The 121,896-nt window shown below is 56.3% G+C and overlaps 1 protein-coding gene across 5 annotated transcripts; it reads left to right on the plus strand.

The window, feature by feature from the left end:
- The first annotated feature begins 13,742 nt into the window (after positions 1-13,742).
- Positions 13,743-119,535, plus strand: CHD6 (chromodomain helicase DNA binding protein 6). Of its 5 annotated transcripts, none has more exons than XM_064167961.1 (38): positions 13,743-13,892; positions 45,520-45,575; positions 70,550-71,049; positions 74,883-75,021; positions 75,175-75,324; positions 77,980-78,045; positions 78,486-78,544; positions 78,798-78,915; positions 81,359-81,445; positions 81,865-82,014; positions 82,239-82,360; positions 82,848-83,091; positions 83,716-83,892; positions 85,441-85,584; positions 87,574-87,829; positions 88,297-88,507; positions 88,948-89,143; positions 89,618-89,782; positions 90,140-90,319; positions 91,510-91,620; positions 94,577-94,779; positions 95,220-95,419; positions 98,433-98,592; positions 98,963-99,052; positions 99,752-99,855; positions 100,408-100,537; positions 100,792-100,852; positions 101,379-101,436; positions 102,794-103,013; positions 105,394-105,602; positions 106,724-108,280; positions 108,793-108,941; positions 109,189-109,386; positions 109,994-110,440; positions 111,106-111,297; positions 112,869-112,988; positions 113,996-114,100; positions 116,060-119,535. In XM_064167961.1, exons 2-38 carry the CDS (start codon positions 45,543-45,545, stop codon positions 116,948-116,950), a joined length of 8,202 nt encoding a protein of 2,733 aa, XP_064024031.1. In that variant the 5' UTR covers positions 13,743-13,892; positions 45,520-45,542; the 3' UTR covers positions 116,951-119,535. The 5 variants fall into 5 exon arrangements, with proteins under 5 accessions (XP_064024031.1, XP_064024033.1, XP_064024037.1 ...); XM_064167963.1 differs by having other exon boundaries at positions 81,865-81,999; XM_064167967.1 differs by lacking the exon at positions 113,996-114,100.
- Positions 119,536-121,896: the final 2,361 nt, after the last annotated feature.

Raw genomic sequence — 121,896 nt, forward strand, 5'->3', positions numbered from 1 at the left:
GTCCCTTCAGGTAGTTGTAGACAGTAATAAGATCACCCCTGAGCCTCCTCTTCTCCAGGCTAAACAGGCCCAGCTCCCTCAACCTCTCTTCATAGGATTTGTGCTCCAGGCCCCTCACCAGCTTTGTTGCCCTTCTCTGGACATGTTCCAGCACCTCAACATCTTTCTTGAATTGAGTGGCCCAGAACTGGACACTGACACACAGACAAACACGTACAAATACAGACACACAGACACAGACACACAGCCAAACACATACAAATACAGACACACAGACACAGACACAAACAGGCATACACATACAGACACACAAACACAGACACAAATACAAACACACACAAATACAGACACAGACAGACAAACATGCATAAACACACAGACACACAGAGACACATATGAACACACACAAACATGCATACACACACATGCACACACACACACAAACATGCATACACACATGGCACACATACACACACAAACATGCATACACACACATACACATACAAACACACAGACACACACACAAACATGCATACACACAGACACACATGCACACACACAGAGACAGAGACACAGGCACACACATAAATATACACATGCACAGACATACGTAAATACACACATACACACATATATATGTACAGACACACACACAGACACACAGACACACATACATTCAGATGCATATACACACATACATACACACACACACATGCACTCAGATGCATACACACAGATGCACATATACACTCAGATGCATATGCACATACACACACGTGCACTCAGATGCATGCACACACAGATACACAGATACACACACATACACTTAGATGCATATACACACACACACATGCACTCAGATGCATACACACACGTGCACTCAGATGCATGCACACAGATACACAGTTACACACACATACACTTAGATGCATATGCACACACACACATGCACTCAGATGCATACACACATACACTCAGATGCATATACATGCACAGATGCACATACATGCACTCAGATGTGTACACACACACACACACGTGCACTCAGATGCATACACACACACAGATACACACACATACACTCAGATGCATATGCACACACACACGCACTCAAATGCATATGCGCACACACACACATGCACTCAGATGCATACACACACGTGCACTCAGATGCATGCACACACAGATACACAGATACACACACATACACTTAGATGCATATGCACACACACACATGCACTCAGATGCATACACACACATACACTTAGATGCATATGCACACACACACATGCACTCAGATGCATACACACACATACACTCAGATGCATGCACACACACACACACGCACTCAAATGCATATGCACACACACACACGCACTCAAATGCATATGCACACACACACACGCACTCAAATGCATATGCACACACACACATGCACTCAGATGCATACGCACACATACACTCAGATGCATGCACACACACACGCACTCAGATGCATATGCACGCACACACACACGCACTCAGATGCATGCACACACACACACGGACTCAAATGCATATGCACACACACACACACACGCACTCAAATGCATATGCACACACACACACATGCACTCAGATGCATGCACACACACACACATGCACTCAGATGCATGCACACACACACACGCACTCAAATGCATATGCACACACACACATGCACTCAAATGCACACGCACACACACACACATGCACTCAAATGCATACACACACGTGCACTCAGATGCATGCACACACACACACGCACTCAAATGCATATGCACACACACACATGCACTCAAATGCATATGCACACACACACACATGCACGCATATGCACACACATACAGAGATACAGACATGCACACACATGCAAGCACATAGAGTCTCCCCTGGGACCTCCTGGCACTGGCTCTGCCGCAGCGGTAAGTTAGAAGCTCCTCACCCACAGCTCACTGCGCCGCAGGTGATCCAGGAGGTGGCACTGCCAGCACAACTCTTGGGTACAGCGATCGAGAGGTCAGCCCAACACATCTGCCCTTTTGGGACACTAGGGGCGGGGCGGGGATAAAAAGAAGGAGCTGGAAGTCAAAGCGTGTCCAAGCCGTGGATTTAATTGGCGCAGGAGAGGCTGGGTGCGCCGCTCACATGCCTGGAATACTGATGGGGCAGGATGCGGCTGGCTCTGCAAGGAGGCAGGCATTCAGGATGCATAGGAACGTGCTGCTTGGGATGTGCGGGCTGGGCACAGGGAGGAGAACCTGGCTGCATTCCTGCTGTGCTGGCTGCACTGCATTCGAAGGGCACGGAGGGCTCACCCACAGCCCGGGACACTGGGTGGAAGATGTCCCTAGCCCAGAAGCCAGTGTGGGAGCAGGACAGCAGGGACAGACTGACCAGCAAACGATCCCGAGGCATCACAAGTGCCTTGTTTTGGGAAGAGGAAAGAAGAGACTCTGGCTTTACTTCTGACCTCCAGGGAGCGGACACAGGGCAGAGGGCAACAGGTGAGACAACTGCAGCTGTGACATAGAATCATAGAATCAACCAGGTTCCCTGTCTTGCAGAGCCTGGGACCAAGGAAAGGGACTTCCAGGGACACCTGGTCCAACACACTGCTCCAAGCAGGACCTGTCAGACCAGAGTGCTCAGAGGTGGGTTCAGGTATAGTTTAAATACCTTCACAGCCAGCCAGCCCAAACCAATGTGAGTGTCAGGCCAGGGCATGACAGCCCTTGTGGGTAAAATCTTGTCCTTACATCAAGTTCCCTGAGACCACTACATTTTGTCCTGCCCCTGTCCCACTCTCCAACCCACTCCTACCCTTGCTATTGATTGTTTCTGCCACCCACATCTCACCAGCCTGGCTTCTGCCACCCACATCTCACCAGCCTGGCTGCAGGGAGGTTGTGGGAGACAATGCCAAAGCCAGGTCATAGACCACGGCAAGTTGGAGCTCTCATGCTCTCTCCACAGTACCAGCCTTGGAGCAGGTGGCTGAGGAGTGGCTGGGAAGCAGGCAGATTGGAATGTAAAACACATCAGCTTGTCATGCAAAACCAAGGTCAAAAGGAAAAGCAAAAGATTCAGTGAGCAAGGCAAAGAGAGAGGGTGGGGACAGAGGGCACAGTCAAAGAGGGGCTTCTGGTGTGGGGTAGGAAGAGGAAGCCCTTGGTCAGGACACTGGTAGCAGGGGCATCCACTGCCTCAACCTGAGTCAGCGTGGGTGTGCCATCAGCAGTGGCAAAAGGACAGCAGCTCTGCCAGGAACAGGACCTCAGCCTAGAACTCCACAGGACAGCACATGGAGAAGCAGCTGCACCCACTGGCTTCTTACAGGCTAACCCATGAGGCGCCCCAGCTTTGCCAGGAGAGCTGCTACCCAGGCCAGCTGCCTGTGGCAATCACGCTGCTTTTTCCCAAGACAGCCTGTGCTCTGTGAGTTGTTCCAGGCCCTTCGCTGGAAAGCTGCTCTTGGCAGAGCACATCAGGTCCCCTGGAGCACACAGGGGCCGGGATGGGTGTGCTGGGGTCCGTGGGGGGTGGCACAGTGTTGGCTTCCCCAAGCACAGTGAAATGAAGAGGACTGGCTCACCAATGGTGTGGGCAGCAGGAGCAGCCAGTGACTGTCCCCCTGTACTCCTGGGTGCAGTTTTGATCCACTCACTCCAAGAAGGACATTGAGGAGCTGGAGCAGGGTCAGAGAAGAGCAACAAAGGCTGGGAAGGGTCTGGAGAACAGGGCTGGAGAGGAGCAGCTGAGGGAGCTGTGGGTGGGGTTGGTGTAAAGAGGAGGCTGAGTGGAGACCTCGTTGCTCTCTGTAGCTCCCTGAGAGGAGGCTGGAGCCAGGTGGGGATTGGCCTCTGTGCCCTAGTAATAAGTGGTAGGATGACAGCAGATTGCCTCAAGTTGCACCAGGGGAGGTTTAGGTTGGACATTAGAAGAAATTTCTCTGGGACAGTTCTCAAGCCCTGGCCCAGGATGCCCAGGGAGGTGGTTGAATCCCCATCCCTGGAAGTGTTTCGAAGAGACAGAGCTGTGGTGCTGAGGGCTATGGTTTAGCCTCAGCTTTGGTAGGGTTAGGGAGTGGTTGGAGTGGATGATCTGAAAGGGCTTTTCCAACCAAAGCAATTTCATGACTCTGTGACTGTCTCTGCTGGCAGAGTGCATGTCTTGCTGTCTGTAAGGCTTTGGACATAGGCTTACACAAGAACAGAATCATAGAATCAGGCAGGTTGGAAGAGACCTCCAGGATCATCCAGTCCAACTTAGCACCCAGCCCTATCCAGTCAATCAGACCATGGCACCGAGTGCCTCATCCAGTCTTTTCTTGAACACCTCCAGGGATGGCCACTCCACCACCTTCCTGGGCAGCCCATTCCAATGCCAATCACTCTCTCTGACAACAACTTCCTCCTAACATCCAGCTTAGACCTCCCCGGCACAACTTGAGACTGTGTCCCCTTGTTCTATTGGTGGTTACCTGGGAGAAGAGGCCACCCCCACCTGGCTACAGCCTCCCTTCAGGTAGTTGTAGACAGCAATGAGCTCTGCCCTGAGCCTCTTCTGCAGGCTGCACACCCCCAGCTCCCTCAGCCTCTCCTCACAGGGTTTGTGTTCCAGGCCCCTCACCAGCTTTGTTGCCCTTCTCTGGACACCTTCCAGCACCTCAACATCTCTCTTGAATTGAGGGGCCCAGAACTGGACACAGTACACAAGGTGTGGCCTGACCAGTGCTGAGTACAGAGGCAGAATAACCTCCCTCATCCTACTGGCCACATTGTTCCTGATGCAGGCCAGGATGCCATTGGCTCTCTTGGCCACCTGGGCACACTGCTGGCTCATCTTCAGCCTACTCTCTATCAGTACCCCCAGGTCCCTTTCTTCCTGGCTGCTCTTAGCCACTCTGGCCCCAGCCTGTAGCGCTGCTTGGGGTTGTTGTGGCCAAAGTGCAGAACCCTGCCCTTGGCCTTGTTAAATCTCATCCCATTGGCCTCTGCCCACCCATCCAGCCTGTCCAGGCCCCTCCGCAGGGCTCTCCTACCTTCCAACAGATCAACACCTGCTCCTAGCTTGGTGTCATCTGCAAACTTACTGATGCTGGACTCAATCGCCTGGTCCAGATCACTGGGCCCAGCAGTGATCCTTGGGGAACACCACTAGTGCCAGCTGCCAACTGGATGTGGCACCATTCACCAAGAAGCTCAGAAACAAGCTTCAGATCACATTGAACCTGCCCTCACTATGAAGTGCTGGTCCCAGCTCATGGAACTGCCTCCAGCCTGCAGCTGCAGGCAGGAGAGGTGCCAGGATACAGGACTTGGGGCAAAATAGGAAGATAGGAAGAGTGGAAGGCACATTCCTAAGCCCAAAACTCCCTCCACACCACCCTCACTGACAAGCAGGCTTGAGGAGCAGGACATCATTCAGCACATCCCAACAGCAGCAGCATCCCAGCAGAACCAGGCTACTGCATAAAGAAGAAATGGGAGGCAGAAGCAAGCGAGCGATGCCGGGAGGAAGGGGCTGGCGTTCTGCTGGGGCAGCGCAGAGAAGGCAGCTAACAGCAACAAAGCAGCAAACATGATGCCAGGGTGCATAACTGGCAGGGCTTTGGAGATGCTGAAGACAACTTTGCCTTTCACCACAAGCCTGGGAAGTGGTGGCTGAAGAAGGCAGCTATGTCTGGACAATGCCCTTTGAGCCGGCTGGAGAGGACCCAGGGAAGACTTCAGACACCTGGAAAACATGACCGGCAGGAAAAACCGGCACGACACGGCAGGAGAGAGCAGAGGGGGCTGCAGCAGCAGCCTGCAGGAATGTGAACGACTGCTGCAAGCAGCAAAGGCTGCAGATGCCTGTGCTGGGTAAGGTGAGGAAGAACAGGCTTAAAGTACCACAGGGAAATTCAAGGCAGTCATGAGCAGGAAGGGCTGCAACGTCCATTGCTGGGGTTTCTGGCCAGGTGGGTCCCAGGCAGGGCAGCTTTAGGGACCCTTCCTGGCACATGCACATGGAAAATCATTAAAGCACAGGCTTGGCTGGCTTCATGGCCTGCCAAGAAGGAAAGACAGGACAACTGCAGAAGCCCTCAGATTAACCCCTGAAGACCCAAAATTTGAAAGGGTCTGTAGGGACCACAAGGGCAACACCACTGTTATCTCACAGAGCCACACAGGTTGGTGATGGAGTCAGGTATCAAAACAGCTTTCACTGGGAACTGACAATGAAGACAGGGCTGGAGAAGTCACAAGAATGAACTTTTGGGTAAAGAAAAGCCCTTGTGGGCAGCAGACCCCATGTTAGGCTGAGTGCTCAACAGGAGCCTAGGGGAAGAGAAGACTAACGAGGAAACCTTCCTGGAAGCAGGGAAAAGAAAATATGCCAGGAGGCAAAGAGTGCTGAATAGGGGTGAGGGCTGTGTGATTTACACTGGTATTGTCTGCATCCAGAGGGGCATGGCCAGCAGCTCCGCTTTAGCTGCTGGCACAGGATGAGCAGAGCTCAGGTGGGAGGCTGGTGCTGGGTGCCCAAGGAGCCAGCAGCACACTAAGCACCTTCTGCTTCACTGGAGGACTGACCAGAGGCACCTGTTTGGTGGCAGCTCTGAAGCAACAGGAGCCACAAAACTTGGTCAGAAAGGAAGTCCTGGGGATTTCACCAAGAGCACTGGGAAACCGCTGTGGGCAAACCTTCCTCCTTCCAGCTACAGCTGCTGCCCACAGGGTGTCCCCGGGGTTACTAGGTTTGACCAGATGAAGACAACAGCTCCTGCCACTGTCTCTGGCTGCGGCAGAGCACAGCCAGGGGCGTGGGTGTGGGTGGGCCTGAGCCTTTGCTTTCCAGCCCAGGACTGCAGTTGCTGAAGAGCAGCAATAGAAAATTAAGACTAAGTGTGATGGTTTGGGTGTTACCTGCCCCCACACACAATGAAATCACCCAGGCTAGACTCAGCTGGCTGGAGGTTAAGGAATGAAGCTTTCTAGCCACAGCTTGGCACAAGATATAAGCAGATACTTCCAAAGTATCACAGATACTTACAGTTATATACAAGTTAAAAGTAATACAGAAACACAACTCCCCTCCCAGAAACCAGAGTCCCCAGGAGGGGCTCCCAAACACCCTTCCACCTTCTTTCCACCCCTCTACCTTATCCCAGAGTCTGCCTTATGTGCAAGGTGAGTTGGGAGGATCAGCCAGGAGAGGTTAGAAGCAGAATGATTATTTGGGTTACACAGATCCAGGCAGAGCAGCAAAGGCCCAGGAAGAAAACACAGACACCAACTCCAACAGCTTCATGAGCAGGGTGCAGGCTTGGACACTTTACAGCAACAGCAAAGCAGAGTGCTCAGCATAGGGTCAGGGTGAGCAATGGCCCTCAGCATAGGGTCAGGGTGACCGTGATGGCACCGGGGACTGGCCACATGTGTGTGGGGTGCTCCTGGGGGCATCCCATCCCCTCTGCCATCAATCATCTGCAGCATCAAAGCCTAGGAAGACACTTAATAATCCCAAACAATCCCATAAGGAAATTTAAACCAGCAATGGTGTAATTTATGTGATAGAAGCTCTTGAGGGCAGGGGAATCTCCTCAAATAACTACATCCATGTAACTGCTGTCCTTGAACAGGGAACTTCCAGATAAAGCCTGACTTGTGGACTCCCTGGAGGGAAACACTGGTCCATGGGATCCCTGGGGTCCCCTGCATTGGCTGGAGGTCACAGAGTCCTGCAGCAGTCTGGCAGCATGGAGCACAGGCAGCATAACCCTGCAGGCTACGAGCAAGCCGAGGCCAAGAAGTGTGTGGGCGTTGGCACCTCTGATCCCACGCAGGGTTTGGCCAGCACTTCAGCTGCCCACGCAGGAGCCTGCCGGACTGTTTCAATGAGCGGTCAGCCCAGGGGACTGCTGAAGTCGGGGGTCCTGTGGTGCCCACAAGGCTGAACAGAGGCATCCAAGTATCTCAACTTGGTTCAGAGACATCCTCTAGACAGACTGGGAAGAGAACCTGCTTTAACCCGACCTGCCACGACAGTCTTCAAGACGCTGAGCTGGCACTTCTTTCTCAGCATGCTTAGAGGCTGCCTACCCCTTCCCCTCCAGCTGCCTGCAGGCTCTGTGTTTCAGCAGACAGGAAGGATGCTTGCTGCTGCATCCCAGTAACTCCTCCTTCCTGCTGCTCCGGATCTGTCTGGGACCTGACCATGGCTGCAGTGAGTGGAAAAGGGGCTCCCTGCCCGCCTGATCTGACAGGGCAGTTCCTGTCCCTTTCTGTTTTGTTGCTTCCCTAGAGGCACTTAGCTGTTGAGCTCTGCTTCTTATCTGCTTTGCAGCACGGCAGAGGCTGAGCTGACACCCACAACCCCAGGGGGACCCAGCAGCTGGCCCAGATGTCTCCCTTGCCCAGATTGCCTGGGAGTCACTGCCTGCCGTAAAGTTCTCCCAAGCAAAATCCTCCCAGAAGAGCTCTGTAAACATAATTGACACTTTTGCTGCTGGTGTGACACAGCCTGTGTCTCCACTTCCCAGCTCCTGTCTCTGACAGGGCTCCCACTCCCCAGCTGCTGCACAGGACCTGTGGCTATGGCCAATAGATTTGTGCACATGGAAGGACACAGCTGCTCTAGGCATGTAACAGCACCAGGAATGAGCCCCAGCCAAGCAATCACTGGGTGGTGGGTCCCAAGTCTCTGTGCACCTAGCACTGGGCTGTGATCCTAAGGATGTCTCTGCGTCAGAGCACAATTTTGGAGCACCCTTTCCCACAGCTCCGGCCTTCAGATGCTCAGCTTTAGAGAATGTCCCCTTCTAGAGCAGGAGCTGGCTGATGCAGGCAGGGACGGGTTCAGTCAAAGCATTTCCTAAAGCAACTGATCTTTGCTTCAGGTTGCACAAATATTTGCAACATCAGAATTGCTTTTGTGACATAACTGAATCAGCTTAAGGGAGTTTGTTCTAGAGGAGAGACAGACATGCTCAGCTTTGCTCTGAATGATGTGATTTTATTGCTCCTCCAGCTCCATCCAAGCGGGTGCCCATCTCCCTGAGACAGTTCTGGACGGTCTGGCTCACAGACATAGGGCTCCTGCTGAAACCCCACACAGCCTTCTGCCAACATCTGAACCACTGAAAGTGAAGGAAGAGCAGAGGCTGAGCAGCTTAACAGCCCTGCCACAGACTCCTGTCTGAAGCAACAGATCAACACTCTGTTTGTGTGTGTGGCATGTGGGTGGAGAGGATGCTTGCAGATGTTTGAGCTGTGCTGATTGCCATGCCCAGCATACCATGGCTGGCCAGGACCCCTCGCTACAGCCAAGACTTGGTCCACTCACAGCCATAACTCCAGTTTAATAACCCTGTGGTTTGCTTCAGTTTTGTATCAACATAAGCAATTTGTCTTGAAATTTGCTTCCAGGGCAGGACAATTTCTAAACAGCTTCTGCCTTGCTTTAGAGCAGAATCACTCTTTGATGAATCACATCAGAGAGTGATGGAAGAACCAAGGCTCCTGGTCCTCAGCTGACCTGGACATCTGGAGAGCTTGGATGGAGGCAGGACAGAGCAACTTGGTGATGATGACAGCAAATCTTACCCTCCTGATTGCACCCAGCCCTGTGGGCCAAGCCTTTGGTATGGGAGGCTGTATGAAAGAAAGGATCTTCACTCACTTTCTGCTGAGACAAACATCCACAACAGTCTAGGAATACAATTCTGTGCATAAAAGGTCCAGAGCCCCAGCAAAGCCACTGCCTTGTGAGAAGCCCACAGGTAAAGACTGGAGGTCTTCCAGGCTCCCCAGAACCAGGGCCCCTGTGAGATGGACGAAGGCCTGCACCCCTGTACACCAATCCCACTATGGCTAACAGCAGTTAATTGCTCCTTTAATGCCAGGCTGCTTCCAAAACCTGTGGAGTGGCTGCCCTGTTCCTGGTGAGTGCTGCCACCGTGGAGAAAGTCTTTATCTCCCTGGGCTTGTGCTGTGGGTTGGCACAAGCCCTGTGGGTGGCCACTCCAGCACCCTGGGCTCAACAGCACCCAGGCAGGCACAGTTCTTGCAGGCAGCACTTGCATCACTCTCTGCAAGAGGACGCATTGGGCTGAGAACATTTGGCACTTCCTCAGTTGCAAAGGCCAAAGCCATCCTTGCAGGAGCCAATGCCCATCCATGTCTGGATGCCCGAGAGCTGCCAGGCCTGTGGAGCTACCTGTCCCAGGCACACACAACCCTAGCCAAAGGTGCTGAGGCACAGAGCTGTGCCCAGGTACTGCCCCTGCATAGCAAACAGGTGTTGGAAATCTCCCGTTCAGGAGAAGCAGTATGGTGGGGCCCAGCCTGCAGGCATAGCTTGGCTTTGCTCAGCTCAGGCACTCCTGGCTGGGGGGGCTGCACCTCCTGCCATGAAATCTGCAGTCTTGGATAAATTGATGCCACTTCCTAGGGTGGCATACAGCAGCAGAAGGCTCTGTCTCTTGTGGTAAGCTCAGAGGGGCACAGGGTGGTCTGCAGGCAGTTGTGCAGCAGTGGCTGTTGGTGTGCTAGGCCAAAGTTGCTGCTCCAGTTGCACAGGGCATGTGGTTCAGGTTACAACCATCAACCTTGGGACACAGCACAGGAACCTGTGCCCAACTCTCTGCAGGACCTCACTGTATGCAGGAGTACAGCCTGGGTAAGGCCCCAGACAATGTTTTGCTCCTGCTTCAGTGTGCCAGGAGAAAGCACAGGCACTCAAAGGGCTGAGGGTCAGCTGCAGACCAGCCTCTGGCTTTCCCACCAATGTTTTGTGCAAGCCAAGGAAGCATAATTGCAAATGCGCCTTCATTTGCACGTTTCAGCTGACTTTGGTCTCAAGGCAAGCATGTAACACTAATACACTCCTCCTCTGCAGTGGGGCACACCTGTACATCAGGGCCGTGCTGGATGCTCATGCATGTGGTGGAGAGCACAGTAGCCTCCATCCAGCCTATTGCAGGCAAGTGTCCCATCCATGCATCCCAGAGCAGAGCCAGCTGTGCTCCCTGTGTCCCCAGGAGCAGCAAGGATAAGTCTGGAGCCAGAGCAGTCTGCTCAGGAAGACTGTCACAGTCCCTCTTCACAGAGACCAAACTTTTCTTCTTCTTCCTTCTCTAGTCTATTATTATTAATATTTTTATATTATTATTTTAAAACCAGATCAGGAGGTGCTGATCCAAACGTGTGCACACTGCTGGCTGCTGGCAGCAAGGCTGTGCTTGCAAGCCCAGCCCTGTCCTGTGGAGCATTCTGCACTCACAGGGGCTGCACTCTGTGCCCAGGAGGATTTGGGAATAGCTGAGGTCTGGACTTAATCCTGCTTTCCAGGGAGATTCCACTGCTGGGACCACCACCAACAGAGCTGATGCTGCTCTTGTAGGGGGAGCAGGTGGGAAAGGTCCCTGTTTGGGCACAGCGCCCTGTTTGGGTGTTGCTACCACCGGGAAACAGCAGTACTGCGACAGCCCTAACTCACCCTGCCCAAAACACAGCAATCCCACCTCCTAAGTGATAAAATCAGTTGAAGCCTGGATTAAGACTGGCTTGGTAGATGAGTTTCCATCATGGGACCACATATTCGGTATTTACTGCATCCAGTTTAGGGGCTCATGACAGGGAGAAGCTAGAGAGGTTTAAGCGATGGATCTGGAACACAGATGGAGGAGCTGTGCCAGGATCTTCCGGTGAAGTGGGACACAGGAGCTGGTCTACCAGCAGCCTGCAGGTGCCAGAAGGGCAGTTACAAGGAAGCGTCCCCCAATACATCAAGAAGCAATAACCACAAAGTGAGTCTTGGAAGGTTCAAGAGGGATGTTGGGAAAACCCTGTGGAAGAATGGTGCAGCCTTGACATAGGTCACCAGAAAGGTTGGAGTCTCCGGCTGTGGAGGGTGCTAAGGCTCAGACAGGCAGAGCCATGGCTCATGCTGGGAAGGAGCCTCTGAAAAATTTCTGACATAACCTCCCATGGGCCCTTCTCACCAACACTTCTGTAACTCTATAATGGTGCTAAAATACCTTCCCAAATGGTATTTGCCAGATGACTTCTCATCTGAGAGGGGATTTTTTTTGTGCCTTGATTTACTGCCTTCTAACACCTATTCTGCATGTACAGCAATGAGGTTCTTAACCACCCTTAGGTGCTCTTTTAAGACCAGCTGGCCAAAAGGTTTGGTTTTCTGGTCATCAAGTATCAATTAATTCCACTTTTACAGATATTCCTCAGAGGTCAGGGTGCTGCTCCAGAGACAGGATGTAGCAAAGGATGATTCTGTCTGGCCAAAGGGTCATCAGTGAAGGATGAGAACAAAAACAAATACCAGCATCCTGGTGGCTAGAGTAGGCAGGACTACGGAAAACGGAAGGCACTGGAAAGGAATTCCACATGCAGACACTCTAGCAACAGAAAAACTTGGAACTGGGCAGACAAAGCACACATGTGAGATCTCAGCAGTGGCCACCAGTGGCATCCCTGGGCAAGGAGCCAGGCAGAGCAGCACAGTGGTACACTGGTCTGTGCAGGGGACCTGGAGGCAGCGGCATGGATGTACATCTGTGATAAAGGTGTTCCCCTTGGCTGCATGCTGTGTTTGATCTATGTCTGTGCACGGACAGACACTTCCAGAGCATCCGAGCACTGCCCAGTGGTGCTGCCTGCTGAAGAGCCCACGAGCCCAGCAGGACCTGAGCAGCCAGGACAGCATCCAAAGAAAGCTGAAAGCCAGGAGGCTGTGCCAGCTGGGCAGTGCAGGACATCAGCACCTGCCGCCAGCGAACAAGGCACAGGCCTTGCAGCTCCAGCATCCCCCTGGCGCCCAGCATGTGGGGATGGCTGTGCTTGGACCGCGCTTGGTTAATCAGCCTCGAGTCTCAGCAGAGCTCATTAGCTCTCGCAGTTTCCTTTCAGAGCTGACTTGCTCAGCACATTTTGCATCAGCTGAGAAAATGGAGTCACTCCACACTGCCAGCCTTGGCCCTCCTCCCAAGCAGGCAAGCAGCTTGTGCCTTCCCAGGCAGAAAAGGCAGCCAGGAAGTTGCCAGCCTCCAAGCAAGCTTGCGACCGCTGTGGTTGCAGGTGCTGAGCCAGAGGTGAGCTCCCAGGTGCTGTGTGACCAGGATGTCACTCCAAGCGGCTCTGCCTGAGAGCCCCCAAAACCAAGCCCTGCCTCGACGGCCAGTCTGAACTGCTGCTCCTTGGCCCAGCCAGGCCTTGCCGGGTCAGTCCCCGCCGAGGCTTTCCTGGATGGGAGGATCACAGAGGCCTGGCTCTGGCCCGGCGGCTCCCGCTGAGCTCCCCTCCGGGCAGCGGCACTCCTTCCACACCGGCCGCCGCCCCACACCTGTCTTCGAGCCTTCCCGGCCCCGTCCAACCCGGACCGCCTTGGGCGCCTTCGCACCTCCCGAGGCCTGAGGCGACACTCGACGCCAACGCCTGCGGGTAGCGAGGCCGAGGACACGCGGGACCGCTGCCCACAGGCCCCGGGCTGAGCCCGGCTGACCGGCGGCGCCCCGGGCTCCGGTGCGGCTCACATCCGGGGAACGCGCGGCGGGCGCGGACGTGGAGGGCGCGGGCGGGGCGGGGCGGGGCGCGGGGGCGGCGGCTCGGCCAATCGCGGCCGCGCTCTCATCGGCGCAAACAGGAGCACAATGGAGCGAGCGGCGGGCGCGCTGCAGCCAAGCTTGGCGCGGGCGCTGCGCGGCTGACGGCTCTGCTGGCCAATGGGCGGCGGCGCGCGGCGGCAGGCAGCCAATAGGCGCGGGGTGTGGGCGTGCCCGGGCGAGGTTAGGGTGTCCTTGCAGGGTGCTGGGCTAAACTTCACCAAATAATAGCTGTTTGTGTTTGGCGGCCGCGGAGCCATTTTAGGTAAGTTCTGCCCCGAACTTTTGGGTTCGCCCACCCGGCGCGGCTGGGGCCGGCGGCGGGCCGGGGGGCGGCGGGGGGGCCGCGCCGGGGCGGCGCTATGAATGAACTCGGCGGCGCGGGCGGCGGGGCTCGGGTGGCTCTGGCCCTGTCATGGCTCTGGCCGCGGGGCCGGGCTGGCCGCGGCGGGCGGGGAGCGGTGGCGCCCCCTCGGGTTCCTCCTGTGGCCTTGTCCTGGGGTTAGGGGCCGGCGGCAGTGCGGGGGTGGGGGGATGCTGGCGGTAGCGAGGGGGGTATCCCGTAGCCCCTCCGCTAGGCCCAGGGAAGGCCGCGCCTAGCCGGCGCCGGGCCGGCAGCTTGGGGCCCGGCCACCTCGCCCCCCGCTGCTGCGGCGGCTCCGGGGCGTGCGGGGGGCCGGAGGCGGGGCGGACTCCCCCGGCGCTACGCGGAGGCTCCTCCCGGCCGGGAAGGGGGGAGCGAGGCCCCCGGCCCCGCACTGAGCTGCGCGACTGCCGCGGCGTGTGGGATGCGGGGTGCCGGGAGCCTGCCCGCGGGGCGCAGCATTCCGCCGTCAGTCCGGCCGCAGTGTTCAGGAAAATCGATAATTAAGTCTTTAAACTTCGCGGGCGGGGGAGAAGCGAGTCTCTTGGCAGGCAGGAGGCCTCGGGGCACGGGCTTGTAGCTGCCCGGCCCCTGCCGAGCAAGGACACCCGGAGCGATGCATCGGGGTGGGATCCGGTTAAAGGGCCGTTTCCTCGGCGACGGGCCCGTCACTGTCACCGGCGGGTCCGTCCCGCATGGCCCCTGCACACGGAGCCTCCGCGGATCTGTTGTGACATTGCAGCCATGTCACAACAGGGGCATCACAGGCACGTCGAAGCTGCGTCTCGTCCGCGCTGCATCATCCCGGCGGTCGCCCCACAGCCCTGCGTCCGCCGTGTTTTGGTGGCTGCCATGTGGGATTCTCCCTCTCCCAGTGACTTTTATAGGCCGCTGAGGTGGATTTTAGGCTTGATCAATGAGGTCTGTAGGGTAAACGCTGTGAGAGAGCCGCACGCAGGCGGAATATGGGAAAACGAAGAGAAAGCATCTCTAGTATGGCAGCCTCGGTGCCCTGCCTGGGAGCAGCGGCGGTCTCCGTCCTTATCGATTTGCCTTCCTGACAACTACGCTAAACTCACAGTAAAGTCGGGGACTGCAGAGGCCAGGCAGGCTGCCTCGGCACACGGAGAGCTGCTTCTGCTTCGTCTGCTGCCCACCTTTCGTGGGATGGAGTTTTTTGGCAATTTTTCTGTGACAAGTGCTTGATGTACCTGTTCCGTGAGCTGGGGTGCTCTGAACCCAAACCTCAGGCTCTTCCCTTGTTTACCTGCTGCTTGGGAAATGGAGCGAATGCTTCTTTGCTGTGAAAAGTGCTTGATTTATTTATTCCATGAGCTGGGGTGCTTTGAGCCCAAACCTTCAGGCTCTTCCCTTGTTTACTTGCTGCCTGGGAAATGCAGCAAATGCTTCGAGGGCTGGAGAATGAAGGGAGAGGGGTGGAAATAGCGCCCTGCGGTGGTGCACAGCATCTTGTAGGTCTGCTTAGGAATCTCCAGCACCTCTGTGCAGTCCCTCGCCTCCCTGGCAGTGGAGATGTGGTTGTAGTTGTTAGATGTTGATCCTGACCCTTTTGTTCACTTGCAGGGCTGCAGATGCTTGGCAGCTAATGCTGCCTGTATCTTTTTAAGTGGAGTGGGGTCAGTTGGATTGGGGTGTTGCCAGAGCTCTGGGTACTTGGCCTGCTGAAGTGAAGTGCTGCCGTTGCTTTTGGGCCCTGCTCAGAGGGGCACCAGAACTGGAACCGTGTTCTGTTATTCTTCAAATAAAAGCCGAAGTCAAGCAAGGCCTTGGAGATTGCTCTGGGTTCGTTTTCACTATGAGGTTTGAAACCCACCCCACAGCTGTGGCTGTTCATGTCTACCTGTTGTCTCGTTACTTCAAGCAGAAGTGTCTGCCCTATTGCTGGGAAGGCAGTGGCAGCTCCTTGATTTGGGCTGGTGTGGATATGTTCAGAAGTGGCTTGGTGGAACTAAGGCCGCTCCTCTGCTGCTTCTCGGTGCCCTCAGTGCGCAAATGATGCATGTCTCTCGCAGAAGATGTTGTTGGAGTCCCTCATGGCCTTGTTCTGAGCGTTGCTGTCTGGTTTGGTAGCATATGCTGTTTTGATGGCTTGAGTTTACCTCTCCTCATTTGTCCTGTGTGTGGGTATTGGGGGAGGGTGACTTTGTCTAAGCTTTTGGTGTTGGAGCAGCTGGTCCTGCATGCGTGGGTATTGGCCCCAGTGGTGTGCCATAGGTGTCTTCTGGGCCTTTTGATAGGCCTGGTAGCCTGGTAGAGGAGGGTTTTAGAGGAGTGTCTGCTTTTTACCGCCTCTCTTTAAGAGGAGGCAAATGTCTGCCTTTCCCCCATCCCTTAGAAATGTGGTCTCAGTAATGTTTGAGGTTTCCTTTTCTTTGAGAGATCTTTAATATTTTCTTACGAGTTTCTCCAAAGATGTAAACTCTTACCGGTGGATAACAGAAAGTGTTTCCCTGGAGTGGTTTGTGTTATTTCAAGAACAGTTTGCACAGGCAAGTGCACTTGTTTGTGGGAGACGGCAGGGTGAGAGCTGTGCCGCGGAGCAGGCATTTGTTTTGTGCGCAAAGCTGTGGTGTCCTGGCCCGTCTGGGGTTTGCGGAGATAAGAGCTGGTACTGTGCAGGAGAAGCTTGCCCTGCGGAGGAGGGGAGAGGATTGATCAGCCTTGCACTGCTAGGGACCCCTTGGTGCAGGAATGTGGACTTGGTGTTTCGGATTTGGAAAGCAGGCGTGTGTGTGGAGGCCTCTCTGAACTTGTCTTAAGGAGACACTGGCACGCACACTGCTTAGAGCTCTGGCTGGGCTTCAGGGCGGCTGGGAGAGCTTGGGGGTTTTGGTCCTGTCCGTAGCAGTGAAAACGTTTCTCTCATTCCCAGTTTCCTGCCCGGGACAGTGGAGTCAGTCTCTGGTGTTGGTGGTTTCACCCTGCTCTACGAAAGCAGCGGGAGAGCTGTCGCTGGGGGCCAGCAAGCAGTGTGAAGGGGAGAGAAGATGGTCAGGGTGAATGGTCTGTGTGCAGTCGAGCAGCAGCATTTGCTGTGGGCACAGTGCTGGCAGCACGCAGGGTTTGTATAGCGGGCTCTTGGCATCCTAAAATGCCATGAAAACAGAGTTAACCTCCCCCTGGGAATGGTGACAGTGCCTGTGCCTGCGTTGCCAGCGTGGTGGTGGTGGGACCGAAGTCTTGTCAGGAAGGGCAGGCCCTCGTGTTGCAGCATGCTGGGCACACTGTGCTGGGCAGTGCTTGTCCGGGCCAGCCTCCAGGGATCCGCAGGCACAAGCCTCGGGTGGAAACAGCAGAGCTGGAGCAAGGTGACCAAAGTGTTAGCAGAAGGGAAAAATGTGCTGCTACGGGTGTCACCTTCCACAGGGGAGACACGGATTTCGCTCTGTAATCTCCGGGCTGCTGCAATGTTTTCCGTGTGATAGGACAATGCCTTCAACTTTCCCTTATATGGGAAAATCTGGTATGCAGCCGAGCAATCTGCCAGTATGTGGCTAGTAACTTTTGCTATTGTTATGCTGGATGTGTCCAGTCAGCCTAAGTGGAATGCTGAGGTGCTGTGGCTGGGCTGTAATGTTTGAGGCAGGTCCCTCGCAGCTACCTGGAGTAAGGTGGTGCTGTGCCTGAGCACACTTGGCTCCCTGGGAAGTCGGCTAAAAGTTTGGTGCCTGGGAGTAGGGATTCTGCCCTTTGCTGCCCTCGGGCCCAGTGCTCAGGGGGGAGCAGGGGCTTTGGTCATGTTGGCACAGAGGAGGTCACTGGAGTACTTGACCTGTCCTTTGTACAAAACCCTCCCCTCTGTGGAGCAGACTCTGGCTGGAGGTTAAGAGGTTTCCATACCGCAGCCAGTCATCTCCAGGGGATTCCCAGCCTCTGGTGAGTATAAATCCTGCTCAGCCAGGAGCACAACACTCTTCAGGCCAGCAAAGAAAGTGAGAAACGTGGGAACCAAGTCCCAGTCCCTCTGGGACTTGGAAATAGGCTTGCAGGGGTGCAGTGGGTGTGGGTCTTGTGATGCTGAGATGCTGGCCTGTGCACGTGCCGTCCTCCAGCCGTGGTTTCCCTGTGAGGGATGCTGCTCAGCAGCAGTCCGAGGGTGACACTCCCAACACTCTAGCACGCACAGCATGTCATCTGCAGCCAGGCCTTTGCACTAGCTTTATGCAGCCCTAATGTTGCACAGGTATAGGCACTATGTGGTCTGCTTGATTGTTTCAGGGCTTTCGTGGAGTTTTCAATTGGGTTTGTTTTTAGATTGTGTTTTAACTGTTGAGATTAAGTTTAGATCTCTTCTGGTGAAGCTTTCTTACACTTGTCTGGCTCTCTCTGCCCTTTGGCTCCGTTGTTACGGGGAGACTGGGTTGAAGTGCAGGTAACTCGTTGCTTCCTCCTAGGCTGGTTTGCCGAAAGCACTGTCTGGAATCTGCTGGCTGCATGTCCGTACTAACGTGCATGCTATTGCAAGGAAAGGGCAGATAGGCAGTGGAGGGGCAAGACGGCTTCATTCAGTGTCTTGGGTGGCCCTGAAGCAAATGTTTAAACCTTGGAGCTGTCGCAGGGGAACGTGAGCGAGTGGAGAGGACCTCAGGCCCCACGCTAGCGGGGGAAGCACTGAGTGCTGCTGTGGCTGATCTGCTAACAGGAGAGGGAACAACAACTGCAGCACCTCCTGCCCCGGCAGCTGCTGAAAATCCTCAGGGAGCAAGACCTCCACCCTTCCCTAGGAGGCATGGAATTTGCATTGCTTCAAAGGATGGAGCAGGACTTCATCTAATTGAAGGACTTCAGACATCAGGCCCTCCACTGTGTAGGAACAGGCCTCTGATAGCTCCTGAGTTTTATATCCTTTCTGGATTTTATTTCACATTTCAACTTCTGCTCAGTGGCTACCTTTGAAGGTGAATTCCAGCCTTGTGTGCTAGTGTGGTACATGCAGGAACAAGGGTGGTGCAAAATTAGTGGGGACTTTCACCTCTTTGACGTGTAGGTAGGGGAAGTCTTGGCTCTTCAGGAAGCATTAATTCCTTGTTATAGCTGTGCATTGAGGCAGAATTAAAGTTAGTCCCAGATACAAGAATAAACATTAGTGCTTTGCTGGAGACGTGCTGTGAAAGCTGCTATTTTTTGCATGAGCTGCTGCCTTGGGTTCTCTAGGTCTTGTGCATAGAGCACCTTTAACCCTAAATGTTTCATCTGCTTTGGTTGAACTTGAAACATACGTCAGATAAAGTGAAGCTGAAGTGTTAAGTGTCTGTTAAATGAGGATCAGCGAAGAGAGGGCCATTCGCTCTTGACTTCTATATATGTGCATGGTGCATCCTCGCTGTACCCTCTGCCGCCTTGCCTGGGAAGGAGAGCGGTGGGGTGTGATAACATGCAGCCTTCTGCTCTTATTTGTATGCTTCTCTGCTGCTTGCTTTAGGGCAAGCAAAGCCCTGGTTCCCAGTGATCTTTCTCAGTCCCCGTAGGGTGCCCCTCTTCAGGGTATCGGAGCTCTTCCCGGCATGCACTTTTGTGCATACATAAAGGCAGGTTCTCTGCCACTGCTGACAGCAGAGACTCAGCTCTGTGTGCTGGATGTGCTATGAGGTGGTGGGGAGGTTGCTGAGACAAGGTTTGTGCCTGCTGGGAAGGTGCTGAGGTTTGTGGTTACCCTGATTTCTTTAGAGAACTGGTTACAGATCTGGGAGCCAGTCATTGACTGCTCCACCTCCATGCTCTGGAGGGTGAGAATCATAGAATCAACCAGGTTGGAAGAGACCTCCAAGATCATCCAGTCCAACCTAGCACCCAGCCCTATCCAGTCAACTAGACCATGGCACTAAGTGTCTCATCCATGCTCTAGTTTGCAACAGAAACATGCAAATCTGGTGTTGTGGGTTTTTTTGGTGTGTGTTTGGTTGGTTGGTTTGATTTGTTTTTTTACTGCTGGTTAGGAGCTGGGCCAGCCCCACATTGTGTTTTGAGAGTGAGGACTGGAGTCCTGAGACTGGGAGGTGAAGGAGAATAGGTCTCAGTGGGCACAGGCTCTTTGAAGTCTTATTAGTTGTCATTTCAATAAGAGTGGCTTCTGCAGAAGCCCTGTAGCAAGGTGTGACTGCAGGCCTGCAGGGCATGTATGTTGGGCTAGGTGCCCACATCTGAGGAGGCAAAATGCCCTGCGAGTGTTATCTGCTGCTTTCTGCTGGTCACTTTGCTGAGCATCACATTGGAGCTGTGGAATCCTGGACGGTGCTCCTAGATCCAGCTGTGCCTCCTGTGCTTTCTGCCACCCTGAACTGGGAGAGGGAGATGTCCAACACGAGCAGAAGTGGATTTCTGGACCTTGTCTCATGTTAGTTCCTCCAGAGATGTCTGTTGAAGCAAAGGGGTGGAAAAGGAGTGGCTCACTCGGGTATGGAGGGAGAGGAGATGTGGAAGCCATGTTGGCAAGTGTGTGCAGTAGAGACATGGGTCTGGGGGACCTACTTTCTGCAGCTGTGTCCACAGTTTTGCTTGTTTGGCCTTCATGTTGCTGTGTGTCAATGGAGACAGATGTTTGTAGGCCTGCCAGGCAAAGAGAGATGAGTCTCTTGGTGCTTGCCTGCTGGCCAGCTGACCCCATGAAGATGATGCTGATTGGCCATAAAGGTCCTGGACGTGGTGGGTATCTGGAGCTTGCCTGCAGGAGAATTGTAGCAGCTCTGCCTGTGTGCAGTTCAAATGGGCTCGGTGTGCTCCGAGATCCTAGATCTCCTCTGCAAAGGTGGTGCTCTGCAGTCAGTGACTGCAGCTGGGGCATCATCTGGCAGGAGGGTTATGCTCCCTTCCTCCAGCCAACCAAGGCTGATGCTCTCTCCAGTGCCCTGCGCTGGCCTCTGACTGAAGGGCATTATGCGCTGGGACAAGAAGGGAGGACCTCTCCACGTGCACTTCCTACCCATAGTAGCATTTTACTTCTGGGCAGAACTTTGGGTGCTTGCTGAAGTGTATCAAAGAGCTGCCTGTAGTTGAGGAAGGAACTGAAGCTGGTCTTGCTGCTCTCCAAGCATTTGCACATAGTGAATTTCTTTTTTCGCTTTTCTCTCTCCCTCCCCTCCTGAATTGTTTCCTGAGATGATGTCAGAGGCACAAATGCAACAAAGCACTGAGGTGACTGCAGGGAATGTCTCCTTACAGGTGGCATCTGGAGACTGTTCTTCAAAATAGCTTCAGCTGGGGTTGTGGAGAAGTTGTATTCCAGAGTGAAGTTCAGACTAACCAGGAAGACCTTAGAGGTAGATGTGAGGGAGTGAGAGTCCTTGCAGGGCAGAGCAGCTGGAGTTGCAGGTGCCTATGAAGGTGCAGATCTGAGGACTGTGGGGCAGCAGTGCTGCTTGTGAAGGGTGCTCTTGGTCTGTGTTGGGGAGCAGGTCTGGTACCTTATGAGGAGAGACTGAGAGAGATGGGGTTGTTTAGCCTGGAGAGGAGGGGGCTCTGAGGTGACTTCATTGCTGTCTACAGCTACCTGAAGGGAGGCTGTAGACAGGTGGAGGTTGGGCTCTTCTGCCAGGCAACCAGCAACAGAACAAGGGGACACAGTCTCAAGCTGTGCCAGGGCAGGTGCAGTCTGGATGTTAGGAGGAAGTTGTTGGCAAAGAGAGTGATTGGCATTGGAATGGGCTGCCCAGGGAGGTGGTGGAGTCACTGTGCCTGGAGGTGTTGAAGCCAAGCCTGGCTGAGGCACTTAGTGCCATGGTCTGGGTGACTGGCCAGGGCTGGGTGCTAGGTTGGGCTGGGTGAGCTTGGAGGTCTCTTCCAGCCTAGTTGATTCTATGATTCAGTATGCAAGTTCTCAGGGCTGGAGAACAGGTTTCTTTCTGTTACTATTTTGGGCTGAGGTTTGCTGCTTTCTCTTAGCGTGTACAGGCAGAACAGATGCCATGACCCATGGGACCACATCACAACATACAGTGAGGCAGAGGTTTTTTGCATGTTACCTTCCTGGGTGCTGAGGAGCAGCTTGGCTCCCCAGGTGCCTGGCACTGCTACAGGCAGAGGTCTTCCAGACAACTTTTCTGCCTTCTCCTGGGATGTGGTGGCCTGGGTTTGGTGCATTGACGGGGCAAGTGCAGGGCAAGTGCAAGAGCCCCACTCCAACAAGGCAAGAATATGAAGTGAGTGACGTCTGTAAGCTGGTGGTGGCTCAGCTGGGGAGTGAGCGCTGTAGCAAGCTATCTTTTCTACCTTCCCTGTGTGAGAGAGAGCACAGACTGAGTTGAGGTTCCTGTGTCACTTGGGTTTTGCAATCCCAGGGGCCAGGATTTCCAGTGCTGCCCAGCCCAAAGGAGAGCTGCTTGCTCATTGCATGTTAAGATACAGCTTGGGATCAGCCTTCAGTGCCTGTGCTCAAGAAGGTTGTGAGATGTGACCATGCTGGGCAAAGCAAGGCTGGCCCTGGGCTCACCTCATGCACAGCACGCCCCTCCCTGTTCGGTTGCTTGTACGCAGATGAGGGGTTTGGCAAAGCAGCGGTGCCCACCCTGGAAACATTTCAGGTGCTGTGCTCTTGTAGCCCAGCTGCTGGTGACTTCACCACATTTTATACATCTCCTGGCTTAGATGTGTTTCTTGGGGCATGTTCCTGTGGGCTGTTGCTAGATGAAGCAGGGGCAGGTTGGCAGGAGGGCACAAAGCCTGCTCCACTCTTTTGCTTTACTGTGGTTATGGCAAGAGTGCAGCAGGGAATATCTTGAAGCCAGCAGGTGACAGCTGCAAATGGCGCTGGCAGGAGAGCAGGTGATGCACCATGGAGGGCTACAGCAGGGAGTTTCAGCTGGTAAAGAAATGCCAGAAATGCCTGAAGGAATAAACTGCAGCACAACTGGACTCTGCTGCGGGGTCTTCATTGCCCTTCAGAGCTGTGACTGGCGTTGCTGTGCCATCCCAGCAGCAAATCTGCTCTTCAGATGTGCTTACAGCCAAATCTTGAGCTGCGTTGCCAAGTGGTTATCCGTCATGTGAGCTGTCCTGCTCTAAGGGCTGATTTTTATCCCCATTTTACAGTTGGAAACAGAGGTACAAAGGGCTCTGGTTGCCTTTGAGGAGCTGTCTGCAGTGTGGCAAAACTGTTTTCTGACAGCTTGGGTTTGCTGTGCAGGATATTAACAACAGCAAGAGGAGAAATCTCTGCTTTCAGGAATGCCATCTCACATCTTAGCCATCAGCCTTGGGATGGCTTGATTTTGGTGTCCTTTTGTGTGTAGCTCTCTAGAAGCAACCTCATAAAAGGTTTGTTGGTCAGCAGTCAAGGACTACCAGTTGAGCTGGCTGTTGCACACCTTTCATACTTATAAAGGTGGTGTGGGCTAAATTATGTGCCTGGTGGCATCTTTACAGGGCTGATGACCTTGAGAGTGACTTGGGCAGCTAAGTGAAGTCCCAAGTGCTTGTGTATGAGCAGTAAAAGGCAGAAGGAAATGTGCAGAGTGTGCAGGATGCTGGTTTCTGCTGAGACCTCTATATGGCTCCAGAGGGCTGGAGAGAGCTGGGTGATTTGCCGTGCTGCAGGAAGCCTCTAAAGCAGCTGGCAGCAGCCCCTGTGCTCTCAAAGGTCCAGTAATTCAAGAGACTTTTCTTATGCTACCAGGAAGTCTGTCTCCTCATGAGCACTGGTCTAGAGAGCCAGGAGGAACATGGTCCCATTCCTGCCCAGGGGGGACAGCCAGGCACTTCAGAGAAGGAAGCCTGTTTCTGGCACCAAGAGTGTGTCCTCAGAGCTGCTTTGCCCGTTTCCAGCTAAAGTGTAGTTAGGGTTGTGTTGTCACTGTGCACTGAGGCTCTGCGCCGTCTCCTTGGCAGCTGTAGCACACACTCCCCTGGTACTGAGGCTCCATGCTTTGTGGAGGGGCAGGTCAAGGTGTACAGTCCCAGACAAGGGAAGAGGAGTTGCCCACCAGGTACCTTTTTGGTTGCCAGCAAGCTGGTTTTGCAGCTGTGTGGAGCTGCCCCTCTGGCCAGCAGACAAGGCGTAAGGCTATGAGCTGCTGCTTCCTGCCCGCAGTGAATACCAGAGCAGGAAAGCTGTGGGAAGCTCTGCAAGAGGCAGTCTGCCGTGGGCTGTAGGAGCCTGTGCACCTTGGGACTGCCCTGCAGCACAGCGATACCAACACTGCCTGTATTTTAAAGAAGGAAATCAAGTGTTTGAAGCATGATGGGAGAAGTGGGAAGGCTTTATGGCCACGGGCACAACCTGGGTGCCCTGTACCTGTCCGTCTGTGTTGACTTGCTGGTGGGGCTAGTGCATGAAGAGGAGAACAACTTGGCACTGGAGAAATGGCTTGTTAAGTGTGGGCAGTTCACATGACTTGTGTGGTGGCCTGGGTCGAATGCCACACCAGACTGTGTGAGTGTTTAATGAGGAGAAGGTCAGTGAGATGGGCTCTGCTGGTGTGGCAGGAGCTGGAGCTGGTGATGCTCTTGGCAGGGCTGGCAAATTGTGCTAGTGCGGTACCCCCCTGAGGAGCTGCTGCAGGCCCCTGTGCTGCACATCTTCTCACACCAGTGTGCTCATCTGTGAGTCTTGGGCCTGACACTGCTGAGGGTGGCTGTGGGCCTGCTGCCTACAGGAGCCCAGCCTGTTGGGTACCAGCTAGGAGGCTGGGCAGGCGTGGCCTGCCTTCCTTCTCTGCTTGGGTACTGAGCTCTAGAGATTTGTTTTCTTTTTCCTCTGCTTTTTGCCTTGCTGATGCTGAGGATTAAAATCCACTGCCTGGGGCTTATGAGCAACTGTTTGAAGTGAGACTCAGCCTGCTGATCAGAAGACAGCAGACGCAGGCTTGAGAAACCCGCTGGCTGCTGGCAGCTCTTGCACGCTAGGGCAGTGGTGGAGGAAAGGGCACCCAGCTAACCCCGGGTGCATCCCTGCTTTGCTGACAGCCGCCTCTCAGCCCTTCCAAGCAGTGGCAAGTCCCTTCATTTTGAGCTGTACAGGAAGGTGATGACAGACGTGCATTTTAGGGTTGTTTTCCCTCTCTAGCCACCAGCTGGAACACCATGGATTGGTGTGCACACCGGTTGGCCAGGCGTAGCTTTGCGTTTGTGCTGTACCTTCACTGAGCAAGCCCAGGGCGTTTCCAGCCCTTCTGCAGCTTTCCCTCCCCTTGTGCTGTTGGTCCCTGCTTGCTGCTGTGCTCGCTGGAGTCAAAGGGAGCCCTCTGTTCTCAGCCCTGTGGCACTATGCGCTTTGAAATAACTGCTGAAGGTCGTTGTGGTTACGGTTTTGAGTTGGGAGCTACGTTTGAGAACTCCCCAAAAAGGAGCTATTGCTGGGTTTTGCCACGTGAGCTTGTCGTGAGAGTCATGAAGCACAGCTGACTGAAGCTGCATTACCAGGGGCTGCATCCAGCCTGCGTGTGCTGCCTTGCTTTGTTGGGTGCCAACAGAACATCCTCTGTGCAGAGGCGCTGGCACTGTTCCAGGTGTCTCCCTGGGGTGTCTGGCACGGCCCAGAGCTTGTCTGTGAGGGCTTGGGAGCAGAAGTGCTGGTGCTGAGCAGGCTTTCTGGATGGGGAATGCTCTGCAGCAAGTGGCAAGGAGCTTGTGGCCCTTTTTTGCCTACCCATTAAAAGTCTGTGTAGTTGGGTGTCCTGGGTATGGCTTGGCTGGCAGGATTGCCACCTGCACTGAGCTTTCTTATCAGCAGTTGTCTCAGCTCCCCTGGCCCCACAGAGTTAATTCCCCTTCTTTTTTTTTTAATGGAAATATCTTAACAATAAATTTCCTAGAGCACAGCTGTGACTTCCCTGGGGCTGGCCGTCAGTGCGATTCTCTGCCCCAGGATACATGCACCCCTCTGAGGCGTGTTTGCTTCCTGCCTCGGAGTTACTTGGCCTCTGTGCTCTCCTTTCTCCGTGGGTGTCCTTGGGTCTGCCGTGTGTTCTGTGGGGCCGGTCGAGGCCAGGGAGCCGGGAAGGAGCGTTAGGGCTGCTCTGAAATGGGAGAGCATGGGCCTGCTCCTCGGGCTGCAGAGCCTCTGCAGCTGGGATGCTGAAGGAGTTTTGTTTCCACAGCCTGTGTGCAGAGCTCTCCGTAGCCTCAGCTTGGGAAGGGAAAACCTGTGCTGGAGCTGCCAGGCTCCCCAGCCCCCTGCCTCACTGCTGCTTCTGACTAAACTACAGAGCTATTTTTAACTTGGAAAAATTACAACCCGGGATTTGCATTCTCAGCCCCCGGCGGAGGGCTGGAGGCAGGATGTGGGGGAGGCTCCGGAGGGAGGCTGGGACTGCGGCTGCCGGCTGCACAGGCCTGCTGCAGGGGCCGTTTGCGTGACGGCAGAGGCTGGGAGGCCGTCGGGCGCAGCCGGGGCTGCAGCCTTGGCTTCCCGTGGCGAGGCCAGCAGCAGCTGCAGCCGCAAATCCTGCTGCAGAGGCTGTGGCGAGAGCCGGGGCTGCTTGCGTGATGGCCTGCAGACGGGTGGCTTTTGACAGCGGCTGCAGCCCCCTGCAGAGCGCACCCCGCAGGGGCTCGGGGCGCTGGCGCCGTGCGGGAGCAGTCGCCTGCCTTGCTGCTTTGCCCAGCGGAGGAGGCTGTGCCGGGTCACGCAGCCCTCCTTCGTTCGGCTCGCCGAGAGCTGGCTGGGAGGAGCCAGGCAGAGAACTGTCTCTCTTGTGCGGTTTTATTTCTTCCCCCTCCCCTAGCTCTGCCCCTTCGATGTTTTGCAGGTGGTTGTCTTGTCAGTGCTCCTCTCCCCTGCCTGATCTCCCCAGCTGAGCAGGGCCACCTCTCAGAATCCAGTGGCAGGGCGACGGCACTGCAGAGCCCCTTCTCTTCTCCATGCAGCCCACAGGAATGTAGTTGCCTGAGTCCCTCTGGATTGCACCACAGATACTCGGGCTTCAAGCTCTGGTAGCTCTACCGGCTGAGACATGTCTGTGCAGCCCTGCCTGGAAACAGGAATTGATAAGGTGGCAAGAACCAAACAGCACCAGGGGACTGCAGATGTCTGTCCCTGCTGTTTGGTGCACTGAAGAAGAGCGTGGGTCAAGATTCTCCTGCTGCTCACCTGTGGTGTGGAAGCATCAGGTAGGGAGGGTGGCTGGTGCCTGGGCCATGTTTGGTTATCCTTGGGCTTACTGCCTGTCTTGCCAGCAGGAAAGCTACAGAGAGCGGAGAGTGCTCTGTAGGCCACTCTGGTGCCCCAGCTTGTCTGGGAGAGCCTGCCAGAGCCCATCAGCCCTGGCCCGTCATCTGCTACTCCATAGTGCTCCTGGTGATGAGGGCAATTTCACAAAGCACTTGGCAAGCAATGTCTTCAGGCACCCTTGCTCCTTTGGGAATGGTCCGTGTTTGCTTGCCGAGGTCCTGTGCCCCCAGCACACTGGTGCAGCTTGGCCTGACACGCTTCTGGTCAGTGTGCTGTTGCAAGAGGGTCTCCAGGCTGTGGGATAGGGCACAGCATGAGGTGCTGATGCTGTTCCTATGCCTCTGACCAGTGCCAAGTACCAGGACTCTGGGAGTTCCTGCTGGAGCAGCAGCATTAATGCTTCAGCTCAGCAAAGTCCTGAAAGCTTTCACATAGCGCCTGACCCCGGTACAAAAGTTACACGGCTTGGTGTCATCTCTGCCTAGCAGGGAGTGGCTCCTGGTTACTCTTCCCTGGCCTCAGGGTTGAAGGTCTATTGCCAGGCAGGAGACACTGCTCCATCATGTTTGAGCCAAGGCCCACTGTCAGCAGGCGGTGGGGAGCTGCCGGGGCTGGAGCATCTCTTCCTTCAAGCAGCTGCTTCTGCAGCTTGTGTGAGGCAGCAGGGGTGTCCCTGCCTCCCCAGAATACTGATGCTGGCATAATGGTTGGTGGTGTGGAGCAGAAGGAATGGGCCCCTTTACTTGTGAGACAGGCTTTTGGAAGCTCTTGGTTGCCCCACTGCCTGGTACCCTTTACTGCTGCCTTGTATGTGGAAGGGCCGAACAGGCCTCTTGTGCTGTGTCTGTGGGTGCTGCCTGCAGCTCTGTGCTGCTGGGAGTGCTGGCGCCTGCTCTGGAAAGATCTGCATCTTCTCATCTGCCTGCACATTGTTCTTTGCCAGCCTTTCTCAGGGCAGAGTGGCACATCTTCTGGTGTGCTGAGCCTCCCTGGCTGCACCTAGGCCATCTGGCTTGGGCAGCAGGTTTGACCTGGTACCTCAGACTAACCCCTTCAAGCTGTGCCTAGGCACTGAGGACATGCAACACTTGCTGAGGTGCTTCAGCAGGGCAGACCTGTTTGAAAGTCAGTGGTTTTGTGGCATGGCTGTGCCAATTCTCCTCTCTTCTTTACCTTCCTGTCTGTCCTTTGGCCCTGCATGCAGAATACTGTGCCTGTTGGCATCTGTATTTTCAAGGGACCCTTTCCGTAGTCACACTGGTAGGGGGGAGAGAGAGAGGGAGATCATGAGGAGGGGAGTGAGGCTTGCACTGCTCATCTGTAAGGAAGTGTCACCAGAGGTCTGTTGACAGATGGATGTTGGACACTTCTTGATGCCTCTATCTTAGAGGAGCTGCTTGCAATAAGACCTTGTCACCTTGAGCCTGGGCCAGCAGTGTGGTGCCTGGTGCTGCTCCTGTGCCTGGGAAGGGGATGCTTGGGCTGTGAGGAGCAAGGCTGGGCATGTAGGATCAGCCCAGAGAGGGTGCATCTCCAGTGGGGACAGAGCCAGCTGTTTTGGAGGATGAGTGGGAATGTCTGGGAGCCAGGTGTGCTGCTCTAGACTACTTCTGGTTTGTATTAAGCAGCGTGAAGTGTGGGTCTGCTGTCTTGAATGCCTTTGAACCACACAATGAGGTCCTCTTCGCGGCTGCAGTGGAGGAAAAGCAGCTGGGAACATTGCTACTAAATGTTGGCTAGTAGCTCCTGGTGAGCTGTGGAGCCCAGCTTGTGTTTCCATAGTGGCTTAACATAGTGCTGTGAGCCTGCAGTGTCACTGAGTGCTTTGGGTTGGCAGTGTGCTCCTACCTTGGACTAAAGGTAGTTACTGAAGTGGCTTCATGCCTCACTGTGGTGTGAGGCAGGTGGTGCTTGCTTTGCATCTCTCTCTCCCACCCTGGGACCTGAGTACCCCAGGGACCTGCTGAGAAGCAAATGCAGCTGGACTTCTATTGCTTGATTGAGATGTGCTGTGCATGGGCAGAGCACTGAGTGGCTTCCTTGTGTCCATGAGTGGTTGTCAGGGCTGTGGGCTGAGGTCAGAATGGAAATGTCTTGTGTAGTGGCACATGTCAGCTCACAAGTCACTGCTCATGATGCCTGTGGCTGCAACCCGAGGCTGCTCCCTGTTTCGGCTCTGCTGAGGCAGCTTTGAGAGGCTCTGCAGCAGAACCCTACTCCGGAGGTGCAGAAGAACAGTGCAGCTTTCTGAGTGTGATGCTGCCGTGCCCACGTGCGCCCGGGGGTGCCCCTTGCTTGTGAGCACTGCTTGTTCTGTGAATCTCAGTTCTTTCCTTCTTCCCTTGAAGAAAGCCACATGTCCCTTTTGCTCATCCTCCTGAAGAGGATCTGGAGTCCCCAAGGAGCTGGCAGTTGGGTGTTGGTTTTCCTTTGAAGCACAGGCATTGTTTCCTGGCTGCGGCTTATTGCTACAGATAAAATCTGTCTTGTTCCCCTGTGGAGAAGGAAGCCACCTGCCTCTCTCCAGCAGCTGAACATGGACCTGGACTGCAGGAAATAAAGCAGGAAAATGCTCATCTGTGCTGAAGAGAATCGTAGAATCAGTCAGGATTGGAAGGGACCACAAGGATCATCTAGTTCCAACCTCCCTGTGATGGGCAGGGACACCCTACCCTAGATCAGACTGGCCAGAGCCCCGTCCAGCCTGGGCACATGCCATGTCTGCAGATTCTGAGGCCTCTGCTTTGTTCGAGTTTGTGGCCCTTTGGCTATTGGGGACAAGCCTGAGGACAGGACCCTGGTGGCACAGGCAAGTCTGTGCTCACACCTGCCCATGCCAGCTCTGCTGCCTGGCTGCTGCCCATCTGCTGGGGCTGGCCTGGCCTCAGGGACCTTGAGCTGCAGCTGTTCCGTGGGGTGGGGGTCTGGGTGAGCCCTGGCAGAGAGAGCAAGGCTTGAAAGTAGGGGCCAGGGGAGCCTGTTGAAGTGAAGGCAAAGCAAAACCAGGACTGCATCCAGGGCTGCTGACTCCTGCTGTCCTCAGCATGCTGCAGATGTGATTTTCCTGCAGGAAATGAAAGCTGCTCTTTGGACAAAGGCTACAAGTAAAACTTTCCTCCTGAAGTGCCTTGACATTCATGGCTGAGGGGCTGTTAGAGCATCTGTTCCTGTTGGGATGCAGGATGCCTGAGGGGACATCTGTGAAGGGCTGTGATGGGGGAGTGCCAGCCTGTGCTCAGAGGCTCCACTTTGGCATTTAAAGCCATCTCTGGGCCCATCCTTGGTGGTGCTTATGTGGGTATCTTAGGGACAGGTGCAAGAGTTGGGGAGAGGGATGGGCTGAGGCAAGGCTTGCTGTGGCCCCAAGGGGGAGCAGCTCTAGGTCATGCCTTGTGCCTTACTGGTTTTGAGGACTGTTCCCAGTGAGATCAGTGCTAGGTCATGCCTTGAGCCTTACTGGTTTTGAGGACTATTCCAATTTTTTGTTAACCGTAGGATCATGTTAGGTTACAAAAGACCTCTCAGGTCATTGAGTCCAGGCATAAAGCTAACACTAAAATATGTCACTAAGTACCATGTCTATGTGTCTTTTTAAATCCCTTCATGGATGGAGACTCCACCACTTCCCTGGGCAGCCTGTTCCAGGGCTTGACAGCTATTTTGGGGAAGAAATTGTTCCTTATGTCCGTCCTAAATTTCCTCAGCACAACCTGAGGCCTGTTCCTCTTGTTCTGTCACTTGATAAAGGGAGAAGAGGCTGACCCCCAACTCAGTCCAACCTGCTTTCAGGGAGTTGTGGAGAGCAATGAGGTCTCCCCTCAGCGTCCTCTTCTCTAGGCTAAACCCCAGGTACTTCAGCTGGTCCTCACAAGACTTGTGTGAGAGAGAGCCTTCCAGCTTTGTGGCCCTTTAGACATGCTTCAGCTCCTGCATGTCCTCCTTGTAAGTGGGGGGTCCAAAACTGAACCAGTGATTCATCCCTCTGCCCCATTCCACTGAAGAGTTTGTCTTGTTGGGACCCTGGGAACTGGCCCTGTTTGGCTGATCCTCTCCTTTTTGCTGGGTGCTTGGTGTTCATTGGAGTTAGATGTCCCTAGCCTATTTTGAGTGATGCACTGCAAAATCAAATGGAGTTCCAGATGTGAGAGCACACCTGCAGAGTCTCCCAGAAGGATCACAGGGTATTAGGGGTTGGAAGGGACCCAAGGAGATCATCAAGTCCAACCCCCTAGGCAAGTAGGATGTCAACTGACAGCAGCTTGGATGGTGCAGATCATCTTGTTGCCTGCTCTTGGTATATGTAACCTGTGGGCACATCCTCTTCTGCTTGCTAACACGGCTGCCTTTTCAGATGGTTGGCCGTGGAGGCCAGCAGACTTGTAGGCCAATCTGACTGAAGCTCCTTCCCCCAAGATCTATTTCAGTGCAATTCAATCTGGGATGGTGTTGGTGCTCTCTGTGGTGAAGCTCCTCTGCGCAGTCCTTCTCTAGCTCTCATCATTTTGCAGTGAAAAGAGTTGCAGTGCCTCGGGCTGTCTTTTCTGTAGAGTTCCAGGAAGAATGGATGTTTTTGAGGAAGAGGTTACACAAAAAGGCAAAACTTGAGCCTTTGCCTGTCCTTGTAGAGAGTCAACCAGGCTCAGCGAAGCACCAGCCTCCCAAAACAAGCATTTGATTTTCAGATATGCTGTCACTGTGCACTGTTCCTTTGCACCTGAGTGAAGGCTGCCAGCAGCCTGACTGTCTTTGTATTTCTGTAAATGGAAAAGTTGTCTCTCAAATCTAGTCCTCATTTTCCTGCGGAGCCTCAGACAAGGACCCCCAGGCATTCCATGGGTAAAAATTCGCCCATCTCAAGTGTCCTTGCAGCTGCCTTCCAGTACAGCTCCAGCAGCAGCTCTCACGCTGCAGTTCTCCCCTTCACTCCTCTGGAATGGGTGGATATGGCCCCAAAGCCAGCTGGTAGACCAGAGGCTTCTTCTAGTGCAGGTCTCCTGACTCTTTCCTTTTGGCCCCTCTCTGGCCAGCCCTAACTCTTGCATTTTGGGGGAAGATGTATAGAGAAGGCTGCTGAGCTGTTTTCCAGACCAAAGGTTTCTCTCACTCCCAGTCTCTTTGCAGGCCCCAGCTTGGGCAGCCCCGTTACATTACTGCTCCAGTTGCATCTCGAGGCCTTCCCTTTCCATCACTGTTAGCCTAACTCAAATTTTATAGCTGTACCTTCTGACAAGACCTACTGTACAAAAGATAATTTGCAGCCCAGGCCTCTCGGCCCCTTTCCAGCCCCAGTTCAGCTGCAGTTCCAGGCTCCCTTGGCCCTGACTCTGACCCTGCCTTTAGCTCTGCTTTTCCTGCAGAATGCCAGAACAAGTGGCACAGCCACTGGCCAGATGAAAACAGAACCACCCAGCTCTCTGGGTAGGGCCAGCTTGCCTACTGGAGTCCCAGCCCAGGCTTGAGCTATAGCCTCTCTCATTCAACACTAACTTACTACTTGTGGAGAACTGTAGGGAAGAGAGACTGAAGCTTTTTGTCCACAGCAAAGGTTTCTCTCAGCCCAGGACTCTTAACAACAGCACTTGCTTACCTTTGACAGCACCTTCCCAGCTTCACTCCAGCAGTTCTCCAGGTGTTGTCCTTCTCAAACCCTTTTGTGCCCATCTCAGGGAAAGGTGTCTCCCAGCCCAGGTCTCTTGGCAGCTCCTCTCCAGCCCCACTCAGTCCAAGCCCAGCCCTAGGAACTCTTTTCTCAACAAGCCATAGGGAAGGCTTCCGAGCCCCTCACAGCTCTTGGCTGCCCCTGTTCCTTTTGCAGCCCCTTCCCATCCCTGCATGAGGTCCAGGCTTTCTCCACACTCTAACCCTGGTTTTCCAGCTGAGCCTTAGCCCAGCCCCAGCCAATTCCCCCATGGAGGCTTTCTCCCACGTGAGGTCTCTTGCAGCCTCTGTTTTCTCAGGTGAGCCCTCCCTTGTCCCACTGCTGCTGCACATCTGGGTTTTCTTCTAGTTATGACCCTGATTTTCCTGGGAGAAGTCTCCTGCCCATTACCTGGACCAGTGATTTCTCCCAGCTCAGGTTGCTTGAGAGCTGACAGTTACTTTCGTAGCCTCTTTCCAACCCCAGTTCAGCTGCAACTCTGGACTTTATTTGTCTCAGATTATCCCAGCCCTAATCTTCTGGCAGAGCATTGGACAGGGACATTCTTGTGGACGAGTTCTTAGGGTAAGCCTAGATGTCTTAGCAGCCCCCAGTTTCTTCTACAGAGCCCTTTCCAGCACCTCTATCACTGCAACTTCTTTTCAATTTAATGTTATCCCAGACAAGGCTACCAGAGGAGTCTTCTCCAGGGTGAGATGTCTGGAAGCTCCCACTCTGGCCACGAACGCAGCAGGCTTGCCCGACATGCAGCGGTGGGGCGAGCTGGGCTTCCTCCCCTGCTGCCTTCCCATCTTCTGTGCAACTTTCTGGATGTTTTTTTTTAATCAGAGAACTGCTCTAAGTAGAGCAGTGGGGCAGGGTCTTGGGAACATGAACTCACTGCCCTTTTTTCCCTTCCTTCTTTACTCACAGGGACTGGCACAGCAGCTGTGTGGTCTCCTCTCTGCAGGGCTGCTGAAGAGTGTGGATGCCAGCACACACTGCCTGATCTTCCCAGTTCTGGATCCAAACTTTAGATTTGGGTTCTGGCATTGCTGCTAGCATGCAGCATTGGTGAGCAGGGCTTTTCCTGTGGAACAGCTGCCTACGGGAGTTCAGTTAACAGTGCTTGTGCAACCTTCCTGTAACAGCATCAGGCTTTTGAGTGCCTCCATTGGAGTCCTCTATTCTCTTGAGATTTGAGGTGGTGGTGTTAAAAAGACAGCCAGGGCCTGTGAGTGCCTCGAACGGGGTGGGAGAGCTGCTGATCAGTGGAGTGTGGAGCTGCTGCTCCTGTTGTTACCCACGTGTGGAAGCAGCTGCTCTGACCTGCAGAGGTTTCAGGGAAAAGGAGCCAAGAGCAGGTCGCTGAGTGCCTGTGATGAGGACTACAGGTGCTGAGGCAGCTCTGAGGCGCCTGCTCTCAGTGTATGGCTCACTGTGCTGCATGCCCCTTGTCAAGGACTTGGCCTGCTGCAAGTTGGGGAGGGTGGGAGACGTCAGGATCATGCCTCTGGTGCAAAATCTGCTGTGTTCTATTTTCCTGGTGTGAAACTGTAGCCTCTGAGACTGGAAGCTTGCTTCAAAAAAGCAAGCTGAGGTTTGAGTACTCTTTGAAGTCCTTTTCCTTGGGAAAAACAAGAGCTGCAAGCTCTTCCTTCTGCTGGGCCTGGTGGCTGGCACTCAGCTGCCCTCCAATTGCTCTCCACTAGCCCAGCGGTGCTCCCAGAAAGCACACAGCAGCCTGGACCCAGCCAGCTGCCTGCTGCAGCAGTGCCCTGCTAGCAGCCCTGGGGTGGTGCCCACTTCTGCACTGCACTTCCCATGCATGCAGGCTTGTCCCTGCTGCCTGAGCACCTTGTGTGGCAAACAAATGGAGTGAGCGGATTCTGCCACTTCACTCTGGTGAAACCTCACCTGGAGTACTACATCCAGCACTGGAGCCTTCAATACAGAAGGACATGGACCTGGTGGAGAGGGTCCAGAGGAGGCTACAAAAATAATCAGGGGCTTGGAGCACCTCTGCTATGAGGACGGGCTGAGGGAGCTGGGGGTGTGAAGCCTGGAGAAGAGAGGAGACCTCAGAGCTGCTGCCAGTGCCTGAAGGGGCTGCAAGCAGGCTGCAGAGAGACTGTGGCCAAAGGGCTGCAGGGACAGGACGAGGGCAATGGCTGCAAAGCAGAGCAGAGCAGATGGAGATTGGATGTGAGGAACAAGTTCTGCCCCAGGAGGCTGCTGCAGCACTGCAACAGGTTGCCCAGGGAGGTGCTTGAGGCGCAGCCCTGGAGATGTTCCAGGTGAGGCTGGACAGGGCTGTGGACAGCCTGCTCTAGTGGAGGATGTACCTGCTGAGTGCAGGGGCTTGGACTGGCTGAGCTCTGGAGTCCATTCTGTGCTTCTGTGATGAGTGAGCCAACTTCACCAGAGCTTGCCAGCACCATCACACAGGGTGATGAGCACTGGAAATAATTTATTATTTTGCACTAATATTAAGCTCCATCGGGTTTGGAAGCCAGGTTGTGGGGCTAGTTGGTGTCTGTCTGGAAGCTTCATGCCCCACTGGCTGCTGCGTTGGGATTTTCCTCCTGAGTGCTGTCAGGCTGGACGTCTGTGCTGCAGCTGCCATTGTCCCAGGAAGACTGAAGCAGCAGGAGGCTGCTGCTCGCTGTGGTCACAGAGCAGTGGCTCAGCACTATGTAAATGGAATCAATATTTGAGAACACTGTTTCAGACTTTGTTGTCTTTAAAATTTTAAAACCTGGCCAAATTCTGCTTATCTCATTAAACAGGGAGACTTCTTTGGGTCATGACTTTGAGACTGCTCTGGGATGTGCCTGAGGTTAGCTGAGATCCATGTGGTGGGTAAGGGGTGACCCCAGAAAGCTGCTTATTTATCACCACTTACCAGTGGCAGGCAAGCTGGCATTGCAGCTACTTTTGCAAGTCACAAACTAGGAATGTTTTGGTGTCCTGTGGCAATTTGTCTTCTGGGTTTGCTGCTGCCAGCAGTGGGACAGTGACCATTCCTTGGAGCTCTGTGCCCGTAGCAGTGCAGGTCTCCCATGCTGTCACAGTGGCCATACAGAGACGCTGCAGATGGGTGCCCATGGCGCACGTGGAGGGTCCTACCACAGATGTCTCTTACCCAGCCCTGCTGTTGTCCTGAAGACGTCTCAGACTGGATTTAGGACATACTCGTTTCTTTGGGTGGATCCAGGCCAGAGAACAAAGCCTGCCAGATCAGCCTGCCCTCGGTCACTCCTCCGGGTGGTTGAGACTCGCAAAAGGGCTGGGAAACGCTCCCCTGGGCTGCCCCCTAGCCGGGGCAGGCAGCCTGGCCAGGAATGTGCTGCTGGGCGGGGGCTCAGCAGCGTTGGAGGGAAAAGGCTGGAAGCTGTTGGTGGGGCTGGCTACAGAGGACTGGCTGCTGACCTCCACTTGGCAGTGCGCTTTGAAGCGAGGTGCAGTGACATGCTGGGCAAGGTCCCAGCGTCTGCTGGGCTGCACAGAGGAGCTCTTCCTTGCCGACTGCCTGGCACAGACTTCTCCAAGGCTTCCCCAGCTTCCTGAGTTTGCTCTCAGCTCTGTCAGCTCCCACAAGCGCTGGATGTGCTGTGACCCCTTGCCGGGGGCTGAGTGCAGACAGGGCGAGTGCTGTGTTTGTTGGTGCAGCTCCAGCCCCAGCTGAGCCTGACCCAGGGCTGGGCTCCATCCACAGAGAGCCTTGTTCCTCCTGCTGGGGCCTGCCTGCTCCTCTCAGTCCCCTCCACAAGGTAGAAATGTCACAGAAATAACAGGCGGGAGAAGCCAGGCAGGTGCAGGAACCAAAGCCTCCTGCACCGGCCCTCACGGGAGCTCGAGTGGAGCTGCAGGGCGAAGCTCTGCCAAGCACAGAGGAGCAGGGACATGCTGCGTGATATGGGTGGCCCTGGTGGGAGCTTTGATGTTGAATGGTGCCGTAGTGTGGCTGGTGTAAGGTGTCTGGGTGAGGCAGTGCTGGTGTCGGCTGGGCAGCAATGTCAAGGAAGCATGGTGGTTTAGAGCAAGGGAGGAAGGTGTGGGGACACCTGCAGCCTGTCCCAGCAAGGCCCTTCAGCTGGTGTGATCTTGTCAGGGTGATGTCTGAGCAGCTACTGCTTCATTTCTGTGCTTCAGAGCCTTTAGTGAGCCAGGAAGGATGTTGCCTGTGTAGCTGCAAAATCCTTGCCTGTTATGTGGGAGACTTTCAAAAGGGTGCCCTGAACAGCTCCAGTTGGGCACTGTGTCTGCAGAAGTGTGCTCTGCCATGGGGTGCAGGGCATCCAGAACAGTGACAGGAAGGTGCTGTAGGCAGCTGATCAGAGCAGTATCCTGAGGAGCTGCTGTGCCTGGCTTGCTGGAGCCATGAGGCCTGCTTGCCAGGGTCCTGCCTGGGAGGTCTGCCCTGGGACCTTTGCTGCCCTTCTCAGGGACGAATCCAGCCACCCTTGGGACCTGCCCTCACCACGCACTGCCTCAGGGTGTACCTGCTGCTTCAGGACATCTCCTGGCTCTGCTTTGCTGCAGTGCTGCTTGCTCTCCTTGGGGTGCAGGAGTGTGCCGTTCCTGCTGCAGTGCTGGAGCAGCAGCTGCACACACAGGCGCGGGCCTGGGCACTCTGCTGGCCGAGCGCCTGCGCTGGGGCGAGCACACAGGTGGGTGCCCCTGCTTGGGGATGGATTCGCAGCAGGTCCCAGGATGGCTTGGCTTGGAAAAGCCCTCCGAGATCATCTGGTCCAACCATCACTCCAACACCACCGTGCCCACTAAACCCTGCCCCCAGGTGCCATGTTGAACCATCTTCAACACCTTCAGGGATAGGGCCACTGCCACCTTCCTGGGCAGCCTGTGCCAATCCCTGACCACTCTTGCAGCAAAGAAACTTTTAATTATCTCTAACCTAAACCTTCTCAGTGCAATTTCAGGCCATTTCCTCTCCTTCTATTACTTGATACTAGGAAGAGCCCAACCCCACCTCCCTGCGGTCTCCTTTCAGGGAGTTGTAGAAAGCAATGAGGCCTCCCCTCAGCCTCCTCTTCTGAAGGCTAAACAACACTAGGTCACTCAGTCATTTCTCACAGGACTTGTGTTTGGGCCCACTCCATCCCTTCAGTGTCCTTGGAATGAGTGGCCCAAAACTGAACTTTGAGGTTCAAGGTGTGGCCTCACCAGTGCCCAGTCCAGGGCCATGATCATCTCCCTGCTCCTGCTGCCCACACCCACACCATTGCTGCTCCAGCCCAGGATGCCGGTGCCCTTCTTGGCCACCTGGGCACACCCTGGCTCCCGTTCAGGTGCTGTCAACCAGCACCCCCAGATCCCTTTCTGCTGGGCAGTTCCCAGCCACTCTGCCCCAGACCTGGAGCCTTCCTGAGGTTGTTGTGACTCAAGTGCAGGACCCAGCACTGGGCCTTGTTGAACCTCATGCAGCTGGCCTCAGCCCGTGGATCCAGCCTGGCCAGGTCCCTCTGCAGGGCCTTCCTACCCTCCAGCAGGTCAGCACTGCCACCCAGGTTAGTGTCATCTGCAACTTACCGAGGGTGCCTCAGTCCTCTCATCCAGACTGCTGATGAAACCTTTAAGGAGAGCTGGTCCCAGCACTGAGCCCTGGGGGTCACCACCTGTGATCAGACACCAGCTCCATTCCCTACTACTCTGTGAGCCTGGCCATCAGCCAGATTTTAACCCAGGCAAGTTCACCCACCCAGGCCTAGGGCAGCCAGTTTTGCCATGAGGATGCTGTGGGCAGCGGTGCCAAAGGCTTTACTGAAGCCCAGGTACACCACACCTACAGCCCTCTCATTATCCACTAAGTGGGTGTTGAGAAAGCTGGAATCTGGATGTTGTGGCACAGAAATGCAATGGAAGGTGGAATGTTTGGAGAGGTGCTGGGGTTTATGCCAGGCCCCTCCTTTCCTTTTGACATGCAAGAGCACCTAGGCACTGGCAGTGTCTGCCCATTGGGTGCAGTCTTGAAAAGCATGTATGTGGTGGCTTTGTCCTAGGCAGTCCCTGGGGTTGCTCAAGGCTCTCCATGACAGCGCTGAAAGACAGTCCCAGCACAGCCTGTCCCTGGTGCTGTGTGCTCAGGATGGCCTTCTTCTCTCTCTGCTGACACCAATGAGTTCTGTGCTGTGTGGTACTGGGCAACACACTATGGCCACAGCTCTGCAATTCCTAGGTTCTAGCTTGGATGCCCTGCAAGTTCTGGGGCAAATCCAGGCCAGGATGGGCTCACTCACCTTTGCCTTGGCTATGTCTCTGTTAGTGCTCTGGAGCTTCATACACTGAGCTCTGCCCCCACGCTTGGCTACCATGGTTCTGAAGTGCATGTTAGAAGTCCTGTAGCCCTGGGGAAGCTCTGTCTATACAGGCCAACTGGTCTGGGCTCCTGTGGCTTCTCCTTGACTCAGCTTATTTTTGTCACCTATTTTTATCCTCCAGTTGAAGATAATCTTGAGCAGATCTGATCTTCTTTCTGAGGGAGCACAGAGGTGAACTGCTCCACAGCGATGTGTGCCAATGGAGAAGGATTTGCAAATCAGATCCATGATTGCTCCCCACAGTGGGGTTGGTTTCACAGAGCTCCTGTACCTGCTTTCAGGGCTGGCAGTGGGAGGGTTGTGTGTGTCCCAGGGTTCTGGGAGCCCATGAGCTCAGCCCCTGCCCTGGGACCGTGCTGGCAGCTGCGGAGGAGCCTGTCTGACAGGAGGGGGCGAGCACATGGGCACCGCCTGGGCCTGGCTTGCTGTCCGCTCGGGCCTGGGGTTTCTGAGGGGTTTGGCTTGTGCACAGATGCTGCAGCTCCTGGAGGAGCTCAGACAGGAGCCACAGGAAATGTTGGCATGGCGTGGGCAGGGCCTGGCCTAGGGACGTCTCCTGCTTTCAGAGCAGTAAAAACGCACCCAAAGGAGGAGGATCGGTAAGCTGCTGTGCCCCGAACTCTGTAACTGGAAGCATCACTGCTAGCAGCGGGGGCTCTGCAGAGCCCACGCCACAGCGAGTTGGTTTGCCGGCGCGGAGGGACAGCTCACAGCTTCTTGGTCCCTTGAGACACGAGAAGGTAGCTCCTGTGCACACAGCCAGCCTGCCAGCGTAGCGGCTGCCGGCCTGCAGCGCTCGCTGCCAAGGGGTGCCACAGCCTCGGCGACGAGGGCTTGCTGTGGCAGCTGGCAGCACTGGCGTGCATCAGTTCTCTTGGGGTGAGAAGGCAGCAGAAGGTGAGCAGGGAGAGTGCAGAGTCCCCGGCGCTGAAGGCAGCAGCCTGCGGAGCTGGCGGAGTGCTGCTGGTGTCCGTGTGGAGCGCTGCTGCTCCGGCAGGCTGGGCTGTCGGCTCCGCGGGCAGGTTGCGTTTGCAAACGCTCCGTGAGCATGGCGGTGGTCAGTGAAATGGGCTCTCGCCGGAGCCACTGGCTGGCCAGTGTGCTGGTGCTCCCTCGAAGGTGACATCTTTGCCTTCAGGATTCTGGCAAGTTCCTGGCTCTGGGGCCAGGTGATGCTCTGTGTGCAGCAGGCAAAAGCAGATCACAGCACCGTGTGACTGTGTCCCTTTCCTTGTCCCCAGCTGGTCCCCTGAGAGGCCATGCCAGGCCCTGCTTGCCTCACAAGGCTGTGAACATTACGATGTGTGAAGTGCCTGAGTTCATAGCTGGCCACAGTGACTCTAGTTCTTGGCCCACCCAGTTTGGCACAGACTTCCCCAAACCAGGATGGCACAGCACGTTGGGAGGTGCAGCAGGGCCCCACCAGGACCTGGGCTGCTGTATGGTACAGGAGACCAAGCACTTCCTCCTCATGCTGGCAGTGGCCTTGCTGGGGCTGTCCTTGCACACGGTCACAGCTGCTGTCTGTCTGCTCTGGGTCTAACAGCTCAGCCTGCTTTTACCGCGGCAGAGGAGCACAGTGGCCACCAGTGCCACATAGACACAGCTGTGGTGAGGGCACTGCGGCTGTGTGCCTGTCAGCAGCTGGAGCAGGACGTCTGAGTGTAGAGAAGACCTGGCTGCTGGTGCCTTGAGACTGCTGCTGGGCATGAGACTGCCCTGCCCTGGGGCTGGCCTGGCCCCTGCACCCCCTGCTGTGCCAAGCATCTGGGCTCTGCCAGCAATGGCATGGGAACAGAGCAAGCAATTTCTGCGTAGAGCTTGGCACATTCAAGCTGCTGTATACGGGGACAGATAGGAAAAGGAAGACCTGTAGATGTTTTCTCATGGCTCTTTGGGAAGGGGCTGGGTGAGAGGGAGGCTCTGCTGACTCTGTTCCTGCCTGCCTCTTGCTGGCTGTGGCCTGTGCCCAGTGCTTGCAAAACTATACTGGGCCGTGGCCTGTAGTGAGGACTCCTGGGCACTTTGCCTGACAGAGCATATCCATTTGTGGCTGTGGGCAGCCCTCGCTGCCTAGAGAAGGAGGAACATGGTGGTAGCAAAGTGGGCACTGTGAAGGGCACCTCCCCAGGTCTGGCTGTGGTCTCCCACAGTTCACCTGAAGGTGGGAACTGGCGAAGAGACAAAGGGGTCTGCCAAGAAGTGAGCACTCTGCTTTGGTCGCAGACACCTCCTCCCGTGCGCTGCTGTCCCATGTCCTTTCCTAACCTGTGTCCTCACCGTGCTCGCCCCAGTGCTCATTCACAGCATGCCAGAGGGATGGCCAAGACCTCCTTCTCCATAGCTGTGCCAGTGCTGCCAGCTGCAGCTTCGCTAGCCCAGTGGCTGGGCTGCTTCTGCACGCCCTGCGATCCTCTACAGCCAGGGGTGGTCTGCAGCCTGCTGCACCCAGGGAACTGCCGAAGTCCTTCCCTGGTACCTGCTAAAAGTTACCTTTGAGCTGCAGGGCGAAGCTGCCTGGCATTCTTCAGCCCCCTTGTTCCTCTGGTGGCTGTGACACTGCCTGTGCCACCATGGCAGAGGTGGTGAGCATGCTGTGACCTAGGCCATTAAATGTGTGTGATCCACACGTGTGATGCTTGGTTTGTTTTAACAACGACAGAAGAAGCCTTGAAAACCCAGAGCTCAGTGGCAAGAGCAGGCTCTGGCAGGCCTTGCAGTAAGTGGCTTCCAGCCTGGGCCAGCCAGGAACTCGTACCAAGATACTTACCTTGGCTTTTGCTTTCCAGAAGTGGCACAGATGATGTCTGAGCCTTTCTCCATCCCTGTCATCCCTTGGGTCTCAGTGAAACTGACTGTGTGCTCCATTGTGGGGACCTGGCTCTGCTGAGATGGGGCCAAGGGTTGCAGGTACCCTCACAGTCTCTCTCTGGGTTGGCTTTTACCCTGTCCTGGGATCAGGAAGTGGTCAGATGCAGTGGCTCCTGGAGGGGTGTGGATGAAAGCTGCCAGTGTCCTGCTCTCTGCCTGCAAGAAGATGGTGCTGCTGGATGCCATCCTGGTGCTCTCCTCACACTGTGTCAGCAGAAGGCTGCCAGAGACACACAGGGGCCCCTTAGGGTGCCTTACTGGGTCTGGGCTTAGCCTGCAGGTGCAGGAGTGGTTTGCTTTGTGTGAACTCTGAGCTGGGGGTGGCCTGCAAAACCCCTCAGTGTTTGCCAAGTGACAAGCAGGACACTCAGTGAAGGGTCAGGGTGTCCTCGTAGCAAGGAGGTGACAAGGAGAGTGCCCCATGGCTTGCCAGGGCTCTGGGGAAGGGGCAGCTTGAGAGACCTCACAGCCTTTTGATAGTGGAAAGAGAACAGAGCAGGAAGACAGCGCTGGTGCTACCAATAGCTGAGCACCCACGAGGGGTGAGTGGCTGCAGAGGGACGTGGCAGTGGGTGACAGGGGCTGGATGTGAGCCAGTAGTGTGCCCAGCTGGCACAGAGAGGCAGTGGCATCCTGGCTGGTACCAGGAACAGTGTGGGCAGCAGGACCAGGGCTGTCATTCTGCCCTGTATGGCACTGGGGAGGCCTCGAGCACTGTGTGCAGCTCTGGGCCCTCACTGCAGGACAGAGATTGAAGGGCTGGAGCAGAGCCAGAAGAGAGCAAGGAGAGTGGGGAGGGGGCTGGAGGGGAAGGCTGCTGGAGACAGGCTGAGGGAGCTGGGGGGGGTGCAGGCTGGAGGAGAGGAGACTCAGGGGGACCTTAGCACAGTCTGCAACTGCCTGAAGGGAAGTCGTAGTAAGGTGGGGGTCAGGCTCTGCTCTCAGGCAGCTTGTGGCAAGAGGAGAGGGCATGGCCTGGAGCTGTGCCAGAGGAGGCTTAGGTTGGGTGTTAGGAAGCAATTCCCAGGGTTAGGTTGGATGTTAGGGAGCACTTCCCCATGGAAAGGGGAACTAGACACTGGGATGGACTGCCTAGGGAGGGGATGGAGTCACCATCTCTGGGTGTGTTTAAGGAAAGCTTGGATGTGGCACTCAGTGCCATGGTGTGGTCCATGTGGTGGTGTAGGTCACAGGCTGGACTTGATCTCAAAGGTCCATTGCAGCCTCAATAATTCTGTGACTGTGATTCTTGGTGTGGTGGGGGTGAGCTGTGGAGCAGCCTCGGTGTGCAGAGTTGGTCCCCTCTGACACTGCCCACCTGTAGGACCTGTTGGGCTCTCCCTTATGGGAAGAGAGGTCAAGGGAGAAGTGGCTCTGGGCATGGGTAAGGTGTGGGCCTCTCAGGGTGCTGCGAGGCGGTGTTGGGGGGGTGCTGGGGTTTGCTGCCCTTGCCTTCAGGCAGTGGTGCAGGCTGTGCCCTTCTGCCAGGCAAGTCTGGCAGCTGCAGCAGCAAGGGATGGCAGGGGCCTGGTGTGGGACAGGAGGGACACTGGACACAGGTGTTGGTGACATTGGTGTCTAAAACTTAGCCAAACCATCTGGGCTCTTTGGTGCCTGTTGCTGGCACAACTGCTGAGGCTCTGCTCCCCAGAAAGCATCTGCTGCCTGGGCAAACCCTGGCAACTGGAGTGTACCGTGGCTGGGGCACCTGCTGGGGCCTCTCCCTTGGCTGTCACAGCTGGTGGGCACATTCACCCTGGCATAAGGAATGGTGCAGCCAGCAGGCCTAGTGCCTCTCTACTCGTCACTGGGGAGGCCACCTCAAATGCTGGGTTTGGTTTTGCGTCCTCAGTCCAAAGACATCGAGGGGCTGGAGCAGGTCCAGAGAAGGACAGTGAAGCTGGGGAAGGGCCTCGAACCCAAGACCTGTGAGGAACAGCTGAGGGAAGTGGAGTTGATTAGTCTGGAGAAGGAGAGGCCTGCGGGAGACCTCACTGTGCTCTCCAGCTCCCTGAAAGGAGATTGGTGCAAGGTGGAGGTCGCTGTCTTCTCACAGCAGGACAAGAGGAAGCAGCTCAAGTTGTGCCAGGGAAGGTTCAGGTTGGATATTAGGAAAATTTCTTCAGGCTAGAGGGTTAGTTTTAGACCACCACAAGAGGGTTCTCAGGCACTGTCCCAGGCTGCCCAGGGAGGTGATGGAGTCCCCGTCCCTGGAGGTGTTCAGAAGCCAGCTGGATGTGGTGCTGAGGGACGTGGTGCAATGGTGCTGTCTTGGCAGCAGCAGTGGCACTGTGAGCTCTGGGTGGGCAGTGGGGCTTGGTGGTCTCCAAAGTCTCTTCCAACCCCAGCAGTTCCATGGCTCTGTGGTTCTAATACTCTGTTCTGTGGGGTTGATGCCCTTTCCAGAGCTGACTCTGTGCATGGGCAGGAGGCCAGTGGTGAGCCTGGTGCTCCCCTGGTCTGGTAGTGCCAACCTGTGCCCAGTTCCCAGAAGAATTGGGCCTGGGCATGTACATGTCTCTCCTCCATCTGATGACTTGAGGTGTGCTAGGGGGGTGCCTCTGCCTTCGGGCACAGCTGGGCACAGTGCCTGCAGGTTGCTGTGGCCACTGGGAAGATGCCAGCTGAAAGGTGCTGCTGGCCAGGCTGGAGCACAGGCACCAGGCGCAGTGCTGTGCCGTGGTGCAGGAGGCCTGGGGGCCCCAGAAAGCAGCTGGGGTGCTGTATCAGCACAGACCCTTGTCGGTCCCCTCCTGGTGGGGGGACAGTATGGGGACTTGTTTCCCGCAGGCATTTCTGCCTCTGGCACTAAGCTGCTGCGAGCTGGATGCACGACCCCAGCTCCTCCCGGCAGGCCTGCTGGATGGGTCGCTCAAGAGTCACCTCTGCCTGCAGCCCCTCTCTGCTCTGAGCTGCCAGGTGAGGGCCTCAGGCAGCATCCTCCCACATTGGGGGGGCACAGACCTGAGGAGGCAGCACTGCTTTGAGGCTGCTGCAGCTCATGGTGGGGGATGAGGTCCTCCAGTGTGGCTCTTGCCCTCCCATGCTGCCCTATCCTCCCTCCCCAGGAGCTCTTCCTTGGCAGCTGGCAGCCTGCCCCAGGCCCCTGCATCCTCTCATGTGTCTTACTGCTTGGCAGCAGCTGCCTTGTTTACTGCTTTCCTCACTGCTGCAGGATTGGCAGCATCTGACATGTCTCTCAGAGGTGCCCGAGGTGGGTTTGGAGCTCTGGGGAGGTGGAGTGTGTCTCTGTTATGTGTCTCTACCACCCCCAGGTGCACCACTTCATGCTGGGACTGTGGCTGCAAGGCTGGCCTCGCCCAGCGGGGTTCAGGTAGCACCACGCTGGTGGGAGGTGTGTGGTTGGGCTCCTTGCCGTGGCTCAGCAGAGCAGATGTCCCCAAGCTTGTCCCTGAGAGCATTTAACTCCGGCAGCTTGGCTACTCCGAGCACCGCCGGGGTGGGCTCAGCCTCTGGAAGGGCAGATGTGGAAGAAGGCAGCGCCTCAGGTCCACCACTCTTTATTGTCACACTGTTTTGTGTTGTGTCTTGCAGAAATAACATTCATCCCAGATTTGATGATAATGAAAATACAGAAAAAAGAAAAGCAGGTTTGTGACCCTCTCTCCTTCTCCCATCTCAGCTGGCAAGGCCTGGGGACGCTCTCTGGGTGTGAATGGTTGCAGCTGGTGTGTGCTGGGAAGGGGACTGGGGGTGGGTTGCGTTTCCAGATGGGGCTGCAGCTCAGCACATCCAAATTTGACCTGAGCTGCAGCCTAGAGAGGGTGGGTCTGAGGTGGGATTTATCTCAGTGATGGGAGTGCTCTAAGTTTGGTTCTGTTGCCTGAAGAGAAGCAGCCCTTCTCTTCCCTGGTGTCGGTTCTGGCTTCGCTTTCGCCACATCCCTATTCCAAGCCCACATGTCTGCTGTGGCTGCTGTGGGCAGCGTGACAGTGCAGGGAGGCTGTCAGAGCCTGGCCAGGGCATTATCCCTTGCTCAGAAATAATCCCATCCTAGCAAGCTGCCACTGCTGACCTGCTGCCTCGGGTGACAAGGCCCAACTGCTGCTGGAGGAGATTGGTCTCTGTAGTGACCGCGTGCAGGAGGGACCTGGCCAGCCGCGCTGCAGTGCGGGGCAGCACCTGGGACACGCCGGAGGACTCCGGTCTGCTGCTGCGAGCGCTGCGCCGCCCTGAGCTGCCTTCTGGCTGTGCCGCTTCCAGTGGGAAGCCCTCAAATGTAACACTGAGCTGAGGGACAGACCTGTTGGAGGGGATGAGCTGGTGCCACTGTGGGCTGGTGTGCAAGCAGCCTTTTGGTGCTGCCTGGGACAGCCGCAGATGGCCCTGCTGTGGTGGGGAGATGGAGAGGAGGAGGGGAGGGAGAGGTTTGGAAGAGGTGAGGTTGCTGCTCTGAGCCTGCAGCAAGCCGGGCACTGCAGGGCTGGGAAAGGGAGCACAGAGCACACAGATGGTGGGGAGGAGTGAGCCTGGCAGTGTGTCCTAAAGGGGTGAGCCTGGCAGCTTGCCCTAGAGGGGTGAGCCTGGCAGTGTGTCCTAGAGTGGAGAGATGGGAAGAGGCAGAGCCAGCCTCAAGGTGCAGAGGAGGGAGTGCAGCAGATCTGGTGTACCAGCACTGCTGGGCCACTGCTCTGGGGCAGGGAAGGGTCTGGAGGAGAGCAGAGGACTGTGTGGCAGGGGTGAGTGATCTCTGCTGTGCTAGCAAAGCCCAGGTGAGAAGTCCCCAGCGCTGCACTGGACTGCTGCAGCAGGTTTGGCTGCTCTAGCAGTGGGGTTGCAGAAGTGAGATGGGGCTGGAGCACAGCAGAGCTGTGGGGGTTGTTGTGTGTAAGTGCCGCTGCAGACGCCACCTGTAGAAGATCAGGGCGTCCTGGTGTGAGCAGGGAAGGCTGGAGGCTGAGCTGCTCAGCTCCTGAGCTCTTGGAGGCAGCAGCAGCGCAGGGCAGTCCTTGCACATGCCAGAGATCAGACTCCAGCGTTGCTGAGGTCATCAGCTCTGTGTGGGCTGTGCTGTGGTGTCCCCAAGAGGGGCTGTGCTATGGTCAGAAGCGCTGCTGTGGGTTCAGTGTCTGGAAGAAGGCCTGGCCAGGAAGGCTCCTGACGCTGCTCTGGGTTCCTGATCGCATGGTGAAGGGCATGGCTGCTCCCCAAGGCCCCCTGGGCCTCCTTGCAGGCCAAACTAGCAAGAGGTGCCAGTCTGTGTAGCCCTGGACACCTGAGCCCAGGAGCTCCCAGGCCTTGGAAGCAGACGCCTCATGATCTCAGTCACCAGTGGTGTGCCCCAGGAATCAGTGCTGGGCCCAGTCCTGTTCAGTATCTTCACTGGTGATCTGGACGAGGGGATTGAGTCCAGCATCAGTCAGTTTGCAGATGGCACCAAGCTAGGAGCAGCTGTGGAGCTGTTGGAGGGTAGGAGAGCCCTGCAGAGGGACCTGGCCAGGCTGCATGGGTGGGCAGAGGCCAATGGGATGAGACTGAACAAGGCCAAGTGCAGGGTTCTACACTTTGGCCACAGCAACCCCAAACAGCACTACAGGCTGGGCCAGAGTGGCTGAGAGCAGCCAGGCAGAGAGGGAGCTGGGGGTGGTGGGAGAGAGGAGCTGCAGAGGAGGCAGCAGTGCCCAGGTGGGCAGCAGAGCCAATGGCATCCTGGGCTGGCTCAGGAGCAGTGTGGGCAGCAGGACAAGGGAGGTTCTTGTGCCCCTGTGCTCAGCACTGCTCAGGCTACCCCTTGAGTGCTGTGTCCAGTTCTGGGCCCCTCAATTCTAGAGAGATGTTGAGGTGCTGGAAGGTGTTGAGAGAAGGGCAGCAAGGCTGGGGAGGGGCCTGGAGCACAGCCCTGTGAGGAGAGGCTGAGGGAGCTGGGGGTGTGCAGCCTGCAGCAGAGGAGGCTCAGGGCAGAGCTCATTGCTGTCTGCAGCTCCCTGAAGGGAGGCTGTAGCCAGGTGGGGTTGGGCTCTGCTGCCAGGCAGCCAGCACCATAAGAAGGGGACACAGCCTCAAGTTGTGCCAGGGCAGGTTCAGGCTGGCTGTTAGGAGGAAGTTGTTGGCAGAGAGAGTGATTGGCATTGGAATGGGCTGCCCAGGGAGGTGGTGGAGTGGCCGTGGCAGGAGGTGTTGAAGCCAAGCCTGGCTGAGGCACTTAGTGCCATGGTCTGGTTGGTTGGGCAGGGCTGGGGGCTAGGTTGGGCTGGATGAGCTTGGAGCTCTGCCAACCTGGTTGATTCTATGATTCCATGGTTCAGGAGGGCTGTTCCTTTGCAGGGTCCACTGAGCGCTCTCTGCAGAAGAGAAGATGCTTGTGTTGTTCCCGAGGCTACCAAGGCCACATGACTCCCTGCCAGCAGAAACTCCATCTTGCTTGTTATGTAGATGTAGGCTCCAGCCAATGGGTACAAAGCCTGACAACGTGCTGGCAACTTCATATTGGTGGTAGATGGCAGGAGAGCTGCCAGCTTCCTTCAGGAACAGGTTAGGGATGTGCTCTGCCCTTTCCCAGAGCCTGCCCATGTCCATTGTGCATGGATTATGAAGCCTGGGCTGGAGAGTTGGGTCCTGCAGCATGCTGTTCTGGGAGGGGCTCCTCTCTGCCCCCTTGGTACAGCAGTGCCACCCTTCCTGCCTGGATTGGGATGGCTTGGCACACAGGGCACTGCCAGACGATGCACTGGATGAGGGGCTGCTGTTAGCACAGGCAGGGGCTGTGTTTGCGCAACTCTTCCTCCTTACAACTGCCTGAGAATCTGGTGGGTTTGTCACCAAGCTGTGACTAACTCCTGAAACCTGTCACTTCCCTTGTGACTGAGGAGGCTTCGTGCCAGGCTGCCTTGTCTGCTGATGGAGGTGGGACAGGAGTGCCTGGGTACTGCAGGAGCAGTGACAAGAGTGGATTTTCCTTGGGGGCTTCAGCAGCACCGGCACTCCTGGGGCTGCTTCTCCTGTCTGTGCTCTGGACATCGAGGGCTCTCCTGCTCCTTTCTGCCAAGCTCTGACTCGCTGAACCCCTGAGGGATCACCGCAGCTGTCCCACGGTGCCTGCGGCTCTCCTGCTCCTCCAGCCGCAGAGCTGCTGCCCTCCTGTGCAGCCGGGAAGAGCAGAGCAACCTTACTTGCCTCTTGGAGAGGAGGGGATGAGGAACCCTGTGACCCCTTCACCTTCTGCATTCTGGAGAGCTCTTCTGACTTTGAAGCCTGGGCCTGGAGCTGGCAGGAGTGGAATGGTGGGCACGGCCCAGGGGGCAGAGGTGCAGGGAGGTGGTGGGGAGCGCCCTGCGTCCAGCACCCCCTACACAAAGTGAAGGACTTGCCCCTGCCGTGTGGAGCTGTGGAAGTGGAACAGGAGTCTCTGTGGCTCCCCTGCTGCCAGTGCTACCCGGGGCTGCTACTCAAGCTCCCTGGGGGGGGCAGAACACTCTCATGGCAGCAGAGAAGCACAGGCCCCGAGCCTGAGGGCACTCGTAGCTCTCCTCCAGGCTGTGATCAAGGCCTCCTGGCCCACCTTGGGCTTTTTTGGGTGTGATGGAACTGCCAGGGGTGGTGGCCCTCGGTACTGGGCTCTGCTCTGAGAAGGATGAAGGACAGGGGGAGTGCTGAGATTCCTGCGTGCCCAGCTCCTCCTCCGCAGCCAGGAGTGCTGGTCCTGGTCCTCCCTCATGGTGCTGAGGGTTGCAGAGCTCCTCCTCTTCCACGCCCTTCCCCTGATTTCCTTCCTGCCTTGCCAGGGAAGGGTAAGTGGGGAGGAGCAGCAGCATTGGCCTGTGTGCCCGCTGCCAGGCTGGGTATCGCGGGATGGAACTTCCCAGCAGCAGCTGCTGAGGGCTCTCGGTGGAGAGTCCTGGGGAGAGAGCCAGGCACACGCATCCCGTGCGGCCGCAGCGCCTGCCCGCGGGCAGAGGGTGACACTTGGCTGTGTTTTGCTTCTGCTGCATTGCATTAAGGGCTGCAAGCAAGGGGTGTGGGCACCCGCGGGCTGGAGTCCAGCAGCCTGTGCTGTGCAGGCAGCGGGGGGCACGCAGCGTGTGCAGGAGCCTGCCCTCACTGCTGCCGTCTGGGGCTGTGCAGATCGTCTGGGCTGCTGGCTGCCAGCAGAACCCCCCTGGGGACACAGAGCTGGGAGGCGATGCCCACCTTGGGCTGCAGACACAGCGGCAGCCTGAGTGGTGGCTTCAGCCAGTGCTGCACGGGCACTGGGCAGCCCCGGGATGCCACTCTCTGCAGCCCCTGCAGTCGATGCTCTCGTGAACACTATGCACATTGGACACAGCTCTGCAGGGTTTGAGTCGTGCCCAAGACCCAAGTGCAGGGCTTTTGCTTCTCTGGAGGCATCCTGCTGCTCCTGGGGGCTGGAGGAAGGTCTGGCTGAGTGGAGCTGGCACTTGGGTGCAAGATGGCCTGTGGTGTGGCCACTGCTGTGGGCTCTGGCCACGCTGCCCTGCATGTGTGCTGTGTGGCTGCTGTCTGAGCCTGGTAGCCAGGGGAGCTTGCTTTGATCTCGGTGGTGACAGAGGAGAGCTCAGCTGTGGCCTCCTCGCAGAACAGCTGGGAGTGCTCTGCTCTTGCAGGGGAAACTCTGGGACTCAGAGCAGGGCCCCAGGGCACAGCACTGCAGATGAAATGGACATCAGGCAGTTCCCTTCCCACCCCCAAACTTGGGTGGTCCTGCAGGGTTTGGGTACGGGTCAGGAGTGATGGTGGCTGGTGAGGAGGCTCCAACACCCAGCAGTGCTGACACAATGTCCTCTTCCTCACTGCTCCCACCACTGCTGGCCTGTGGCTTCAGCCACTTGGGTCCTAGGGATCCTCTCTGGTCTTGCCTTTGGAGTCACAGAATCATTTCACTTGGAAAAGCCCTTTCAGAGCATCTAGTCCAACCAGTCTCCAGCTTTCCAAGTTTGGTGTGGAACCAATACCCTCAGCACCACTTCTCTGTCTTTTAAACACCTTCAGGGATTCAACCACCTCCCTGGAAAGCCTGTTCCACTCGGAAGGTTCTTCTAACATCCAACCTAAACCTCCCCTGAAGCAACCTGAAGCCATTGCCTCTCCTGTCGCCTGAGACTAGGGAGAAGAGGCTGACACCTACCTGGCTCCAGCCTTCTCTCAGGGAGCTGTAGAGAGCAATGAGGTCTCCCCTCAGCCTCCTCTTCTCCACACTAAACCCCCCAGCTCCCTTCACTGCTACTCCCCAGCCCTGTTCTCCCTCCTTGGGGGCTTCATTGCCTGTCCAGACCCTGCTGCAGGACCTCAGTGTCTTCCCAAAACTGAACTTGAGGTTCAAGGTGTGGCCTCACCAGTGCCCAGTCCAGGGCCATGATCATCTTCCTGCTCCTGCTGCCCACACCCACACCATTGCTGCTCCAGCCCAGGATGCCAGTGCCCTTCTTGGCCACCTGGGCACACCCTGGCTCCCGTTCAGGTGCTGTCAACCAGCACCCCCAGATCCCTTTCTGCTGGGCAGTTCCCAGCCACTCTGCCCCAGACCTGGAGCCTTCCTGAGGTTGTTGTGACTCAAGTGCAGGACCCAGCACTGGGCCTTGTTGAACCTCATGCAGCTGGCCTCAGCCCGTGGATCCAGCCTGGCCAGGTCCCTCTGCAGGGCCTTCCTACCCTCCAGCAGGTCAGCACTGCCACCCAGGTTAGTGTCATCTGCAACTTACCGAGGGTGCCTCAGTCCTCTCATCCAGACTGCTGATGAAACCTTTAAGGAGAGCTGGTCCCAGCACTGAGCCCTGGGGGTCACCACCTGTGATCAGACACCAGCTCCATTCCCTACTACTCTGTGAGCCTGGCCATCAGCCAGATTTTAACCCAGGCAAGTTCACCCACCCAGGCCTAGGGCAGCCAGTTTTGCCATGAGGATGCTGTGGGCAGCGGTGCCAAAGGCTTTACTGAAGCCCAGGTACACCACACCCACAGCCTGTCCCTCATCCCCTAAGAGGTCACTTTGGCATGAAGGGTCAGGACTTGCCCCTCCTGAGGCCATGCTGTCAGGCCCTGACTTCCTGCTTGTCCTGTGTCTGCTCTGCTATGGCACTCAAGGTGACCTGCTCCATGTCCTTCCCTGGCACCCAGGTCATGCTGACAGCTCTGGAGTTCCCTGGGTCCTGCTTCCAGCCCTTCTTGCAGGTGGGCATCATTTGCTCCTCCAGTCTGCAGGGGCCTCCCCATCGAGCCAAGAGTGCTGAGGAGTGTTGGGGAGTGGCTTGGGGAGCACTTCCAGCAGCCCTCTCAGTACCCTCCAGTGTAATCCATTTAGAGTCATGGAGTCAGAATCAATAAGGCTGAAAAAGACACCTAAGGTGGAGTCCAACCCATGTCTGTGTGTCTAGGTGGTGCAGCAGGTCTTGTCTGGGTATCACATGCCAGGCTCTGCCATCACTGCCACCTTTACAGGGCAGAAGATGATGCTCAGTCTCAGGATGGAAGCCCAGGAGTATCAGGAACAGGGAAGGTGATGTAGTCTCCCAGGCCATGGAGGTAGCAGGGTTCTGAGTGTGTGATATGCCCTCCTGGCTGGGCACAGGATCTTATGTCCTATCTAGCCAGGCTTGACCCCTCTTGTGCCTGGCCCAGGTTCTTGGACCCAAGTTTTCTCTTTTTTTCTCTTTGACAGTAGTTAGAGGCATGGGACAAGACTTCATGCTGCAGCTGCTGCTAAGGGCCTGACCATCCTGTACTGTATGCATTGGGAATTACAGGGAATTCCTCTGGGAATAAAAACCTCTGCAAACATTGCACAGAGCTGCATCCTTCAAATGCCATCAAATAAATGCCAGGTGAGAGATGGGCACAGCTCAGAGAATAGATCCTGTCCTGCTTGGGTGTGGTACCAGAGTTCAGGATGGGCAGCACTCACCCAGAGCTGAGAGTTGTTTTTACTTCCCAGTCCCCTCCCAAACACCCTGGGAACAGCAAACCCACATGGAGCCGTGCAGGAGAGGCTGTGTGGTGTGAAAGGTTTCTCTTTCGCTGATCCAAGTTGTAGCAAGAGAAGGGACACAGATAGGGGGTATTGAAGTGAACTTGGACCAAGGCAGGACCAGAAGGAGCTGTAGGACCCACCTGCTAAGGACAGAGACTCTAACACCATTTGGTTTTTCCAAATACCTCCGGACTGAAAAGATTTTAGGAGGAGTCAGAGTGAAGAAAGCTGTGATGGTTTGGGTGTACCCTGCCCCCCACACTTTAGAGATACCCAACTAGACTCAGCCAGCTCTGGGAATATAAATGAAGCTATTTATTTACAGCTAGCACAATATACAAGCAGCTATTTACAGTATATACAGTCATAGACAGAAATATACAAGGGAAAAGGTAATACAGAAACACAACTCCCCTCCTAGAAACCTGAGTCCCCAGGAGGGGCTCTCAACCACCCCTGCACATTCCCCCTGCCCCTCTCAGCCTTACCCCAGTCCTAAAGAAGAATAGAGGTTCAGTCAAGAGGTTAAGAAGCAAAGGTGAGTGGAAGGTGAGGTTAGGGAGCTGCAGCTCAGTCAAAAGCCCAAAGCAGAGTGTGACAAAATGGTGAGAGTGTTATCTAATGTTTACATTTCTTGTTCAGCAAGACTCTGAGGGAAGGAGACATCACCACTGTTTTCCTTTCACAGCCTATGATCTAGTTCTGTTCACCAAAACATTCTACCCTGCTTCAAACTAGCACAATCCACCCCTGTCTACTTCACTCAGAGTATTGCTAAGAACTGATCTAATCTAAACCAGTATTTACACTAATGAATATTACAAGTTCAGTTCACGCTTCATTGCGGCTATCTCAGATGTAGGTGATTCAAAAGCTCAGAACAGTTTGTCTCCTCACAGGTGAGACGAGAACAGGGACTCCCAGGTGCCGTTGGGTTCATGCTCATGTACTGTAAATTCTCTCATAGATTCTTTCAGTGTTGGACACCGATGGTACCTAGAACAGAAAACTCCTAACAGCCTGTATTATACTCTCTGAATTTAGACTCTCTCAGCTAAGGTTAGATTTCTCTGTGGCACACACTGGATTTCACCATTCTCCTGCATTACCCAGTAGGTGTGACCAGGACCTTCAGCAGACCCCACCCCTCGGACAGGTTTCCCTTTGCCCAAAGGAGAAAATACCCAAACAGTTTTCCCTAGCAGATTCTTTTCATGTACAACAGGAACTTTATCACCATCTACTGTTTGGACCAAATCTGATTGTGCAGGTCCTGCTCTGTTTACTGAACCTCTACTATTCACCAACCAGGTAGCTTGTGCTGAATGTTGGTCCCAGTTTTTCAGAGTTCCACCCCCCAAGGCCTTTAGGGTGGTTTTCAGCAAACCGTTGCAGCGTTCAATCTTCCCTGCAGCTTGAGCACAGCAGGGTATGTGGTAGATCCACTCAATGCTGTGCTCTTGGGTCCAGGTTTTCACAAGATTGTTCTTGAAATGAGTGCCATTGTCTGACTCGATTCTCTCTGGAGTTCCATGTCTCCACATGATCTGTCTCTCCAAGCCAACAATGGTGTTAGGTGCAGTTGCATGTGGAACTGGATAGGTTTCCAACCATCCAGTGCTGGCCTCTACCGTCGTCAGCACATACTGCTTGCCAGAATGAGATCGAGGTAAAGTGATGTAGTCAATCTGCCAGGCTTCACCATACTTATACTTTGACCATCTCTCACCATACCATAAGGGCTTGATTCGCTTAGCCTGCTTAATAGCAGCACAGATGTCACAGTCATGGATTACTTGGGTGATAGCATCCATGGACAAGTCAATTGACCTATCACGAGCCCATCGGTATGTTCCATCTCTGCCTTGATGTCCAGATGAGTCATGGGCCCACCGAGCTAGGAACAGTTCACCTCGGTGTTTCCAGTCAAGGTCAAGATCAGAGTTGGCATCAACTTGAGCAATCTTAGCAGCTTGGTCTGCCTGCTGGTTGTGTTGGTGTTCCTCAGTGGCTCTGCTCTTAGGCCTGTGTGCATCTACGTGCCACACCTTCACTGGAGTTCTCTCCAGTTGTGCATCAATGTCCTGCCATAGATCAGCACACCAAATAGGCTTTCCTTTCCTCTGCCAACCATTCTTCTTCCAGTCCTTTAGCCAACCCCATAGAGCATTGGCTACCAGCAATGAGTCGGTGTAGAGGTAAAGGATAGGCCAATTCTCACGTTCAGCCACATCAAGAGCAAGTTGGACAGCTTTTACCTCAGCGAACTGACTGGATTCTCCTTCTCCATCTCTCGCTTCCGTAACTCTCCTGGTTGGACTCCACACTGCTGACTTCCATCTTCGCTTGTTCCCAACAAGATGACAGGAACCATCTGTGAACAAAGCATAGTTCTTTTCCTGATCAGAGAGATCACCATAGGGAGGAGCTTCCTCAGCACGAGTTATTTTCTCCTCTGGAGGTTTGGAACAGTCTGTGCCTTCCGGCCAGTTGGTGATCACCTCCACCAGACCAGGTCGGTCAAGATTACCCATTCGTGCTCATTGGGTTATCAAAGCCATCCATTTAGACCAGGTTGCATCTGTGGCATGATGTGGTGATGAACCTTTGCCTTTGAACATCCAGTTGAGAACTGGCAGTCTAGGAGCTAAAAGCAATTGTGACTCAGTTCCAATCACTTCAGAAGCTGCTTTCACTCCTTCATAAGCTGCTAGTATTTCTTTCTCTGTTGCAGTGTAATTTGTCTCTGAACCTCTGTAGCTACGACCCCAGAAACCAAGTGGACGACCACGTGTCTCATTTGGAGCTCTCTGCCAAAGGCTCCAAGTTGGACATTGTCACTGGCAGCCGTGTACAGAATGTTCTTAATGTCCGGACCAGATCGCACAGGTCCCAAGCCCACTGCATGGACTACTTCTCGCTTGATCTGATCAAAGGCTGCTTGTTGGTCAGGTCCCCACTCAAAATTGTTTCTCTTACGAGTCACATCGTGCAGAGGTTTGACAATCTGACTCCAAAATCCCACCACACCTAAGAAGGAGAGAGTGTCCTTCTTACTGGTGGGAACTGCCATGGTGGAGACTTTGTTGATCACATCCTGAGGAATGTAACGGCGACCATCCTGCCACTGCACTTCCAGAAACTGAATTTCTCTGGCAGGTCCTTTGACCTTGTCTCTCTTAATGGCAAAACTGCTTGCAACAGAATGTCAATGATTTTGTTACCTTTCTTGAAGACTTCCTCAGCAGTTTGGCCCCACACAATGATGTCGTCGATGAATTGGATGTGCTCTGGAGCTTTACCTTTCTCCAGTGCATTGTGGATGACTGAGTGACAGATGGTTGAGCTGTGTTTCCACCCCTGAGGCAAACGGTTGAACTGGTACTGGATTCTTCTCCAGGTGAATGCAAACTGAGGCCTGCACTCCTTTGCTATGGGAATAGAGTAGAAAGCATTAGCAATGTCTATGGTAGCATACCATTTAGCCTCCTTCGATTCCAGCTCGTACTGGAGCTCCAGCATGTCCGGCACAGCTGTGCTCATGGGTGGAGTCACCTCGTTGAGGGCACAAAAATCAACTGTCAGTCTCCAGTCTCCATTAGGCTTACACACAGGCCAGATGGGGCAGTTGAAAGGTGAATGAGCTTTCTCGATGACAGCCTGACTCTCCAGTTGACGAATCAGCTGATGAATGGGCAACAAAGAGTCACGGTTAGTTCTGTACTGCCTGTGGTGCACAGTTTGAGTAGCAGTTGGCACTTCCAGATCCTCTATGTGATGATGTCCCACAACTGCAGATTCATCAGAAAGTTCAGGTCTAATGGACAATTTCAATTTACCATCCTCAATCTCTACAGATGCTATTCCAAAAGCCCATTTGTGACCCTTAGGATCTTTGAAACAACCTTGTCTCAAAAAGTCAATTCCCAGAATGCAAGGTGCATCAGGACCAGTTACAGTAGTATGTTTCTTCCACTCTTTACCAGTTAAACTGATCTCAGCCTGTATCTTAGTTAACTCTTGAGATCCACCAGTGATTCCAAAAATAGATATGGACTCTGTCCCTTTGCAATTGGATGGCAACAAAGTACACTGAGCTCCTGTGCCAACTGCAGCCCTGTACTGCCGAGCTTTTGAACTGCCAGGCCACCTAATGAATACATTCCAATAGATTCAGTTCTCTCCACTATCCCTTTCCTCCTCCTGGCTGGAGGCAGGGCACCCCTAATGCTGAACATGGCATGTGGGGTGTACACAGTGATTGGTGGTGTTGTGAGAGAAATTGCAATTGTTGGAATCATTGCAGTTGCTCTGGGGAGCTGAAGAAGTGACAGCTACCTTTCTGGCACAGCTGCCTCTGTTTCTGCCACTCTGCAGTTTCCTGACTCTCTTTGAAAGAGCTGAAGTAGGTTTACCATCTCACTTGTTCATGTTCTCACTGTATCGGTCACGCAGGATTATCCACAGTGACGCAGGTGATTGCTGATGTCTGGGTGGAATTTGTCTCCTCCTGGGCTGGGATTGCCTTGCAGGAGGTGGGCATCTGTTCCTGATGGCAGAAACATGCACCCATTCAGATGATGCAGGGACGGTATCCTTTACCAAATTGGTAATGTTTCTGAGATCCTCCTTCAGTTCTTTCATGCCCTTTCTAATACCATTCTCAATGCTATCTTTAATGTCATTCTTTATCCTTTGCATCTCTGTTGTCATAGTTTGTGTGGCAGATACTATGGCAGAATGTGCCAAGCTGTCACCTACCTGCCTGAGCTGGTCAGTGAATTCACCAACAGTGAAAGACCTTCCATTATCACTCCTTGATAGGAACTTGCTGGCCAAGATGTTAGCATAGGATGAAGGAGCAAGCTTAATCAGCTTCTTCATGAGACCTGTTCCAAGAGGAATGTCATCAGGCTCATGTGTGCCATGATCTGCATAAAGCACTTCCTTCACAGCAAACTCCTTCAGAAGCTTAATTCCCTACTCAATGGTGTTCCACTTCTTAGCAGCCCATGGCAAATCATCTCGGGAAGGATATCTCACAGCCACAGCCAACAGGAGGCAGGTCCACAAACTGACCTTACCAAGAGGACTGGCTGGATATTTGTCCACTCCACTCTCCTTGGTGAGTGGTCCCAGCTGCTTGGCAGACCTCACACTGCAGTATCACAGTATCATCAAGGTTGGAAGAGACCTCACAGATCATCAAGTCCAACCCTTTACCACAGAGCTCAAGGCTAGACCATGGCACCAAGTGCCACGTCCAGCCTTGCCTTGAACAGCTCCAGGGACGGCGACTCCACCACCTCCCCGGGCAGCCCATTCCAGTGTCCAGTGACTCTCTCAGTGAAGAACTTTCTCCTCACCTCAAGCCCAAATTTCCCCTGGCACAGCCTGAGGCTGTGTCCTCTTGTTCTGGTGCTGGCCACCTGAGAGAAGAGAGCAACCTCCTCCTGGCCACAACCACCCCTCAGGTAGTTGTAGACAGCAATAAAGTCTCCCCTGAGCCTCCTCTTCTCCAGGCTAACCAATCCCAGCTCCCTCAGCCTCTCCTCGTAGGGCTGTGCTCAAGGCCTCTCCCCAGCCTCGTCACCCTTCTCTGGACATGCTCAAGCATCTCAGTGTCCCTCCTAAACTGGGGGGCCCAGAACTGAACACAGTACTCAAGGTGTGGTCTAACCAGTGCAGAGTACAGGGCCAGAATGACCTCCCTGCTCCTGCTGGCCACACCATTCCTGATGCAGGCCAGGATGCCACTGGCTCTCTTGGCCATCTGGGCACACTGCTGGCTCATGTTCAGGTGGGTATCAATCAGCACCCCCAGATCCCTTTCTGTTTGGCTGCTCTCCAGCCACTCCGACCCCAGCCTGTATCTCTGCATGGGGTTGCTGTGGCCAAAGTGCAGCACCCTGCACTTGGAGCTATTGAACCCCATCCCCTTGGCCTCTGCCCATCTGTCCAGGCGGTCAAGGTCCTGTTGCAGAGCCCTTCTGCCCTCCAACCCAGCCACATCTGCCCCCAGCTTGGTGTCATCTGCAAACTTGCTGATGACTGACTCCATGCCCTCACCCAGATCATCTATGAGGATGTTAAAGAGGATGGGGCCCAGCACTGATCCCTGAGGGACACCACTAGTGACAGCTGCCAGCTGGATGTGGCACCATTCACCACCACTCTCTGGGTCCGGCCCTCCAGCCAGTTCCTAACCCAGCACAGAGTGTTGCCATCCAAGCCATGGGCTGACAGCTTAGCCAGCAGTTTGCTGTGGGGGACAGTGTCAAAGGCCTTGCTGAAGTCCAGACAGACCACATCCACAGGCCTCCCCACATCCACCAAGCAGGTCACCTGATCATAGAAGGAGATCAGGTTGGAGAGGCAGGATCTGCCCTTCCTAAACCCATGCTGGCTGGACCTGAGCCCTTTGCCATCCCTTAGGTGCGCTCTTATCACCCCCAAGATAACCTGCTCCATCAGTTTCCCTGGCACTGAGGTCAGGCTGACAGGTCTGTAGTTCCCAGGTTCCTCCATCCCACCCTTCTTGTGGATGGGGATCACGTTGGCCATTTTCCAGTCTCCTGGGACCTCTCTGGTGAGCCAAGGCTGCTGGAAAATGATGGAGAGTGGCTTGGCCAGCTCAGCTGCCAGCTCTCTCAGCACCCTGCGGTGGATCCCATCTGGTCCCATGGACTTGTGGGTGTCCAGGTGGCTCAGCAGGTCCTGAACTAATTCCTCATGAATTTCCAGGGGAACACACTGCTCCCCGACCCTATCCCCCAGTTCAAGAGGCCACTTGCCCTGAACTCCTCCCTCCTCACTGTTGAAAACTGAGGCGAAGAAGTCATTCAGGACCTCAGCCTTTTCTTTGTCATCAGTTGTAATGTTCCCCTCCTGGTCCAGTAAGGAGTGGAGGCTCTTCTTGCCCTTCTTTTTAGAATTGATTAATTTACAAAAGTGCTTTTTATTATCCTTCACAGAAGTGGCAGCCTAAGTTCTAACTGGGCCTTAGCCTCTCTTGTCTCCTACTTGCAGGGCATTGGCACCAATGCTACGGCATCTCACTAGCCAGCTTAAGATTGGCTCACCTGATTCCCTTGAGTATTCCTTCCTAACTTCCCTGACCTCTCTGAGAGGATCGTTGGAGTCCTGGATGTGATCCTCCTCCTTTTCCTCTTGTTGATCTGGTTGTCCCTGGCCTAGAAACAGAACCTTCCTCATAGCACTCTTAAACTCATTGGAACCATCCTCTTTTTTGGCAGCCAACCTCACAGCGCTCTTCTCATCAGAGTACTGCGATCTGAGCATGTTCGCCAGGTCCCAAAGACTAAATGCCTCCTCTTCCTCCTCTTGCTCACCAGAGGTCCCCTCTCTTACATCCTCCTTTGAATCACACTTTGTCAAATGCTGCGTCTTGGCTTTCCCTTTAGCAGGTGCCAAAAAGGCCTGCACAGCAGCAGACTTCGACGTGTCTGCTGGAGGGTTTGAATTATTGAGGGTCTGGCCTGGGGTCTGTGAGTTCAGATCTGCCTTAGAGCTAACAGGATTCTGGTCTACTGGCTGGGGCTGGAGATTCAAACTGACTGAGCTGTTGTTACTAGTATTATCAGTGTTATTAGGAACATTCTGACTTTGAGTGTTTGCCTGTGCTCCTGGGATGCTGCCAGTCCTGCTTTGTTGTCATTCCTGCTAGGAGTGTTGGCAGCGTTCCCAGAATCTGAAGAGGGAGGTGCAGTGACTGTCCCTGAATTTGGCTGGGGAGAAGGTAGTTGTTGTTGAGACACTGTCCCTTTGGCTTTCGAGACAGAGACCTTCCTAGTTCTTACAGGCACTGCATTCGAATGTTTCACACGTAATGCCAGAATTAATAAGAAAATCAAAATTATAAGACATAAAATTACAGCCACCAGACATGCCACAATTTCCCTTGAGTAAAATTCTGAACAAGGGTCTGGCATCTCAGTTCTGGGTTGAATCACCCTCATCAGTGCTCTAGATAAGGCAGTGTTTTGATTGCTTGTAAAATTATTGGCAAATACCCCTGCAATGTTACTGGTAAAATTTTCAGTGACTTTAAAACCAGCATACCCAAGAATGAGATCACCCCAGGACCAGAAAATGCTTGTAACTTTAGCTTTGACCTTCTTAAAAACTACATTAAGCAAGAAAGAACCAATTTGGTCTTTGATCCAATTGTACACAAGAAAACAGCAAACAGGCCACACAAGAGCCCCCACCAAGTAAAATAGCTGCTTCATTAGCTTCATTCTGATTCCCAGAGTTAATTAACAGTCACTCAAATGAATTTGCCCCACGCTGGGGAAAGCCAATAAAATATGTGGTGGTTTGGGTGTTCCCCCCTCCACCCCCCCACTTTAGAGATACCCAACTAGACTCAGCCAGCTCTGGGAATATAAATGAAGCTATTTATTTACAGCTAGCACCATATACAAGCAGCTATTTACAGTATATACAGTCATAGACAGAAATATACAAGGGAAAAGGTAATACAGAACCACAGCTCCCCTCCCAGAAACCTGAGTTCCCAGGAGGGGCTCTCAACCACCCCTGCACCTTCCCCCTGCCCTTCTCAGCCTTACCCCAGTCCTAAAGAAGAACAGAGGTTCAGCCAAGAGGTTAAGAAGCAAAGGTGAGTGGAAGGTGAGGTTAGGGAGCTGCAGCTCAGTCAAAAGCCCAAAGCAGAGTGTGACAAAATGGTGAGAGTGTTATCTAATGTTTACATTTCTTGTTCAGCAAGACTCTGAGGGAAGGAGACATCACCACTGTTTTCCTTTCACAGCCTATGATCTAGTTCTGTTCACCAAAACATTCTACCCTGCTTCAAACTAGCACAAAAGCCATGGAGGTGTCAAGGGAGTGCAGGTGGAAACAGGACAGTGGCAGAGCAGCTCGGCCAGGAAGGCTGCCAGTGCAGGGCTGTCCTCTGCCTGGTGTGTGGGACAGTTGCCTTTAAATGAAGAGCCTGAGCCACGGGCATCTCAGGTGCATCACAGAGAGTGTTGCCAGTAGGTCGAGGGAGGTTCCCTTCCCACCTCTGCTGTGCCATGCTGAGGCCACAGCTGGAGTGTTGTGTTCGGTTCTGGGCTCCTCAGCTCAAGGACAGGGACCTGCTGGAGGGGATACAGCAAAGAGCTACAGGGATGCTGAAGGGACTGAAACATCTCTAATGAAGGGAGGCTGAGAGAATTGGGGCTCTTTAACCTGGAAAGAGCAGCCTGAGGGGGATCTCTTCAATCAGTACTCAGTGGGTGGCTGTCAGGACCAGTAAGGGCTCAAATGGCAGTGGGCCCAAGCTGAACATCAGAAATTCCATCTCAACATGAGAAGGAACTTCTTCAATTTAAGGGTGACAGAGCACTGGGACAGGCTGCCCAGAGAGGTGGTGGAGTCTCCATCTCTGGATCCATTCAAAACCTGCCTGGATTGCTCAAGTGTGACCTGCTTCTAGATGCCCCTGCCTTGGCAGGAGGGTTGGGCTCAGTGATCTCAGCCCCTGCCAGTCTGTGACTCTGCTAAGAGCTGCGTTCAGCCCTTGCCCCTCAGGAAGGGAGGTGTAACAGACCAGCAGGTGAAGGCTGTGGGTTTGCTGGGGCACTGGGCACGTGGCTGGGAGCAGGCAGCTGTCTGGGGGACAGAGCTGATCTGTGCCATCTGCTGGGCATGAGAGAGGCAACCAAGTGGTGAGGGTGAGCCTGTCTGAAGAAGAGCAGCCTGAGAAGGGATCTGATCAGTGGTTACAAATGTCTGAGGGGTGAGTGCAAAGAAGAGGGGGGCAGGCTCTTGTCAGTGGTGCCCTGTGATAGGACAAGGGGCAGTGGACACAAACTGGAGCCCAGGAGGTTCCACCTCAACATGAGGAGAAACTTGTTTGGTGTGAGTGTGCTGGAGGCCTGGAGCAGTCTGCCCAGAGAGGCTGTGGGGTGTCAAGAGCTGCTTGGGTGTGTGCCTGCGACCTGCCCTGGGTGACCCTGCTGTGGCAGGGGCTTTGCACTGGATGATGTCTGGAGGTGCCTTCCACCCCCTGCCATTCTGTGACTCTCTGCTGGTGCTGTGCTCATGGTCTCCCAAACAACCTGATAAAGTTCCCTGCCTCGGGTGCTTTTGAAGAAGTTGTGTTGCTGTCCTGCTCACACTTCTCTCTGGCAGTGGCTGCTTAAAGAATGGGAGGCAAAATACAGGAAAAATGTCTCTGTTTTTGTGGTGTGGAGCAGGGGAGAAGGTGCCTGGTGACTGCTGCAGCCATCAGAGATGCTGGAATAGAAATGGAGTCTGAGGAGTGGGGGACAAGCCTGAAGTTGTGCCAAGCAGAGTGTGTGTGTGAGCCAGCCCCACATGTGCCTTCATGGGGCTGTGCCTGTCCTGATGGACATGATTCACAGCTGGCACAGAGCTTGGCATCTACCTGCAGGTTGTAGGCAGTTTGAAAGGAGAGAAGGAACAGAAGAGAAACCCTTCCGCTGCTCTGTGGTACCTCTGTGGCACTCTCTGCTTTCCTGCTGGCACCACAGAGCTGGTGGGATTAGGAGAGGTGCAGAGGAAGGCAGATGGTCTGAGAGCTGGCCCAGGCTGCCTGCGAGGAGGGGGTTACTGGGCACCTGTACCTGCACTGGACCAAGAGAGCTCGGCAGGGGAAGGCAAACCAGTGAATGGGACAGAGGAGGGGGCAAGGAGATGCTCTTTCATGGTCTCACCTTGAGAAACAGAAGCTTCTTGAGAGGGCAGCATGACTCTGCCTGGCTTTTCCCATTCCTGATTTGCAGTCCCAAATCCAGTGGCACCTGTGGGTTTGGCAGCTGCTACCTGCCACGGTCTGGGTGTGATCCTGCCACTGGAGCTCCCAAGCCATGGTCACCCTGGGCAGGCAAGGAGGCAGAGCTGTGCACCCTGCCCACTGCTGCCCACGGGGTCAGAGCGCTGGCCTGGAGTGGCCTTGGCTGGTGCAGAGCCGCTCAGGGCAGCCTGTCTGGCAGCTGCTGCAGCGAGCGTCCTGCGGCTGAGGCTCCCGGAGCCGTTCGAGCTCCCGAGGAGTGGTCCTGCCGTTGCTGCAGGTGGCCTGCCCGGCGGCCCGGGTGAAGCCCTGGGCAGCCTGATGGCTCCTGGAGCTGGGTGCCTGCAGGCTGCTGCTGCACAGAGTCCCCATGGCTGTGACGTGGACCGTTTGGAAGCAGAGGTGGAGGCTCCCTGCAGCCCAGGACAGTGGCTGCCTGGGGACAGCTCCTGCGTGCTGCAGAGAGGCAGCTGCCAGGCTGCCGTGGAGCCATGGCAGGAGCAGAGGTAAGGCTGGCACTGCCTCCTGAAGCCAGGGTTTGCTGAATCCTCATGGGGGAAGTAGGAAGAGCTCATTTCCTGAGCTCTGACTGCCAATCTGTGCTCTCTGGATGCCAGCAGCTTGCCATGGGCTTGTAGGACCATGGCATGGAGCCTTTTCACCCCAAGATGAACAGAGCAGCCTTGGGTGCAGCAGATTTCTGGGTATGATGGCACCCTGCCTGCAGTCAGTGTGTGGGAGCCTGGTTCATAGAATCTTAGCATGGTTTAGGTTGGAAGGGACCTCACATCTCATTCAGTTCCAATCCCCTGCCATAGGCAGGGACACCTCCCACTAGAACAGGTCCCTCAAGGTCTCATCCAACCTGGCCTTGAACATCTCCCTGGGCAACCTGTCCAAGGCAGGGGATAGAACAGGTTGAAAGCTTGTGGGTAAGAATCAGGGCATGTGGGAAAGGAGATGAAATTGTTGTAGGGGTCTACTATAGACTGCCAGACCAGGAGGAAGATGTTGATGAGGCCTTCTGCAGACAGCTGGAGGTAGCCTCTAGAGCTAACTCCTTGGTGCTCATGGGAGACTTCAACCACCCTGCTGTTTGCTGGGCAGCTCACACAGCCAGGCACAGACAGCCCAAAGGGCTCTTGCAGTGTATCAGTGATAACTTCCGGCTGCAGGTAGTGGAGGAGCCAACAAGGAGAGCTGCGCTGCTGGACCTTGTATTACCTAATCAAGAGGCACTGGATGAGGACATTAAGGTGGGGAACAGCCTTGGGGACAGTGCCCATGACATGGTGGAGTTTAGTATTCTAAAGGGCAGAATCAGAGCAACAAGCAGAATTGCAACCCTGGGCTTCTGCAGAGCTGACTTTGTGCTCTTCAGAGACTGTTTGCAGCAATCCCAAGGGCTAAGGCTCTGGAGGGGAAAGGACCCCAAGAAAGTTGGTTAACTTTCAAAGACCACTTCCTCCAAGCCCAAGCCAAGTGTGTGCCCTTGAGTAAAACATCAGGTAGCTGTGCTAGGAGAGCTGCATGGCTGAGCAAGGAGCTCCTGAAGGAACTCTCAGGGAAGAAAGAAACTTACAGTCCATGGCAGAAGGGATTGGTCACCTGGAAGAACTATAGAGGAGTAGTCAGGGCTTGTAGGAAGGCAACGAGGAAGGCCAAAGCCCTCTTGGAACTGAAGCTGTCAAAGGAAGGAAAACAGAACGAGAAAAGCTGCTTCAAATCCATCAGCAGGAAGAGGAAGCCCAGGGAAGGTGTGGGCAGTGCTGAGCCAGGAGGCAGCCTGAGAGCTGAGGGTGCAGAGAAGGCAGAGCTGCTGAATGCCTTCTGTGCTTCAGTCTTTACACCTGAGGCTGAGCTCCCCTATGGACTGCAGACCCTGGGTGAAGGAGAGGAAGCCTGGAGGAGGGAATGCTCCCCACTGGTCAGTGCAGACTGGGTTAGGATCAGTGACACACATTGAACATTCACAAGTCCCTGGGCCCACCCCAAGGGTGCTGAGAGAACTGCCTGAGGTTATCGCTCTGCCACTCTCCATCGTCTTTGCCAACTCGTGGCAGGCAGGAGAGGTGCCTGAGGGCTGGAGCAGAGCCAATGGCACTGCAGTCTTCAGAAAGGGCAAGAGAGAGGTTCCAGGGGACTACAGACCAGGCAGCCTCACCTCCATCCCTGGAGAAATGATGGAGCAGCTCATTCTGGAGGGCATCTCAAGGCACTTGGGGGAGAAGAAGGTTGTCAGGAGTAGGCAGCATGGATTTACCAAGGGGAAGTCCTGCTTGGCTAACCTGAGAGCATTCTATGATGCCCTAACTGAATGAGTAGACTCAGGGAGAGCAGTGGATGTAGTCTACCTTGACCCTAGCAAGGCCTTTGACACCATCTCCCATGACATCCTGGTGAGCAAGCTCAGGAAGTGTGGGATGGAAGAGCAGGCAGTGAGGTGGGTTAGGGTTACAAGACAGAGTTCAATGGTGCCAGGCCCAGCTGGAGAGCTGTAACCAGTGGAGTCCCCCAGGGATCAGTGCTGGGGCCAGTCCTGTTCAACATCATCAATGACACTGACGAGGGCACAGACAGACAGACAGAGTCTGCTCAGCAAGTTTGCTGAGACAGCTGCAGGCTGTGAGGCCACCCAGAGAGCCCTGGACAGACAGAGCTGGGCACAGAGGAACCAGATGAGGTTCAACAAGGACAAGAGCAGAGTCCTGCACCTGGGGAGGGATAACAGACTGCAGCAGGACAGGCTGGGAGGTGACTGCTGGAGAGCAGCCCCAAGGAGAGGGCCCTGGGGGTGCTGGTGGCTAACAGTTCCCCATGGCACAGCAATGTGCCCTGGTGGCCAAGAGGCCAATGGAATCCTGGGGTGCATTAGGAGGATGTGTCCAGCAGAGCCAGGGAGGTTCTCCTGCCCCTCTGCTCTGCCCTGCTGAGACCTCATCTTGAGCACTGCCTTCAGGTTTGGGCTCCCCAGTTGCAGAGGGACAGGGATCTGCTGGAGAGGGTCCAGTGGAGGGCTACAAGGATGATGAGGGGACAGGAGGGCTTCCTTATGAGGAGAGGCTGAGGGCCCTGGGGCTGCTTAATCTGGAGAAGAGAAGACTGAGAGAGGATTGGATAAGTGTTTATAAGTATCTGAGGGCTGCCAGGAGTGGGGGACAGGCTCTGCTCACTGCTCCCTGGGGTAGGACAAGCAGCAATGGATGGAAGTTGCAGCACAGGAGGTTCCAGCTCAACACAAGAGGGAACTTCTTGCCTGGAAGGGTCCCAGAGCCCTGGCACAGGCTGCCCGGAGAGATCCTGTAGCCTCCTTCTCTGTAGACTTTCAAGGCCTATCTGGATGTGTTCCTGTGTACCCTGAGCTAGGTTGTGTGGTCCTGCTCTGGCAGGGGGCTTGGACTGGATGATCTCTTTGGGTCCCTTCCAAGCCCCAATATCCTGTGAACCTGTGCCAGTGTCTCACCACACTCACTAGAAAGAACTTCTTCCTAATATCCATTTTCAACATCCCCTCTGCCAGTTCAAGCCCATTCTTCCTCATCCTCTCATTACCAGACCTTGCCAGTAGTCCTTCCCCAGCCTTCCTGTAGCCCCCTTCAGGTACTGGAAGGATACTCCAGGCGCTCCTGGAAGCCTTCTCTTCTCCAGGCTGCAGAGGCCAAACTCTCTCAGCCTGTCCTGCTGCAGCCCTCTGAGCATCTCAGTGGCCTCCTCTGGACTGGCTACAACAGTTCCATGTCCTGCTTGTGCTGGGGGCTCCAGAACTGCACACAGGGCTCCAGGAGGGGTCTGAGGGGCAGAGCAAAGGGGCAGAATCCCCTCCCTTGCCCTGCTGGCCACACTGCCCTTGCTGCAACCAGTACATGGTTGCTGTCTGCGCTGCACTCACACTGCAGGCTCATGTTGAGCTTTTCACTAACACAGACCCTCAGGTCCTTTTCCTCAGGGCTGCTCTCAGCCATTCCCCACCCAGCCTGGAGTTGTGCTTGGGACTTCATTGACCCAGGTGCAGGACCTTACACTTGGCCTTGTTGAATGTCATGAGGTTTCCCTGCCCCCCTGCTTCTGCTGCCTGCTTGGTCCAACAGACTGGGCTTTGATGAGCCCATCATGGCAGGGCCTGCACCAGAAGCTCTGGCTGCTGACTGGTGCCAGTGCTCCCTCCTGGACAGAGCAGGATCTCATAAGGCATCCCATGGCAAAGTATTGCCACTGCAGTGTTGTCCTGCTGGCCTGCAGTGCTGCCTGGGAGGTGTGCTGGGGTGGACTTGTCTATGCTTCCACTATGATGGACTTGCCTAGAGGCTGGAGGGGCTGTTGGCAGCCAAGAGGCGATGCAAGAGGAGTAGAAGGATTGCTGACAGCTTGTGGCTGTTTCTCTGAAGCATTCCACTCCGCTGGAGCTGGCACAGGGTGTCCTCAGCACTCACCAGCGAGCCCTTGGCAGCACAAGGCAGACACCACCAGGCAGGTGGTTCCTCCTGGCAGCTTTTTGTGATGCCTTGAGGCTCGAGGTTCCCTACAGGCAGTGGACATGCCAGTGCTGAGCAGGACCTGCCTGGACTCCATAGCCTTGGTTGAGCTATGGGTGCAGACAACAGAGTGGCTAACAGGGAGCTTTGGACATTTGGCTGGTGTGTGGTGGTGGCAATCCTGAGCCGGTTTTGGCACCCTCTGCCCCTCGTGGTTTGCTGGGAATTGCTGCTGCATGCAAGAAGAGGCACTCGGGTCCCTGGGTCTGGCCCTGGGGCTGTCAGGGACAGAGCTGCTTCAGGTGCTCAGCACCACTCCCAGCCCAGTCCTGGGCCAGTCCCATGGGTGAGCTGGGGAAGCCCTCTCCAGCAGGGCAGGTGACAGCACCAGAACTGCTGTTCACCAGGTGGTCTGCCTGGCAGTGGGCAGACCCTTGTAAGACTCAGGGCTACAAGCTGTGGCTGGCAGGGAGCGGTTCACCCTCCCGTTGTACAGGGATGCTGAAGATTTGCTTTCTGCCTGGTATCTACGCTTGGCTTCTGCTCAGTGCAGGCTCTTGGGAGCCTGAGCTTCGTAGCTGATGCAGTGAGTTGTTCCAGCTGATCCCCACCTTGCAGATCTGAGGAATGTGAGGGCTGAAGCTGATCTTTTTGCTCAGTCTGTGGGCTCAGAAGCAGCATCTCCAGTGCTGACTTTCTCCCAGCCCAGGGTAGGTTCCCTTTAACGTCCTGGGTGTGTTTTGGTGACCTGTCGCTGTGCTGCCATGGCCGCTCTGCCCTGTCCCAGGTGGCTGCAGCAGAGTGCTGGCTGTGTGCAGCAGAGGCACCGGTGCAGCCTGCCCAGCTGCTGCCAGGCATGCCAGCAGCCCTGCGTGCTGGTGGTCTTCCTCCTGACCCAGTTTCATCAAAGGCTTCCCTCCAGCCCAAAGCAGAAATCAGAGTGCCCTGCACCTCGAGCAGCCCACGGGGGCTCTGCTGCTCAGCCCTGGGGTGGCCCCTGCAGCTCTGGGCTGTCTGAAGATCCAGGCAGTGCTGGGGTCCGTGGGGCCAAGGCATTGCTGTCAAAAGCACTGACACCTCTGCACCAGGGAAATGGCTTCGGGAGGAACTGTTGCTTCCCAGGCCACTCAGCAGCTGTCCCACAGCCTCCCTTCAAGGAGGTGCCACCTCTGGGCCAGCAGGGACCGAGCCACTGCCAGTGTCTCATGGCACAGCCACAAACACCTGTATGTAGAACCAGCTTTCATCCCTCCTCTGCTGCTGGGCTTGGTCTGCTGCTGCTCCGCCAGCTGTGCCCCTGTGGTGAGCCAGGCTGGAGATGGCTGCAGCTTCCTCTGGGCAGGGCCATGCATGCAGTAAGAGGAGCTAAAGAGGCAGCTGTGGGTGAGGGTTTTGCTGTCCCACCGTGGGGCCAGAGTTCAGGCTGCTCATGCTGCCAGGGCCATGGGCAGAGACCTGTTTGGGCTCCCCAATGGCTGGCTCTCTGCAGTGCCACAAGGGACCAGTGCTGACCATGTCCCTGGCCACTGTCCAGTGGCCCCTGATGTCAGACAGACAGCAGAAGGTGCAGTGGGCTGCCGAGTGTGCTGGGGATGGCAGTTAACAAGCAGAGCAGAAGCTTGTTGCTTTCCCCATCCTTGCCACACACATCTCTTTCTCTCTCCCTTTCTGGTGCTGCTGCAAGGGATATTTCTGGTCCCTACCATGAGTTGTCCCCTGCCAGCCCTGCTGGCCCAGGCTGCTCTGGAGGAGCCGGTGGCGGCTCACCTGCTGCAGCTGGAGCAGCTTCTGCATGCTGTTTTCTGGTGGGGCTGCTGTTGCACTGGGAGGCAGGTGGGTGGCTTTTGGAGTTCAGTGCTGGGAACTCTCAGGAGGCCAAGGCAGAGCCAGAGCGGGCGGAGCAGCTCTGCAGTCCTGGGCTGGAGGGAGCCTCTGCGCCATCAGCTACTGGGAGCAGTGCTGCTTTAGCACCACTCTGCAGCCCTGATGGGGCCTGAGACCCTGCTTCGTGATGCTGGAAGCTGCAGGACACCCTTCATTCCCTCTTCTTGCTGTGCTGGGACAATCCCTGGCTCTGGGCAATGAGCAGCTGGTGGCCTGTGGGCTGTACGGAGTGTGCAAAGGCAGGGCCGTGCCCGGGGGCATTGCAGAGGGACAGACTGCACCTCCACACTGCGCCCACGGGGACTGGAGGGGAGCCCAGAGCACCCTGAGCTGTCCCTTGGGCAGGGAGCAGGGGTCCTCCTTCGAGCTGTGTGCTGGCCATTGGCCATAGTCCCCTTGTGTCAGGGCACGTTGCTGGTGCTGCAGCCGGGTGCTGAGAGCTGTGCCGGGCTGCAGATGCGCTGGAGCTGTCGCTTCAGCGCTGCCTTTCTGTTCTCTCCGCAGCCGCCGAGCTTGAAGGCGTTGAGCTGCTCCCCAATGTCGTCTGCCTGGGAGTGCAAGGCCCAGGACTCCTTTGCCAGCAGCGAGGAGCAGGGGCAGGTGCCCCAGCAGGCGATGGTGACAGACACAGACATGGGTGGCCAGTGCCAGTGCCCAGAGGAGGAGCCCAGTGGGGCTCCCCAGAAGCGGCTGAGCACCCAGAACGGGATGCAGGACAGTGGGGGTGGGGGCACAGGGGTGAAGAAGAAACGGAAGAAAAAGGACCTGGGAGAGCAGGAAGGGGGAGAAAAAGCAGCTGCAGAGGTCAAGCCAAAGAGGAGAAGAGAGCCTAAAGAACCAAAAGAGCCTAAAAAGGCAAAGGAGCCCAAGAAGCCGAAGGAGCCCAAGCAAAGAGAGGTGCCCAAGAAGCCCCGGAAACCTCGGGAACCCAAAACCCCCAAGGAGCCTAAGGAAAAGAAGAGTGGTTCTGAGACTACCCCCAGAGCAAGACCCAAGAAGAGCAGGTGAGTGGTGGTGTGACCATGCCTCTGCCTGGTGTGGACAGGGCTGTGGGCTCATGGGAGCTTGGCTGGGCCTCTGTATTGCAGGAGCCTGATGTGCCGGTTGGGAGGCCAGGGTGAGCTGTGGCCATGCAGAGACAGTGCAGGCAGGGGGCTTCTGGGGATGAGGTGCTGTGAGACCCCAGCTCCCAAAGAGGACTGAAGACTCTGGGTGTCTCCTTGGCCTGGCCTTTGTGCTGAACTTCCTGGAGGGCAGAGGTGCCTCAGGGAGGTGTCAGCAGGACAGCACAGTGCTGTGTGGCCCAGAGGCTGTCATCCCTGTTCTGGGGCCCAGGAGAGTATGTGGAGGGGAACCTGGCCCAGGTCTGTGTGCAAGGGTCCCCACATGCCCCAGGGCCTGCAGTCTGCTTCCTCTGGGCTCAGGGCAGATGGTGGAGCACTTGTCTGCTCCCTTGGGCAGCAGAACCTGTCCCTTGCAGCTGTGGAGCTGTGCTGGCATCCAAGGCTGGCAGTGGGGGGAGGCCTGAGGGCTCCCTTGTGCTGCGCAGCTCAGCGCTCCTCCTCCCGAGTGAGGGCTGCGTGGCTGGGAGCTGTGTTTGCTTTCTGCTTGGAAATGTGTGTGGAGAGCAGAGCAGGGCTCAGCAGCACCAGCAGCCTTTGGTTTGCTGTCCTGGACTGGCAAGAATGAGTGCTTCTGGGGAGTGTTGGACAAAGCAGCTCCTGGATTCAGGCTGGGCCCTCCTCCTGTGCTGTAAATAATCCACAGAATGAGTTTAGTGGTGCTGGCAGTGGGGTCAGCACAGGAGCCAGCTGGGAACCTTCCAGCAAACCCTTTTTTTTTGTTAGAAAACACCAGTCTGGGAGAGCTTCTTGAAGGCACTTGCCTGGAAATGGTCACCAGAATGGTGAGATCTGCCCAGCTCCTTCCCACCATGGCTGTTCGCAGGACATGTGTGCAGGGCAAAAGGCAAGCCCTGGGTCTTCCACAGCCCTGCCCCTTGGGAACTCACTGGCAGATGGAGAGACCAGGGCTGTGGAGCTGGCACTAGGGTAGCCAGTAGTGCCACTGCCACGGGCTGGTGGTGAACAGAAGGTGCAGGCCAGTAGAGGTCTCAAGCCAGGCTGGTGGGGATCTCAGAAGGGCAAGATCTGGGCACTGTGTCACCAGTGGGACCCTGAGCTGTGATGTGCTGTCACTTCTGTTTGCCTGGGGCTGTGCACAGGAGGAAGCCAAGCCCCCGTGTTGCCAACGGAGATGAGGATGGAGAGATCAAGTGGACAGAACCAGGAGAGTGAGGGAGGGCTGTAGCAAAGGGGCTGAAGGGGCAGGGGGAAGCAGAGGGGTGCAGGAGGGAAGGCTGAGGGATGTGTAAAGGGAGCATTGGGCACCAAAGAGGATCCTGGGCAGCAAACGGTTTTTGCTAGCACCTCTGTTCTGTCATTGAGAAGCTGCTTTAAGGGCACTTCACAGAGGTCCACCCCTGTGATGGGACCCCTGGCACCATACCAACGCAGGGGAGACCCTGGGAAGAGCAGAGCATGGAGGCTTGGGCTGCTGAAGGCACTCGTGACCCTTGTCCAGGAGCTTGTTGCCGCCCTGAGAGGTCCCTTGGCTGCCAGCAGTGCCTTCACAGTGTGCTCAGAGCAGCCTGTGCCAGTGTGCCCTGCCGTGGGTGGGCAGCTCACACTGCTGGACCTGGGAATTGTGGCAGAGCTGGAGGCCTTGCTCCTTCCTGCAGAAGCAGGGCAAGGCCTGGGGGTCCCAACAGGGGCTGTGAAGGAGGATCTGCTTGCTGTGCTGGGGGCAGTGTGCAGAGCCCTGGGGATGAGGGCACCTCCGGCAAAGGGAGGGCACTAACTCAGAAGAAACCGAGTGTGGGAGCCTGGGAGTGCCAAATCTCTGCTTTGTGATGCCCTGTCCCAGCGTAGTCTGAGCCTGTGCTGCTCGCCTGCACTTCCAGAGGAGCTAGGGCAGCCCAGCCCCTACCCTGCTCCACCACCCCTCTTCAAGCCTCTTCTTAGAAGGTTGCCTTGGCCTCTGAGTCAGCCACCAGCAAACCTACCCGAAGGAGGAGCAGCTGCTGAGTGGAGGCACCCACGGGTGTCAGAGTGTCAGAGACAGGGAGGTGTGCTGGGGGCCCCAGGCAGCACAGGGAGGCAGAGCAGGCAGGGTGAGGTCTCCGTGCGGCTGAGATGATTGCAGGGAGGCCTCTAAGTGGCAGATAATGGGGCTGTAATTTCTTCTAAACGATTGCTAATCGCAGCCAACTACTGGGTCGTGAATGGAGCTGCTGCTAATTGTGCCTCGCAGATCCGTACCCCGGGAGCTGCTGCTCTGACCGGAGCAGCACTGGCACCACCTTCCCAGGGCCCGGCAGTGGTGCCAGGGCATGGCCGGGGCACAGCCAGCATGGGCTTGGCCTCAGCAGCACAGCTGTCACTGCTTAGATTTTGCTGGCCCCAGGCAAGCAGCAGTTTCCCTCTTGAAATGGGGTAAAACCTCAACATGGTCTGAGATGAAAGCTTGCTCTGCTGCTGGGCAGGGAGGGATGTAAGGGGATGGATGGCAGGGCTGTGGGTGAGGGAGGCAGGCCGGGATGTAAGGGGATGGATGGCAGGGCTGTGTTGCTGAGCTCAGGAACAGGCACCAGCTCTTTGGGGTCTTTCCCTTGCAGAGAGTGAGGATGGACTGACATGTTTGCAGTGCTTGTTTCTTGCCTCGGTGCTTGCCTTGTGCAGGCAGGCTGTGCTGGGTGCCATGGGGGACGAGGTGGCCCTGACCCCAGGAGCATGCTGCAGGGTTGGGCTGCCTGTTTGCACAGCTTGTATTTACAGGAATGTGGTGGGATCACTGCGAGCAGGTCCCAGATCTCGCTGCCGCTGGGCGTGGAGGACAGGTGCCAGATGGGACAGAGCCTCCCGTGGGCCTGTGGAGGGTTGGTGACTGCCATGGTGGCCCATTGCACTGGTGGGACAGAGGGACCTCTGTGCTCCCTGTGTTTAGTGCTAACAGGGCTGAACTCCCTCTGGCTGAGGGCAAAGGCCAGCACTGGCTCGGCTGCTGTCCCAGGAGGGCAGTTGGTGCTGTGAGTCAGGGAAGTTAAACCAGGAGCTGAAGCAGCTTCTGCCTCAGCACTGCTGCAGAGCTTTAGTGGGCCTGGCAGCCAGCTTCGTCTCTGGGGTGCAGGATACAGGCTGCCTCTGGGGCTGCTGAACTCTGCTCCTGACTTTTGATGGTGCAGGATGTGTTTGTGAGGGCTCTGCTCGGAGCAGGCACCTCATTGCCCTGGCCTGCTGGGGCTGGTGGTGGGAGATCCTCCTTGTCTCGTCTCCCAGCTGGTGCAGAGGCCTCTGGTGCAGGACCTGCCTTCACTGTGGAGACTCGATGGCCTGAGGAAGGGGCACCCTGCACAGAGGGGAGAGTCTGGACTGGTTCCTTCCAGCTCATTACCACTCTTGAGCGACTGTCCAGAGTGCCCTGATCTCACACATCCAGGTTGCCCATACCAAAGAGGTGAGGGCTGGCCAGGAGCTGAATCCTACGTCCTTCAGCTCCTGTGGGGCTGCTCCCCTGGCCGTTGGAGCCCCCAGCCCCTTTTAGCTCCAGGCCAGGCCAGAGCAGTGGACCCTTTCATCCCATTGCACTGGAACTGATGGAGAAGCAGTTGATGGTGATCAATCAGCATCACCTGCTGGGGATCCCCAATGCTAAGAGAGGCCCCAGGAGCCTTGAGTAGTCTCTGTGTGGGCCAGGGGGAGCAGAGCCCTGTGTGGGTGCCTGCTGGCTCTCCCCTGGGACTCCTAGGACAACCCTAACTGTCAGCCCATCTTGGCAGCAAGGACACCCCCGTGGAGAAGAAGAAGAAAGGGAAGAGGAAAAATGAGATCCCAGTGGACAGTCTGGATCTGGATCAAGATCTCCTGAGCCCATCTGCGCAGAGCCCAGAGGAGTCTGGGGAGTCAGCTGACAGCCAGGTAGGTCCAGAGTCCTCAGCTGGCTGCCAGGGGGCAGATCCCAGCTGCCTCTAGGTGGGACAGGAGCCAGAGGGCAGGTTGGCAGCCTGGTTTCAGAGCAGGAGCAGGGCCTTGGCCCGCCCCATCCCCATGACTGCCCTTTGTGTCCCACAGAAGCGCCGCTCCGGCCGGCAGGTGAAAAGGAGGAAGTACAACGAGGACCTGGATTTCAAGGTGGTGGACGACGATGGGGAGACCATCGCCGTGCTGGGCGCCGGCCGCACCTCCGCGCTCTCTGCCTCCACCCTGGCCTGGCAGGCAGAGGTAGGGCTTGTGGGGGGACTGGGCTCAGGGCGCCTCCTGCCTCCCACAGGGTGCCCACAGGGAGGAAGGGGGGTCCCAGCGCAGGGGTGAGTGTGCCAGTCTGGGAAGCTGCAGGCTGGCTGTGCACTAAGGGGTGGGCAAGAGGTGTGCAGGTCCAGCTGCTCCCCTCTGGCTTGGAGCCTGAGGCCTCTGGAAAGTGTACGTGGCTGGGTATGCCCCTGGAGGCATGACCCACGCACTGCCCGTGCCCACCTTTGGCTGCTGTCTCTCTAGCTCAAGTCCACGAGGTTAAGCTGGTTTTGGCTTTGCCAGCCAAGGGCTTTATAGGTGCCAGGTCATCGTTTTCTGCCCACATTGCTGCTCTCCCTCAGTGCCACAGTGTGGAGATGCCCAGCCCAACGCCAGCCAGCCAGGTTGACCTGCAGGCAGCGTGGCAGGGACCAGCTGGTGTCACTGCAATTTGAGCCTCACTGCTCTGCCTCCTCTGCCCACTCCTTCAGCGCTGGCTCCTGCTCAGTGCGGGCAGCTCCTTCCTGCTGCTCTGTGCGGTGGATCCTGCAGCTCCTCCTCCTCACTTGGTCACTCACAAGCTGCCAGATATTGTTCCCTGTTCTGCTCCAGCCCCCTCTTCACAGGGCTATGTGTGGGCGCTGCTCAGCAAGGCAGTAGGTGAGAGCTGGCCTGATGCTCCCTGCCTTGCCCGGGCAGGGGCTGCCACATACCCTGGGAGGTGCCTGGTGATGCTTCAGCTGCTGCCTGGGCTGTGTCCCAGCTGGGCTCCTGGCAGCATCTCTTCAGGGTGGGAGTGAGTTGCCTGTGGCATGTGTTCCTGCTGCCACCCTGCTCTCTCCCCAGTCCTGGACTTCCACCTCAATTTGTTGTGCTCCACGTGAGTTCTGGAGGCTGCTGGCTGACAGCAGCAAGAGTGCTGAGCAAGCTGCTGTGCTGGGCTCCTGCCAGCAGGCCAGGACTGACCCAGCAGGGCAAGATGGGAGTGCTGAGGCCTCAGGGCTGCAGTGCCCATGGCCTGCCCTTGCAGCTTTCCCCTCGCTCCTGGCCATGTTCCTTAGCAACTCTCTTGAGGCAGTGCAGGGCCTCCCTCACAGTCTGCAGGCTGCCAGGGATGAGCCATGGACCTGCTTAAGCTGGCTGGGCTCCAGGTCAGCCTGGGAGCTCCCAGCCACAGAGTGCTGGAGCTGGCTGAGATGCCAGCCCCTGACCATGTTCACACAAACTCTTTGTAGTCAGAGTCAAGCTGGAGCTCAACAGTGCCAGGGTGGATGCCCAGGTGTGAGGAAGCAGACATTGCACAGTGGCTGCAGCAGGAGCATCTCTGTGTGCTGCCCTTGCCTGTGTTGCTCTTGAATGGGGCAGAGCTCCCCAAAGAGAACAGGAATCTTCCTCTGGGCTACAAGACTGCAGCTGAGGGGCCCAGAAAGCTGCTGTTACCCTGCTCACTGTGTGACACTGCTGGGTTCAGCATCCTGCCCCACACTGCCACGGGTGTGCCAAGAGCGAGGGCTGGGGCATGGAGGGACTGCCACAGCCCTGGGCATCACCTTGGCCTTTTGGGTGAGTGTCCCAGCTGCCTGCCCCTCCCCAGCCTGTCCTCTGCCTTGCTTGGAGAGGTCTTTCTGGTCTGCCAGAGGACATCTTAGCGCTGCTTTGTCTTCACCAGCCTCTGCCCCTGTCTGAAGAGGATGAACAAAATCCTTCTCCTTTCTGCTCTGCCCTTTGCTCTTCCTCCTGCTTCCAAACCATCTCCCAGCCAGAGCAGAACTGACATTCCTAATGCTCAGGCAAGCTCCAAATTCGTGCTTCTGTCCTCTCCCCTCAGCCCTTCCATATCTCCTGCTTCAGCACAGGCACAAGCCTCACTCTCCTGTCTCATGGCCAGGACAGCCCAGACCTCCCCACTTGCTCTGTGCCTGCTTCTCAGAGCTGGAAGCAGGACAGAGTCAGGGCCACTTCCAGCAGAGTTCATGTTCTCAAGGTGAGGGAGTGGGCTGGCAGCCTGTGGGTGGCCAGCAGAAGGGCTCTGCAGCCTTGTGACTTCCTCATGGCAGAGCTGAAGCCTGTGGAGGGAAGGAGGAGGTGCTTTGAGTGCCAGGAGGAGCTGCATGGACAGCAGTGGGTCGGAGTGTTGCCTGTGTCCTGTGACCATGAGCAGGGCTCAGCAGCCCTGCTGCAGCTGTGCTGGGACACTGGGGATGTCCACCACTGTGGAGTTGTTTAAATGCCAGGGCAGGTCAGAGATCTAGCATGGAGCATGGCTGGGAGCAGCTGGGTGCCTCTGGGCATATTTCCTTCCTTCAGTCTCAAGGTAGAAGTGCCTAAGCTCCCTCCTCTTTTCTGTGAGACTTGCCACCCTCCCTGCCTTGGTCTACCTGGAAGGACCCACACAGCTGACCAGGACAGTGCTGTGGGCTTGCTGGTCCATGGAGTGTGGGCAGAGGACAAGCATAGCTGGGCTGGCAGCACCTGCACCCTCACACTCAGCAAGGGTTCCCCGGGTGCAGCTCTGCCAGCTCCCACCGTGCCTGCCCAGCTGGTGGGCTGGGAGAGGAGCAAGCAGCTGATCTGTACTGGGAGAATGCCAGGGTCCAAGCCATGCCAGGGAGCCAGAAACATGGTGCTCTGCTCTCCTGTCCCCAGGAGCCTCCTGAGGATGATGCCAATATCATTGAGAAGATCCTTGCCTCCAGGATGGTGCAGAAGGAGGTGAGTGGGAAAGATGTCAGTGGGGCTGGAGGTCCCTGGGCAGAGGAGAGATGGGACCTGGCTACCTTGTGCAGCATTCCTCACACTCACTATTTGCAGGGTGCTGCTGGTGTATGCCCAGACTGGCACCTTTCTGGGTTGGGGATCACTGTAGTGCCCTGAGCACCAGAAAGCTTCTGGAGAGGAGCCAGACTTGGGCTGGTGTGCAGGAGGTGTTTGAGGTCCCTTTGCTCAGGGGTGGTCTCACACCACACTCCCCAGGGCTGCTGAGCCTCCAGGCCAGGTGGCATGCTGAGTGTCTGCCGTCCTCACAGCCTGTGGGGCCCAGCTGCCCGGAGCCCGTGGCCAGGCAGGGTGTTCCTGTACCCCCATGGCACAGAGGGTGCCCCCAGCTCCTGCACAGGCTCTGACTGTCACTTCCTCTCCTTCCCTTGGCTTAGGCTCATCCCGGAGGCCTGGCGTTCGAGATGGAGGAGTTCTACGTCAAGTACAGGAACTTGTAGGTGCCATGTCCTGGTGCCCTGTGCCATGCAGCAGTAAGGGCTGCACCCCCACCTCTGCCCCCCCAGCAGTCCTGTCTCCCTGTCCTGGGAAGCAGGAAGGTCACTGCAGCTGCAGTGATTGGTCTTGGCCTGGACCTGGGCCACAGCTTCCTCCGCAGGCTGGGTGGTCCCGGGGAGGTCCCTGTGTTGTGGCTGGATCAGGGCCAGAGGCCTCGTGGGCCACATTTCACTCTTTTTTCCCCTCTGCAGCTCCTACTTGCACTGCAAGTGGGCAACTCTGGAGGAGCTGGAGAAGGACCCCAGGATCTCCCAGAAGATAAAGCGCTTCCGGAACAAGCAGGCCCAGATGAGGCACATTTTCACTGAGGTGAGAGCTGGGCATGGCAGGCACTGTGCCCAGCCCTGGCACGTTTGGGCTGGGCACTGAGCAGTTTCTGAGCTGGCCAAAAGCTGAGTGCCTTCCTTCCCCAGTGAGCCCAGCTACAGGGCCAAGATTCGGGCAGTGGGCAGGGCTCACAGTGCAGCTGTGCCTGTGCTGCCTGAACTCTACCAGGCTCAGAAGTGCCACGGAGCTACCTAGAGCCCCACCTGTGCCCCCTCACCGACAATATGGCAGTGCTCAGGTAGCAGTGTGGCACCTTGAGCTTCCAGGCTGTTTTGAACCAGAGCACAGCACAAGAGGGTGAGTGGCTGGAGGCAGGTACTGGAGCTAAGGGGCCATGACAGTGCCCTGAACACCTGCAGTGTCACTAGCAGAGGTATGGGTAGGGTGACAAATGCCACTTGCCAGGCACTGCCAATCTGTGAAGCATTGCACAGTGGGAGGGAGCACAGCATGCAGTGCTGGAGCAGAGCTGCCATGGGAGAAAGGAAGCCTCAGATACCTGGGCTTAGGGCAGCTCCTGAAGCTGCCTCATCTTGTTTCACACCAGAAGGGTTCTGGAATCCATCTTGCTGCTCTGCAGGTAGCTGTTGGATCTCCTCCAGCTGCTGCTCACAAGTGTAAATCAGACCAGTAGGCTGTGAACAAGTGTTGGAGGTAGCTGCAGGACTGGGGGTAGGTTTCACATTTCTCACTCCCGGTCTGTTTGGGGTCTTTCCCAGGATGCAGAGAAGCAGCTGGCGTTGACTGTGCAGTTAGCAAGGAGCAAACACTCTGCCTGTGCCTGCCTGGGCTTGGGGAGCTGTGAACACAGAGACCTGTTTCTTCCCAAGACAATGTGTCTGCCAAGGATCACTCTAGCCCAAAGCCCACTGCTCTCCAGGGGTTCCTGGCAGGAGAAGCAACCTCTGCTTCATGAGCAGGTGCTGAGCTGAAGGTGGGATAGAGGCAGAGACAGAGGAGGTTGTAGTGGCAGGTATGGTGCAAGATAGGATTTTTTCAACGTTAGTATTGTTTATGAGTGTTGGTGTTCAGGATAATTTTAATAATAGGCTCTTTGCAAGGGTCATGAAAACATCCCACACAGGAAACAACACTGCAGAAGTGGCAGGATGCAGCATTACAGCACTAGAGCTGGAAGGAGGCCCTTGCGGTCGCTTCTGCTGCGTGCCCATTAGAGGGACTCGAGAAGCTCTGCTCTGCTTACAGCAAGAGGAGCTTGCATTCAATTACAGAGTTTTGCAAAGAGGCTCTTAAGTGTTTACTCACAAAAGTTATCTCCAGATTTCTGGAGCTAACTACAGCTTCCAGGCAGAACCCAAATGCTTGCAAGGAGTTCTGTCAACGTCTTGTCAGCCATTCAGGCTTCTGAATGTTCCCAGGCTCTAATAAGGTGCTGGGAGAGAGGCAGACGACCTGGCCTGATCCTGGTTCCTCTCAGATGATCTGTGTCCCTTCCAGGGCTCCCAGTCTGGGCAGAGGACTTGCAGGTGTGCAGTGTTGGCACAGATGACTTGCAGGTGTGCAGATGGGCACCACGTGGTGCCGCCTGAGCGAGCCCATGGCCTGAAGGCACTTCCTGCTAATGCTGGTAAACTGGAGACACAGCAGTTTCCAGGTAGACAAACCCAGAGTGCCAGGGCTTGTTCTTCTGTAGCAGAGATGGCTTGTAGCTTAGCAAAGCATGGCAGGATGCCAGGGCAGTGAGTGTGGCAAGGCAGAGTAACATTACTCTGCACATAAGCAGGTAGGGCAGAGCAGGTTGTGTTTACCTGCTCATCTCTTTTTATCAATGTAGCCCAAGCCCAGTGTGGCCCAAGGGTCATTGGCCACAGATTAGCCAATCAGAATGGCAGTTTGCTAAACTGAACCATAGTCAGTGCTTACTTTTACCTTTTAGGGCAGAACACAAACAAGTGCATAAACAGGTGAGGGTACCCTGGTTGCAAGTTTAGAAGGAGAGCAGGAGACTCTGGAGGCACCAGGGCCTTTTGTCTTCCTTTCCCATGGTTGCTTCCCACAACAGCGGGAGGGGAAAGAAAAAAATCATGTCAGGACAAGCCAGGACATGTTTAGGCCTATTTTTGCCTTCCACGACAGAGGTGTTAGCCCTGGCAGAGGGGTGGAGTTCCTCAGGTGCTGTGCATGGCTCCATGTGCTGCACACAAGCTGGAGCTGACAGTTTGGGGACAGATGGGCTGGAGAATCTGTCCCTGCTTCCCAGCAAGGGCAGTATGGAGCCCACAGCCGCTCTGAAGCAAGAGCTTTGCTCTCTGTGGGGCTCCTGCATCCTCCCTGCCCAGAGACAGATGTCAAGTCCCTGTGTCCGAGGCGTCCTGGGCACAGATGCCCTGCAGCTATGTGCTCTGCCAGCTGTCTGGGTGATCCTGTGGTCACCTTGAGCTTACCTCTCTTGTTGCTGTCACAGCCTGATGAGGATTTGTTCAACCCAGACTACGTGGAGGTTGATCGGATTCTGGAGGTGGCCCACACAAAGGACCCTGACACTGGGGAGGTGAGCAGCTGTGCCACCCCTGGAGGGAGGTGGCTTGGCAGGAGGCTCAGAGCAGCGCCTGGCATCTCTGGGCACCATGGGGCCTCATTGGTTCTGCACAGCCTGGGTCCTGCCACTGGGGCCCCCTTGGCAGAGGGCTAGACAGAGGAGTGCTGACTGTCACTGGCTCATGGTGGCAGCCTGTGCCACAAGCTGGAGCTGAGCAGCTGTGAGCCCCCAACACTGCCCCTGAGCCCCAACATTGCCCATAAGCCCCAAGCTGCTCCTGAGCCCCAGCCTTTCCCTGAGCTGCAAGCTGCCCATGAGCTCCAACGCTGCTCCTGAGCCCCAACACTGCCTGTGAGCCCCAACACTGCCCCTGATCCCCAGCCTGGCCCTGAGCCCCACGCTGCCTCTGAACCCAGTTCTCTGCGTGGCAGGAGGTGACTCATTACCTGGTGAAGTGGTGCTCACTGCCCTATGAGGAGAGCACCTGGGAGTTGGAGGAGGATGTTGACCCAGGGAAGATTAAAGAGTTTGAAGCCCTCCAGATCCCTCCAGAGATCAAGCACACGGTAACGTACCCGGAGGTAAAGTACGCAGCTGGCAGCTCACTGCCCTGGGCAGGCAGGGCCTGGCTGTGTCTTGTCAAGGTCCATCAGTGCTGACCTTCTTGGCCCTGTTGCTGCAGTACAAGCCCCATATCCTCCCCTGCAGGTGGGTTAGTTAGCAGGGTCTGAGGATAGGGTCTGGAGGCCAGGACCTTGCTGTGAATGTTGGCCTCTCCATGGACCTTGCTGCTGCTGTCTCGCAGGAGCGCCCCGCGTCCGAGTGCTGGCAGAAGCTGGAGAAGTCCCGGGAGTACAAGAACAGCAACCAGCTGCGGGAGTACCAGCTGGAGGGCATGAACTGGCTGCTCTTTAACTGGTACAACAGGTGAGGAGGGGCTGAGGCCCTGTGCTCCCACACAGAGTCCTCTTGGCAGTGTGGCCCAGGTGCGTGCATTCCCAGGAGCAGCACAGCTGGAGCAGCAGAGCTGGCAAAGAGGGCCCTGACAGAGCTGCAGCTGGCAGGCCACTGCCAGGAAAACTGTTTGGTTTGGGTCTGAAACGGTGTCTCCAGGAATGTTTCTGCCTGGTAAATGCTGATGAGGCTTAGTGACAGCAGGGCTTAGCTCTGGGGTGTGCCAGTGGCCAGGCTGCTGAGCCACTGCTGCAGCAGCAGTGGAGGAACTGCAAGGGGGTGGATTGTCTGGCTTACCCAGATTGGTTCAGGCCACTGTACCAGTGTCCCCCCGTCCTCCACGCTGCAGAGCCAGAGGTGTGGGTGCAGGTGATGTGCCTGATGCCCTGCTGAGGAGTTGGTGAGAGGGTGGTCCCTGCTCCAGAGAGCCACCTTCACATGCCCCTGTCCATCTCTGCAGGAAGAACTGCATCCTGGCAGACGAGATGGGGCTGGGGAAGACAATCCAGTCAATCACCTTCCTCTCAGAAATCTTTCTGATGGGCATCCATGGTCCCTTCCTCATCATTGCACCTCTCTCCACCATCACTAACTGGGAGCGGGAGTTCCGCACCTGGACGGAGATGAATGCCATCGTGTACCACGGCAGCCAGATCAGCCGCCAGATGATCCAGCAGTACGAGATGGTCTACAGGGACCCGCAGGTGAGTGCTGCATGCAGGCCTCCCACTGCTGCACCAGCAGGGCAGTGGAACACTGCAGCAGGTTGCCCAGGGAGGTGGTTGAGGGCCCATCCCTGGAGATACTCAAGGTGAGTCTGGACAGCGCTCTGGGCAGCTTGACCAAGTTGAGGATGTCCCTGCTGACTGCAGAGGAGTTGGACTGGATGACCTCTGGAAGTCCCTTTCAACCCAAACCATTCTGTGGTTCTGTAATATGTCCCTTGGCCATGGCTTCCTGTCTTTGGGAAGCAGGTAGCTGCATGTGGAGCTCGTGGCTCATCTGGAGAGGGAAAGGTCATCTTTCAAGTCCCCTTTGCGGGCATGGGCTCAGGCTGCACCATGTATGAGTGAAGAACAGGCCTAGTTCATGCAGAAGGGGGAGAATGCAGCAGAGCCCCAGCCACAGTTCTTGTCCAGGCCTGTGTGCTTTGCCCCGAGGCAGTGTTTGGTTTGGAGAGGAGGCTTGCAGGAGTCTGTCTGAGAGAGATGAATCTGAGGAAATCCCAGCTAGGGCTGAGGCTGACATTGGTACATTGACAGGATGGCTCGACAGTGTCCTGCCACCCTGCAGGAAGCAAGCACTGCATGTGGTTTGTGTCTCCGCAGGGTAACCCTCTCCCTGGGATCTTCAAGTTCCAGGTGGTTATCACCACCTTTGAGATGATCCTTGCTGACTGCCCGGAGCTGAAGAAGATCCAGTGGCGGTGCGTGGTCATCGACGAGGCACATCGCCTGAAGAACAGGAACTGCAAGCTGCTGGAGGGGCTGAAGCTCATGGCCCTGGTGAGCACATCTTGCCCAGCTTCATGGGAGAGCAGGGTGGGCCAGAGATGGCCATGCCTAGCAGTCACATGTCACTGTCAGCTGCCCAGTGCCAGGGCTGGGAGTTCCCTGTCGGAAGGAATATTGTCATTGTCCAGTACCCATCAGATTGCTTCAACAGTGCCAGTGGTGGAGCCCTGTGATGGATGGGACACTCGTGGCCTGCAGCCATCACAGACTCCTTGTTGCTGAGGTGGGATATTAACCCACAGCAGAGGAGTCCCCCACATCTGTGTGTGCTCCCTGGCAGAGCTTGGCCTGGCCTGGCAGTGCTGCTCAGGCTGCAGCAGCACCATGCAGGTGGTTGCTAACCTGCTGTGCACAGCCTCCTGCTGTGGCCAGCCTGTGCCCTGCAGCAAGCAGGTTGCAGTGTTCATACTCCTTTTGTTCTGCTCTGCCCACATGGGACCAGTCTGTGCCAGGGATGGGGATGCAGGACTGTGTGTGCTGAAAAACGGATCAAGGAGCTGCTTGAATTTGCATGTGCAGCTCCTCTCCAGCCCTGGACATGGCAGTGCTGCTGTTTGCTGGGCAGGGGCTTCAGGCATGCTGGATCTGGAAATAGCCTTAGGCTGACAGTTCCCAAAGCCTCTGCTGTGTGCCTATGAACTTGTGTCTTGTGCAGGTGCCTGCTGGGCTGTGGGCAGCCTAGGGCAAAGCAGGGTTTCAACTGACACCATTTTGTCATCATCACCTTCCTTTGTACGAGCCCCATGGGAGCCTCCCACCTTACAGCTGCCCTCCCTGCCTTACTGGTGACCCTCGGGGTGCTCCCTGCATTAGGCTGGGCAAAAGGATCTGCCTGAGCAGTAAGCAGGTGCCCATGCACTGGCCCTGCTGAGACAGAGCAGCTGGTGCAGCCCAGGAGGCAGCACGTGGTGGTGCCTGAAGCTGGAGCCTATGGAGCACGTGGGAGAGGACTCCTGGAGGAGTCATCCACTCCTCACAACCCCCAGGTCCTGGGCGTTTTCTGGACCCTCATCTCCTTTTGCTGTGCATGTACCTACGTGGCACAAGGCTCCTCCTTCTTCCCCATGCACGCTTGACACCATCAGAGGTGCCTCTGCTGACTGTGGAGCACCCTGCTGATGCTTGCCCTAGCAGGAGGGCCCAGATGCCCCTCAGTATCACATGGCACTTGGCTGTGTTCTGTCTTGTCCTACCTGAGCCCTGCAGGTGCCCAGAGGCTTGGGCTCTGCCAGCCCAGTGCCAGCACAGCCCTACCTGAGGAGCTTGTGCTAGGACAGGTCTGAAGCCTAAGAACAGGAGGGACTTGGGTTTGGCTGTTAATGCTGCACAGAGCTGGAGCAGAGCAAACCCTGGGAGCCACTAGGGTGTTACATGGCTGTGACTGCTCAAGGTTGGCACCATGGTGAGGGGAGCCTTGAGGGAGTGTGCATGCCCTCAGGGCACCCAGAGTGCTCCTGAGGCTGGAAGGCTGGGAGCATTGTGCTCCTTGGACCCAGCCAGAGACTCTGAGTCCTCAAGCAGTTTTCTGTATGTCCCCAGGAGCACAAGGTGCTGCTGACTGGAACCCCCCTGCAGAATTCAGTGGAGGAGCTCTTCAGCCTTCTGAATTTTCTGGAGCCACAGCAGTTCCCCTCAGAGACAGCTTTCCTGGAGGAGTTTGGAGACCTGAAGACAGAGGAGCAGGTACCTAGAAGAGTGGTGCTGGTTGGCACAGGCCACAGGGACATGTGGCCAGCCCAGCCAGGCGTGCACTCTGACACGTGCTTTGTGGAGGTGAACAGGACTCCTTGTGTGTCACAGAGTCCCTAGAGCTGCTCTGGAGAGAGGACACCAGCCAGTGCCAATACATTGGGCTGGTGCCCACCATCCCTTCCATGCCTGGACAGCAGAGCTCATGTGGTTGTCCTCCTTGCTCTGCCTTGAGACCAACAGGAGTGTAGGGAGGGTGAGGAGATCAGTAAGAACCTGTGTACATACATTGAACATTCACAAGTCCCTGGGCCCTGATGAGATGCGCCCAAGGGCGCTGAGAGAACTGCCTGAGGTTATCGCTCTGCCACTCTCCATCATCTTTGCCAACTCGTGGCAGGCAGGAGAGGTGCCTGAGGACTGGAGCAGAGCCAATGGCACTGCAGTCTTCAGAAAGGGCAAGAGAGAGGTTCCAGGGGACTACAGACCAGGCAGCCTCACCACCTTTGACACCATCTCCCATGACATCCTGGTGAGCAAGCTCAGGAAGTGTGGGATGGAAGAGCAGGCAGTGAGGTGGGTTAGGGTTACAAGACAGAGTTCAAAGAGTGGTGATCAATGGTGCCAGGCCCAGCTGGAGAGCTGTAACCAGTGGAGTCCCCCAGGGATCAGTGCTGGGGCCAGTCCTGTTCAACATCATCAGTGACACTGACGAGGGCACAGACAGACAGACAGAGTCTGCTCAGCAAGTTTGCTGAGACAGCTGCAGGCTGTGAGGCCACCCAGAGAGCCCTGGACAGACAGAGCTGGGCACAGAGGAACCAGATGAGGTTCAACAAGGACAAGAGCAGAGTCCTGCACCTGGGGAGGGATAACAGACTGCAGCAGGACAGGCTGGGAGGTGACTGCTGGAGAGCAGCCCCAAGGAGAGGGCCCTGGGGGTGCTGGTGGAGAACATCCATGGCACAGCAATGTGCCCTGGTGGCCAAGAGGGCCAATGGGTGTATTAAGCAGAGTGTGTGCAGCAGAGCAAGGGAGGTTCTCCTTCCCCTCTACTCTGCCCAGGTGAGACCTCGTCTTGAGTACTGCCTTCAGGTTTGTGCTCCCCAGTTGCAGAGGGACAGGGATCTGCTGGAGAGGGTCCAGTGGAGAGCTGTGATGATGAGGGGACTGGAGCAGTGCCTGGTGAGGAGAGGCTGAGAGCCCTGGGGCTGCTTAGTCTGGAGAAGAGAAGACTGAGAGGGGATTTAATCAATGTTTATTAGTATCTGAGTGCTGAGGGTCAGGCTCTGCTCACTGCTCCCTGGGATGGGACAAGGAGCAATGGGTGTAAGCTGCAGCACAGGAGGTTCCAGCTCAACACAAGAGGGAACTTCTTTACTGTCAGGGTCCCAGAGCCCTGGCACAGGCTGCCCAGAGAGGTTGTGGAGTCTCCTTCTCTGGAGCCTTTCAAGGCCTGTCTGGATGCGTTCCTGTGTACCCTGAGCTAGGTTGTATGGTCTTGCTCTGGCAGGGGAGTTGGACTGGATGATCTCCTTGGATCCCTTCCAGCCCTTGACATCTGTGAGCCTGTGTCAGGTGCTGTGGAGCTGTCCTCCAAAACTCCCCTTGAGCCTGGGTCATGGAGAGCAGTGAGGTCCCCAGGGCTGTCTGACTGCCATCTGGAAGTCTGGGCTAAGGGCAGACTGCACCAAGATTGCCATTCCGAGGGAGCAGGCACAGGTGGAGCAGCCATCAGCTCAGGTGCTGGTGAAGCTCCCCTGCAGCAGACACACTGACCCGAGGCCTGTGGAGTTCATGACCAAGGGCGGGTCACTCACCTGCCTGTCCCAAGGAGTCCAGACCCTATAGCTGTCCTGGCTGTCAGCAGAGCATCTGCTTCAGGACATTGGTTGTGGGTTTGCAGCCCAGAGAGGCTCTGCCATTGTCACCCTGTGCTTGCCATGCAGGCAGGGCAGTGAGTCCCTGTGCTTGCTCTGACAGGTGAAGAAGCTGCAGTCCATCCTGAAGCCCATGATGCTGCGGCGGCTGAAGGATGATGTGGAGAAGAACCTGGCACCCAAGCAGGAGACTATCATTGAGGTGGAGCTGACCAATATTCAGAAGAAATACTACCGAGCCATCCTGGAGAAGAACTTCTCCTTCCTCTCCAAGGGTGCCAACCAGCACAATATGCCCAACCTCATCAACACCATGATGGAACTGCGGAAGTGCTGCAATCACCCCTACCTCATCAATGGTGAGGGCTGTGCTCTAGAAGGAGGCATAGAGGTCGCTGCAGCATTTCCTGGGCACTGCCTGCAGAGCTCATGTGGCCTGGGAGCCAGTTCAGGCCCCCCTGCTGTCTGCTGCTGGTGTGATCATGCATCCAGGCCCAGTTCAGGAGGCAGCCCAGCTTTCTGCCAGTGCTACTGGCTGGTGGGCACCTCAGGGTCTTGCAAAGCTCACTGCGATTGGGGTTGTTCTGGCATGGGACCCTTTCCAGCATGCCAGTCTGGCTTGTTCTGCCAAGTGCTGGTGCAAGCCCTGAAGAAGTGAAGTCACAGAGTGGAAGGGCATGTGGAGGTCCCTGTCTGACCTCCCTAGATCTGATGGACCGCACGGGGGTGGTTCCTCATGCGGGGGCTTGCTGTTGCCTGCACGGGAGGCTGGGTGCAGCTGCCTTGCCAGCCTCGCCAAGAGCTCAGCTCCCTTCTTGCCCGGCAGGGGCGGAGGAGAAGATCCTGGAGGACTTCCGTAAGACGCACAGCCCCGAGGCGCCGGACTTCCAGCTGCAGGCCATGATCCAGGCGGCCGGGAAGCTGGTGCTGATCGACAAGCTGCTGCCCAAGCTGATCGCTGGTGGGCACAAGGTGCTGATCTTCTCGCAGATGGTGCGCTGCCTCGACATCCTGGAGGACTATCTCATTCAGAGACGGTTAGTATGGGCTGCAGCGCTCACCACAGCTCCCCACACCACCTCCACCCTGCACTCGAGATCGAACGGAAACAGGGTGGGGGTTGGGCTATGCTGTGCCCACGTACCAGAGGATCTGAGTTACAGGCTACTGCTGATGGGTGCAGAGACCCCAAAGCTGGGCAGCCCTGACCTGTCCATTCTGTGTTGCCACGGGCTGGTCCTAGCTCTGTGTTGCCATGTCCCTGCACCCCGCTCAAGGTCGCGATGGTTTTGCCGTAGTGAGAGGAACAACTTCTGGGCACAGCCACGATGCACATGGACTGATGGGGCCTGAGCACCCTCTGTGCACAGGTCCCACTGGTGGGTGCCAGCTGCCTGCCCGCCCACACCCAGCCTGGAGCCCGGAGCCTCGGGGGGCACTGAGGCCGGGCTGTGACGCTGCCGTGCCTGTGCTGCAGGTACACCTATGAGCGCATTGACGGGCGGGTGCGCGGCAACCTGCGGCAGGCTGCCATCGACCGCTTCTGCAAGCCTGACTCGGACCGCTTCGTCTTCCTGCTGTGCACGCGGGCAGGCGGGCTGGGCATCAACCTGACCGCCGCCGACACCTGCATCATCTTCGACTCCGACTGGAACCCGCAGAACGACCTCCAGGTGAGGGCTGGGCTGCCGGCAGCCCTGTGGCGCGGCCCTGCCACTCCTCTTGGCTGGGGAGGGGAGAGCAGCAGCACCCTGGTGCTGCAGGGCATGGGTGCTGTGCAGGGGGAGCCGGTGGGAGTGTGGGCAGTGGCATTGTATGGGAGGTCATGGTGAGGCTCTAAAAGCATGGGGGGGCAACAGACCAGGCCACACTGTGTCTGTACCTGGGGTTGGAGGAAGTACTGGGGGTTGAGTGGCCCCATCTGCAGAGAGCCACAGTTCCAGCTCGAGCCCCACGTTCCTGTCTGGGCTGCAGGGTTTTCTGGCTCCTGCGCCACAGCTGTGCAGGGCTGGCACCACCCAGCACCTGCTGGCAGTGCTCTGCCAGCTCAACCACAGTCACTGGATGAGTGGTGGGCACGGGTGCAGGGTGCATTCCCCAGCCTGCTGAGGTCTCTGTGCCTGATGCTGTGCCCTGTGCCCCTGCAGGCACAGGCTCGCTGCCACCGCATCGGGCAGAGCAAGGCGGTGAAGGTCTATCGGCTCATCACCAGGAACTCCTACGAGCGTGAGATGTTCGACAAGGCCAGCCTGAAGCTGGGCCTGGATAAGGCTGTGCTGCAGGACATCAACCGCAAGGGCAGCACCAACGGGGTAGGCTGGCTGGCAGAGCAGGGCCAGGCAGAATGCTCACTTCTCCCCTGCAAGACACTGCCATGCTGGAGCAGAGACCTGGGCGGGCTGCTTGGGTGCCACATGCTCACATTGCCGCAGTTGTCCGGGCAGGCTGTTTCTGCACCGCTGTGGGGCTGGGGGACACATGGTGCTGTGTCTGGGTGTCTGGGACTGAAGCTCCTGGCAGTCCCTCAGGCAGCATTTTGAAGTGATCTCTTTGCTGTGGCAGCAACAGCTGAGTTGTTTTGGGGTGCCCTGGCCAGGGAAGAGCCTGCTCTGGCTGTGCGGTGCCCAGAGAGGCTGGCCAGGCCTGTGATGTGCCCATGCTTTGTGCAGGTTCAGCAGCTCTCAAAGATGGAGGTGGAGGACCTGCTGCGGAAGGGTGCCTATGGTGCTCTCATGGATGAGGAGGATGAAGGATCCAAGTTCTGCGAGGAAGACATCGACCAGATCCTCCAGCGCAGGACACAGACCATCACCATTCAGTCTGAGGGGAAGGGCTCCACCTTTGCCAAGGTCTGCTGTGCCCCACTGAGAAGGAAGTGGGACTTGCCCCTGGGGTGGTGAGGGCCGTGTTGGGAGCACGCAAGGCAATAGTCGTGGGTGGACCTTTTAGTCCTGCATTGAGACATCCACACGGAGACCAAACTCCTGCCTGTCCCATGGCACTCAGGAGCGAGGCTTTGCTGGGCACTGCAGCAGTGTGGTCCCTTGTCTCACTGGTGATCAGCAGAGCACTGAGGAGGGAGCCACCAGCCTGGGTGGATGGTGTGAGGCTGCCCAGTGTTCAGTGTGCCAGCTTCTGCTTTCCCTTTGCAGCCAGCTCAGAGTGGTGAAGAGGCAGGGCTGGGCAGTTCTCTGGGTGTTGAGCCCACTCTGACTGGTGGTGTGGGCAGATGCAGAGCTGATCGTGTGTCCCAGCCAGGGCACTCTGGTGGGCTGAGAAGTCCTGACTGTGGCAGCAGGCCATGCACAGAGCTTTTCTCAGCAGGGTCAGACCTCTCCTTGGGGAGGAAGGATGAGTTCAGAGCTGGGTGAGGTCTAGTCCCTGAGCTGGGCTGATCTGCTCAGGGGCTGAGCTTATTTGGTCAGCAGCCTGTCCCCTGCCCTCCTGGCCACTGGCACTACATCTATGTGGAGCTTTGCTGAGCACAAATGGAGGTGGAGACCTGGGCTGCCCCTGGGGTGAGAAGGAGTTGTGGGCCCTGCAGCACACTCCTCCTGCAACACAGCCCATCGCTGTCTCCAGCCTCGTTCTTGCGCTGATGTGGGACCTAACTCTGCAGGGAGACCCCAGGGTGGTGGTGGGACCAAGTTGCTGGCCTGCATGATGCCAAATTCTGGGTGCTGCTGTGCCATGGAAAGCTGTGTGCCATGGGGCCCTGACATCCTTGCAGGAGAGAGCCCAAGGAGCCAGCTCTGTGCCACACTCGTGACAGGTGTCCTCTAGGGCCACCAAGGCTATCTGTCCCTCCTCCTCTTGTGAGTGGAGCAGTCCAGGCTTCCACTTGCAGCGGGTCAGGCAGGACTGCAGAAGAGAGAGGTTCAGCTCCCTTCAGCACCCAGAGCCCTCTGGAATGTTGAGCATGGGGCGTAAAGCCCATGGTGGTGAGGCTGTGCTGCAGGCAGATGTGGTGGGGATCTGTGCATGGAGGAAGGCACATCTGGGGGTGGGCTGCACCCTCTTCACTGCTCTTCTCTTACAGGCCAGCTTCGTAGCATCAGGAAACAGAACTGACATTTCCTTAGATGACCCCAACTTCTGGCAGAAGTGGGCCAAGATAGCAGAGCTTGACACAGATGCCAAGAACGAGAAGGTAGGATCCACTTCGTGGCACTTTTGCCCACCCCTGAGCCGATGCCATGTGGTGAGGTCCCCAGGCAGGACCTGGTGTTTGCGCTGGGCTCCTGAAGGGACACGCTGGGCATCAGGGGTTACTGCAGGCTAAAGCCCCAGTTGCTTTAGGCACATGCCAGGCTGTGCCTCCTGCCTGCTTCTCCAGGGTGCTCATTCTGTGTTCCCAGCAACTCCCAGGCCTGGTTAAGGGGTGACAGCTAGGGCTGGCAGCATGTGAGGGGTGCTGAGGCTGCAGTGCCCTGCATGGTGGCATGTCTGTGAACCCAGCGGTCAGGGTGAGCCTCTGAGTGAGCTGGCACTGCTGGAGTTTCCCACAGCGCAGGCAGGCAGAATGCCCTCTGCTGCCAGTCAGGCTGGGTGCTGGCAGCCCGAGCAGCTGGCACTCTGGCTGCAGCAGTACCAGAATAGTCCTGTGCTGCCATCCAGGTGCCAGCTCTGGTCTCTTGGCTCTCTGGCTATCTCACCAAGCCTAGGAACATTAGTTATATCGAGTGCCAGCCTCTGCTGTGGCTGGAAATTGGTCGAGAGAGCAAGGCTCTTCCCCTGCTCAGGGGAAGCTGCATATTAGCTCCCAAGTCCACATGAGCCCTGGCACTATGGGCAGAGGAGGTCATTTGGTCTGTCAGCTCTGGAGGAGGTCTGGTGAGCTGACATGAGTCTGTATACTCCAGGAGCACACAGCGCCTGGCACATCTATTTCACCACACCCCCATGCTGCCACCACCCCAGCTCTCAGTGGCCAGGGAGGTGGTGTTTGCCATGGTGAAACCTGTCAGGGCACTCTGGCTGTCCCAGCAGCAGGCAGAGAGGAAGCTGCGTGCGACTGCCTACAGCTTTGCCCGCTGGTCTGAGTGCCCTCCTCTCTCCTCCACTGGCCCTTCAGGCCCTTTGCAGAGTCACAGCAGCTATGGACATCTTCAACCCAGCAGCAAGTGCAGGCATTTAGTGATCTAGGAGCAAAGTGGACTTGTAATTAGTTGAAGCTGGAGGGGAGCAGGGAGCTCCCTGCATGGGTCATGCATTGTGTGGTCCTGTTCAGTACCAAGGCAGTCACTGCAGTCACTGCAGTCACCACAGTGCCCACAACCTCTCTGCTGGGCTTGCTCATGACAGTTAATGTAGGGGCACCAACAGCAGCAAGGGAGGATTTTGAGGACCTGCAGAGGCATGACTGTGCTGAGTCACTGCTGGTCAAGTGGCTTGTCCTAGGCATGCTGGCACCCTCATGGCCCTGGAACTGAGTGCTCTTGCTGAGCTGTGCTGCTGTAATGGGAGGAGGCTGTGGGTGCTGGCTGGGAGGCAGCAGCTCTCTGCAGCAGAAGTGTCTCTGTCTGGTGAGCACAGCAGTACTGGGAGGCCTGGGAGGTGCCAAGCAGTAGGGGCAGTGGGGGTTGAGCATAATGGCTGTGGCACTGGGTTAGCTAAAGCATTGCTCTGTGTGGAGCCTCAGAGCTCTGCCCAAGGTTGGAACAGACTGGGGAAGAGGCTGCCGGGAGCCTTAAGGGCTGGGCACAGCCCTGCATGGTGTCTGCAAATGCTCCCTCTTGCTCATCTTCTCAGCTTCACTGACTGGGAGGCTGCAAGTGAGGTCATTCAGGCCAGCTGAGATTGGCCCTAGCAGTGCCAGGGGTGTCTTGAGGAGAAGTCTGGCTTGGGCAACTCCTGCAGTAGTTCCCCTGCCCATACAGTGTCAAATGCTCCCTCGTGCTGCCCCTTGGGTGTTTCCCATGCTCCACTAAACGCTGGCCACGTTCATCTGAGCCTAGGGCAGTGTTTGAGGACCGTGGGGTCAGGCTCAATATCCAGGCATTGCTTTAGAAACAAATCCTTCTAGATGTGAGTAGGGATGAGGGGAGGTGCCCAGAGCTTCTGGCCTGATGGAGCAAGTGGGCAGAGGTTCAGATTGTGCCACTCCTTCCCTCATCAATATTTGCAGCCCTGCTGTCCTGCCTTCAGCCCTGGGGATGAACAGTGAAGCTAAGTGGGTCTGGAAGGGCTGTCAGCACGGCTGTGAGGGGGCTGGGGGCTGTGAATGAATGCTCCCGGAACCTCACTTGCCCTCACTGGCATGTTGGCTCCTTCCCAGTAGTGGCCATGGGCAATGCTGCTCCGGAGAGCAGATGCCAGGGACAGCCTTGTCCACCCCAGCCTTCATTGCCTGCTGCAGGAGCTCTGTGCCTCCACGCAGAGGTGGAGCCCGAGGGTTGGTGGCTGCCTGCCAGAGGCAGGAGTGGACAGGTCCTGTCTCTCTGCTGGCCCTGCTGAGCTCGTGGACTCAGCTGCAGCACAGATATCTCCTCCACTCCTCCATGGAGCTCAGGTTGCTGCAGCTAGCCCAGGGGCAGCAGCGGGGCAGCAGCGTGGCAGCAGCGTAGCAGGTATGTGCAGCAAGAGGGAGGCACTGCAGCTCTGCAGACCTCCTCGCTCTTGCATGGGGGATGGGAGAGAGGGGGTGTGAAATCCAGGCAGATTTGGATGGCATGGATGCATTTGACAGGGAGAGGGGAAGGAGAGGAGGCAGGCATCTTGCTCTCTCCTGCACCTTTCCCCTTTTCCAGCACACGTGTCCCCCTGCCTCCAGCACAGTGCTTGGCCCCTGTGGTGCGGGTAGGGCCAGGCGTGAGTCAGAGCTGGATCAGCTCCTGCTTGCCAGCTCTCTGCACCCGCGTGGCCTGCAGCCCACAGCTTCAGGCTGAAGGAATTCCCTGGTGCGGGTGGGTGGGCAGAGTCCCAGGCAGGCCTTGTGGAGCAGGTGCCCCCATGGGAAGGTGCTGGTCAGTCATGGGGCTGGGGACACTGGGAACCAGCGGTGTGAGCAGTGCAGGAGGAAGACACACTGTGCCCTGGCTGCACCCGGACAGAAGGCAGGAGTTTGTGCCCACCCCTGGGCACCTCCTCCTTGTTGTCCCTCGTAGGAGAGCCTGGTGATCGACAGGCCCCGCGTGCGGAAGCAGACCAAGCACTACAACTCCTTCGAGGAGGACGAGCTGATGGAGTTCTCGGAGCTGGACAGCGACTCGGACGAGCGGCCCACACGCTCACGCCGCTTCAACGAGAAGACGAGGCGCTACCTGCGCGCGGAGTGCTTCCGCGTGGAGAAGAACCTGCTCATCTTCGGGTCAGTCTGCTGCGCGGCCTCGCTGTGCCCCTCTGTCCTGCTGGGCCCCCTCCTTTCCGTGGGGCAGTGAGCGCCCTGGCAGGCTCTGGGCTCTAAGCCAGCATTTGGGATGGAAGGAGAGTTAGGAGTGCACAGCTTCCAGAGTGCTTCCAGAGTCTGTTCCTGCCTCTGCCCTGCTCAGTCCTGAGCCAACCTCTCCCATTGTCCTCTAATCATAGAATCATAGATGGCTTAGGTTGGAAGTGACCTTAGAGATCATCGACTCCAGCCTCCCAGCCGTGGGCAGATGCCTCTCAACTAGACTTGACTGCTCAAGGCCTCAGTGCAGGGGCAGAACACCCCTGTCCAGGGGAGCTGACAGCACCATGCCCCTGAGCAGGCTTCTGGAGAGAGGTGCCAACACTGGGCTGTTGACGCTGTCTGTGTTCCTGCTGTTCCAGCTGGGGACGCTGGAAAGACATCCTGACCCATGGGCGCTTCAAGTGGCACCTGAATGAGAAGGACATGGAGATGATCTGCCGAGCCTTGCTGGTCTATTGTGTCAAACACTACAAGGGGGATGAGAAGATCAAGAGTTTCATCTGGGATCTCATCACGCCCACAAAGGACGGGCAGAACCAGGCGCTGCAGAATCACTCAGGTATTGCGTGTTCTCTCTGCCATTGCACCTGTACCCTGCACAGCCACGCGGGGCTGAGGCCGCAGGGTTGGCAGCAGGGCTGGGCAAGTGTTTGTGCTGGAGCAGTGCCACGCTTGCTGCACACAGAAGGTGGCTGCCGTGGGGCTGACCTCCACCCTGACCCTCAGCACCAGCAGCTGGGCCTGGCTGGCTGCAGGAGTCTGTTTTCTGGCTCCTGGCGCCGTAGCAGGTGCACAGAGCGCCTTGTGGCGGGAGCAGAGTTGCTCTCTAGGGGTGCTGCAAAGTTTTATCTGGCGTGTGAGTACCGCCAGCATTCCTGTGCGGGGAGACACTGGGCACTGCTGGCCGTGTGGGCACGCTGGGGGTGCCACAGCCCAAGTGCAGGTGTGCCTCACTGTTCCCAGAGCATCAGGGAACCGTGGATTGCTGGGCAGTGACCTTGGCAGTGCCTGATGGCAGCCCTGACCCCTAGGCTGGCAGCTGACAGTGCTGGCTGTGCTGGGAGGGCTGCTGGTGCTGCAGTCTGTGCAGCTGTTCCACCACGGGCTTGTGTGTCCTCTCAGCGTGGTTCCTGTCCCAGACACGCTGGTCTGGTGCCTCAAGGTGCATCAGTGGTTTGCCCTGAGACCTCTGCAGTGCAGAATCCTAGGAGATGATGCTGCATTCTCTCCACCTAGCAGGACCTTTACCTGGGGACTTGCAGTACTTTGGCAGTGTGAGGCCCACACATCACTCCATGTTCCCCTTTCCTGTCTGCCTTCTGTTGAGTGGAGGTTTGCAGTGTGTCCTCAGCACCCAGCACCTTCCCCAGCCCTGCTCTCCTGCTGCCTCTGACCCTGCCTGGGAGGCTGTGGATTCTCCCCTGACCTGCAGTGCAGCCTCTCCTCTCTTTAGGCATCCCTTGGGGTGGATGGGCACACAAACGGCGTCCTGCAGCCGTGGTGGCTTTTGTCTGTGATGAGATGGAGACAGACACAGTGCTGGCTCCTCGGCTGGCTGGAGGGCTGTGGCCTGGGACAGCAGCTCCCTGCCCATTCTGTGTCTCAGGACTCTGCTGACCTAGCAGCACAGCACCAGTGTCCTGCAGCTGTCAGGACAGGTGAGTCAGGCTGGCAAGGCTGGCAGGGGGAGCCCACTCTGCTCCCCCAGGGACTCAGAACCCCACCACTGTGAGTGCATGTTGTGCACTTGTGACCTGTGGCACAGGGTGAGTAGTGAGTAGCCTGGGACTCTCCAGCATACTTCAGCATCAGGGAGCCAGGCTGAAACCCAGAGCTCCAGTTTTGAGGTGCTGAAGCATGGGGAAATTGTTCTGGAGTGTTGCTGTGGCTGCCTCAAGAGTGTGATGTGTGGTACCTGCTGCTCAGAACCCAGCATCAGCTTTTTCCTGCTGTCTGGAAGTGTCTGACTGGCTTTGCAGCGTGAGGTCTGAGCATGTGGCCTTCAGTGACTTCCTTAAGTTACTCCAGTCCCTTCCTACAACTCGAGTCACTCCACCAGCACTGCCTACTGTCCTTGCTACCCAGCCCTGCCTGGAGAGGTGCTGGGACCGGACTGGAGAGCCCTGGGAGGAGCAGAGCAAGAGCTGATGTGAGTAGGAGTTATTTACGTAACACCAAGTCGCGAAGAAGCTGCAGTTTCAGTGAAGGGTCAGGAATGCTTTAGTGCAAGAACAGCACTAAAATTGGATATTTAGCAGAGGGAAGCAACTAGGAGCTTCTCCATCAGCTCTTCAGAATGGCTTTTCCCATCTGGGAAACCTGCATGTGGTGCTGGCCAGAGGACCAGGAAAGCTGTCTAGCCTAACCTTGGGAGCTGGAGGAGAGCAGAACCCTCCAGGACAGAGCAGCCACGTTGGTGGGCACTCCTGTGGCACACCAAGGAGCCTGAGGTACTGTCTGCATCTGCAGGAAGCTGACCAGGAGAGATGTGATCCTGGCCACACTGATGTGCAGAAAGCAACAGCAACCTCCAGCCCTTGCTGATGCATCCTGGGGCTGTCCCTTCTCAACCCAGTGTCTGTGTGACTGTGAGGGTGAGTCCAGGTCGGAACTCTGCTCTGGGTCTGGAGGAGGCTCTTGAGGGCACAGCCTCTGCCTGGAGTCTGTCATCCACTTTGGTGCTGGGAACTGGAGCTGTGGTGCCCACTGCCAGCCTCCAGGAGCTACCTGGGCTGGAGCCCTTGTCCTGTCATGGAGCTGCAAACTTCATGTGGTGTTACAAGACGAGATGGATGGGACGAGGCTGCTGAGGCATTGCTTTTCCCTTCCCACAAGCACACAGGGGAGGATGTCTGCCCAGAGAGTCAGCTCACTCCTCTCAGAGGATTCCAAACAACAGTGACCCTCCCGGGAGTTGTTCCCCCATTCTGCCATGAACTTGCATCTTATTTCAAGGTTGAAAATGTGTTTGATTTTGAGCTACAGCCGCTGGATGTCACTTTCTCTTTGTCAGCCAGGTGGGACTGTGTTCCTCATCCCTTCGGCATCTCTGCCAAGTGTGAATGCCCCCTGCAGTGATCTGGTTCCCTCCCCCTGAAGCACAGAACTGGAAGTAGCCCTTACAGATCAGATTACTAGTGTTGTCTTCTGGCGTTTGGTCATTTGGGATTCTCTTGTTTGAGTTCTTGTCCCAAATCAGTGTTGTCCTCTATAGGGTGAACTTCAAAGCTGGCTCTCATGTCTAGGTAAGGCTCAAAGGGCCATACCAGGACCAAAGCTCCTTCCCTGCTCCTGTGTGACACTTGTATACATCAAGGGACCACATTATCCTTCAGGTTCAGCCCTGCTCTGAGCGCTCACAGCAGTTTGATTTCTGTGCTGCTCCTCAGGTTTTCCTTGGAGACAGAGCCTCCTGTGCTCTGCATTTGCCCTCTGCCCTTTCCTGCTGCTTGCCAACCTGCAGCAGGGCACTTTCTCTGCCTGGGCACTGCAGTGTCAGGGATGCCTCAAGGCCAGTGCCTGGCCTGGTCTAAAGTGCCACGGTGCTTACTGGCTGCCACTCACTGTTACAGGCTTGTCAGCACCCGTGCCCAGAGGCAGGAAGGGGAAGAAGACAAAGAGCCAGATGCTGCTGCCTGAGATCAAGAATGCAGACTGGTTGGCCACCTGCAACCCCGAGGTTGTCCTGCACGATGACAGCTACAAGAAGCACCTCAAACAGCACTGCAACAAGTGAGTGCAGGAGCCTCTGCTAGCTCATGGAGTCCACGAGGAGGGTGGGAGGGAGCTGTGAAGGGCTCACAGCCCGTTCAGGGTCACCGTGCTCCAGCTGCTGGACCGCTCACAGATGCTCTTGCAGCTAACCGAAGCTGTGTCCTGAGCAGCAAACTTGAGGCCACTAAGCCTCAGCAGATCACAGGTCTGGGCACCACGTGCTGACGGCAGCTGGCTGGTGCCCATGGGGAAGCATGGGGAAGGCTGAGCAGGTTTCCCTGGTCTTGGTGACCCTGCAGTATGCCCTGGTGAGGACTGCTGGGCAAGGCCCGAGGCTGGCATCTGAGCTTCTTGGTTCTAGCTGTGTCCATCTGCTGCCCCGGGACAGGGTTCTGCTGCGGGTGCGGATGCTCTACTACCTGAAGGCTGAAGTGCTGGGGGAGGCTGCTGACAAAGCTTTTGAGGGCACCCCTGCCAGGTAGGGAGCTCATGGTGAACCCCTATGATGCTTCCTGGGGGGTGGTGCTGCTGTGGGTGAGTCAGAGCCTGTGGGATTTGAGCAGCTTTTGCTCAGGCAGAGCTTCATCTCTAGACAGTCCAAGCAGGGACTGTACTTGTGGCAGTCCTGCCAAGGCAGCTCTGAGCCTGGGGAGTGGTGGGGACACTCAGAGACACCCTGCAGGAAAATGTCTCTGGCAAATGTACCTTTAATCCAAAGTGGGAGCCCATCCAGCCTGTGCCCAGTGCCCAAGGCCAGGCCTCAAATCAGAGCATGTCCCATTGCAGCCCCTGCAGCTGCTTCCTAGCCCTGAGGACAAGTTGGCCAACAGCCTTAATGCCACCGAGCCTGCAGGCTGCCAGCTCCTGACCCTCCTGCAAAGGCTCAGCTCTTGGTGCCTCACAGAGCAGGGGAATGGTTGAGCTTAATTTCGTGGAGCAGGGTCTGCTGCCTTCCCCAGCGCACGAGTCTGGGGAAGACATCGTAGCCCTCCCCAGCAGATGTGATGCCCTTTGGGGTTGGTAGGCTCCAGTTGGTTTCCCCAAGGAGATGCTGTTCAGATCAGACAGGACCAGCCCCGTGGTACTGCCAGGCTGGGAGGGGAGAGCAACTGTGCAGCCTCCCTCTCACTAGAGAAAGTGGGCTGTGAGAGGGGCATTTGTACCTTGTGTGCCACAGGGAGCTGGATGTGCTGCTGCCCGACATCGACTACGTGGAGATCCCAGTGGACTGGTGGAATGCTGAGGCTGATAAATCCCTGCTCATCGGTGTCTTCAAGCACGGTGTGTGCCCAGATTGGCTGGCAGGCACCTGGCCAGAGCCCTGGTACCTGCGAGGGGACAGAGCTGCAGCTGTGCTCCACAGCCATACAGGGCTGAGCAGCTCTCCCAGCTCACACACATGGTGAGGCAGGTGCACTGTGGTGCCCAGGATGGCCATGCCCAGTCTTGTAGCAGACTCCTCAGCTTTGCCAGGAGCAGGGTGCAATTGACATGTGAGGGTGAGGAGGGAACCACAGAGCCTCTCCTGGCATTTGCAGCCTTATCATGATGTCCTGTGACTTCCAGGAGCTCAGGGCTGTTTGCTGCCAGCTGCATCCTGCTGTGGGTGCTGCACAAAACTCTTGGAGTGCTGCTGCATGGTGGGGTGCCAAGGCTGATCTTGGCTTTGGCTGCTGCCCAGGGGCCGCAGAGCAATTGATGTCTTTGGGGAAAGCACTGTGGGTTGTTTGGGATGAGAGCTGCTGTCAGCACAGCACAGTGAGCATGAGAGCTGTGTCCCAGGGAGCAGGGGCGGGCTCTGTGCCCTCTCTGATGGGCCCTGGTGGTTGGCAGGTTACGAGAGGTACAATGCCATGCGTGCGGATCCGGCGCTGTGCTTTCTGGAGAAGGTGGGCATGCCCGACGAGAAGCTGCTCTCTGCCGAGCAGGGCACCAGCGACGGTGCCCAGGACACTGCTGAAAGGTGGGCAGGGGATGGGGCCACACCCTGGGGGCTGTCTGCCTCATACTGAAGGCTGTGTTGTGGTGGGGCAGCGTGGCAGGGGAGCAAGAAAGAGGCAGACTCTGCCTGTGCACAGTGGGCAGGGGGCATCTGGCTCCCTAATATAAGGCAGAGGATGGCATGAACACTGGATCCCTGCTCCCTCCTGCCCACAGCTGGCACAGCCAAGGGGGCTGTGCTGCCACTGGCAGGGACTAATCCGCTCACTTACCCAGGGGCAGCATGGAGAAGGAAGAGAGCACTGGAGAAAAGCTGGAGGGGCTGCCAAAACAGGAGGTGAGTGGGATTCAGGGCAGTGGCTGCCTACCTGCTGCTGCCAGGCCTGCTGCTTCACTGTGAGGACACTGGACTGCTGGTGCCCCTGCTTGGTGGTGGCCTTGCTGTGCTTTGCCCTGTGATGTTTGTGTCAGCTCTGCTTGATGGGGCACAGTTTCTGCTTTTGCCTTTGCGAGTTTCCTGAGCTGCTTGGGGATCTGATGGGGACTGAGGGCTGGGGGTGGCCTGGGGTGGTGCCGACTCTTGCACTTAGCTTCAGGAGCTGCATGGGGCCCTGGCAGAAGAGTCAGTAGCATCCCAGGAGAGATGATCCTGGGGAAGGGGACAGCAGTGAGCAAGGCTCTGAGCTCTCTCCCCTCTCCATTCTGATCCCATGTGCTGAGGGCAGCCAGCAACCACAGCTTCAGGGTATGGGACATGAGGTCCTGCCCATCCTGCCACTCAGTATTCTGCCAGAGCTGGGTGGGCTGTGGGTACTGAATTGTGTGGGTACTGAAGAGCCCCCACCAATGGTTTCCTTCTGCAGGACGTTGTGGCTGCTGGGGTGGGCGATGGCAGCGAGAAGCAGGAGGAGGCACCGGCAGGTGAGGCTGCGTCTCCCACAGCATGGCAATGGCACTTGGCTGTGGGGGGACACAGTGCTGGGGCAGGGACACAGTGCTGGGGCAGGGGACACAGTGCTGGGGCAGTGACACACTGCTGGGGCAGGGGACACACTGCTGGGGCAGGGACACACTGCTGAGGCAGGGGACACGCTGCTGGGGCTGGAGAGGACATTGTGCTGGGGCTGGGGACACACTGCTGGGGTGAGGACACACTGCTGGGGTGGGGACACAGTGCTGGGGTGGGGAGCACACTGCTGGGGTGAGGACACACTGCTGGGGTGGAGACACAGTGCTGGGGTGGGGAGCACACTGCTGGGGTGAGGACACTGCTGGGGTGGAGACACTGCTGGGGCAGGGGACACACTGCTGGGTCAGAGAACACTGCTGGGGTGAGGACACACTGCTGGGGTGGAGACACTGCTGGGGTGAGGACGCTGCTGGGGTGGGGAGAACACTGCTGGGGCAGAGAACACTGCTGGGGTGAGGACACACTGCTGGGGCAGGGAGCACACTGCTGGAGCAGAGAACACTGCTGGGGCGGGGAGCACACTGCTGGGGCAGAGAACACTGCTGGGGTGAGGACACACTGCTGGGGCAGGGAGCACACTGCTGGAGCAGAGAGCACTGCTGGGGTGGGGGACACTGCTGGGGTGAGGACACTGCTGGGGTGAGGACACTGCTGGGACAGGGAGCACACTGCTGGGGCAGGGAGCACACTGCTGGAGCAGAGAACACTGCTGGGGTGGGGGACACTGCTGGGGTGAGGACACTGCTGGGACAGGGAGCACACTGCTGGGGCGGGGGACATGCTGTGCTGCATTAGTGCCTGAGGGAAGTTCACTTGGGCAGGCTTCTGTCAGGGGCTGTCCTGTTCAGTCACCTGTGACTCAAGGATGGCGCCTGTGGAAGGGCAACCATGGTCCCAAAAAAGTGACACAGCCAAAGTCAGGGCAAACTGAAAGCCATTAGTCTGCCCCAGGCCATGCATTGCCTGCCTGAGATGAGTGTGCAGAGTCTCTGCAGTGGGCAGTGCTGCTGGGTGCCATGGGCCTGCTGGCCCCACTGCAGGGCAGGGAGTTGCAGTTCTCTCTCATACATGGTCTGATGTGTCTGCATCTGGGCTGCCTCTGAAGGTGGGATGTGGTGAGGGTGTGAGCCAGCAGCCTTGGGATGTGGACGTCCAGGGGTGGTCACCACAGCCCCTCACTTAGGACTGTGATCCCTGGTGTCCCCCATGGTGAGGGTGGGAGGGAGCTCTCTGAGCTGGCCAGAGGGATGCTAGAGCCTGTGGCTTTGAGTGTGCATTAAATACTAATGTCCTTGCTGATGTTTGAAGCCCAGGATGGCTCCGACTCAGACAGATCCTGCTGGCCTGTCTCATCTGCTCTCACAGCCAGGCTGCGGAGGCTCGTCACTGTCTACCAGCGCTGCAACCGCAAAGAGCTGCCTCCACGAGCTGAGCTGCTGGTACCTGGTAACCATGGCTACTGGCTGCAGGACGAGATGTTCAGGAGAGCCTCGGAGCTGGACTCGGTGAACAAAGAAATGCAGAAAAGGTAACACAGCAGAGTGCTTCCCAAAGCTGAAGCAGCCCAGCTGCATCCTTGTGCTGGACTTACCCAGATGAACAGCACCACAGCTGTCAGGAAGGTGTGCAGGTCCTCGCTGGCCAGGGAACGCTGTTCCCAGCTGTGAGACAGCCTTGCAGCTGCAGCAGCAAGCCCAGACAGGGAGCTGCTTGTGGCAGCTGGTGACATGATGAAAGGCAGTGAGGGGGCAGCTCTTCAAGGCCGGACACTGGGCCGAGGATAGCGCCAGCAGAAAGGGTAGTGCTGAGCACCTGGGACAGTGTGGGTGTGGGATCAGCACTGTCACCACCCACATGTGCAGCCCTTCTGCACTGTGCACCTCTCCCGCCACTGTGTTCGCCTCCTGCTCGTGCCTCGGTGCCAGCTGGTGGCATGTCCTGGTTGTGGGTTGCTCCCACTTCACCCGGGGGAGTGGAAGGATGGTGAAGCCTTTCTGGCACCTTGAGTGGCTCGGCAGAACCCAGGGAGGGTCTGCAGTAGCGTGGTGCTGCCAGTCCGCAGTGTGCAGCCCTGGGGCTGCCTGACCTGCAGGGCCCAGCTGTGCTGGGTGGCTTTGCTGTCTGTCCTGGATGCCTTTGTCTCCCAAGAACTATCCACACTGCAGGAACCCACACAGCCGCTTGTCTGCTACTGTCTGCTCTCAGTTAATGGCCTCCTTGTATGGAAGCTTCTCCAGATCCTCTGTCCCTGCTTCTTCTGGAGCTCTTGCAATTGTGCTGTCCCTTCGTGCCGTGCAGTGGTTGTGCTGTGCACACCACAGCAGCCTGGAGCATCTGATCTGCTGGTTCCAGGGGTGCTCCTCACAGGAGTGTCCTGGGCAGTTTCCCACCAGCCTTTAATTGGAGGTCCTTGAACAAACTCTCTGTTGGGCTCCTTGATTTTCACTGCTGACATGTTTACTAACTTCGTTCTCCTCCTCTTTGGAATGAAAGAGCACTGCAGAGGGCTCGTGGCCCTGGCAGCAGAGGTGGAGCTGTGGTCCAGCTGTATTTTGGTCTGTTGCAGAGTGCTGTGGGTGCTGTCACCTTGCCCTCCCTTGATGTGTCCCAGATGCTTACTGTTGCTGCCTCAGAGGAGCTGAGATTTGATTTTAACCTTTCTTCAGCCCACAGCACTCAGCTTTCTGTGCCATGGCTTGGTCTTGTCCTGTAGCTGGCACCCTGCTCTGTTCTCTGTGCCTTGTCTCTGCTATGTTTGCCCAGGGTGCTCTTCATGGTCAGTGTCTGGGATTGTTCCTGCAAGCGACCCCTGTGAGGCGAAAGCTCAGAGTCCACATGAGAGTGAAAGTTGTGCTCTGACTGTTGTGCTCTAACTCCAGCTGAGCCCTGCTGTCACCACAGCTGCTTTCCTTCAGTGGAGAGTGAGGCACTCAGGAGTCTGCAGGAATCCACAAACACTGGCATTTGTTACTGGGACCCTTATGATGATGAACCCCAGTCCCAGTTTCCCTCTGGAAGAGGCTGGGTGAGAGCTGTGTCTGCAGGACCTGCCTTTCTAATTCCTGGTGCAGAGGCTTGGCCATTCCACGGAGGTGATGAGACAGCCCCGCAATGCCGTGGGGCAGGAAGCGGGTGGCTGCGACACATTTGTGCCTCCAGCCTCTGCTGGAGCCTGCACCCCTCTGGCAGCACAGCCAGGAGCTGCACTTTGTGGTTTTTTGAGAGAGGGCCCAGGGCCTTCACTCCTCTTCACGACGTGCCATAGGCAGAGGTGCTGTGGTAGTTGGGGCGTTTCCCTCCCTCCACCCCACTGCTGGAAGTTAAGGAGTGGAGCCGTATTGACAGCACGGCACAAATACCCACATGTATAGACCCAATCTGTGCAGGTATCTACAGCTGCAAGCAGTGATGAAGTGCAAACCCCTCCCGAGCAGCAGAACCACCCAGGAGAGCTTTCAGACCAACTCCTCTCCTTCTTTCCACCCCTCATCCCTTCTTTCAGAATCTCTTACGCGCAAGGGGGGGATGTGGGAAGCCAGATAAAGAGTTGGAAGCAGAGTACTTACTTTGAGTTATACAGGTCCAGGCAGAGGCATTAGTGAAACGAGCAGCAGCCAGGCAGAGACTGACTTTGTTTATGTTGGCTTTGTATCTCCCAGTAGGACACATGAGTGATGCAGACATCACTGTTGTTTTCTTTTCACAGCCAAGGATCTAATTTCTCTCATTCACATATTCCAGTTAGCTGCAAAGCAGCACAGGTGCTCAGGTTGCAGAGATCTCTCTGGTGTGCTTCTCCTCCAAAACCAGCAGACAGTCACTAGTCTGTCTCTGAGTGCCTGCTGCCTTGCCTGTGGTGGATCCAGAACACATCTCAGTGATGTTCATGTCTCTTCCCTGCCCCACAGGTGGACCAGGAGGGAGCAGGCAGACTTTTACCGCACTGTCTCCTCCTTTGGAGTTATCTATGACCAGGAGAAAAAGGTCTTTGACTGGGCCCAGTTCCGAGCCATCTCTCGATTGGAGAAGAAGACAGACGAGAGCCTGGAGAAGTACTTCTACAGCTTCGTAGCCATGTGCAAGAATGTCTGTGGTCTCCCGCTGTGGAAAGAGGATGGTGAGTGGAAACTGCATGGCCTAAGGTGGGGTAACAATAGGTCCATGTAGCCATAGGTCAGAAATGGTCCCACTGCTTGCATGGAGCAGGAGAGCAGCAGTGGGAGGCAGGCTGTGAGGTTTGCAGAACCCTTGCCCACTTCTGGCTGCCATGTCTCCACCTTGTACCATCTCACCAGCCCAGTGCAAGGGCAGGGAGTCCTGCGGCGCCAGCCCCTGCTCTCACAGATCTCACAGAGCTCTCCCATGAAATCAGAAACAGTTTTATCCAAGACCTCTAGATGTGAGGGAGGAGAAGCAGAGAGGCAGCAGATCAAATCTCCTCCACACTGGAGCTGGGGGTTGTTTGGGGGGTCTCTATTGCTGCTTTCTTTCCAAGCATCTCTCTGCTGGCACTGGACAGGGTCCATGCTGCGCCCATGCTGTGGCAGAGCTGACTGGAGGGCTCTGCTGCAGGGCAAAGGGACTCTGAGCCCACCTCAAGAGGCTTGGGAGGCACGGCCAGCACTGAGCTCTCCCTGAGTGCCCTACAAGGCCCTAGTGCAGGACATGGCAGATGAAAAGCCTCTTGGGGGCTGTTTAAGCACAAAGTAATTTGCTTCCAACAGCACCAGAAAGGATTGTGTCTCAGACCTGTTGGGGGATTCCTTGTATTGCGTGTTGATGTTTAAGTGAGTGTTCCTCATCAAAAGAGCTGCATGACTTGAGTGACTTCCTTCCCTTAGAGCCTCCTGAAGAGCTACTAGAGCCTTAGACCCCAGGGAGCTGCTCTGCTGTCAGGGCCAGGCAGCTCCAGTACTGCTGGCACTGACAGAGCAGAGCTGTCCTCTGCAGCCGAGTGCCGCTGCTGGCCTGGCTGCTAAAGCTGAGGGAGTTCGCTCCCGAGAGTTCATATGGGAGCAAAGGAGGGGAAGGGAACAGAAGCCTCAGCGGTGGCCTCAAGCACTGCCTGCACCTCACCCGCAGGCTCCCGGCGCTCATCAGTGCCTCTGAGTCACTGCCCTCTCTGCTCCGTGTAGAATCATAGAATGGATTAGGTTGGAAAAGACCTCAAAGATCATCCAGTTCCAGGCCAGCTCGATCCAGTGTAACAGGGCCTGGGCTGGCCTGTCCCCGCTGCAGGTGCCCCAGACCCTGACATCTACGTGGAGCCCATCACGGAGGAGCGCGCGGCCAGGACGCTGTACCGCATCGAGCTGCTGCGCAAGGTGCGTGAGCAGGTCCTGCGCTGCCCGCAGCTGCACGAGCGCCTGCGGCTCTGCCGGCCCAGCCTCTACCTGCCTGTGTGGTGGGAGTGTGGCAAGCACGACCGCGACCTGCTGATCGGCACCGCCAAGCACGGCCTCAACCGCACCGACTACTACATCATGAACGACCCTCAGCTGTCCTTTCTAGATGCCTACAGGAACTATGCCCAGCACAAGCGAGCAGGGCTGCCCGGCCCAGAGACCCTGTGCTGCCTCTACCAGACTAACTCCAAGCTCTACAGTTCTCCTCTCTACAGCCAGGTGGGCCGCACTTGCCAGGCCATGGAGAGTGAAGCCGAGAGTCAGATGAAGCTGGAAGCTGCAGACATCCCTGTGTCCCGGGCTGGGGGCAGTCCCTCAGAGGCAAGCTGTGAAACGTTCATGTCTAAGGTCCGGGACATCATCTCCAGTAACTACGACGAGAGCTCCCTGCCAGACTCCCTGGTCTGCATGATGTGTGAGGAGAAGGCTTGCAACAGTGAGCAGAGCTCCCTGGCCCGGGACAGCCCCAGCTGCACAGAGCTCGCAGGCAGCGCCAAGCTCTCTGAGGGCAAGCTAGAGGGGGATGAGGACCCCTCCAGCTGCGATGCAGATACCATGAGAGACACTCCCTTCCTAGAGGCTTTGCAGGGGGGCTGTGACAGGATGGATGGTCAAGATGAGGAAGTTGAGCCTTCACCTTCTACCCCTGAGAGCAACCCTTCACGGAGCATTCCAGCAGAGCTCCAGGAAGCTTTGCAGCAGAAGGGAGACCTGAGCAGTCCTACACCAGTGCTGCCTGAGCACGGTGCCATAGAAGGGGTCATAAGCATGGGGCTCTACAGTCCCAGTCTTCATAACTATGAAATAAAGGTTCCTCCTGAGCAGAGGTTCATCAGTCTGCTGCAGGAGAAAGGACTGGAGGCAAAGTCAGCACCAAGTCAGAGCCACAGTGAGGAAGATGAGGAGGAAGAAGAGGAGGATGATAACTCTGAGGCAGCAGCAGATGTCACAGACTTTAGCAGTTCCAGGACCAAGTCTGGCTGTGAGCTTGAAGCTAATGAAGTGGGGGACGAGGAACAGAGCTGTGACCTCCCCATGCCCAAGGACACTTGCCCAGAAGGGAATGGCGAGAGAGCGTCCCTGGGCCTGGGGACACCTGAAGGGCTGAGGGACCCTGGGCCAGAGGGCAGGGAGGACCATGGCCTGCGTCAGGAGAGTACCCTGCATCCCTTGCTGGGCCAGGCTCAGAGCCAGGCTTTCAGCCTGCCTGCACCTCTGCTGAGGCCTCCAGGAGCAGAGCCCTTCCATGCCAGGGAGGAGACCTGGGGCCAACAGGCTGAGGGGCAGGCAGGCTGCAGAGAGGTCCTGCACCCCAAGCCCCAGGGAATGAAACAAGAAGAGTGTGAGAGCAGAGATGAGGAGGAGAAAGCCAGCAGCCGGCAGAGTCCAGGTAAAGTGCTAAGAGCTTCCTTGGTTGATGGGCACCTCAGACTGGAGTGGGAGGGATCTGCTGTCCTCCCTTCAGAGCCAAAACCGTGGGGCTGCCAAGGCCCTGAGCAGCACGCCCCTGGCAGGAATTGGGGTCTCTCTAGCTGATGGGACTGCAGACCAGAGCAGGTAGCTGTGCTTGTCAGGAGGGCTGGCCAGAACCCCCTCACTGAGCCTCAGCAGCCATGAGCATCCCATGGCATGAAGGATGCCCTTCCGAGCCTGGCAAGCAGACCCTGGAGAAACACATGCCCTCTTCCCACCTACCCAGGATATGGGGATGGTCAGGGGTGGGGGCCACTGCAATACCCTTTGTGAGCAGCTTCAGCTTCCAGCTGTGACCCAAGGCTACAGCACTGGTGGCTGGTTGGGGAATGAGGCCCTTTGTGAAGCTGAGTGGTGGAGTGGGAAGGCGTGAGGGAGGGATGAGAGAGGCAAGTTGGTGATGGGCTCTGTTCTCTGTTGCATTCTCAGATGGTCCAGAGAAGTATTTGGAGGAAGAGAGCAAATGTTCAGCTTCTGCCCTGCCTGGGGAGGTTGATGACCTTCAGGATGCCCGTGCGCCGACCATAGCCCAGCTGCTGCAAGAGAAGACACTTTACTCCTTCTCCGAGTGGCCCAAGGTGAGCTTAGCAGTTGTGCTGCAGGTGTCACTGCCTGGCCCTGCCCAGCAGCCACAGCACTGCCTCCTGCTGCTGCACACACAGCTACCTACAGGTTTTCTGGCTGGGCTGCTCTTCTCAAGCACTCAGGCGGTGGACATGCCTGCCCCAGAGCAGGTCCCCAGGCTGGATTTGTGTTGATCCTGGAATGACAAACACGAGTCAGCTGTTTGAGCCCCAGCCTGCCAGCCTCCAATTGCCTTTGCAGGACCGTGTGATCATCAACCGCGTTGACAACATCTGCCACGCCATCCTGAAGGGCAAGTGGCCTTCCTCCAGCCAGCAGCTGGAGACGCAGGGCCTGCTGGCAGCCCCGGCGCTGCCCAGCAGTGCTGGCAGCAGGAGCAGCTTTGCCGAGTCAGAGGGCACTGATCCTGGCTTCAACAATGGAATGTTGATCTCACAGGTACCAAAGGTGATCAGGGCCCCGGGCAGGGACAGGCTTGGGGCTTGGCAGGGAAGTGGTGCCCAAGCAGCTTCCTGAGCAAAGCTTGGGCTTTCACTGCCTCATGGTGCCTCTGGTGAGATGTAACATGTGGCTCCCTCCTTCAGGGCTCCTCGTGAGCCCCTTGTGTTCTCAGCCTCCTGCCAGCCCTGTTCCCCTCCTGGGAAAATGACTGTTCTGTGGCATCTCCACAGCCTCTACTCTGTAGAAGTGCTTCCAGAGTCAGAGCTGGAGCACCCACATGGTCAGGAGGAAAAGGGAAGAGTGCCCTGGTGTGCCACAGGAAAGGCTGCAGGAGAGGTCACTTCCCATCAGTCATCAGCTCTCTCATCTCCTCTCACTGGTGGACACAGGGCAGAGGCAGAAGCTGCTGGCCTGGGACCCCTGCAGCCCTGTGCAGTAGCACTGTGGGAGGTGCTCCCACCCAGAGATGTGATGTGCCCTGGGAAGGTGCTCCAGGGTTCTGTGGAGAGGCAGAAGAGCCTAGCCGTTAGCTCAGTGCTGAACAGCTGTGGCCCTGGCAGCACATGAGCAGCTGTAACCCTCTCTGTGGCTTTGGCACACACAGGAAGGGTTCCTGAGCTCTGCCTTTGCAAAGGAGGAGAGGAAGCACAGGAGACCCTATGAATTGGAGATGGAGAGAGATGCCAAGAAGAGGAGCCTGGAGCAGCTGGCAGCAGCCCATGTTCACCCACCCATCGTGCTGAATGGCTGGCGGGACGCAGCTGTGGACTTGTCCAGAGCCCCTGAGGGGTCGCCAGGGAGCTCCTCTCCTTTCCCTCTGAACACAAACATTCCCAAACTGGGGACCGTGAACACCCTCCAGGGCTCCCTGGGCATGGACTTGTCTGGCATCCTTCAGGCAGGGTTAATCCATCCTGTCACGGGGCAGATTGTCAATGGCAGCCTCCGAAGAGATGATGCTGCCATGAGGAGGAGACGGGGCAGGAGAAAAAATGTAGAAGGGATGGACCTCATCTTCTTGAAGGAGAGGCCTCTTCCGACCAGGCTGCAGGTGAGTTGATGCCCCCCACTTTTACATGGGCCCAGCAGAGTCAAGCACAATTTATCTCGTGGTCCAGCTGTCTCCTACAAGATCATCTGCCCATGACAATGTGGGACCTTCTCCAGGGCAGCTTGGCTTGTGCTGGAGCAGGCAGGAGCAGGTATGCTCTAGGGAGGAAGGGAAGATTTCCCTCTGGCTTGCAGCACTCTGCCTGGAGTGTTTGAGTCCTGCTAAGCATTATCAAAAGCATCTGTCCCACCTCAGGGATTGGTCTAGTGTTAGAGAGAATGAGGAAAGATCCTTGACTCCTTTGGACCTGTGGCCAAGAGGCTGCACCTTTCTCTTCTACCCCAAAATCCACCCCAGGAGGCAGGACATTGTGGGAGCCCGGCCAGTGTCTCTAGACTACTTGTAGGAGTGATCAGAGGAAAGTTGGTCCAGATGGTGATTAGGGTGTTTCCGGGTGAGTTCAGAAGCATCTCCAGCTCTCCTTGCCCTCCTTGCCAGCAGTGCTGTAGACTGAGTGGAAGTGTGACATGGTAGTGGGTGGTGGGAACCCATGGGTTAATCTGTGATGGAAGCAGATGAGCTGCTCTGGCAGCTGTGCTCGTCAAGGTGCGCATGCATCCCCACATGCTGCTAATGAGCTCTCCCTGCTCCTCCCTCCACCTCAGGATGTTCAGGATGACCAGCCACAGCCCCCCCAGACCAGTCCCCTCCCCGATGGACCGGTTGCTGCTACCTCAACTCCACAGCCAGCCCCAGCTGTGGGCAGCCCAGCAGAGAAGGCTGTCCCCAACAAGAGTCTCCTCGACTGGCTCCGTCAGCAGTCGGACTACACTCTCGACATCCCTGGCTTTGGCACAGTAAGGGTGGCCTGTGGGGGCACATGTGTGTGTGTGTCTGCCCTCTGTGCTGCCCTGGAGCTTGAAGCTTCCATGAAGTGACTCCAAATGCAGCCTTTTCCCTTGTGCTCTGGCATGTGGTGTTCCAGGGCTGTTTGGGAGATCCATCACATGGCTGGGAGCTGGGCACAGCAGCAAAGGGCACTTGTGGAGCTCTGTCCTCCTGCTCCTTTGTCTGTTCTCCAGCTCCAGTGCAGCCCTCTGTCCAGTGCACAACCAGTCCTGTGTCTTCCAAAAGCACCAGGAATGGGGACAGAAATGGTGAAAAGGGATTTGGGATGCTCAAGATCCGTCTGTTGCTCCTGGGGTCATTTTTGGGAAGGCTGTTGTATTAAACAAGGTTTCCAGACAAAAGGTTTTCAAACTGGGCTGAAGAGGCTTTGTTGGAGGCTGCAAAGGCTGAGCTTGTGTGGCTGTGGGCAGTGTCAGAAAGCAGAGCAGTCACGTCTGTCTGATCCCTGTGTGTGACACCTCTTGGTGTCGCTGGTCAGTTTGCTCCAGATCTCAGCCTGGCAGAGCATGAGGTAGGCAGAGCTGTAAAGCAGGAGGAGATGTGGTGGTGATACATGATGGGCTGTGCCTCTGGCACCTGAAGGATTGTGTGCCTGAGGCAGGGCTGCCCTGGAGCAGGAAAGCCATGAGTGTTTTGGAGCTCCTTAGCCATGAGGGATGAGGAGCTCAGCATTTGCTTGGGCACGGTGGCTCTTGCTTTTTAAGTCCAGAGACGCGTGGAGCTCTGCGCCTATGGAGCACTGCAAGCAGCAGTGATGATGGAGCAGGCACGGAGCTGCCTGCCCAATGCTTTCCATCATCCTTGCCTTCCATGGGGCTTGCAAAGTCTGGCTGTGCTGCCAGTGAACTTCCTGCTCCCAGCAAGCCCCCAGTGCCCTCCCACGTTGGGGCAGGTGTCCTCTCTCCAGGCAGAATGGATGGAAAGCTGCAGCAGCTCACCTTGCTGAAGAGCAGAGCAAGCTCAGGGGTTTTCTGACTCTCAGGAACCAGAGCCTGCAGGGAAGTGTGGCCCTGCAGATGCAGTGGCCCCAGGCCTCAGTGCACGCCAGTGTGTGCGACCACTCTGCTGTAGCTGTGAAAGATGCAGTCCTGCAGGGCTCTGATCCCAAAGAAATGTGGTGCAGTGGGAACAGTGAAACAGGAAGGAGGCAAAGCAGAGATAAGCTGGTGAGAAGCAAGTGGCTGTATCAGCCTGGCAGGAGACACACACAGCTCCAGCTGCAGTTAGCACATCAGTTACAGACTCACCTGCAGGAACTGGCAGCAGCTGCAGCTCTAGGACTGGAGGGGAATTAGGGCTGGAGCAGTCTGAGGAGGATACCCTGAAGCCCCTCTACACCTCCAAACAGCAGCTGTGCTCACTTGAGAACTGGCCCAGTGACAGAGCCCAGCTCGTGCCACATCTGCAGGGCCCCTCCGTCCCTTGGGAGCTCATCTGTGCGGCTGTCCTGCAGGGCTTGCAGCCACTCAGGCTCATTAGGACGTCTGGTCTCATTAATGTTGTCTTGTTTGCACTCCAGAATTTTTCAGACAAGCCCAAGCAGAGGAGGCAGCGCTGCAAGGACCCCAGCAAATTGGACATTAACTCACTCACGGGAGAGGAGCGGGTGCCTGTGGTACATAAGGGTACTGGACGGCGGGTAAGCGGAGGCTCTTCTGTGCTCTGCCCTTGGGCTCTTGAAGTGCTTAGCAGAGCCTGAGCTCACCCTGGGGAGAATCCAGAGGAGCCTGTGGAAGGGACAAAGGTCTGGAACACATCACTAGTGGATCTACACTATCCTGTGACACGTGTGCCCAAGGGGGACAGACCTGCGAAATAAGTGACTTTGTGTCAAGTAAGGGAAGTCTGAGTGCCCTCCCTTGTCAAGATGCACAGACCCTGCAGTGCCAAAGGGATCCAGCTGCTGGCCTTAAGCTGCCATCAGCACAGCACTGGCTGGCACTTTCCCTTCCATACTTGATCATTCCCCTTGAATTCACTGCAGTGTGCCGCAGATTCTAGCGGTGCCATGCAAAGACCTGATTTTGTTCCTCCTTATGAGGTGCAGACACAGACACCGACACGCATCCAGGTGCAGGGTGTGGGGCAAGTGGAGGGTTTGGGAGGCTTTTTCTGCTTCCTGAGCAAGGAGCCTGGATTTACTCATTTGTGGTGTGTCTCCAGTGCACTGGTGTTCCCCACTGTGGATGAGAAGGGACATTCAGGGATATTTTCCACCCAACACACCTAGGGCTGCACTGGGTCAGAGGATGATGTGACATCGCTCACATCTAAAACGGAAAGAAGAGAGGGAGGCAGACAGAGGCAGTGTCAGTCACACGTGTTTCCCTCTGTTATACTCATGGTGGCCATCGGAGGCATGGGTGGTGAATTGGTGGGTTTGGGCAGTCCTGAGCATGGCCTTTGCAGCTCTGTCCCCATCACCTGCTCATGGGGAGGGCGCTGGGACTGGCCGCAGAGGCCTTTCCTCCCTGAGCAGGCAGCAGGCACAGACCGAGTCCTGCCGAGGTGTGCGGTGAGGGAAGAGTCTGCCCCAGCTGAACTGCATCCCGCAGCAAGCAGCTAGGGGAGGTGTAACTATGTTTCTTGTGTTATTTGACATGACTCTTTCTGCAATAGAGGTCATCCTTCTGCTGTGTTTTATAGTTAGGGGGAGCCACAGCACCAGCATTGAAGGAATTGCCAAGGTGGCTTGATGCAAACTTGGAGTATGCTGTTGCAGCTGACTGGGCTGACATTGTTAAGCTTTCAGTAAGTTAGAGCTTTTGGAGCAATCTGTATCATGTCATCCTTTTTTTCTCCCCATCCCCACAACCTTTCTCCAGTGAGGATGCAGAGCTGCAAGGCAGGACCTGGGCTGCGTGGACGGGAGGGGGAGGCTTCAGGGCTGGGCACCAGCAGAGCTCATGTGGCAGGGAGGGAGCTCGTTCCCTGCCACCACTCAGCAGCGTGGCCAGGGGAGGCAGAGGTCAGCACCCTGGGAATGGGGCTTGACAGCTCAGGGTGACTGCCCTGAGAGCCTCGGAAAATGGCAGAGGCAAGAGGAGCCCTTGGGTGCTGGACAGCAGGGAGTGGACCAAAAATACTTTTGCAGGTCAAATTTTCAAACACAGCCTCAGCCAAGGCTTTCAGAAGCTCCTGTGGACTCTGCCTCTGCAGCCCTGGGCCCAGCAAAGGCCCAGCAGGTTGCCAGCCTGAAGGCTCAGACACCGGCAGGGAGAAGGGCAGGATGGAGCCAAGTCAAGCTGTGTTTATTCACCCCATTCCTGATGCCAGTCTCTGCCTGGGCAGAGCTGGAGGAGGAGCAGGAGGTGGAGAAGTGCTCACCCCTCTGGCATGCAGATGCTGCCAGATCATCCTCTCTGCCGTGCAGGCTGGCATTACCCAGACCTCTCCATATAGTTCCTCTCACCTGCTCCCTAGTTTTGTGGCTGCAGTAGTTTGTGTGATGCCCTTTCAGAGGGTTGTGGTGGGAATCTATTGGCTTAGAGGTTTATACTGCTCTCGGATTTGCTTTTAATTAGATCTGGTGTGGTCTGTCCCACTGCCTAGGAAACAGCTCCACGTGGAGGCTGCCGTTGGTGCCCTGTCTGGGTAGCCAGCACCACTTCCTCACCGCGGTTTGCAGGAGCCCATGTCTGTGCCAGTAGGAATAGCTGTGGGCACTGCCCCAGCACTCCCTCCCGTGCCCTGCTGGGTGGCTGCATGCCCATCAGTGCCTGCACCCCAGGGCCCCCCCAGCATGCAGCTTTCAGCAAGCACAGCAGCTGCATGCGGAGCCAGGGCTGGCCGCTCCGGGCGCTTGGGGAGGTGGCAGCCTGGGCTCAGCTGCCTGGGAGGGCCTGGGTGCAGTCGTAGCCCAGGGGAGGTTCTCCTGCATGGCAGTGGGAGCAGAGCAGGAGATTCCCCCTCTTTGGGTGGTAGCTGTGCAGTGCAAGCTGCTGGGTCACTCGGATGGAGTCTCTGTGCTGCAGGTGTCTATGAAAGATGCTTTTCCTACCCAAATCTGTCACTAGGAACCGTTCAGAGAGCAGCAATACTGAGACTCTAGGGAGCCACAAAAGGGAATGCTTAAATGTCTGTGATGAGGATGCTGAAAAACAAAGTTTTAAGCTGCACTATGGATCCCCCTGCACTGCTCTGTGTAACCAGTTTTAGCCAGATGTGGCCAGTGGGCTTTGGTCCTCTGAGTGATCAGAAGACCCTTCCTGGTGTCTCAGTGAAGCTCTAGCCAGGAGCTGCTCAGACAGCGTGTTCACTTCTGTGTGCCATCCCATGCAGCTCTGCTGTCCTGCAGAGCAGTGAACGTTTGGCCCTTCTGAAGGATGAGATTGTTCAGCTGTTGCTGAAGCCACGCTCGAAGCTGGGGAGGGAGCTGAGCTGGCGTCTGGCACGGGCCTGCCCCCGTGCTGCTTGTGTTGTGAAGGGCTGATACTGAGGGCTGGGGTGACACAGTGGGACAAAAGTGTGCTTCCTCCTTCCCTCCCTGTGCCCTGTGGCACTGCAGCACCAAGCCAGGGCATAGCCAGAGCCTTCTGCACTTGGCCGCATCCCTTGGGGAAAAGTTGTGTGGACCTCTCCAATTCCATACCATGCAGGCAAGCATTTCTGTGCCCACACCATCTGGGCTGCAGATGAGAGCACAGAAAGGACAGGGTTCCTCTGGCACAGCAGTAACTGCGTGGCGTTCTCTGCTCTCTCTGTTCTCAGGGCTACTTACCGGAGAGCAAATTCAACCGCATCCTGACCGAGCCAATGCTGCGAGACGCGGGGCCTCGCCGCAGGGGGAGGCGGCCCCGGAGCGAGCTCATCAAAGGCCCTGGCGTTGTAGCAGATGCTTCCTCTGGAATGGGACCACTCTTCATGAACGGACTGATTGCTGGGATGGATCTGGTAGGACTTCAGAACATGAGAAACATGCAAGGGATCCCCCTGACCGGGCTGGTTGGGTTTCCCGCTGGGTTTGCAGCGGTGCCCGCTGGCGAGGACGTGAAAAGCACCCTGAGTATGTTGCCCATGATGCTGCCGGGCATGGCCACCGTACCGCAGATGTTTGGCGTCGGAGGACTTCTCAACTCCCCCATGGCAACGACTTGTACTGCGACTGCTCCGACCTCGTTAACAAGCACAACGAAAGGTGGCACGGCCAGCCCAGAGAAAGCTTCTGAGGATAAAGCGAGTGCCCAGGATGTGAAAGCAGAAACTGTCCCGGAGGAGAAGCCCGGCCCCAGCTCGTTTTCTAATCAGACAGAATCCGCAATAACTACCAGTAGTCCTGTAGCTTTTAACCCGTTTCTTATCCCAGGGATGTCTCCTGGACTGATCTATCCCTCAATGTTTCTTTCCCCTGGCATTGGCATGGCGCTGCCCGGCATACAGCAAACCAGGCACTCGGAGGCAGCCAACATGGAAAGCCAGAAGCGGAAGAGGAAGAAAGCAAAAGGGGAGTCGGCAAACCCGGATCCAGAAACTGTGGTGCTGCCGGAGAAGGAAGCTGCCAGCAGCCAGAACTGTGTGGAGCCAGTGCCACCCGCGCCAGCAGAGAGGGAGCAGGATGGGCCCGCGGCCGAGGGGCGCCAGGCGGCTTGCGGCACTGATTAGGGCTTTGGTTTCCTTGCAAACAAACACACAAAGATTGTGGCTTGTGAGTTTCTTACCCCATAAACTCTTTGTTACTTCTCTCGCCCCACTCCGCCTCCATCAACCTGTGTTTCCATCAGTAATACTCCCCAGCCGACCCCTGTCAGGACAAACTCTGGTGACATTGTCCATGTTGGTAGCTGCAGGGTCTTGCCACTTTCTTAGATACAAACGGTGTTGTCTAGCTAGCGTGGGAGGCACCCAGCCCACCTTCTCTTGGCCGCTCCTTCATCCCAGCCAACGATAGCAAATCCAGCACTCGGCCACTCCCCCCCCACCGATTCTTTCATTCCTTTGAGAAGGAAAAAGCAGCAAAACAAAAAAGAGCAAAAGAAAAGTCTTTGCCTCTTGGTCCACACACAGACGAGGGTCTTTGTGTGCAGCAACACTGAAGGAGAACGCCTGTCTCTGGGGTTAAAAGCACAGCTATAGTAAGTGCTGACGTGTAGTTTTGATTTCAAGTATGTCCCTATTTTATCATGGTTACTAGAGTAGTAGCGTAGGCAGAAGTATATAACTGATGATTGAAAGATGCATATATTCATTTCTTGGGAAGGACGCAGCAGAACTGGTAGTGCTAGGAGGTGTCACCCCCACCTCAGAGGTTTGGAGGCAAGCTGCCGCGAGTGCAAACACCACACAGACATCCTTCTGTATCTCCTGGAACCAAAGCTTGGGTTTACGTCACGTGGGGTTTAGTTGCTGGTTCCTCGCTCCTTACAAGAGCTTCTCAGCTTGAGCTGGAGAGGGCTTGCACGTCCTGCATGACTTTTTGGGGGTTACTGCACCTGGAGCTACCAGTTTCTTGCTGTTCCACTAGTCTTTGGTTCGCTCTCATCCATGGCGTTAAGAGTGCTGCCAAGGCATGTTTGCAGCTCAGGCCAGGCCACACTTGGATGCTTCTGCATCAACACTGAGACTCTTTTGAGTTCTTGTATTCCCCACTCCCAGCCCCCAAAGCAAAGAGTCCTCCCAGCAAAGCAGGAGAGGCTGTAAACCTGCTATCCTGTTTGAGGAGTCCTCTCAGAAGGCCCCTGAGAGTTTCAGAGCTGGAGTTTGCTCTTTGCTAGTGTTAGGCTGTGAAGAGATGACCTTGGCTCCTTCTTTCCATTCCATTCACTGTTGAGCAGTATTTCCCAGCCCCCCCTCTGGCAATGCCTTTGACATGGACAGGCGTAAGGCCACCGGCCCCCACAGCGCTGGGCACTGAGGCTCCTCTGCAGGCGACTCCTCCTTCCCCTCACTCCTTTAGTTCTCTTTGTCACCTGGGCTTGTTCTTCTTTGCAGCTCATGGTCTGAGACTTGAAATAAACCCTGGGTGAAGCAGCAGCGAGGCAGGGGGCAGGAAGCTGGCGAGGCAGTCGGCAGTCATGGGTCTCACACTCGGTCGTCAGGATTTACTGTATTTTATACTGATTTTCTGTTACAGGTTTTTGCTAATTTATCAGATGGTCCAAATGTTCTGGCATAACTCCTTGGGTTGGCATTATTTATTTGTGATGCTTTCTTTGGTCATTGTATTTTATACATTTGGGATTCTAAATTATGTACCTGTCCGAATTAGCATCTCAAAGAAGTCTGTTCCCCCTGCTCTGAGAAGCCTTCGGTTTTCTGTCCTCACAGAATCGATTCCCACTTCACCACATTGGATGACGAAGACTTTTTTAATGTAACCAATCATAATGCACACCCCCCCCCCATAATTAAATGTGTTCTATTTAATGAGCTCCTCGTAGCGTAGATACCCACAGATTTCTTAGAAATGCTGCTATCTGTCTCTATTTAACTAACATTTTGTTCAGTTTTTGCCTCCAGTGGAAGCAGAAAAGGTTTTTTCAGCTGTTAAATCCAAGATCAATATAATTTATTTATGTAAAAAAAGAGAAAAAATAATCACAATTGATATATTTTTGAACCTTTTAAGTACTAACTTTCTTTTTATTCAGTAGAAGAACATGTACTTGCCCTCAATCCTTCAAATACAAATGCTATAAAACTCCATCTATCTTCAAAGCCTTACTGTGAACGGAAGCAGACATCTCTCCAGAGTCCATTTCTTGGCACGGGGTGGGGTTTTTCCCAGGGTTACACGCGGAAGGAACAGGGTTTAAAGTGGGATTTATTTACTTAGCCAGCATGCTCTATACCTTGTTCTTCCTTATCAGACATGTATGCTACGTCTCTGGGTGTTTAGGCTTCTCTTTGACTGCTACTTTGTGACCCTTTTGCAACCCGATATACTCTGTGGATTATTTAATCTGTAAGGCGTTAAGTGGCTTCTTCTTTTCCATCCTATAACAACCAAATGCCAAATCTTCACCACTTTCCATGGCTACTCACACACGAACATAACATCCTTCACCAAATGTGCTAACAAAATAAACTGTCTGTGCTCTTGAACATGGATAAAAAGAAAAAGATTTAAAAGTCAGATTTTTATTTTTTTAATTTAGTGCCTAGATGATGCTTATCTTTCAGGCTTGGCAGAGCCTTGCTACAGATGTATATAAGTTTTTTTCAGCAAATATATGTGAATGTTTAATTCACCTGACTCCGTGGTGAACCTGACTTGCCTTTTTCTCAGCACGGACCCCACGAGAAGCTGCCCAGCCCAGCAGACTTCTCCGTTCTCTGGGGCTGCTTTCCGTGCCCCGTGTGGCCCGTGGCGCTCTGAGGAGCCCCGGCCTGGCTGCCGTGGATGGAGGGCGTGGGACTAACCCCCTGCAGTGGCCAGCGGCTCCCTCACCCAGCGCCGCGGGGGTTAGCTCACCCTGCCGTGTGGGTTAGCTTGCATCCTGCCTGCCTTAGCCTGCCAGCCCCGTGGCATGATCCGTCCCGCGCGGGTTGGCCCTCTCTGCAGCCGGGGCTGACCTGCTGCTCCTCGGCCAGCTTCAGCACAGCGCCTCTCTGCCAGCCGCTTCCCTTGAGGGTGAGCAGAAGGCCAGAGCCCAGCCATGAGATCTGGACCAGCTCCAGTCCCTTGCGCTCATTGTGGCACCTCCCGGCAGCAGAGGCGTTTGGTTTCTCGGGCACCTCCCTTTCGTGCGGAGCGCTGCTGAGTGCCCAGGGGATGAGAGCTTCGTTTTTTAGAGGGGCAAACAGGTGCAGAAAGGATTTCTTTAAGGTCGGGGAGGAAAGGCACAGAGCAAACCAAGTGTTTCATTTGCTCCCCCTGCCCTCGTCCTGGCGATTTGTTGAAGCCTCTCTTTGGGAGGATGAACAGGAAAGCACCGGGCAGAAGAGGCATCAGATACAGCTCCGGCAGGGGCAGGGGAGGCAAACGATGGTGTTGGCAGTTCCAGTGTCAGTCTGCCTTTAGGCTGCAGCCTTACAGCCTGACATCACCCATGCAGAATGTTTTACTTGCTCAGTGAATCTGCAGAAACCAGGAAGCCCTTTGATCCGTGGAGAAGCATTCGTGCTGCCACTCGTGCCATGAAGTCATGGCAGCCACTGGCAGCCATTGGCACCTGTCTCATCGGACGAGGTGTTCTTCACCTCCTGGGAGAGGGAGTGAGTGGATGTGGACATGGATGTGGATGTGGAGGATGGGCAAGGGTGGGCACAGCTCTCTGGGTTTCACTCTGCAGGGCACAGATGCCCTTTCCTGGTGCATGAGGAAGTAAAACACCCTGCAGCTGCTCTCTGCTCCTGCCTCTGCTTGACCTTTACCCGGCAGGACCTAGAGAAGCAGCACCACACATTCAGACAGGAGCTCTTATTTTCTGGATGGTCACCAAAAGGTGGTTGATGATTTCCCTCAGCATGAACCAAGGCAGAGGCAGCTTCTCCATCACACCTCCAGTGCCTTGGCAAAGTCACAGGCAGGGACTTTAGGCAGTGAGCAGAGGGCAGCTCCTCTGAGGACATTCGGTTGTATTGAATAAGACTGGAGCTTTCCACCTCCTCAGGAGCCACATCAGCCCCAGGGCAGCGGAGTCACAAGAGAACACCAGCGCTCGTGCCCATTCACCACCTTCAAGCAGCACCCAGTGCCTCACCGGGCAGGTAAAGGCACCACTTGCGAGGGCCTTAAGTGCTCTGCGCCGAGTGTGCCCGGCACAGCAGCCCATGGTCACTGGCTGGGATGGCAGAGCGCCCACCCACGGTCACTGGCTGGGATGGCAGGGTGCGCAGCTGTGGGCACCAGGCAGATAGTGCTGCCGGGCAAGGACCCGGCCCAGTAGCTGGCAGAGCAGTAGCTCCGGAAAACTGTTTGTAAGAGAAATCCATCTTGTCCCTCATTTCTCTTCCCAGGTCCTTGCCCTGCATTGCTGCCCGGGCACCGATCTTCTTGGGCTGCCGCTGGCATTAGTGGTTTCATGGTGCAGCCAGCAAGAGTTTAAGGCAGCGGGGGGCAGCACTAATGGCTGGAGAGCCCAGAGTGCTGTAGCATCCAGCTCCTGCCGGTGTCTGCCTGCTACATCTTCCGTCTGGGGGTGTAACCAGAGGAGACTTCTTACAGAACAGCCTGGACTCTTAAGAAAGGGTTTCAAAGGAAAAGTGATTCCCCTCCCCCCATCTTTCTTTTATTTTTCTCAGAAGGATTTCCAGCAGAAATCCCTGTGGAGAATTACAGAATTACCTGACTCGGAAAGTCCTCCGAGATCATCACAGCCCTGCCACGGCCACCAAACCTTGGCCCCAAGTGCCATGGCCACACGGTTCTGGAACACCTCCAGGGATGGGGACTCCACCACCTCCCTGGCAGCCTGTGCCAATCCCTGACCACTCTTGCACCAAAGAAATTTGTCCTCCTCTCCAGCCTAACCCTCTCCTGGCACAATTTCCTCTTCTTCCATCACCTGGGGAGCAGAGCCCAACTCAGCTCACTACAGCCTCCTCTCAGGGAGCTGCAAAGAGCAGCTCTGCCCTCAGCCTCCTCCACACTGACCCCCCCAGCTCCC

The sequence above is a fragment of the Pogoniulus pusillus genome, chromosome 29 (assembly GCF_015220805.1).
Source record: "Pogoniulus pusillus isolate bPogPus1 chromosome 29, bPogPus1.pri, whole genome shotgun sequence".
Classification (NCBI taxonomy): Eukaryota; Metazoa; Chordata; class Aves; order Piciformes; family Lybiidae; genus Pogoniulus; species Pogoniulus pusillus.

Excerpts from the sequence above, each read along its gene's own strand:
- CHD6 (XM_064167961.1), top strand. The coding sequence starts at position 45,543 with ATGATAATGAAAATACAGAAAAAAGAAAAGCAG. Across the intron at positions 75,325-77,979 it reads CCCTGGCCTGGCAGGCAGAG|GAGCCTCCTGAGGATGATGC; the intron begins GTAGGGCTTGTG and ends TCCTGTCCCCAG. Across the intron at positions 108,281-108,792 it reads CAGCAGCCGGCAGAGTCCAG|ATGGTCCAGAGAAGTATTTG; the intron begins GTAAAGTGCTAA and ends TTGCATTCTCAG.